We start from the raw sequence: 144,179 nt of genomic DNA, 5'->3' as shown, positions 1-144,179 counted from the left end.
AACAAAAACCTTCATGTGCTCGTTATGCATACAGCCGCTGGTCGAATAGATCCTCCGTCTGAGGCATACATACATACTGAAATAATGTTATCATAGCGTAACGTTACTACAACAATATCGTCGGGAACCTGGCCTTCGCAATTGACACGCTCGATATCTAACTCAAAACCTGCGCAGGTTGTTGTGCATCACCGTGTTCCTAAAATCAATATACTTATATCAAAATCACCTATTCCATAATCAAAAGCAGATTGGCTCTTATTGAAAAATTGTTACTTGAAAATTATTTAAAGTTTCTAGGTGGATTTAGCAAGACCAGACAACGAGTTGATTACCGCCGATATTAAATGACGGATCACTGGTATAGTTCTCACACACGGGCCTATAGTTGAAACAATGAGCAGCCATGATTAGGTTTTCCCTAGAAATAAGGACAGCGGCGTAAAGAGACCCGGACTCGAGCTTAAATTCGAGAACTGAAGCAGTAAACGGGTATTCCGGCTAGTTAGCTTCGTAAAGGCTTTCCCGATTCAGCCTGAAACAGAAAAGGCGGACGACCCAAATATTTTCGCCAATAATTTTTCCTAGATACGTAGTGATGCTCAATGTGGACTTCCTTTAATGTAAGACTAAAGGTGAAGATAGGTATTTTTATTAAACATTTCGTATCAAGACCTCCTAAACATACAGGCACGATTATCATTGGCAGTGTCCACAGCGGCATCCGTGTGATTCTTTGCAAAGACCAGGGGGAACAAAACAGTGATTCCGTCATATGGCGTTCTGAAGCAAATTCATAAATGAATAAAAAGAAGTATTTTATAATTGCAAAGTGTGAGTAGATAATCAAAAACCTTATAAGTTCCGTCTCATCGCCCCTACCACAAGCAACTACGGCCACCTGTGAGTGGTCTCGCTAACACCTAACAGTTATTAAATAACAACATATATCGAACATATATTAAATAGGAATATAGTTAGAGTAATATCAGTTTTTATATATATTAAAGGTTCTATTAACACGATCGTGTGGCACTAGTTACTTACTGTTATTACTTTTTTATACAAAACGAAGAAGCCACGATGGTTACAGATGGTCGTACGATGTATTGAGGCGTTATTACGATTTGTCATGTTTCTACTGAATATGGGTCGTTAGCACGACGCACGGGTCTTTCTACGTATGCTTGCTGATCTATGCTATGTGTTAACATTATGATAGTGTTAGTGCGCCTACTATTTATGGCTGAGGTTAAATTTATAATCAGCATTATTCAAAAGCTGGTAGAAACTGGTAGACATAGGGTGTTTTTTTTTAACACTCTGCAGTCAAAGGGGTACATGACAAGCTAAAGTAACTCGGAAGCCATATACCTTCAGAAGACCGGGAACTGAACTTTGGTCGAAACGTAAATAAAAACAAGTAACGTTTAAAATTGATTGACATATAACATTAATCGTATTCCTCATACTGTGCAAGGATCATTTGTAGGAGTGTTGAGGATACATTATTCGTATCCTGGAAGTCTCGCAATGTTCTCCGTTGGTACCAATTTGTTGATTGAAGGCCAATTAACGTTAAATTTTCAATACGCGTTAACCTGAGCGACAGCACTTCAACTTTCATATACCGATTATACAGAATGTATCAGAAAATCTTTACGCATCACAAACGTACCAACTTCTGCTGTCAAAAGGTTAGGTTACACAATTGCATACGATTTTATTAAAAGGATTTGTTCTCCTGCGTGTTAATCACATTTCAAATGTGTTTTTACGACTAAAATTAATGAGGTCATATTGTTTGTTCAATACGGTTATGTACAGATGATCGTTATAAATGAATGAAATAACAATATTTACTAGTAGCAGCGTTTCAAGCGTCTTGAAATAGCTGCTAGACGCATCGCCTACACACAAACGTAATTTTATCATTACACAAATGCTAGTAAGATTGTTTCCTCAACTCCGAGTAACTGACCCAGCAAACGTACAATGAAATCCTGAAACCCAGAAGCATTCCCGTCTATATAAGGCTAATTAACTACTATAGCGGTGAACACTAGCGGGGGTCAGACAACAAGGACAGACACAAATGATCCGATGTAAATTTCCTTATGAAAACTGCCATTCGAGTGTAGTTTATCCAAACTACATGGTGATCCGGACCCCGAATCATCCAGATTTAGCCTAAGAAGTACAATGATTAAAGCTAGACCGTGTGCATTCACCGAAAGTACTACGATTAGCTAGGAAATTTTGAACAGCCCGGCAATCGCACTGCAATCTGGCAGTGAGTGACTTCTGAAGTCCGCCATAAAAGTTCTTAAAAATAACATTTTTCTTTACTTCGGACCTGTGTCAACTTGCGACAAAAAAGATGGAATTGGAAGATGAAAATCCAATCATGGCATACGATAACCTATACTAAACAAACTCAAAATTTGCTTATCGGTCATGGCTAAGAATGTATATTGTAGAAAGCACAATTAGAGAAATGATTCATGAGTAGATAATCTGTGGATTGGATGTCGGCTGCGCTTCAAACCGAAAGTTTGTCATCTAAGTTACGCCTTGAAGCCGTAACAAGTAAACTTGTCAAACATTTTTTTCTCGATTCCTTTGTTATTCAATTTAATCACATCGCTTTGTGCACTCAGCCGAAGGTATCGTTAGGAGTTTTTAAGTTGTAAGTAACAGTTGCAGATCTGAGATGGCTGTATGGAAAGATAGTAATCGTTAGCAAGCCACGGTAAAAAAAAAAGCTAGAAACTGGATTAAAAGATCAGTCAACTTTCTCATTGAAAAAGAAAAGTAAAATGGTGAATGTCACTTGATAATTTTACCGGCAAAAGCTAATTATTTACGTTTTATTGAGCGAATTTAGCAGGCACTCAAAATGCGCAGGATAAAGTCCTTTAACAATAGGCTGTGAAAAAAAACCTAATAGGCCTTCCAGGAGAAGGGGCTATACGCCAGTTATACTATTCAATGAAACAAGAGTAGGCTAGATGCCTGATGCCTAAATTAGGGCGCCGCAGTTGTATAATTGGAACAAATCTCTATTTTACGAAGATATGTTTTATTTTCTTTCTTAGACTAATTAGTAAACTGAACGGCTGCTTTTCTGGTTACCGTTGTTTACTCCAAAGTTTAGCTTAAATTCGCCTGGCCAAAACTAGACTATGATTACCCTTATGGGGATGACTAAGACCAACACTGGCCAGCTGTGCCTGGAGAGTAAAGAGACACATGGAACTGTATAAATTTCGAAAAATGGCAAAAACATTTTTAACAATTATACGAGCTCGCGGTACTGAACTCAATAGACACACAAAAATCACGTGACTATAATGAACTTAACGCTTTTCTATGGAATTCACAATTATGGTTGTCACCTGTTGAACATATATTGTACCTATAAGCATGCCAATGCCTACAAAAACTTACCAATTAAAGCACGAAAAAATTCAGTAATCCAGTACTTTAGACGTTCATATTTCTATCGTACTTTATTCACACGGCAATTGCCGTCAATTGCTGGAACTTTTCGACAAAGTAAATATCCGTTTTGCGAGACGATCACTGCTATCTCGTAGAGTGTATAGCCTATAGTAGGAATAGCCTATTCCTACTGTCGAGTTTTCGACGAAGGTCGCCTAGAGAAGTAACTTCTTCATCACAGTTCGTCCACGCACCAGGGATGTAGTCGTAATATGGTGCAAAGCTTGTTCTGTTTATCCACATTGGCTCCACCGCCTCTGTCATATTAAGCAACACCTCGTATATATGGTCCCCCCACAATCTTAACCATTAAAGCTATCTGGCGCTGTTGTCCGCCTATCCAAGGAGGGCACAGCAATCGCCGGGTCCCGTTACGCGTAACGTGCAACAGCAGACGTTATTGCTAATTCTGATTCTGGCGCTGTTGCTGTTGTTGTCATCGTGGGAGCGAGAGGGGGCGGTAGGGGCATTACAACGATCGCTTAGAGAATGGCTAAGGTAGCCAGCACAACAATGGCAGCAACGACGGGCAGCCCTGATGGCAGAAAGAATCACACAAATCTGGGGGTTATAGTGAGTATAAACAGAGGTGAGAGGTGCGATGAAATGTCGAACTTGACCCCCTCCTAACGACAACGGCCACAACTACTGTGACCGTTGTGCTCCTACCATTAGTAGTGGGACTAGCAACAGCAGCGCTGCGACCAGCGTCAAAGCGGCGATGGCAGCAACTGCCGAAGAGTCAGTCAGGCAGGCAGGCAGCCTGACAACTTCAGCTTTTTGTGTTTCCTTGTAAATAACACGTGACTAGTTATTATTATACTTACGTTATTACGCTAATAGCAATGGTTAGTTAGACGGCAGTCTCGTTTAGCTTTGAATGTGCCTAAGCTAAGATAAAAATAGAAGCTTATATTTCGATTTCGATGCTGCCCCGCATTATATAGCAGAACTCGTAAATGCCGAAAAACTATTTAAAGGAAGCTTAAAAACAATGGCCAGAATTCGAAGTTCAATAGTTGCTGGAATAATATCGCCATGGGCAGACATACGCAAGTCGTACCGTAAAAAAATAATTTAAAAAATGATAATAAGAATCTTTTGAATGAAAATAAAAAGACTTCCGGTGTCGTAAATGGGAAAACGGGGGAAGGTGAAGTTTGATTTGAAAAACGGCTAGCGTAGCAAAGGTGCGATTACAATAATAGGACCGGTTTGCCTTAACGTAAATACGTACATAACAATAAAATAGTTCGTGATGCGGCGACCTTGTCAATAGAACGTGTGTCTAGCATTAACTATTCGTATATAGGTTCGTATATAGCACAATAACTGGACGCAATATGTGTGCTTATAGAAAATAATCACTATGAAGTGAGTTACTAAACCTTGAGTCCTTTTTAGCTAGAGTGCCATGCTTGGCGTACCGTACGCTGCCAGGCTAACTTCTTACAAATGGCCTTATAAACGTCGACAGTGACTAGAAAGTTAAAACGTCTTATCGAGTAATCAGGAGTTAATTGTGATGCCTCATGCTGTTTAGCAATGTGATTGGCTGCGTTTAGTTTTGTATGGTGTTTTTGTTCTATGTACGTGCTCGATTAGTCAAAATACACGTTCCGTGTTATTTATCGCTCGTCTAGTTCGCGCAAGCGATCTACTTCGTTTCATTTTAGGGTTCTGTTTCATGACAATGGCGCATCGTGTGTTTTTCTGTCTTTAAATGTGTTTGTACAGAGGTAGCTGCAGTATCGAAAGTAGACTTTATTACATGGCAAGTGATTTTAACACTAGAAAAATCTCATACCGTGCTTGTTTTGCGGCTAAAATCTACTTCTGTCAAAATGGTTATATATGGTATAATGTTCGCAGCGAATTGTAACTACTGGCATCCTGGATATCTCTCCATAGTTAATGCCCAGTTGTTATCAATGCGTTGATCTGTAGCCAAGCTGTACCGCACGTTTTTTCATTGCACGACAACAGTATGTGCCCTCCAAAAAATGTCGATCTACACGTATTACTTACACGCTAACTTAGCTTAACTCCATTCATAATGCGACGTTTTTCTGCTATACAGACATGTTCATGACATTGTGCTACAAAAGTGCGGCCTGATTTTAGCCGATATTCACGATCTGGTATTAACTAAATCAATGAGTTGTGTAGTATCACGGACCATTTGTCACTAAGTTGGCTTTTTCTATAGCAGTGTTGTATATAGCCTGGTTAAATCGCGTCTGACCCGAGTATTTGTCGCTCCCCTTTGACGAGCCTACTTTACTGATGACCGTGTATTTCTTAACGCAGCCGGCCTTTCGCTGTAACATTTAGCCTAATGCCGGAGAGATGAGAATCTGCTGATTGTTCTAGCGCAAGTTCACTGGCTTTTGTCGGAGCACGAAGTATTTATTGGCCAAAATGTGTTTTCAGTGCGCGATCTATGTCAATTTGTCTCGTTTCACCTGCCGCTTTGCGGCGGATCCGTCATCTGGAACACTATAACAGGTATTTGCGCCATGTTTATGGCCTATGGATAAATACTAGGATGTATATTTCAATCGGTAAGGAACAATGGTTTATTACTGACCCGAATGAGTGTGAGACTAAATCCCATATGCCAATGATATGCAATAGCAGTTTTACTTTTTTACACCTAATGAAGGACCTAGCCATAAAGCATGTTGTTGAGCATATAGTCCTATTAGTTCTTCCTTTTTTTCTCATAAACCTTGAAATGTATAGGTTTCCTACAGCCTCAAACCATGATGACTGGGAGGTAAATTCCCACATTCGCAAGATTTCCTTCAGTTGGAAACCTCGCATTCTATTTGCTTGCTAAAATATTGCAGATGTTGATGGATAGACCTCGCAACTGACATTCGAGAAAGTTAGTTAGGGTTATATTTTATATTAAAGTTTTTCGCGAAACGAACAGATACCCATTGGTCTGAAACGCCATTTGACCTGATTCGAGTTCCTTGGCACAGATGCCCTTGATTCGCTTACGTTTTTCCAACTTTGCTTCTATCTATGGACTACAAGAGAAGTTACCAAAACTTCCCCCGACAAATTCCGGTACAGATGCAAATGGACCTGACATGAACAACAAGAAAAGGGAACAAGTTACACTTCTACAGTTTACTGCAGTAAGGAGAGCAGCTCCAATGTTATGGGAACCAAATCAGGTAGCAACCTATGCGTCTTCTTACACATGGCTTCTGAAGTAGAGACGTGGCCGTTCTTAGGTTACAGTAAGAATTCGGCAAAAGCAGCCGGTAAGAATAATCGTTCTAATCTAGCCCTGAGAGGTTGACCGCGCTTACAAGGGGTTAAAACGCACGCGCTACGTTGGTTCTATCATATATGGCAGAGGTAAGTATTTTTGCAAGAACACGCAAAACCGATTTTTTCAAGTTATATATTTATACTGCAATGTTTTAAAGTCTCACATTAGTATCAGTCCTTGTATTTAGATAATTTAATTACTTATGCGGCGGGTTTGCCCCAGGAGACCTCTTGTTAATGCTTCGTTATGGCCGAGAATCACCTGGCTTCGAAGATACCGTTACTCCTAAATCCTGTAGCAACTTAAATTTTTCGCAGCTAAGCGTTTCGATAGGGGAAAGTGAAGGTTTAAAGGATAAACAATTGATGATATAATAGGCCTATTACATCGAAGTAGTATCGTTTTATGTAGGTATCTTAAAAGCTTACTAAAGTTTAACTTTTAAAACCCTTTTTAAGGTATTACTGATATTTGTTACTCTTGATTTCCTTCTACTGTATCGGCCCAACCTGTACACGCAATCGCAGTAGAAGCATTCTCAGGCTCAGCCGTTGAAGCCGGTATCCCCTTTACGCATCTCAAATGCACAGCCATGATTCTTTTATTTGATCCACAGTATTATCCATTTCGTTTATGGTAAACAGCCCTTCAAATGCAAATACCGACGATTAATCTTGTCGTCCATTTCTTTAGGCATTGTAGATAATTTCCTAACTCATCGCCACTACGTTCAGAGTGGGCCAAGATATCATTGTCTTTGTTACCTTGCAGGACGTTCACGAGAATGGTATGCAGTGCTTCTCTAGTCCTGCTGTCTATGGCGCATTTCTATGGTCTCGTTGGCAGATCTATCGACGCCATTATTCAAATAACGGAAAATTCTGGGCAGCACAACTGGAAAGCGAGTGGACTTAAGGTAACCTTGTAAGTATTGATTTAAACAATTTGAAAAAAACCAAATCCAGTCCTGATTCGTCGTCATAGAACGAGAGCAAAGTGCAAATTTGGCTACGACGCACTCGAGTGACCGCTGGCCGTTCTCGCATTTAGGACATACAATTAGATAGGTAAACTATACATGGATAACACAGGAGTGTACCTAGAGCAGACAGGCCGAGATCTAATTATACACACGTAGACTGAGGCGTAACTGAGTGACTTATACCGTTATAGGTGCCATAGTATAATTAAACAAGCTCAATTTTTTGCTTTGGAGAAGGCAAGACATGTAGCAGAAGATGCTTGCAATGTACAGCGTATTGGATAATTCAAGACGGAAAAAGGTGTTGACCAACAAAGCAGTGTAAATTTTGCGTTGAGCGTCCTGCATGACAGGAACGAGTTTAAATACTTGTACTGGTTTTTTACAAAACAGCCACATCTAATATAAATGGCTATATTTATGACTGCTTCTTTAGCAAGTTTTGAATGAATCCTGGATGCTTAGACACTTGGACAAAGTAAAGATCTTTATCTCATAAGCAAGGGCTGGTACAAGGCAGATTTCAATACGAATATACAACAGTATAAACAAAGAGTTATGTAAAATTCGTGTTAATTGATTAAGATGCAAGCGAGAAAGAAATATGTTAAAGCGCGATAATGGCCTAACTTTAAAATACGGTCTGCAAGATATACAATCTCTTCCTGAGGAACTGGAAACGAGGCTATGAAATCGGTTCGCGATGAATTTTGTGCTTCACCAGAACTGAATTTCCCATGATGCTAACTACAATTTGGCACATGAATGTTGACGATGATTTTTGTACTTAGAGCGGTAACACGTTTTCGACATTTACCGTACAACTACGAGTAGAATGTTGAATTTGCTTTTCCATATCGAGTCTTAGGTCTCTTTTTGCTAAAATCCTTGTTTAAGGCCTAACTGTAATTGGTGGCACATACCATATAAGCTGCAAGTTCCTGAAAATAATTCATCTATACGATAGGCTTCATATGTTTATAATATTGTCTAATTTAGCTGGCACACGATCTGTCGTGACGATACATTAGAATTTAGAATCTGCTCCAAGCTAATACATTAACATATTTCACTTTGAAACGGATTCTGTTAGGAAAAATCGGAAACGTTTCTAATTAGATCAGGCACATGTCAAGTAGAGTTAATAGCTTTCAGATCCCCCCAGGTGTAAAATACAGTGTCTCAGCGTATTTTAGGGGGTGAATTATGTGACTCCCCTTACCGAATGCTGTTTTCCCAGTACGATTTCTTCTCGGCATGTAAAGTGGAATAAGATACCGAATCCCCCGGATATTCCTTCGAATAAGTTTCCGTTTTGTATGCTTTATTTCGGATAGTGTTCGATAAGACCTGAAACAACAGAGAGTGTCCGTTTAGACTGTACATCAGATCGGTATTAAGATATACGCTCTGCGATGACCGATGCAGAAGTAAGACAATAAGTGACGAGAAGCGTTGACCTAATAAATTAAAAAGGGAATTTCTATGACAAAATGCTTCTTATGATAAAACCAGTCAACTTAATATCGCCTGCCCGCCAGTGGCCTGATCCCTTATCTAATCTTTTGCCAGCAATGCGCCTGTTTGTAGAATGGATCCGATTTTAAGGAAATTGGACAATGTCGCTAATAGTCAATCTCTTTCTTCAATTATTCTATTCTTTTTCTAGAATCGCACGTGTTCCGGGATTTTATTATCTAATGTATGTACTTCATCACTTTTATTTATTCACACAAATTGTTGTATTGTGTCTGTGTTATCGCAGGTTATCCTTTTTCGCCTCACGGCATGTTAGGCCTCTGATTTTGGCTTACCTGACGTCGGCCGAACGTTGACTTAAGCCCTAATGATAAGGTTTATCTAATTTCTACATACGGCTTGAACATCTTATACGGGGTTGGCGGTCTAAACCGAGTCAAAGGCATACTGCACAACAGGTATGATTGCATTAAGAAACATATAATAACAGAAAACAAAGGAGAGAACGCTAAGTACTTGTACATTAACGAGAGTCTGCTAATTCAATTTATGCAGAAAATGGCAAACGATATAGGCAGTAATACCAACCTAAACTCGCCGATTCGATTATGCCTGTTTCAGCCTGTAACAAACCTGATGATCCTTGTACAGTTTAAGACCTGCACCTTGCATTGGATCATTATTCTCCTGAATGACAGTTCAGTGTATCCTTAACTATTGCCACTACAATTCTCATATTTGGCGATCTTCATAATAAATTTCGATGTACTAATGATTGGCAGAAGGTTCACATAGGTTCTGCATTTACTATAGTTTATAATTAACTTAAAATACAACTTATCTCTTATCCGCCAAGACAAGCAGCCCTTTGGATGCAACTTCTGAATAAGTTACAACTCTATATCACTTTAGTGCGACACTCAGTAAGGACACGTAGGCTAAATGGCCGTGCGAACAGGAAGAAGAGGCTTACGAAAAATTGACAGCGACCTTTTGCGGTCGAATGCTAAGGAAAACAACGAGGCGTGCCGTTGTTTTCCTCAGCCTTATAATATTACTACTATGGAGTTATCATGGTTGACCGTTCGTATTAAAAATCAGCATTCTTCTCTTGTTTCTCATTCGAATCTTGGTGGCATAAAGGTAACAGGAGTTTTGGTGTATGCATTAGATTAGGCGGAATCACTGCGATATTTAGCCAGGTCGGCCCTGGATCGTGGTAGCGTATAAGAAAATTACAGAGATTGGTTTCACTACCTTAAGCTGCCAAAATTGCTAAGGCAACATATTTTTACGTGAGAACGCCTGAGCGTCGCCGTCGCACCTCGTCTATACGCCATGAGATGTATTTTCTCACAAATAGCAGTAAAGGGTTACATTTTATAAAATCGTTGGCTCCTGTGTTGTTGAAGTATAACAAAAAATTGCAATCTCCCAAGAAAACTCTCTACTAATGGAAAACCAATGTTTCTATTTATATTTTGAACTTCATAAAGGCTGATCAACTTCGAATCAAAGCTACCTCCTTTTGACGGATTATCAAGTAATATAAACTTCAATTTTCAAATACCTCCTCTCTCATATTAGTTCGCAGCTTGTAAATATAAAATCATAATATAGCTTGAATTTAGCAGAGATTGAAAATAACGTGAAAAAGCATAATATAAAACAGAGATGATGTCTGATTGAGACATTGAAGGCGTAGACTTTTCTCTCGAACGATACGAATTCAGTAAAAGCAGCTCTGCCGGCCATTATCTGCAGTGGCCAGCCGTGTAAAGGCCTTTTTTCTTTATCTTCATTTCCTCCTCCTACTAAAATGACGGTAGACACGCGAGGGAGTGTTCAGTATATGAACGTTTTTACTTCGTAAATGCCGGTGTCTGCATGTTGGCTTAAAGGCTTTCGAGACGTCACAAGAGACGCCAAAGATCTTCGGCCTTAAATGTACAGGCATCACACTACTGTTACAGCACAGCGACATAGGTGTCGTGTATTCTTGCCAATGAATTCACTGCCTAAAGCTGTAGTTCTGTTTCCTTGAGGATCGTTTCCGAGCACTTCAGCTCTTTTCGACGGCAAACAATGGAGTAAGTTACGCGTCAACCGTAATTCAAGGCTTTCTTTTAGGCACTCAACGCTTTCCTGCTAAATACTATTAGGTATGTTACCATATCTATCTATTACTACTATCTATTATAAGCTTCTATAATTTATACTCTTTAGCACGCGCGTTGAACAGCAGCGTGAGATTAACCCCTCCTCAGGAGAAAAACCTTTTCTTCACCTGATTCAGATGGATCAGTGTCATTAAACTAGAATCACCAATTTCAATCGCACAAATAGATTCTAAGTAAAACATGTTTTATTTTAAACGCATTTATTTTGATCACAGAAGTGTCTGAAAAAATTGATTATCGCAGGATTTTGAGGCACCGGCATTATTGATTACACATATGATTATGTCTTGTCTAGAAAAAAACTGCTGCTGCTGCTGCTGCTGCTGCTACTATGTATCCAGATCGCTTACTGACTTTGTGTTAACTTATCTTTGTTTTGAGAGTTCCTATTCGGTTTTATACATTCGAATTATAAATTAGATTACCAGCTAGGTCTGTCATGGTGTGTCCCAACAAATTTTTGTAAAATAGATTGGATATAAAATGTTGAAATATATTTAAATGATGCGGCAATCGACCAGAAATCTCTGACTTAATTTTAAAATGCTTGCTACACTAGACCTAAGCCCTTTCAAATTTTTGGGTCTGTAGATATTATGTTGGCTAATGTGTTCCCGCGTTTTTTTTTTGTAAAAGCCTTTTTCTCTCACTTTGCAACTCAATTAGCCTTTACCACCGTGTTACTTTTGATTGCAGGTTTAGCTTGAAACAATTCGGTAAATATCGAGCTTTCGGCTGAACGAGAGTGCATTTTTAACACATTCTATACTAAGCATTTTATTGAAATCAAAACACGGTCGAAACCGCCCAGGACATTTTTCGTGTGTACGATGATGGCCCTCTTGTTGAAAGGACTGCTTAAGAGTAGTTTGTCAGATTTGAAAATGATAGTCGGCTGGCTGCTGAAAGATTTTCCCCGTTTCCGTCCACCGCCTGAACTTCCTGGCAACCTCCTGAAAGCGCTTTTAAAAGGAGACAGCTGGCAGACAACTCACGAATTGGCCGAAAAGATAGACTGTAACCATAGGGCCATTGTTAAGTGCTTCAAATCTCTAGGTTTACATAACTTGGGACTGGGCTACCCCGTGAAGTCTCTAAATCCTACAGCCTAACCTAAAACTAAAAACTACAGCCTAACCTTATATCTCAACATCTCGCCCTCTATCAAGCGTTACGCGGCCACAACGACTAATTTTTGCACAGAATTATCACTGGTGACGGGTAGTAATGTATGTACATCAACATGACCCAGAGATCGGAATAGATGGCTCCTTAGAGAAACTAAAACCCCAGATCTCTACCCAAAAAAAGTATGCTTTACGCTTGGCGTAACTGCACGGGCTTGATGTACTTGGACTTGTTTCCCATGAAGCGAATAGTTAATTTATTTGGCTTATTTGCATCAAGTCAACCATGCTATTCAAGAGAAAAGACCCGACAAACGAGGACAGGTCATCCCGCTACAGGATGACGCGAGGCCATATACAGCAAACGAGTTAAATTTTTGGACTTCGTGCGGGAAGTCTTGTTATGCTCGCCGGGGCCTGCGCCAATGCACTTTCACTTTTTCCGTTCACTGGGTAACCAACTACGTGGTCTTATCTTCAACACGAGTATGTAGTTCAAGCCATTGTTGAAGATCTTCTTCAAGACGAAACTAGCTATATTCTGGCGAACCTACATACATTACCGATCGAAAAACTGGCGAAAGTCGTAAATAATGACGGATGATACGTAACATAATTACCTTACCGCCGTAGGAATAAAAAAAAAAATAGTTTCACTTCTTGTGATTCATTAAAGGAACCGCAAGAATCTATTATAGAACTTAATAGAATCGACATAGATTTCTCTTTGCGCCAACAGGTCAAGATAGCGCCTTTCTGCTGGTTATTTTTTTGGTCTACAATAATTTCTGTGTATAAACGCGTTAACATACGAAGGCAAACATAGAGTTTAACTGGGTACGAGAAGTTCAAACGTTACTATACGTGCAAAAAGGACATTCGAAGTACTGTTTTAAATTAAAGATTTCTAAGTAGAGTTAATAAGATGTTAAAGATTCGCAGTAACTGAATTGTTGTTATGGAAACGCGTTGTTGGTCAGGGCTGCCAAATCAATCAAGATCATGTTCACGTTTATTGACGCTGTATCATCAAAGACAATCTGAACAATAAAAAAAAAAAAAAACTACGATAGATATACCATACCATGCCGAATTATTCAGGGGGGTACAAATTGCTTGTATGTTAATGCCATTATGATTCATTTATGCGAGTGTTGCTTGAAGACGTAACAATCGAAGTTAGTGTTGCTATGGAGAATATTGTTCTATGAATCGGGGCAGATGATGAAGGACTGAGGTGTGCAGACATTCAGTTGTTGTCCAGCGATGGGCATGGCTGACGTACGAGTCACTTGTTGACAGGATCAGCAGGCAAAGATCGGCAATGCTACCCAGTGCTACCAAGTATTTGACTTGCAGCAACTCCGTTGTGTTCCTATCCCAAATAACAACAACAACAACAACAACAACATTGCCACCAACGGCAACGTTTCTTTATTCTACTCCTTTGTATTATTTTGTCCCAGGAAAGTGTCAAAGCAGCTACCAGGTAATACGGTCTAGCCACTTGACATTGAAGAAGCGAAACTTTCGATTGAGCAGCTGTATCCTACCGAGAAACGAGTGGAGCTTCGTAAAGAAAGGTCAAGGACAAGCGCCTTGATACATCTGACTGATGAAAATATTCAGTTCCCGTTTACTGTATGGAAAAATTTTTTCGGGTAGGAAAGACATACCATATATAAATCTCCTGATAGCATGTGAAATATAATAGTCTAGACTAGTTATTCGGGCACGATAAGCAAATGGAATGTTAAAATGGTACAGACATCGCGCTGACTGCTGTCTGCTAAACCGGGAACTTTTAAAAGGCTTGGCAGTGTAGCCAATATCTCTACCTAACTGATGATATAATCCTCCAGCTCAAAAGCCTGCTTTTCGTTTCCAACATCCTTTATTGAATTACAGTGCTGCCGTACGATATAGTGTTTGCGTCAAAGTCCAATACAATGTCACGAAATACGTTTAGCTTCTAAGTAATTATAGCCAGCCAATTCAGCCAGACGAACAAATGTTTAACAAAAATGGCCGGAGAAGGAACATTACGTTGGTTGATTTTCGATAATCTGTCAAAGAGTTATTCGGCCCAACTGGGCTGACATAACTTGAACGACTTGCTCGAGCAACGACCAGAATTCATAATTCAAACAATCAGAGTTAGTTAAAAGTTGGCCAATTCATCATATTATTTTACTGTTTGTTTATTTTAATCATCTGAAAGTTGTCGTCGTCGTCGTCGTCGTGCAGCAATTTCGGGCAATGATGGCGTAATCGCGTGGACTTTGGCCCAGCAGAACTGCCTTTTCTTGTACCATTGGCTTTTGTTCTTACACCGCTCACGTTACTGTTTGACGAGTAACAGTAACAATAACAAACCAGGTTTCGGCTGGCGTCGCACAGTGACAATGTTTGCGAATGAAGGCGACGTTCATTTACCGCCTGTTTGCACTCGGAAACTAAGTCATACACAATCAAACAGGCATTATGTACAGACAATGTGCACAACAGCAGAGTAACGGCAAACATGGCTGAAATGAATATATGACTCGAGCAGAATATCTACCGATGTGACGATTGTGATGACAAAGGTAACGTGACGGGTAATACAATTCGATGAAATCATCCCTATAGTTAAACTTCAAACAGCCACAGTCCAATTGCAAATTGTAGGATTTACCTTACTACAAAAAGTCACAGGACAAATGAGCGTATCTCCCAATAGAACAGGTATATAGTTATAGCGGACTAGGTAGCGGAGCATCTATAAGAATAAATCACTACTCTTCAGCCGGACCTATGTTGCTAATCGTATGGTAAGTTATGTTATCATAATAGTTTCATTCGTCACCAATTCAACAACGCATGTAACTTCATACACGTCGCTCTGAGTCTTCGACGGATTTTATCTGAATCGATTGTTGATTTTTTTAAAAGCGACAAAGAAGAGCAAGAGGTAGTTGATGTACAGTTCGAGGCCTCGATTCGAATAGTTTGAAGCCGTAACCTAGAAAATCAAGGGTGCAAACGAGTTATACTGACAGAGCTAACTTCGGAAAATCACGGTTTTGCTGTTGTGTGTATTGGGCGTAGCTCATCGTACTGTAGAGAATAATATCGACCTGTTATCCTGTACGAAATAGGTCAGCCTTCGAAGTGAACGGCAAGCTAAAAAAGAAACAAATGATGGCCTGTTTTACATTTCTCGCCGTTCGTAACAAATGTCTGCCGCTCGATTCGATTCCACGCAATTAATTTAGGCGTAGATATACGCTACAACCAAACTGAAAGATAAAATTGCAAATCTAAGCAGAACCATAGTATTGAAACTTGTATAATAAGTATAAATGTGTATATATATATTTCGATTTATACATTAATCCCGTTTCTGGGACGTCACCAAGGCTTGAGGACTTTTTTCTTTTTTCATACTATATGGTACCTCAAACCATAAATTTTATCATAAACGCAGTACTAAAGTGATAACTTCTGTTGAGCTTGGCTTTTTTAGCCAGAGCGAATATAGTCTCCCCCTTAATTCGGATCTGTGAGACCTATAAACTTTATCCTTACCAGCAAAACTGACTTATTCCCCAAAAACAAACTGAGAAATCAGTAGCAATGTGTACAGAAAAATAGGTCTTGCTTCAAGGAGCCAAAACCCGATCTTTCTCTAGAAGCATACGAACACCTTAAAATTCAGTAAGCGTATCTAAATACACGAGTTTCACATGATCTGCTTTAATATATTCTATTTTCCTTGTCGTATAGGGCACCATGAAGTATATAATCTGCTCAATATGACTGTGATTTTCGAGTCCATTCTCACCGATACCGTGATACGATTTTATATTAACGATTGCACAAACGATGCAATGAATCGCCTTGAAAACATATTACGGCATATGGGTCTATATCGCTGGGTCAAGTGACTATGGAGTTTCGCGTGAGGACTGAGGATGTAAATCCATGCATATGTAGAATTGAACATGAATCCTTTGGGCAACATCGTTTATCACGCTGTGAAGTCTACAGCATCCTCAATGAAGTTATTGAAGGCTATTACCCTAGTGTACACACCGGGGTAATCTTTACGAGCGCATGAGTTGCCAAACGATACTAAACCAACGACGGTCCACTGGCCTGCCGAGTCCTGCATCATTAGGGGGCCTCCACTACCACCCTAAAGCGAAAAAATTATTATTTATGTTAGTAGGCCACAGTACAAAACACAGTGATCTTCTAGCCTATATTAAAGGATAATGGTTGTCAGCGTAAGTGCATTTGCTCGATAATTTGACTATTGTTAATGAAGGCAGTGGAATAAAATTGTTTAAATGTCAAAAAATGTAATACAAGGGGCAAATATTGTTGTCCCCGCATCAGGTCCAGGTAATAAGAATAATTAAATAATAATAAATTATTAATTAAGAACAATTAAATAAAACAAGAGAAATTCGGCGAAGCAAGTGCATGCGTTTCAGTATTCACCTGGCAGGAATCGATACCGCCTTGCGGGTTCCCAGCACAAAGCTGGGTCTTGTCAATTCCATGACTGAGGTGTTGCCTGTCTGTGTCGTTGTACATGCGAGAGCATGTGCTTGACGGTATTACAGTCATAGAGGCTTCCCGTAGAAATAAACTCGGTGGACCACCTAGAAAGTAATTAGATGTAACTAGCGACAACACATATAGGTTTAGCAGCGCATAAGTCACATAATATGACCATCACTTAATAAGTATGGCATTCGTATGTACTCATTTACGGACAACAAACAATATCACAGTTATGTAAATTGCTGGTGATCATTCAATTTGGACATTATACCGCGAGCTTGGGACGTCACTTGACTTCTGCCGTAATGACCCAGACAACGCTACTCTGAACGACTCACTAATGCATCGACTTGTCTAGCTACCTCGAAGCAGTCAGTGTTCTTCTATGATGAATTTCTCCAACTTTCACTTTCTACGCAGCGAAATTTGCTCTACCTAGGTGAAGTGTAGGTTGTACTCACCCCTGGACGGTTCGTCGGCGTAATTTACGCTGCGTGGGAACCTCTGTTGTAACTGGCGAACGCTGCCATATTCTGCGTTAACTCGACTCTCGAACCCGACATAATGTGGACCCCGAAGACCAGTTCCTTGCTGCTGGTTGTATGCACGCTGTACAGGAATCGCTATTTGAGGCTGTTGAAATTGTGGCAAGGGTTGCGTTACTGAAGTGGCGTACCGTCGCTCTGCTTGAGTGTATTTTGTCTGCATTAGAGCGGTGTTATATTGTAATGGTGTGAACATCGATTGTTGTTGAACGTCCAGCGAATCGATCGTAGACGTTGTATGGTAGTAGGGACGGGCCGTAGTTAATCTGGTCCTCGCTGTGGTCCTTTTGGTCCGAAACGTTGTAGGTTCCATGTTCACGGACTGTGGGCGTCTTGTCGTCGTAGAAATTGTTAACTGGCTATAGCGAGTTGTTGTTGGGGTCGTAATAGTTGACCCTCTCACATCTGCATACTGCGGAATATGTGTAACGATATTGGAAGCACTGTTGCAAATAGATTCCCGTTGACTGTAGGATGTCTGCCCTTGACGGTGGGATGTCTGCCCCTCACGGTGGAATGTCTGGCCCTGACCGTAAGAAGGTTCTTTTAGATCGTGCGACGCTTCACTTTGACCGTTAAATGGTTCTGTCTCCTTATAGGATGTTTCTTGGCTGTACACTGACTTTGGGCTATTGGAAACCTCCTTCAAGTAATACGATGACTCGTTGTTATCGTAAGAGGACTCCTGCTGGTCAGGATAGGGTTCTCGATGACCTTGTGGCATTTCGTACAGGGATCGAGTTGAAGTGTGGAATTTGACCCTTGACATAGGCCGTCGAGTAGTTGAGACGGAGCGTAATGTCGTTGTCCGCACCGGTGTTTCCAAGCTGGCAGAGGCTTCGGTGTTATCTATCCAAAGTATGCATATAGTATTTAGAGCTTATTTTATAAATGATGCGAATAATAACTTCGTTGAAAGGTTAGAGGAATGAGCTCTCGACAACAGCAAAAAAAACTATCACTAATAATGGAAGCACTAGAAGTGGATTAATTCTATACAGTTACATGTAGAGACCATTTCGTTCCTACATAGTAGAAACTGAGCCAACCGTAGAATTGAGTAAACTACAAATGAGATCGCAAGAAATTCACTAAAGGGGTCTATATGGACGTTGACGGGTGAGCTCGATACTAAGAAATATAGAGTCAGTTTCTGTTTGTATGTATATAAACACATGTTTCTTACTGGCAATAACTATATGAGAATAACAAAGATCAATCTATTTCGTTTATCCAAAACTATTTCCACTTTCCCTAAGATTTGCGAAAGTTATGTTTAGGTGTGAAGCTCAGGTTGCGTAATCTATTTCTCTTTGTTGAGCCAGGTTGAACCTATTCCATTTTAATGTGTCCAGGCAGAAGTTATAGGGGATAAAAAGGTTAAATGAATTAAGAAGTTAGCGAGATGGAGATGAAAAAGTTCTGATAAAATCGACATTAGCAGCGAAGCACAGGCTGGCTCATCGTGGTGGAGGAAAAGCGGGACGTTCTTTGAGAATCCTAGCCACTTGCACTCAATATGCCCGCGTAATCCTCCTTAAACTCGGTTGTGTATGCTCGTACACAAGTAAAACAGCGTGACAACGGTGCATAATGTTGATCATCATGATGTTCTACTTTCAATTGTGACTTTGTTTGTGTTGTTATCGTTAAAAGTCACTGCTGCATAAAAGTGGACTATAATGTATTTTTCCTTTTGGACCCATGAGAAACTAGTTCGTGTTTATCGTTTGATCTCCGCGGTATTCCACAAGGTTCGTCCACACTTTGTTCCATTTGGAAAATAAAAATAATTGGGAATATTCCGTAATAATATCCTCCCGGATCGAAGAGTGTCTTTGTGTTTAAATTCTCACAATCCAAGGTGAATGAAGCTCCTCTTTAGTCGAAATTTAATTTGGCTAGAACACAGCAAAGAAGTAACGCGTTCAATGAAGAAATTCCACAAAAATAGTACAATATGGTTGGTGCAAGGTATCATGCAACTTTTTCCACTAGGGGTGCGCGACCCCTTGTCGGAAAGTAATGGCTGCTGCTTATCTACTTCTAAACACCGCTTGAAATTTATTCCGCCCAATAAACAGAATTTCGCTTCAATTTCGGATTCCTAATAAAAGAGTTGTTTCCACATTATTGTCATCATTTTAGCCATGACTACATTTCGCCGACCACAGCTTAAAGTTTAATAATAATATTTTATTTCGGGAGGGTGCACTTGACCCCGATCTGCCATCGGAGGTCGATGGGGACCTTCTAGAGGCACCGTCAAAGAAAGACAGCAAGCAAACCGTCCGTGAATCAGCCGAGAAGATAAACTGCAGAGGACTTCTTGATATCTAACTTGGCACGGGTACAATGGGAGGTTTCTACGCAGAATTGTTACGGGCGATAAATAGCGGTATTCCTACGTTGATAGAAGGCAGAGAAAAAAAAGAGGAGGTTTGAGGGATAAGACTAAGCCCAAAATCAAGCCAGATCTTGACTTTAAAAAGAGCAAAGATACCCATACGCCTTACTTACATATCGGCTGCCCAACCCCTGTGATAGCTTAGTGAATAGTGTATTTGCCTGCCTATATTATGGACACGTTGTGATTTGGGTCGAAACTCGTACACAGACTGGCAGTCAGCCGTCTGTGTGATGGAATGCCTAACGGCGATACCGGACGTAAACTCGAAGCATAGAGGCTGTATAACAAAAGAGACCTGTCGTCATTCAGTTCAAGGCCACTTAAGGGAAACGTCACGTAAGCCGTTTTTGTGTGAAGCCTTCCCAAGTTCTTGCACCGATAAATTTCGATCCTTTCCGCTTACTGGCTCACTAATTGGCAATGAAGAGGATCCTGAGAAATGACTGCCCAAGTCCTTTAACACAGGGCCTAAGAATTAGTCGAGAAGCGGAAGATGGTCCTTCCGTTTGACGGTGCATACGTAATCGACGAATCGTTAGATAAAAACATTATTGACCAACCGCATGCCATGCCGCCGCCAAACCCGTCTTGTTAATAGTAGTTGTCAGGTGGTGCCCATACTCATACCAAGTGGTTAATGTCCAAATACTGATACTGGCTTCGGCGTGCTAATAATCCTTTCAGGACTAAGAGAGACCGGTCACTGCTATGAGGTCAAAAACGATTGACGCCGCTTTAGAAAGATGATCTCATAGTTCAACTTGGAACAGATACACACATCAGTAATTGAGCTAAAGCCCCTAAGACAGGTTTGCTGAAAAGATGTCGATACATGCTTCTAATGCGTAGCCTATTTGTGCAGCAACATCCTTAGTTGTCCTTAACATAGCAGGAATCGATTACATCTTGCCGGAGTATTGTATCAACGCTGTTTCTCCTACTGCGTATGTATTTTTCGCTGTCACCGCTAAGTAAGACAAAGTGAAGAAAAAAAATTAGGGTTACGTACCGTCATACGTGGATCCATAACCGATTACAACGACAATTCTATCGACTAGATCATCATTGATCGACCTCGGCTTTGGCAAGCATATCGGCATAAATGGAGGTTTAAGGCCCACTTGCAGCCTGAAAGGTCCGCAACACGGAAGAGGTATACCCTTAAATGTTCAATTATCGGATTAATCGGAGACTGCACTAATGCATTTATTGGCCGATATTTGCGTCAGAGAAAAAACAGATCTGAACATTCGACTAGCTATCAGTATTACTAGATAGGACGCGTAATATGTCTACGAACCTTACAACGGCGATGTCGTTATAGAGAAGGTATGGATTATAATCTGGGTGTAATGATACGCCGTCGATTCGCTTTATTTCCGAATCTTTGTTTGAGTTAATCTTTGCTTCGTAGGAAAACACCTGAACAGCGTAATCATCGACAGCCCTGTAATTAAATAATTGTCAAGGTGAAAATATCGTGTATATAGTTGTGGGGAAAAACCAATGATACAAGTCTTACCTACCTAATGAATGGTACATTAGTATATTGTGATGAAACCTATTCGATGTTGCAGATCCGCTCTTGTCTCACCTTGGTACAGGGCTGAAGCAATAGGCAGCGGTCAGAATAAATTTTCGTGTAATAATGACGCCCCCACAGAGAAGCTCCCAGTCTCCCGTTTCTTCATTTTGTTGGAGAATTTTGACCTACGAGCAAAATCAGCTCTATAAAATATTATGCTTGTTAAGCGCGTATCTAACAGTCGCACAGCCACAAGTCTGGCTGTACCAAACAAATATTGCAGAATATCTGAGAGAAATATATATATATATATATATATATATGATACATAAAAGAAGGGTCATTTACATTTGCCTAATCTTCTCTGTAGGGGCACCCGTTCTTTGCGCATATTCACACAGGATGTTCGGGAAGTTATGTAGTTCTATTGAAACAACTGTTTACCGAATTCGAGGGCCACATTCCCAGTAAATTGTTTTGTGTCTTTTGAACACGCTGAAATACTACAGCTTTCTAAATTGTTCTTTCTTCCATACTAAAACAAGCCATAACATCTGAATATGTATTGAAAAAGACAACGATTTAAAACGATTCGTATAGACGGTTACCTTAGAAACGTTCAGATTTTGGCTCATTTCCGATAGGTTGCATAATCTTCTGAGTGCCCTGCACATTCTGTGTGGCTTCCTCAATGCCATACATATGTAATTTGCGAATCAGGTCTCAAGTCGTCATCGAGAGCCAAAAATATTACAAGAAAAAATTCATAAATCTGAATCAATACGTTATATTTCTCCTATTTTTCAACTTTTATGTCCGGCATCGCCGTTCCATCAGATAGACGGCTAGCTGGCTCCCAGCACGAAACGTGCCGTGTGTCTATGCCCCATAAATTCAAACTTAGACCATAATGTATCCCTATAAGCAGTAGGCAAGTACGTTACCCAATGAACGATCACGAAGACTGTCATGTTTCCTATGACTATGGAATAGTCCTTCGACATAGGCATCTTCTTCGTTCACTTACCATCCATGGCCAGTTTTCCAGCAGAGTGTCTTTCGTTGAGTATTTTTGAGGAAGGACAGCCGTTCTGCGTCTTGCAAGATTCGTTATGGCTAACTCTCTAATGCCACACACTTACGTATGAAGACGATACGTAGTCAATTGACATTTAAAGGTGACACAATCATCCAAAAACCAAAAGGTTGTCGAGCACGTACCGATAAACAAAGGTAACAAACAAGAAAGAAGCAAGCGTTCTGTCTTTATTTCCATACGACAAAGCCGTCTATTTAATGCACATCAATTTGTTGGATTGTTTTGCTGTGTTTACAGTCTTCAACGGGAACAGCTAATTTGTCCGCTTAAGGATAAACAAGCGATTTCTGTTGGCTTGTAGAATTACATATGACTGAATTAGTAGCGCGTAGATTTACATTTTTTCAGTATACAAGCAAACGTTTTGTTGGCTGTATCGATCCCGATCGACGCTGATGCTATATAATTACGTTGCTCAAAGCTATATATCGATATAGATTAGTAGAAAGTTTCACATAGATGATCACCATCCTTTACGAGTCCGCCAATATCCTTTAGACGTTTACCTGTTTGGCAGAAAGAGGTCGTAGTTTTAAAAATATGTAATACCTTTTTGGAATGCAGTTAAATCAATCGGCTCCCGATATTTATCCGGCACTAAAAACAGATAAAAAGCAAATCATATTTATAGGGTGGCGCATCCATGTACACAGGTGTCTCGTTTATAGAGACCCCTTGACCTAGGTTCCATTCTCCATTTGAAGGCATGCATATAAAGGATATAGTCTACATCGTATTCTTACACAATAATTATATTACGATTGAATGTTAATTAATTGAACAATTAAAAAAAAAAAGTTACTCAAAAGTTAACTGAAAATGTTACTAAGAGTTTTCTACAGGTCAGAAAAGTATTTCGCTACTATCCGATAGTAAACATAATTCCTTTACTAACAATATGGTGCGGAATGATTAGAAACGGTAAAAACGGAAATTGAATGTAATGTCTAATTACATCTTCGATTTTTCTCCCAGCCTGTCGATGGCTGACCCGTATCCTCCGACGCATACTGATAGGTTATTGCCGCGCCCGGATAGACTGAGAGGGTAGAAAACACAAACCTGTCAAACCAGGAGAATACATATACCATGCTTTGCTTTAGTGAAAGTAGAAGATTCTAGATTAAATTCATTCCACGATGAGTCATATTTCATCTTTACGGTATTCAATATTGAGGTATCAATGATGAGCATCACTGCATTACCCTTTGCATGGATGATCTTACTTATGCTGAACGCTTATCCATGGCTGCGACTAGTTTGTATAACCAAAAAACAGGTCGTATGAGATCCGTAAAGTTTCACTTCTCTACTTATAGTTCAGTGCGCAGGCAGTAGAGACGTCAGAGTGTGAACCTCTGCTGAGCTGTTGCAACTGATGGGTTTATATAGTGACGTCAAATGATTGACGTGTCCAGAAGACTGAACCAAGAAGCGCAATGACGTGAAGTTAGTTAATTGTTAAGATTCCAAGAGATAATAAATTATAAATAACAATGTACAACTGTTATACATTGAAGCCTAAATCTAGATATCGTCACTTAGGCATCACCCCTTGTATTTTTCGTATAACATTTTGTTCCAGTACAACTTAATCTCGTATCATCTCTATGTCAATGGAAAAACCCAAAAACCATAGAATGGCTCTATGAAACCTTAGAATACCGGTGATACTTCTTTAAACGAAAAGACTCGTGACTCATGCTGTCGTTAGCAATTAAATACTTTTCATACTGCTCATCATTTCCAACGTACTTTACGTCTGTATGCGATCTAATACGTCTTTGGAATGGAGAATAGTTTTTTTCATTTTATCGTACTCTAAACGCCTGAACGTGTCAGCTGCACCCTGAAAAACTACCTTAAGCCTATCGAAAAACAAAATGTTACCTAAATGCGAATTTTCGTTATCTTATCGAGCAAAACATCGACATTTCCTAAAAGTAAATCTTATTACTGAGCTTCAAGATATATCGAAGCTGTTTGCATGTTTATTGGCTTTACGTCGTCGTTTGTGATTAAATCGCGTACATGTCCGGAAATGGGTTAAGGTGTACGGCAGACTCGTCATTTTCGTTTCCGCACGACTATCCATACAAATTCTTGTTCACAGACTGCTAACTGTGCTCGAAAGCTTGGAAGACTCGCGACCTATATAGCCGACAGGATAAGAGCATAATGCGTGTAATCGTGCAGATGACCCAGGTATTTTTGGATAATATAGCCGTATATTATATAGGTACAGCTGGTTTTGCACGATTCTTGTGTGATACGCGCCTTGGGCACGAATCCCAAGGGGCACAAACGTTCCTTAACGAGTACGATTGAGGCTTACCTGAACTAACAAATGTTAAAATAGTTGATACAAACTTTTGATAAAATATAGATTTTCTTTATCAACTTACAAGGCTGCTGCCCAGTATCGCATCCTTAATACTTTCGTTTATCGTCGCCGCCGCCGTTTTTTTCAGTTCCGTCGACCAGCTATGTTTTAGGGTTCTGTCTTTAATTACGAACTTTACGCACTCGGTCACGAGTTTCACTGTTACGGGCTGTGTCTTCTTCTACTGCAAATAGTAAATTATCGATAATTGTACTTCGGCAGCACTTTTTCTTGACGAGTTACTCTGGAACTTCAGTGTTTTGGCACACTGTCTTGAACCGATTGAATTAACGTGTATGACGTGGGACGTACTGCTCAATAGTCAGGCTAAACTGATGTAGTTGTGAAGAAGTAGTCAACAGTTTTGTAAACCGGAAACGCGTGAAAAAAACAGAAGATTATGATAATTAGTATTATGGTCACTAGACTCTTAACTGTCACGGCCTGTGGCCTGTCTACCGTCAGAGTAGGACACTAAAAGAAGAGAGACTGACGACGAAATGAGATGAAAAACGAGACGCATATCGGAAAAAAAACACGACTTCGTTCCAGACGAGCGGCCAATGCTTGGTGACGTTGTTCCACGACGCCTGCCTATGTTGGCCAATCGACGCCGTGTTGCCGTGCAAGTTGACGAAGGTTCTGTAATTGTGTTGACTCCGTCCAGTTTTTTCCTTCTTGTCCTTCTCCTCGCCACGTTTTATGGCAGCAGCAGCGGCGGCGGCGGCCACGGCCACGGTGAGATGGTGAATTGTGGCCTTATGCAAAACTTAAGCGCAATCGCTAGTTTTTTTTTTTTGTAAAAAAACAAATCACACTTTCGTGGCGTGTATATATAAATTCATTTTTATTTTATTTTGTTTTTATTTACGAAAACTACATTATTCGTAATATTGGCTCGCTCGAGCAGGCGTGTATTGCAAAATCGGTTTTCATTTGAAGGTTTAACGCAACGATCGTTTGCTGTGCGTTCCTCATCAGAGACTGCGACAGGTCACAAAAATATTTCCAATAAAATCTATTTATGAAACACATGAAAGCATAAATAAATTAAAAATCTTTCTTTTTTCTTTATCGTGGTATGGCTATGATTGTCAACTGAGAAGCATTTCCGCAAAGCATTTTATGGAAAAAAATATGTATACAAGTTTTGTTAGACTTTTTTTTTCTTGCGACCTTTTATCCGATGTGTTGAATAGATTTCGATGTACAATTGATTATCCGAAAAGTGGCCAGTTTTTCCTAAGCCTTTTTCTTAAACCGTTTGATACATCAGCCTGGACGTCTGCATACCCTTATTCAACCCAAATGCAATCAAATAGCGCAATAAGCTTGTTCTTCCTTTCTAATACAAATAAAGCACACACACATAAGAAAGCTACTGTTATTTCTATTTTCTTATAATACAAGCAACAAGCAAGTTACTGATATTGGCTCTATGCCGGGCTGCCCCTGATACAAGGTAGCCACAATAAACACTTGTCGGTTTAAGGCAAATGCTTGACTGAGACATGCGATTCACATATGCACCTTTGCTGCTATTGTATCGTTGAACTCGGGAGTACCCCTTCAGAAAGAGAATCGAAGAATGACTGAAAACCGATGGAGGTAGCGAATAGTAAAATATTAATGAATCGAGCTGCGTCTTGTTTCTCATGGAACTTATACCTTTTCGCGTAAACGTGGCGGTTCACGTAAGAATGCACGATTCAACCGAGACTATCGGCCTTGTGTAATCTTGACTTTTCTTCTCAGAATCATAACGGCATCGGCGTTACTGTTCCGGGTAGCCATGACTCACTGACGACTATACAACTGAGACAAAGTAATCAATATTTTTAGAAATCGCACTTTGCTTTAGCGGACTGAAAATTTTATTTTGAAGCTTACGTGGAATATTATCACGAACGGCGACAACCCAGCTGAACATCACGGATCTATATGAGGCTCTGTGCCAAAATTCTTCACATCAATATCGCACCTGAGAGATCAGCCATGTTCTACCTTAACACAGTCTCCTAATAAAGCCAAATCAATATACTGATTCATTAGAGCATATGCGGTCCCTAATATGTACCTCAAGAATTTCCCGAAAACCTCAAGGAGAAGGAATTCATATCAATATCTAATAATGTTAGATAAAGTAAACGTCGATATATAACCTTAAGCACAGTCTGTGTCCAGTATAAAATAAATCTCGACGATTCACCGCTATAAAATGGTCTTATTAACACTAATGTAAAATATGCTAAACGAAGCCTGCGAAAAACGATAAGGTACACGCGAATGGATGCATAAATGGATTGAAATTCTTCAGCTCTTCGAGTCAGTATAATGGCCAATGTTTACTGTATCTTCACTGAACGTCCTGACATCTGGATTGGTGAAAGGCCAAACCACCCTCGAAACACTCTTGCTCTTACGGCCTATCTCGATCACCGGGATGTACGCGTTATACTCGAGCTAGTAAACATTATTCGATGCCGGAAATTTGTTTACTTCCAATATAATGGAGGCGGAAAGTCTGCCGAACTCGAACAGGATTCTGCATTACTTTATAGTCTGCATTGACACAAGAATGACCCACTTAGCGACATATTCCTCACGAACAACATATTGGGTTGTCTTGCTTGGAACATGAATTTATTTGCGAAATAAAGGCACCGTTTCGATACTACTAAAAACATAATACCTTTCGGTATAGCGGATGTTAGTTCGCGAAGAAAAAAAAAACAAAGACAAAGCGCAATAATTAGTGGGTGTGTAATAATCGAGATAGTGGATCAAATAAGTGACGTAAACTTTGAGGGTCACGTATTATTCATTCTCTTTCTAAACGTCGCAGTACTTAAAACCGGGTAATTTGTCGTTGCAGCTTATATCTATAACAGTGGGGTCCAATAGCAGCAGTGGACCAATTTATTTAACACTTACTGTGGTACGCATATCTTATATTATAAACGCCACAAATTACGTCATTTGTTCTTTAAGCAATATCATGATCTTTCAACAAATCCAAGTTGCTATGTTACGCCGGTCGATAGTCGTTCAACAAAAGATTAGCGGAGTACTTTCTCAGGGCATCGGTCACTTCTTTTTCATAAGAGAATTTCATAACAGTTGAAGTTCTTCTAACGGAAAAGTTTCGTTTTTGAATGACTCATTATGGCATGTTTGTTTTTTTTTTTTTTTTTTTTTTTTTTTTTTACTATACTCACTACAGTAATTGAACCCACAGATGATTGTTAATGATATGTTCTTGGTAACGATTTTTTCCAGAGCTCTGATTTTGATGTTTTTTTTATCACTACCTCCTAATATAAATAATAACAATTGTTCTACCAGCAAAATAGGAACATAGCGCTGTCTCATTCGTAGCGGTCGTACCCGTAAATAATACAGTAACCAACCACCGCAGCCGTAGCGACAAACATTCGTTGTGGTTCTTCCTATTTGCTTCTACAAATGGAAACCAAACACGACTGGCCCCGTTGAGTTGAGTTGCTGATTAAAGAACGACGACGTATGCTTATACGCTGGAAGGTATGAAGGCACCAAAATATATAGAACGATCATTAGAAAGCTGTACGTTATTGATTACTAGCATTCAAAAGTCGTGTGCCTCGGCATCATTCCAGTATCTACAAAATCGGTTTGTTTTTAATTGAACCAATATACATAGAAAATTCGCGACAAACAACAACTATGGAAAAAAATATGTGGTAAAAAGGTTCACAGTGCTTAATTTTTGCTCGCACGACTTTGTAAATAAAAATATCAGTTATATTTCTTTTTTTTGCTGTTACGCCTTGACTTAGGGTAAGCCTAACAAACATACCATGTTTTTAGCAAATTTAATGTGACGGACAGCGTTGCATTGCCTGCTTCAGTAGGTGCTAAAGAAGCCTATTCATACGAAATCCAAAAAATTCGCATCTTAATTATGTATCTGAAATGAAATGCTCATCGAAAGTGACCGAACGAAGATCTGTTCTTCTTACGGTGCATCTTCTGGCTGCAGTGTCATCATCATCATCGTCACGCATGCATTAACTGGTTACTAGATGAATTGCGTTCCGGGGTTGTTTTTTTTTTTGTTATGTATAAATATGTAGACAAGCTATGAAATCGTCTCCTGTCGCTTCGTATTCTGAGCTTTAGAGAAACACTACTACTTATACGATCTCATCTTTAAGGAACAAAGCAACTGCTTGGGTCTAGGTTGAGACTACATCTGTTTCGAGTTTGAATCCTTAATCGGATTGGAATTAGATTGATTTCAAGATAATTTTCCTTGCTTTTCATTAACCTAGATCTTTTCTAGATCCAGTAGTCGCTAACTTACGTAATGCTGGAGACGGCACTGGAAAATTTTGTCCTAAATTACAATTCATCTATTTTTACATCAACGGAACATAAGAGAAAAAGTGTTTTTCGTTCAGTCGCTAACCGACAACTGTTGAAATGAAGGAGGGCTAGAACGGCTACTATTTACGCCCATTAAACATAAATCAACAATTCACAAATATTACGTCGAAATCCTGGCCTAACCAAAAAGACACCAATACCAATTTTCCTGCCGCTTTTACAATGGAATCGCAGTATTTCCAGGGACACGTGTATTAAACCTAATGTCACTAATGTTTCCGTAGGTTTATTTCTTACCCTCGAATCTTCCGTGTCTCTTGTTGATATTTGTCCCTGGGTTTTTTCAATTATTGCAAAGATTTCTTTTCCAAATAACATAATAATACTTCCGAATAGAAAGAGACTGATTGCGTAATCATTTATTATTAACAGGGTCACGATGGTTGATAACACTTTGCCACATCTGCTGAAAGCACAGTAGCGGAACGCGCGATACACAGTTGCAATCCAACCATGAAATGGAATCAAGTTTAGGTGTTCAAAGTAAAGAAAATTCATTAGGCCCTTCTATGTCTAAGTAGATAAAACGCAATTCCTTCTTCTAAGCAATAAACGCTTTTCTGCTAGAGACACGTGAATTTTCGTCTAGCTTTAAGATAGCAGGATACGTCTCTATTTTTGCGGTCGGGGACTTCCCAGCAATTTCTTTAGAACTGTTTTATTACCCGAAGCAGATGATTGCTTCGGAAATTCGAATCAATGCTTCGGAGTCTCATGAGACATTAACAAAAAATGGCCAAGTCTAGTCAACGATTTGGCAATGCTCCAAGTTACGCCACGCACGACTGACGCTCTGTGGAAGATTCATTAGCTTAACGGTTCCTAAGAGCTATGCCGATGATAGGCCGGAATGAAGACGTGCCGAAAATTGCGGTGTAAATCGTTGCGTGCATTGGGTTTCATGCGCACTTCCTCTGTACGCCCAGCGTTTCACGTAGTTAAATCGGCGGAAGTTTGTAGGTAGAAGCCTAAGAGAGAAGGTGAGTTGTCATACCTTTATAAACTACGGTGTGAAGCCGGTGTTCGAAAAGTCACATACGTATGATAGTCATTCCATCACTCTATTGTTCACGCAGTGCTCCATAGAATAGCTTATTTTTTCGATATTCTGTAGCTGGGCATGGATACAAGCATGAACAATTAACGGAAAATTAGTGATCTTTTTTCAGTTAAGTTACCAGTAAAGGTTTTCCCATAAAGTATTATCGAGATGTGCTACTTATACCCTAACTTGATAACACCTTTTTGACAGACAGTTGTTACTATTATCAAGCATTTTTAAAAATTATTTCTTTACGGAAGATTTATTTAAGATATATTAAGAACGGAAGGAGCATGTATCACTGCACACCTGTCAGTTTTATATCATGCAAGTGGTACGTTTCGGCAATTCCAGAACATTGTTCTAAGCGCAAATCTAATTCCAGATCATGACTTGATGTAGTTTACGCCTGAAAAAATTCGAATAAAATCCTATTTAAACGACAGAAAAAATCATCGCATGCATATGTAAAAAATTGAGACGTCTAAGGTGAACACAAAGCTTTTGTAGGGGGCTAATAACAGATAATTGGCCTGGATACGACCCTGCAGCGTTTGGGTATGCTAGAGTGTCGACGATTAGTCTTTCCTTGAACCGGCCGTAGCTGTGGACACGATCAAAAATCGGCCTTTGCAATAGCGTCACGTTAGAGTACCTATAATGTCTGTCAACATCGAATCCTACTAGCGCCTTGCCCACAAGCAGTTTGTGTAAAACTTGAACGGGAGTCTTGGTCCTGCAAACCACTGCCACTCGAAAACAGAGGGCAGAGGACGCGATAGGATCGTCTGCGGCTGTGACCAGGCCGACCGCACGAAGCTAAGGCGATGCGCCATTTTTGCCCTTGCTAGAAAAACAGTCGCGAATTTGCTCCGGCTTCGTCTCCAGCAGCAAGCCGATCAAAGGAGCGCCTAAAGCCGCGCGTAGGATGAACAATGGCGCTCGGACAGAACAAGGCCACCAGCTTCGCTGACAGAGACATTGCGATCCCGCTCTTTACATCGAATGGGAGTATAGGTAATAATAATTGTGATTATTATTTTTACTATACAGCAGAATATTGACTTTCTTATTGCATTTGGTAGTGCTGCATGGCTGGGGCCCAAGTTTTGGTGCCCCGCCCAAACCGTGTACGACAAAACACTAATGCGATGTTTATACAATAATACCAACTATTAACGCTGGTCAGTGTACTCGGAGAAAAGTGCGTGGAAATGCTTAAGGGCCACAAAAGAACAACGTGAGAGTGCTAGCAAGCATGTTAGGAAGATCCTTGAACGGAAATTTTCCTTCGAGGAAAACTTGGTAGGCAAGACGTAACGGAAAAGGCATACGACATATTTTGTAGCCAGATATACGTGGAGAACGCAAGTGCTGGGTCGAAAAAATGAGGCTTGATCCGTGTATACGAAGATGCTTGACAAAAACACGCACATAACAAACTTGTAGACAACAATTAACGCGTACTTTCATGTTTGTGAGAATCGCTTATTAATTTTCCCGGCGTTAACCCTTCATTTCTAATGGTAAATAAACCAGCAGGATAATTTAGTTTTTTAAAACACTTCAGGTTTGCAGATCGGACGTACTGTACACATAAGCATGCTTATGTACCTTATTTTTTTTTAAATAATATATTAATTTTCATAATATAGCCAACGTTAGCATTAAGTTGTAAAACGATATTCTATCAAAACCCGGCAGTCATATCTAAACAGGTTCCCAGGACTAGGAATGGTTGAAGTGTATTTTCGTATGAAAAAAATTAGCCAAAAGTACAAATAGAATCGACTTCTCTACGCGTCTCCAATGAGCGAAACAAGGCGTTGAATCCTTGCTTTTTTCCAATTCCTATTATAGCATCTTAATGATACTGGCTATACATATACTATCTGTGAGTATTAACACTATGAAATTGTTCCAAATTTTTCAACATATTCTATATATGCGTGTTTCAATCGTTTCCATAGTTTAAGCCACAGTGGCCTCCATCGTTCGTTTGTACGACAGCAACACTATAGGGGTTTTCTTGATGAAAACGTCAACTTATTCTATAAAAAGAATATACTAAAGTTTCGCTAGGAGTAGTAACGGACCACTTTCGGGTGTGTCCGACAAGTATAGGACAATTAAGGAAGCCGGTTTTTATCTAGTCGATATTACTACCTGATTTGCTTGTTCTCTATTTAAACAAAAGCGTTCTATGTCTATATATATATATATATATATATATAGCAAATATATCTCTTTTGGAGAATGTATAGTTTGTGCGGTAGTAACTAATAACTCTCGATTTTGTTAGCCACAAACTTCCAGCCTGTGCTTAGGCCCGTAGGTAATGGTTGAATTATCGATTTTTATCTACTGAATAAGATTTACGGATGTTATGTAGAAATGCAGTATTTTAACGCGTAAATCAGATATACGGATCACAGAAAAGCTCAGTTCGACCTTCAATGCTTCGTATGCGTTTGATAAAGGAACTTCCGAGTTCTTAAAGAAAGGTATCCTCTGAGACACTCTGCCTATACAGTGACGCTGAAAATCGTTCAGTGACCTGCGTAATCGAAACTAAAAATCCTATAAGTAGACATTTTCAACAAAAAAATAGTTTTAAAACATTTTTATTTCAGAAATAGGCATTCTATTTCTTTATAGCAATCGGTCTTTTGATCGGATTGAAACAAGCTCTTTCGATTCATAGCCGTATACTTAATTATCTGAATGACTGATCCGATAGCTCGAAAAAATCTATGTATATTTTGACTATTTGTTTACTTGATTTAAAAATAAAACGTAATACATCAAAGACCAACCAGAATGCCAAAGCTCAAAACACATAAGAAATCTAGCAGCGCTGCCTAAACATCAATTAAACTGACCAAATGCAGGCTTTTTCGGAGCATGATCCATTCTTTTGAGCTGTCCGCTACATTTGTCATGTCTAGTTCTACAGTGTTGAAAAGAATATTTTAACGGAGACGTCCTGAAAAGGTTATATCGTCAAGTTCGGTCTTGTCGCCACGATGGGCCGGCGCGTCCCAAAAGAGTACCGCTACTGGCTATGCCAGCAGCTTGAGCAGCAAAAGCAACATGGCCAGATAGAAATAATTTTTTTTGCGTCTACGTTCTCTTTCGTCGGTTTTCGAGAGCCGTCTTTTTGCCTGTTTCATTTTGAGAAACCAGAGCTTGCGTTCCCTATGGTGCAGTCTTACTCGGACGAAGTACTCTCCAAGGCGTGCTTGGCCACTATATTACTCGCTTTGTGAGATTGGAAGTGCAGACTCGTTTTTCAAGAATACTCTACCTTGTAACAGACGTGGCCTTCGTTCAAAATGTGGCGCTTTAGTAGGTTAGGATCTTCTAGCTAATCTATCTTGACTTCAGGTAATAGAGCGCGTATATTCATCTACTCGGCTTTCGAGTGGAACCAGGGCGCACGGATTCGAAAATTCTCTAGAGTTCTGCAGGTGCCTCTTTTTGCCTTGTTTTCTGAGCACTTTGGCGTGGCTGACTTGACTTTTGACAACGCTTCGGGTCAAAGAGAATGTATACGAGCACGTGAGTGAATAGGCCTACGTCGGTTGTACGCATATACGAAACAGTTTTCCACATTGGACCTCTTCTGATTTAATGAGCTCTTTTAAGTAAGGCTAAAATTATTCAAGCAGATGACGTAGTTCAATGAAATAGCAGGACACAGTCTGATGAGCTGTTAAAATTCAACGAATTACGCGTACTTGAGGTATTCCGCTTAACGTCAGGTATTTTACGTCTTCAAGTGGGGTACTCGCGTAACACGTGTAATGACCGGAGGCAATTGATTGTTTAAACGTTCCCTAATTTCATGGGATGAGCAGGGTACCAGCAGTTACAGAGACGATTAAAAAGGAAGTATTTTCGAAGCTTAGAATTCCGAGCAAACAAACCGGCTGGAAACTGAGCGTTAATGTTACAACCGCAGTAAAAGCTATGGATGTCCTAGTTAAGTAAGAGCCAAAATTTATCCTGATGTCTTGCTAACTGAATTTGCAAAAGTCGGTATTTTCCACGATCATAACCAAAATAGCGACCCGCCAAAAATAATAGTCGATTGCATAAGGCCTATAGCACAAGATTGGCCTTACTATTGTTACAATGTCTCGCATTGGCCATTATGACTATTATACAACTCATAACCTGAGCAATGTTTATAATTTCGTTTTGGTAGCGTTTTATGCAACTGAACTCTTAGATTTAAATAAACATAAGTGCGGCGTCGACTCTCTGATTAATTTAGGACGTACGCACCGGGACAGTAGCTAGTTCTTTACTTTCAAAGTGTTAAACTTCGAATGAACGTTGCACCACATCGTTTAAATAATGGTTCCCTTTAATTGTACTATGAATTTAGCTAGCAGCTTTGTATGCCGTTAGTTGTGCCACATTATCTTAAAAAATAGTACTAATTTTTATTAGTGTTATTACTCACTAACAACCTGTTTGACCTGTTTCCCATTAAGGATAAAAAGAAGGACTACAAGCAGTTTATATTTTCCGCTAAACGATGCCAACAGGGATATATCTCTCAATAAAAATTTACCTCACTTTTTAACGTACGACAAAGCGGCATACGCTTACTTGACATTTTCGCCTACATTCACAGTCTCTATTGCACATCAATAGCTGGAGATATACATGGACGAAAAGCACACAGTAGCCGTGAATTGCTCTTAGAAACGACGGAGGGAAACAGAAGCTAAGCTAAGAGGGAGTCGGTCAACAGCAATTGGTCCCCCACGAAGGGACCATCCAAAATGATGATGATGTCGCTGTATAAGTGCGTGAATGCAATGATGGTAGGAACATTTCGGATACGGACGTCACATAAGTGGACAAACCAGAGATTCAGGTGAAAGTCTTGCCGGTGTGTTTAGGTATTGATCAACCCTTCGTATCGTAGTATACCGGCAGCCCTCGCCTTGAGCTCCCTTGGAACTTAGCATCGTCAAGAGAAAGTGCGAAATTGCACAACCTGATAGTAGGACGAACTAAACCGAAGGGATATATTTTCCGCTTGGCAGCATCTTCTGGACAGATCGGAGAAAGGAGACTCTCCTTTGGGCCTCCGCTAGAGGAGGGCCGCAGCTTGCCATGCCGAAATCTTGGCGGGACGAGTCGAGACGAACCTCGCCCAGGGAGCAGGCAGAAGGACGCGAAGCGCTAGGCATTAGAGTGGTAGAAAGAATGGGCCGAATAAGGGCCCGATCGGGTCGTATGAGTGCCTCCGTTAAGCTCCAATGCTATCCCCCGCATACCCCTGTAGAGCCCAACCACCCCCATGAGGGATGCGGTCCGAGGTTGCTGCAAACGCAGGCGAGCGGTGGCCCCCGACTTCTACGGGTCCTGAATTGAAGCCGAAACGGCCAGTCGAATGGCGTTTGTCCAAGAAAGAAGCCAGCGACTACCAGCTGAAGCCGACTGCTTTTTTGCCGCCGCTGCTGCTGCAGAGCTTGGATTCGAGTTGGAGTAAAGGTGGAAGAACGACGAAACGCAAGCGAAGCCGATGGGCGACGATGATATTATTATAGGATTTGGAAGCAGCAAAAAGACGGAAGCAGAATCATAAAGGACGAGAAGGCCTGCAGCTGCAGCAGAAGAGCTAGCATACAACGGTAGAGAAAGTAAGCACCAGGACAACCGTCACTGCCTCAGCTGCCCCCATTAGCGGCTTGAACGGACAGGCGGTCGTTCTGCCCGTCTTTCGAACTGGCCACCATTGGGTAACTCTGGATGCGGCGAATAGAAGGAAATGGATGCAAGAAAGCGTAAATCTACGAAGGAGTTAGATGCGAACGTCTGTGAAGAAAAACAAATATGATAGGGAATAGTATTGAGGATAGGATTAGGTTTATGTTATGGAAGTATAAGTATATGAAACAATATCTAATATATAGCATGGCCAAGCACAGATAAAGAGAGAGACAAATTTTACTGGATTGATAGAGTGCAGTCGATAGATTTGTGATACATTGATTACAATGAGACAGCAGATATGGAAGATGATGTAAAGCGTACATGCGTCGGTAGAGGTCACTCTTCGCCTGTGTTTCGCTTAAAAAATATCGTCGATTGCTTCAGCCCCTTCAAATGCCCGCAGCGAGTTTGTGTTACTAAAAATAATAATTTCGTACTTATTGTTTGCGCAAGGAGTAACAACCCTTTTAACTCTGTTTCGAGACGGTAATACACAGTTGTTATCCCAAAGAGAAGTTACGAAAGTAAGCCACTTGTCTCGGTGCATTAACATAACTATTATAACACAAGATAAAGATAAGTGTTGACCATGTTGCAAACGAAGTGTAACCAACTGCTCGATTTATATACAGACTTAAACTTATCTTTATTTTGAATTCCTTCTTTCCACTAACCGCTAACCGCTATAGCTAGCAAGCTTAATGTATGTTACTGTAGAAATTAATTCAATTAGATATCGTGAATGACTTCTCTCCATCATAATAGAAAATGAGCTATGATAACAACAGCACTGGTTGATCTTAACAATCAGTTGTTGAGTGGGGGTCCAATACATTCTTGACTAGTTCTGATAAAGCTATAGTGTTCTTTCAGCGTTGTACGGAAGAGAATGCTAGTCGCTGACACTGAAACTGCTGGCCGAGTGAAAGTTCCGAAGTGGATTGCAGGACGACGAGGCAACTCTGGTTTTGCGAAGAGGCAATTACAAGTTCGCTGTGGTACTGGTTGACCTCCTATTAGGCTAGGGCCGTTGGCAAGCTCCCGGTCCTTTCTTCCGGGGAGCTTTTGCCCTTGAGGGCGTTATATCTGGAGTAGGGCCCTTTGAACGAAGTGTACAGACCTCTGGTTGACGCCTCTGTCATAGGACGAAGAGGAACCATTGACAGAAGCCGTCGGCCAACATGCGCTCTCGGTGGTGTCCTTCCGCGTTTGCGCTGCGTTGCATCAACTCATTTGGTATGAGGCACACGTAGACAAGCCAACGAGGTCCGTCCGCACACTGGGGGGCAACATGAACGAGGAGTGGGCAGATAGAGCAACGAAACAAGCAGACGACATCACCACCACCGAAAAAAGTCAAGACGTGGGAGGAGGGAGGAGGGGAGGGGGGGGAGGAAGGCAACTGTTCCAAAGCAACTGTTAGACGTTTCGTAAGATTGGATGACTTCTTTAGTTTCAGTATGACCTACTTTTTACTTTTTTTTTTAAATTTCGATAGTCCACAAATGACAGAAAGATCGATTTCGAGCGCCTCACAAATGCTATTATTTATTTGACTATTTAAAAGGACCATTTGTTCGATATAAAATGTTATATATGCGAACTAGTTAGTTCTAAGATATGTTAGTGGAGTAACAATGCTATGCACCAAGTTGCAATATTCAGCGATCTTTCTAATTTCGGTAATTTTAATGATTTCTGCCAAGTTGCTTGAAAATATTATGAAAAATCCCTTGTCGAAACACTCAACGGCTCAAAAAACGACTTAGCATCCTGAATTGTTCGGTACCGATGAGGATGTCTGAACATCTAATTCGATAAAAGCATCCCAACAAATTAAATGACACTGCACGTAACTAATATACAGATTTTTTTTTTATTTTATATATCAATCGAAATCAATTACCGTATTTGTAAATAGAGAAAATAACAATTTCAAGGTTGCAAGTCTCTCAGCATGTTGAATCTAACCGTTCAGCGTATCAATTCGTGTTTCCATGGGAGATCCGTAAAAGACCTGTGATGCCATCTCCATACGTGCAAGTCACGATACCTTTCGCTATATCCTTCACTGACCTGACGAGGGCCCGTTCAATTAGACGGGAGGCGTCATTGACGATATCTAGCGCCAGCGTATTTAGATGAGCACCCCCCATTGAAGTTATTACCTTTGTAAATCCATAAAAAAACATCTATGGTTAACAACTCATTTCTGCTTGTACCCAGAGATGGCCAAACACGATTTATACATTTCAAGTACTGATTACACACAGATATTTATATAAAAATGTTCATCCAAATGAATTATCATCCGCCTGAATTTCAAGTTGTTCTATCTAAAATATTCGTAGTTCTGATTCCTATATTATTCTTCGCAGGTTCTCCCGAAGGCCTATCAAGCATCTGTGCCTGGCTATTCTTGATGTATGATGTCCTTACAGTAGTCTCAACCGCCGCTCGCTATATGGTCATTATCTGTGCATGATTTGAACAGACAATTGGTTCTTACCCTGGACCAAGTACTCGTGTGCCTATTAATTTCTCGCTGTAAGTTGATTTTTCCTGTTCCAAGACAGAGCTGATTTGCCACAGGTTTTCCTCTCGAGTAAGGCAATGGCCTGAAACAAGGCTCGATCGATCCAAGCATGTGCTTCAAAACCCTACGCAGAATAACGCGCTAATTAATAAATGATTTTCATCATTGATAGTCTATTATAGGAAACATGTAGCAAAAGCTGTTTTTGCCCCTCTATAGATCTTACGTTCCTGTTATTTTGCAGAGGCAATACGGTCACACCAGTAGGCAAAATTATTTACAAAATTAACAGTAACAATAGCTAAGACTTTAGATGTTATAAAAGGGAACACTTTTATGTAGTCCCCTTCAAAGTATAAGCAAGATTTCTTTAAAAGTAACGATTATTTAATTTATATTATAAACCTGCGTCATAAGCTCGTGTGGCGCGTTGGCGGACTCGAACTAGCTGCTCGATAGATCTCTTTTTAGGGGAGCAATTATGAATGCATTATCGTACAATACAGGATTGTTCGGGCACGATGTCTCACATGCCGAAATAGTCTGAGGTGTTCCTCTAAATAGCTGGCGTAGCGTCGCCGAGATTATACACGCTAAACGTATACTAAGTTTTAATTCAGCTTTACATTGGCCAGTACGGCGGGCTAACAGCGACATCTTAGACATGGCGTCTTTAAGACAATAACTTGTTCATCTATTGCCAAATAATCTTAAGTGTAATAGCCACGTAGAGATTTGCATATATATATATATGTGTGTATATGTATATATATATATATGTATATATATATATATATATATATATATATATATATATATAACATGATCCAGATCGAAAATATTCAAGAGACGATAACTGTAGCTCTAATTCTTTGCGTCATATATTCATGCTGTCTTCAATGAGTTCAGTTCAGGCGCAAATCTTTTTCGTTCAAAATAGCAAATGCCGTGAAAGGTTACTATCTTTCACCTACTAGAAAGGTCTAATTCGCCCTGTCACTCCCTGAAATGTCAATATTGAAACATGCTTCCGATTAAACAATGAACGTTATTTGCAATGTGTTCGCTATCTAACCGAAATCCAAACGGCCATTTTTGCATTTCTTAACCTAGCCTACACGATCGTGGCTGCTGCCGCTTAACAAGGGGTTCCGCGTTTGATCGAATACTACCTAGACAAAGACGTGTTTAAAACATGCAAATACCAAAACTAAATTTGACTTCATCTATGGTGGGCTGTACGACACGACATTTTAAAGATGGAGACCCATAGAGATTTACCTTTCTGTGCCATTAATTTCGTAAGCTAAAGTATATTTTTAGGCAAAAAAGCGGAAACCATTTAAGTGCGCTATAGCTTAATCATTCTCCAAATGGTGGTTGGATCTGACGAGAAGGTTTCCTGTTTTATTGTTCGAATCCACTAGGGCCAAGTAAATTTCCGTATACGTCACCTGTGGTAGTGGGGAGCACAGGATACGCGACACGTGTACAGGAGTACTCTAAAAACCTTACTACTGCAACAAAAAAATCACCTGACTCGTCAAGAAAATTCAAGTGGTACAAATACCTGTAAAAAATATCAACCATGTTTTGTTTTCAGTTTTTACCTAGGAGTTATGTGCCTTGATGTTGTCTATAAAAAAAAAAAAAAAAGGAAAGTTTTCCCATCAAAAAAGCGGATTGACTTTGTGTAAACTTTTTGGCACCGTTTATTTTCGCTACACGATACGAAGGATCATCAGGTGAAAGAAAAACAAACTTACCTTCACAAAAGCTGGTAAACATAACGATGAACAGCGGAATAGTTAGCGGCTCTAAGTTGTTGTTCACTCTCGAACTTCAATTTCATCAATTTTTCTGTTGGTTCCATCTGCGAAATATCCGCGTGGGTGACAGTGCCCAAATCTTTGGGTTCGGAATGTTCGTTACGTATGTAAGTGCGAGCGGTACCATTTAATCTAGATGCTTCGGTCAAGATGAATAGAGGTAACTGCAGATGATGAAATCGATTGTCGGATCTGTGCCGTGCGTGACTGCCCCTGTATCAATGATTTATTGCTATTATAAAAAGAAAACGTTATAAATGGTAAAATGTAGTGTATCTCTAGCTTTGATATTGTATCTAAATTTGGAAAAATACATATTATATATTTTCTCTGTTCTCTCGAAAATATATAAATTGTTTGCCATTGTCCAACAGAGCTTCGGCGTGCTCATGTTAAACGACTGGAACACCTCGTTTTGTTAACCACCACTGCCCTCGAAATGGTCGTATTGCCCAAGTAGTGTTTGAAAGTTTACGTTGTTATTGTTGAAAAGTTAGAAAAGCGAAACATTGCGGCATAATGGTTATGGCATATTTGTCAATTTTATGTCAGTCGACTTAAGCTACAGCTTTGACGGGGCCTGGATTATGTATTCGCTAAGAAGGGCTACAACCGCTCAATATTCATCTTTTCTTTTTTTCTATCCAACTTAATACGTACAGGCCAGAATGTCAATCTCAACTCAAATAGTTCGAGTGCACTCCCTTACGTGCTTACTCCCGCAAACAGCCTTTTTCGGTCCTTAACGGCAAACATTTTATTCCATATGCTTAATACGTCTTTAATCCCGCTACATTTACTTAGGCTTTTCCATTTTTAACAGGGAAGCTGCTTGATTGGAATACAACGATCTAACAGGGAGCAAGGAAGATGTATAGCGAAGGTGCTCTCATGGTTTTATAATTGTTATAAAAGCTAGAGTACATGTACTTGCTTGGTACGATTACTAAGAACATTTCATCACATTTTTAGAACGTGTAAAGAATTGCCTACCAGAATACATGCTGGATGCAAGGTGGGCATATTTTTGTCGTACAGAGATTGCATAAACGCTGGAACATCATCGAGGCCTTAGCCGCGTACTTTTCGAAATTCTGAGCTTGATACAGTTGCGCCCTCTTCGCGACTGTGAACGCGAGTTTACATATTGCAACATTTACTTTACTGCTAGCGCTCTAAAGCGCCTCTCCAGCTCCTTCTTGATTTTAAACTATTTACCTATAGACCCCCTTTGCAGAATTGTGTTTACTGTTCATCCTGTGAGTATTACGCGTTTATGATGATCTAGCTTAAGGATTTGGTCACTTGGTAGTTAGCTTGAGTAAGGGCGTCGCGTACTTTCTCTAATTTAATATAGCAGCTTTATTCAAAATGTTATTCACTTCTAGGACGATGTGTATACAAATGCGCCTTAGCAGTCTTAGTATTATAAACATGTTTTTATATGTTATTTCATGTTGCTTTTTTATTATTATTTCTTCTCGCTTTCCTTATTCGGCATCCGTTTGCTGTCTCCTGCATCTATCCACAAATATCATATTAGACCATATTGAGAAGACATCATTCGAACGCGTAGATTTAGCCCGATGGTTGGCTCCTTTTTTTTTCTTGGTTTTACTTGTCACTTTGTTCTTACTTACTTTCACTTTATCTTTATTAATATCTTATTATTTTGGAAGTTATTTGATTACTACACGACTGGTTGGCTTTCCAATAGCCAGCAGGTCACGACTGAATTGCCCATATATATATATATATATATATATATATATATATATTGTGCCCTCTTCCGCGGGCAATGTCCAAGCACTTGTTTCGTTTGGGAGACAGTTCGAGGTCAAATATGCGCGAACGAGAAGTGTTACTAAAACGTTTGTTCCGAACATAATCCTTTAACATTAGATTCCATCTTCGCATTCCTCTCTTACTGTTTATGAGTTTTCCCTTTGAAAATTACAGCGGAGTTAATAACAACTAGGACAAATTTTGTGACATCGACGCCTGGGTAACATAGGGTAACACATTGGGTGAAAATGGTCGCAGGAAATCAAGTTCTGGGCCAACATTTTTCTGTACTTGAATGCAGCAAATGCACAATTGCGTGTTTCGTGTTGAAATGTAATGTTCTATTCACTAAACAGGACAATAATGATTTATTTTAAAACCGTATATCAGATAAACATTCTATGTATGTATGTATGTGTCGTAAGGCTCGAACCGAAGATTTCCGGCTTTTTCAATCACGCACTTAGCCATCCAAGTTACGCGAAAAAAAAGCCTCAGGCTCTTTTTTCTTTAGATTAGACGAAACCTCATTCGATTCGTACCACTAGCTAAACCATTAGACATGGGTAAATTAATAGGGCATGAAGTTACTTTTGTTTTTGGTAAATCCCGTCCACAGGTACTTCGCATCATGGTAACGCATGGCTCTTTGCTATACCGTTCTGTGTCAATGTTTTCGTTTCAATGTATATACATGCATCAATTGTCTTGCTTTTTCCGTTTTACCAAAAACTATCAATCCATCAATTAACTTATGTCATAGTGAAGATCCTATTTCGTCATTTCATTGTCTTCAATTTTTTAATAATGACTAAATAGCTAGCATCTTATATGTCAGCTGCTATTATTATCATGATAAATTAATGCCGTGGTTATTCTTCTTGACCATTCAATTGACGCGAAACGCACACGCAAAGAAAACTTAAAATCGTCGTCATGCTTGCAATCTCATCGATGTTTTATCATATCGTTACTATATATATATACAAAAGTACACATTAGCTTGCGTTACTGACGTCTCAGGACACCACTATATATACCACTTTTTTTTTTTGTTTCACATATATCTTGAATTTCAGTCGCGGCAATCGTTATCACCCAGAGCCTATCCTGGCGGACAGGCGGTTGAAGATTTCGAAAACCGAAACGACGCAATCAAAATCTGCCGGCCTTAAAAGTACATTTTCATCCATTGATTTTTCGGTCTCATCTCGGAAGGAGACACTGTTCCTTTAGACGCCAAACGTAGGATGCGAATAGAATGCTTTCGGCTAACCATACTGTTCTCATCAAATCCCACAGACTCACATGAATAAACACACCACACACTCAAGCGCCTGCAAAACAGAAATGTCCTAGGTAGGCTCGCGCGATTTTTTTCTATCTCTTCTATTCATTCAACTGCAAAACCGCATGTCTCTTCGATAGCTTGAGTGATCTTGTCTCGCATTTTTTCTTTGTTCTCATACGGCGGGATGTCAATTCGATTGAAACATGTGTGCGCTTTGGGCAGGTTATCCGTACAAGCATCCGCGACGAGGTGTAACGTGAAGGGCCTAGGACCGACGGCACCTGTGGAGCCCTGCAGGGCTGAAAAGCCCTGCAATGGCAAACGTGAAGAACCGGTGACGAACTGCAATAGTCTAGCCCGCTGCTCCTCGTCGTACGACTCTACAATCTGCCAGAACCACTCGACCTGAGCGGTGTGCGGCGAACAGTGCTTCAGGCGCGTATGATCTCTCCAGTCGGCTATGTCGATCCGACCTAGCCCGCCAATAACTAACTCTAACTCACGATCATCAAAATCTTTAAGTAGTGCTACAGGTACCAATTCGCTAAAGCCTTTCTGTAGTTCGCGGAACTGTGCTTCAATGCCGAGCATGAAACGCCACTTGACGTATAGACTAACATACCTGTGGTGCGTACATTAAAAGAACCGCAAAAAACAGATTGCAGCTCATCAGTAATGAAACAAAGTATTGCTTTTCGGTTTAGAATGAGTAAGGGTTTTCCCCATCTACGTAACCCAGCCTACGATAAAGCCAACATCTCTTTATTACTGCTTGACTGTCACTGTCGGACGTTCCATCGCGGCCTAATATCGAATATATAACAAAGAATCAATAAAATTCGAGAGGCGGAAAGTTGCTGAAGCTTTGCCCTTCTCACGCGTAGAACTATTTTTGTAAACGTATATCTTAAAAATAGGTCCGCGATGTTAGTGATTTGAAATTAATACACTTTTCAAGTGAGTGTTTTCGATAAAAATTACGTAAAGGACAATTTTTGTCTGGAGAATTTCGCCTCGAAAGCGTTGAACTCACTCTTTTTTATTGTCGTCTGTAACGGTTATGTCTGCTCCTCCTGGCTTTAGCTCATGCATTACGACGCGTCCGAACTGATTATGTTCAACTTCAAACGTTTCATCGAAAGCGCCACCGTCGTTCACGTCATTCTCGAGAATCCATTTGAGGCTTCGGTACAGCTGTTCGTCAACGACCTCGATATCTGCTAGCGTAATTGGTTTGTTAAGCAGTTGTTTGTAGAACGGGAGCGTGAAGCCGCCATCGATGTAGTGACCATGAAACACGGCCATGCCAATGATACGACCGATGAACTTGAAGTACGATAGGTGCTCCTGCAAGTACGAGAACGATGCAAACACTGGACTTGACTCACGAGTGTCAATGATGAGTGCGTCAGTAGATCAAATACTTTGTGCTATTTTTTTGCTGCAGTCGCGTAATGGCCCTTATCTGTTGGCTAGTGCGTGCAGCAGATAAGAACAACAACCGGACGTTCCGCTGAGAATGTTTTAGGTACATTAAATCGAGTAATCTATACATTCTACATTAGATACGGTCGTACATTACAGTCGCTATAATATATCCTCGAACTCTCATTGCAAACGGCCGTTGGGAAAACTAGCATACGATACTGACTAAGTAATCTATTAGATCATTAATGGCAAACCATAAATATATAAATCCGTTTACAATAGTAAAAATGCTGATATTATTACTATCGTTGGCAGCATCAACACCCAAGTGGCTATCGCCTCAAACCTCTCTAATTATCTAATAGCGACACTTAATTTTTCTCTCGATCACATCTATTCAACCATGATACGGTCCCATTTACAAATGTTTTTCTGTAGCACAAGTTTTCGACGCAGGTCTTGCTCCTCTTGTCGTTTTTGGAAACGTCTATACTCTATTTGATCCGGATCGTCTAAGAAGCTCAAGATTCAATTTTGCTTATAGCTTCAATCTTTTTGGACGATAGACAGTCATTAAAAGCTTCAACTTACTGCACAGCGGTAAGTTGGAATAAACGAAAAAATCGCTCGACGATTGAGCAGAAACGACTTTTAAAAATAAGCGAATTAAAGTACAGATGCGTACATTGGAGCCAATACCACGAGGACTTTTTTTCTACTCGACACCGGCTTGTCTTCGCAATGTTTTTGCAGATTTATATTACAATAATCTTGCTATACTTCGTTTATCGTTAATAACAATCTGTGAATGTGATTTTTTATCAAGTACATCATCTAAAGGCACTCTGCTATTGGACACAAAATAGGCGTTCCGAACTTTTCGTCTGCTAGAATGCGCAATCTTAAGACTCCAAGGTAACTTTTTTTTTATCCATTTAAATGTAATATTGCCCTATATAATAATGCTGCCCGAAATTTAGACTGTTACCTTGGAATTTTCTAGCGAGACAAGTCAACCCACAAGATATCATTAAAAGCCGCTTTCGAGACTACCCCCCGACACATTGAACGTAAGATATATAGACTCTAATTGCTCATTTGACAAGGTTGTTATTGCTTATTAACTTCAATTACTATGTACAGTTATATGTATGGGAGTATTTATACGTACTGGATTAACACTGGAATCGGGATTGATCTGCAGAGTAAAAATATCTTCACGAGTGTACTGGAATAACCCATAATATGGATTCAGCATCTCATGAGAGAGCAGATAGAGCCATTCTCTTGCCAGCCCACCGTAATCGAGCCCGTCTTCTCCACGAAACTTCACCTGAAGCCGCTTGCGGAGGTCTTTGGGACGCATTTTTATTATCTGGCGGTACGACTCCTCGAAGATATCCTCGCGTGACACCTCCAGGCGGCAATGACCTAATGATGGTTACAACAAAATAATTAACAGACAACTGTACTTCGGAACTTCTAGCTAGCTATAGTAATGATACCAAAGAGAATCAACGCTCCTATGTTACAAATGTAATAACCGCGTATGAATCATCGCCTTTCTTTCTACAAAATAAGGCACAGGATGTTATAAGTACCAGTTGGCGGCTGGAAAGCCTGCAAGTCCCTCCGCAACAAAGTAAGTTTTGTAACGAGATCTCTGTTGTGTTTTTGTGGGCCACGGAAAAGTCCTGGTATATCACGTTCTTCTTTAGGCCCTAGACGCTGCGAAACGCCGGGAATAGATGCATCTCCACGACATCCACTACCTGCCACCTGACTTTGACTGAAATCCAATTGTGTATAGTTAGATAAGTTCCTATAAGAATATCACTAGTAATTGACTCAAAGAGCCGCTAGTTTTTGATTAAAGGACACACAATTTTTCACGTAGGGTGTTCTATTATCGTACGAGAATAATCTTAGTTAGGCGTGAAACTACCTGGATAAAACTGATATCTGCGCTTGTTTTAACCGGTTGACAAACGTGAGGGAGCTCGTTGCTTGTCTAAAGCGTTCTATACTTCAAATTGGTAATGGTGCACCTTAGAAAATGCTGAGCAGTGGGTTGCGAGCCATGCGTCGTCGGAGAGATCGGTGGCAGGCCTGAGACATTAATAGACGGAGCAGCTTGCCTTACAGAGATTTGGGCACCGTGCTCATTACCCCCGCCCTCTACAAATGCATTCCGTCTGCCTCTGCTATCGTGTTCCCTTTCCGTGGGTGCGTGAGCACTCCTAAAATTAGATACCCAATCAAAGCAAGCTCACATGTTGCTGTAGCTACGTTATCTCGAAGATAGTAACGGCGAGAACCAATACCTTCCAAATAAGTCGAACGATTCCGCTTAAAGAAGTTAACCTAGCATCTCAATGACGGTACGCTGCTTTTTTGCCGTTTATATTGAAATGATTGTTACAAACTGCAATCCTTTGAATCCTATGGAAATTCGAATCATCACTAAAGGCGTCCCATTCATAAAAGCATTATTGAAACTATTTCAGATCAGGTTTTTTTTTTAATATCATCTTCGCGCATTCAACAACTATGAGAAATAGATGGGTTTTTTTTTTGTCTTAAACGAAGATGTTTCTTTCGACAAGCGGAGACCTTGCTAACGTACCTTCGTGGGGGTGTCGAATGGGTTGGTCCGCGATGTCCGCCAGCCTGTTCATTCCCGGTTCCACTAGCCAGATTGGACGTACCGGTAGCCGCCGTTAGACGGGGATCAGTGAATTGTGTTGTGCGGTTATTATGGTCAACGAAATACCGCTTCCCTGAGCTAGTAACTCGCATTTCCCAACCGGAAGGAAGAGGTCCAAGGTCGACATTGCGAGGCGCCTCCTTTGGTACACGTGGATCATGCCAGGATACCTGGCCTGTTCCGGTATTGATGAAGTAAACTTGTCCCTGCTCAGTGGTGCGGATTTCTGTCGTCATTGAAACAAAAACAAATCAAGGGTTATCAGTAAGGAAAATTATGATACTGCGAAGATTGTGCCGAACATAGTGACAAAACCGTTCCCATTTTTGTGTTGTTTTTATAGCATATAGATTACACCTAACTAACAATGGAACTTCACCAAGATTGAACTATGTTTAAAATTTCACTGACCGTAACCGTCTTGTAGATCCGTGGTAGTTGGTATATTTCGGTGAAGCTGATTGCGACTTAGGTAATTTCGATGTCTTGTGGACCTTCGGCGGCCCTCTCGCTCGCGTCTCGGAGGTGCCTGCTCGTAAGCCGACGTAACGGGCCTGGTCCATTGCGTTGTCCGAGTGGCGTGATTAACGAAGTACTCCCGGCCGTAATTCGTAACACGTACTTCCCATCCTTCAGGCAAATCATCATTTACACCGGCGCTACTATTTGCACCACCTCGTCCTCCTGCTACCCCACCGCCGCTGCCACAAGCATCTGCGATCTGCTTAACTGTATTATTGCTATCCTGATTCTCTTGATTAGCAGCATTCGCACTGTTGTTGTTGTTGCTGCTGCTGCTGCTGCTTTGTTGTTGCGACATGCAGCATCCCGTTGTCGTCGCTGTTGTTTGACCGACAGCATTATTAGAACTATTGTTGCGATTACGACCCGCGTTGTTGTTGTTGTTGCTGCTGCTGCTGCTGTTGCTGTTGCTGCTGTTGTGGTTAGGATTGCTATTATCGTTGTTGTTATTTACGATGTTGTTAAGACAGCCGCTGTTAGTGTTGCCAGAGTTGGAGCTGGAGTGGCTGGTACACTTAATATAGTTGCTACTCGCGGTGTGGCCATTGCAGCTGGCGTGAGCAGGTGAACCACGGCTGTTTGTCGCGTTGGTGCTGGTGCAGAGCTGTTGATTGGGCGCCGGCAGCGAAGAGACTGCGGCAGTTGTCACAGTTTCCCGATGAACACCGCTACTTACGCTACTCGTAACAGGACCGTGTATCCCACCGCATCCGATTAAAACTAATGGACAGCTGCCAGCCATTGCCGAAGTTGCCGGAAATGAATGCGCAGCCCCGCGCGAAGCCAGAGAAATCGCCAGGTGGCCCTTTACGGAATCCACGGATGCTGTATCCTCCGAGGGATAAAATTTCGACAACTCGAGAAGTTGAACTGCACAGATATAGCCATTACAGTGTAGTGATTTTGATCCGTCGATAAGTTGTATCAGGAAGGAAAACCGTACAGGGGCAAACGTAAGTTAACTCCTAATCATTTTCAATGATTAATTATTATTTGCGTTTCTGAGCGAAAATTAACGATCGGTTATGTACGTAGCAAAACGGTCCCGCACGATCAACGCGAGACTATTGTGCGGACGCTAGTTGCAACGTATGAACAATAACTGGGCATCTCATTTACAATTTACTATTACGAAATATGGCAATACAACAACAATGGAATCAGTCAAATGCTTAAGTCAATTTTCATTTACGAGCATTACTGACAGTGGACATCATTCATTGTACCTACTAAGTATAGCCTCCAGGTGAATGGAAGGCCAGCTTCAGAAGTCTTTTGCAAAAGCAATTTTACAATACAGAAGAAAAAGCTAACAAGCGATACTTGTCGGCACACCGAGCCATTCCTTTGGCTGAGGACGATCTTGTGGGGAGAAGTTACCGACTAGCTTCTTTATATTACTGACCCAGTAAATTTGGCGAAGATGGCCGGGTTGGTTTTATTCATTTACGACTTGTGGCTTTGTGTCGCCTCTCATATTGCATTTCTCCGTCCTTTTCGGCTCATTGGAGCATTATTTTTAGGGAGGCAAAACACGTGATTCATAAACGTCTACGTGCTACATAAGACATGCTAGTCCTCTTACTGCTAGTAATATATATGGCTATGAGCTGCACATACTAACAGGTCACATAAAAGTGCGCGATCACAGAATGAGATCTAGCTTATTGTTGACGTCTAAGCCATGTTTTTCAGTTTTATAGCTAATATTTTCAAAATTTTCAGTGTATATATATATATATATATATATATATATATATATATATATATATGTATGTATGTATGTATGTATCTATGTATGTATGTATGTATGTATGTGTATATACAAGTGTAGTTGTGTTTCGAACACACATCCAGCTGATGCGTTCGTTTGTCAAATATACCCAAATACTATCTCAAATACTTTTGTTTGCCATTCTGTCCTTGTCCTGCTAATTTCTGAATTGTTTTTACTTTACCACGTGTCCTCTCAATTTGTATGAACGTTCTGTCTCATCTACTCGATAAGTGTAATTGACGGTATCTCTAAGAGCTTTGCTATGAGGGCAAAATAAAGCGTATTTGACTACGAGACGATTTCACTATGGCAACACCGCAAAGACACTCACCGCCGGCATCTCGGAGCTGCTGAATCATGTTGGGTTTTAGACGTACACAGCCGAGAAAGGCTGTCGACTCTTTCTTCGAACTAATCTTTCGATTATTCCACACCGATATCGTTATCTGAGCGTGAAGATGATAGACCATCCACAGAAACAACCACAATCCCGAATGTTAGAAAGTAAGAATAAACCAATGCGAGATTTTTACGCTAATACGATTACTATGGTTATTGTTTTTATTAGTAAACATAATGATAAGTAAAGTCGTACACTTATATATGAGGAAATGACGGGCCGTGGTAATTTTCACAGCACAGTACAATACAGGGCTTTAATTAACACGATCAAAAATAGTGTCCAATAGTGTAGATAAGATAGCAAGCAATACGTTTATTTTTTCCCGAGATGATATCCTAAAAATTGAAGCAACAGGAAACGTCTGTAAAGTGCTTGTTTCCTCCTATGAGTGTAATGTCGTTGAAGTCAATTTCCGTTCAATTATATATTGATGAAGTTTCGATGTCCTTATAAACTACAGCTTACTTCTTCTTTCATTGAAGTCTTGCCATATGTTGACCCAACCTTTTGTGCGTTATATAATCATAACCTATTTTCAGTTATGCGTAATTGATGTTTTTAGATTGATTCATTGCGCTTAACTACATTCGTATTCAGTATGGGACACTTGGCTGGTCCCGGTGAATATCAGTGCCTTTATCACCATTGAAACGGGTAATTCAATCACGGACTATGGCAACAATATCTCTTTAGTCAACTCATCGATACTTCCTTTCGGCTTCGATTCGGTTTGGCCAGATAATAGTACCTAGATGTCTTAAAAGGATTGCCCATTTCTAATCGCTGCGCACGAGAAATGGCGGACGACGTCGTCATATATGCGTAACAATAGAACACATGAGACCCAAGTGTGAGCTGATGATCTTGGATAGCTCGCCAAAAATAATAGCGGATAAACTACTGGAGATAGTGTCAAGCTTTTTTTTTTTTTTAGAAACTGAGAAAGAAAATGAAAACTATTTGGTAGGTACTCTGTAAGGATCTTCAGTAAGAAAATGCGAGACCCCAACAGCGAACGTAAGTTATTTCATATCATCAGATGGGCTCGCTTGTTTCCGGCAACCACTCCTGACGCGTGGGTAATTTTCACACCCGCATTTCAGTTATCTAAACGTAGGGAGTTCAGCTGACTTGCTAAAATAAACGTTCCAAAGTTATGTATTTATTAAACTTCTTTACTACAATGAGATGTAGCATCGTAACTTTGAGCATATTTAATCAAGCATCGCTTTGAACGAATATAAGGGATATTGAGCGGGCAAAGGGTGTGAGCATTGTGCCATTGTAAAGCTGGCATTACCTAAACAGTGATGAACTTACCGAGGTTTGATTAGTGATATACATGTCAAAATTCTGTGACCACCTTGGATCTATAGTGCCTCTACAGAATACGGTGGAGAAGCTCTGTCCCGCGATGTCTGGACCGCCATCCACTGTTATCTTGCAGAACGGATCTGGCTGACGGAAAAAATCTCGGCGGACCAGATTCTTGGCGCCTAACACTGTAATCAATTCAACGCGCGTTTATGTTAGTTTAACTTTGACACATTTGCTACAAATCGTCTTCAATCGTTTAACACGGAACGACAGTTATAGTTTCACAAAAAGTTAACAAGCACACAACTAGCAGGATAAACTCATTGTATGTTCTATATACGTCGTTAAAACTACCTCATTTACATTACTATATATCTGATCTAGAACTATCTAAAACTTTAAACAAACTTGTATCTTGTGGATTCAAAAAGGAAACGACAAATGCTATATGAAACACCTTGCCTGATAAGATGCGAAGACGCAAAACCGAACGTGGAAATTAATTCGTTCTCAAAGATCACCGAGCGCGTTAATTATCTGAAGAAATCTAGGCTATTCCTTCCGGCGCATGGACGAGCTATGAATACACCCTGTACTTATTAAAATAATAGTAGGAAACTTAGGGAATCGCTGAGACGTCCGTTAGACTCTTGAAACATAAAGGGATGCAGCCAGACCGTACTAGGACTTCCATAAACTCACAAATTATTTTCGTTTGAATGTATTCCTTAAGGTATTTTTGTCAATAGCGCTTTCACGATTGAGTCGGTAGCACTTAAATGTTGCGACAGAGACATTTTTAATTATCGTAGTTCCTCTCCCTAGTAACCAATATGCTTCATTCTAATACCAGCAGAATCTCCCCTTTCTTTGAATAGTGTTGATCGCTACTGTCTTCGACTTCAGTGGCTTAAGACGAGAAATGTATGCAGTTAAGAGACACGGCAACAGGCCCCCGGGCAACGGCCCTCTTTGCTACTGTTTCCGTCTGGTAGAATATTTCAGCCGTTCTGTTGTAGTTATCGCCAGCCTTCTTGCTATTTATCCTGCTGTTGTTCCTGTTGCCGTCGCCGTTGCATCCCACGGAACGAAGCAGTACAGCAGAACTGCTCGCTCCGACATCATCCGCCGGCTCTGTCTCGCTCTTAGATTAACCAAGATGGTCACTCGTTGCAGCTGAAATGAAACTATATAGAGAATAGCCGGCAACGGCGCCAGCAATTGTTGGCACAGCGACTGATAGAACGCAGATGATCGTCGAACTCGTTTCTCGCATCCTTTCATCACGAACACGAGCAACTTCAGGCTAGCGATCGCAGGCAGGCAACGGCGAGGCATCGAGCGAGCTACTCGTTGTTAACAGCGTCCGACGGACGAAACACTCGCCTCGACAAGTTGTTGTAGTTGCTGTCGAGCGTAGTCAACTATCACTCGAAATCACAGACACCTAAGTGTACTATGACATCTACAAATGCCGTAAATTTGTACCGAAGCACACGACCATCTGTCCACCTGTTTCCCTAGGAACACGCAAAGGCAAGCACTCATACGCAAACGTTCATCATCGCTCGCAAACTTTCTCAAAAGGGAAGCTGACATCAATTCATCATGAAATTCCCCACTCGATATTGATAAAACAGCAGCTTACAGAGGTAACAGGATATTGTGCGCCCTCTGAGTCACTCAAACAGCCTCGGGACATCCGTTGTCTCCGACACCTTGTAACTAGCTTAACTCGATCTGAATAATCGATTTTTGCTTGCAAAAATGTATCAGTAATAGGACTAAGCACGCTACTATCCTCATTAGTATTTAACAGTAAAAAATTATCCCTAACACGTTTTATAGAACAAAGCTACTTACTGTAATTAAGTCAGACAGGTCGCGTTACGACAGCTGAAGGAATCATTTGATCTATGAAAAAACGTAAGAAAAATTTATAGTACACATTAAGATGTGTCACAATCATAGTCAGATCTCTGGCACCTCCTAGTTTCGAGATGTAAATGTAACATGCGCCTCCGACATCATATACATACGCGATTTACTTCACTATAATATTTCTAACACATTTAGCAGGCGTCGAGGACGGGGCTGAGCGTCTTCTTCTATAGCTCGAGCAGCAGAGGCGGCCGATCCGCCAGGTGGCAATGGCAGTGAGAACAGCAGTGCATATCATATCATGCATTTTCTGATTCTTCTATCCAGCAGAACCGAGTCAGCAACAGGAGACACAGAAACGAGGTAACGGGGCCGGATAGTTGCGGATGGCCCCTCCAGCTGTTCACCGTTCGCCTGCTGCTGGGTCCTGACGTCGCTGATTTCTCGTTTTTCAAAAAAGCAGAAGCGTTTGTTTGTGACGATATTGTTGTCGATAACAAACCGCGATCGAATCTACCAATGGACTTTTTTTTTATTGCGTTTCTACTTGTCTTTTAACAGCGACAACGGACACAAAGGTATAATACAAACCCGTATTGAAACAAGAAGCCAATATGCGTTTTCCACGGCAGTTGCTCTGTTAATCGCGACCATGGCGCACTGGTCGTAAAGCAAGCGTACACTTGCTATTATTTTGGCATAATCCGTATTGGGAATCCTTTCGACATCTACAATGGTGCCGCAGACCAGTTGACGGTACACACGGTACAACGATGTTGTGAAGGATATATTGCGCCAGAAAAAATACAGCGTAGAATCGTCTATCCATTGTAAATCAACGAGGAGATCAACATTTAAAGCAATAACTAGAGAATCACCCAAAGCTCCATTTGATGAACGCGCGAAAGCTATATGTAGAAGCTAACTATTGAGCTATAACTTGCTCCAACGAACGTGCCTTAAACGACGATAATAACGTGGACACGCAGTGCAACACACATGTATGTAACGTCTAACAAATGATAAACTTGCTATCCTGAGGGAACATTTCAAAAATTTAGTATCATACGTTTCTATACGAGGCTCGCATGTAAGACGTTCCTATGGTATTGTATGGGTAATGGTACCCTGTAGTCAACAATGGAATGGACACTGGGAAAAAGAGAGGAGACGTTTTCAAATTGACAAACCTATAGCTCTGATGGTGTCGATTATAATAGCCGCGCAAGCCGGTGGCATTGCCGGCCTGCAGATCAAACAAATTTTCACTAAACAAGACATAGTTGTTTATTTTAAAAAACGCTTCATGCTCAAGCTGGAACGCCTTTATCGCTTTTATTACCATTGGCACGGGCACTCGATTGTTGCTGTTAGCGGCTCCATCACCGACGTCGATGCTTGAATGCGATGCGGGCCTACGAAATGCCCATATGTTCGACGGCTTACCAACAGAACGAATTTGCCACCATTCTGGACAACGTCAAGTGTGCGTTGTATCAATGTATTTGCAATGCGCATGCGCCTTATTTAAGTGGAGAAAACCTGATTTATTTCTGCCTCACGAATAATGGTAAGACATTTTGAAAGTTTTGTAGTTTACGATATGCCCATAGCATATGGCCCATTTCAGTGATCGAGACGACTGAGGCTGACCTACCGCAGGGTACTTGATAGTGGTACAAGCTTAGGACTTCGTTTGCTGTGGTTTAAGACAGTAGAAGAAAAACAATTCGGTATAAAAACTAATTGAACGAGGTGACCACTTTGCTTTCAAGGTTGGTGGATTGTTCATTGTAGAGCTTAACGCATGACTAAGATAGATATATTTGTTGAAATTAGCTCAGTTATTTTTCTTCGTGCTTGTTTGTGCTCCTTATTGGTTAGTCGAGCACAATCGTATTGAGTACTCAATCGCTCAGCTATCACATCGTCGGCTAAACAAGATACGTAATGGTCATGACCTTTTTCGTTTTACTCGAACCTTGTTATATGTTGGACCTTTCATACAGGTGTTTCCATCTATGCGGAACGTTTGTGAGAGTGCCAGTTTATACATTATGTAGGTGTCCGTCCGGCAGTACGAGCCAATACGCGACCAAGTGTTCGCTAAACGCTAAACGACGTGCTAAGACCCCCAAGAAATGGCCGTTTTTTCATCGTGATTATCATTTCAGTCTCTCAATTTAAATGTTCTAACGGCTCCAATTAACATACAGTTAAACTATTTGCATTTAACTACGAGCCCATTTCAAGTGATCGACACGCGTAAGATTAAAGTATGGTAACTTCGCTTTTACGGATCACTTATTTCATTTTATCAAATTGGCATCGACATTGTTGATACTGGTTAGGTATTAGTTCATCTATTGCGCCTCGACACGTTTTCTGCCCTTTACGACGGAGATTTATCACTGGCTCAATCAATACATTGACCGATTCAGCTTTTCTACTCGGTCAGTTTATCTCTAGAAGTATCTACCAATGTTTTTACTATTCTCGTGTAAGAGCAGACAGGCATATGCCTATATATATATATATATATATACATATATATATATATATATATATATATATAGAAACTCAGGAATAGAAAGTCGGCTTTACTTTGGGTTGAGTTCTCACGCGAACATATAACACACAATCGACCATCATCTTGGTCACAAACACAGAATAAACGCGGGGTCGACAATTTTTTTGTAGCCCATGCTAGCAAAATTACACTAAACCCCACTAATGGAGTAAATTTTTGAGAAATTCGAAATTTCAGAAAGAAGATGCAACGAAAGCAATAATGAAAAAGGAAAGAAGGAGAAGAGACGCAGGCCCAGACCCTGTACATTTTCTGTTAACGTTCCTTCTGGACACGCGCATTTTTGCTGTGTTCGAAAAAAAAAAAAACAGCTGAAATTCACATTAATGTGTGTTGTTATCGTTGATCGTGTCCATATGTGCCCCAAATTATATATCGTTTCATTTTCGTTTGCACGTGTGTATCTTATTTTCATTTTCTATTATATACAGTACTTACAGGCATCGTGCCGTACGTGATTTCCTCGTACTGCCTAGAGCTGGTGACGAATGAGCTACTCGACAGAAATTATTAACAAACAAACAAATAAATAAATAAATAAAGTACGAAATTCAAATCGGGCTTTACTGCACTTTCAACAGGAAGGTGATGACTAAAATATACGAGAGAAAAAAGGAATATTATCGTATTACATACTGTAACTTTCTTAGTATAGTTGGCACCGTACAAGTTTTTGCCGATATCTCACTGCACCTATGCAGCTTGAGTAAATAAACGTTTTTCGTTTCGCTAAAGCTCGCTGCACATCTTCCAAGCGTACAAACCGCCACACTAGCTGAGAACTGATTTCAACCTGTTACGTTACACAACTTCTCAGTTCATGATTGATTTAACTTGAAAGTCCAATTATCATTACGAACTATTGCTAAAATTGAGGGTTTGATGTCTTCCGTTGAAGCGACACCATCACTGAGCTCCGCGAAAAAACAACTAGTTTATTTAGTTATGCCGTTTGCACGTCGTAGTTGCTAAAGGTTTTTTTTTTTTAAATTAAATCTTTACAATTTTTTTACTACTACTACTACTACTACTACTACTACCAAATAAACAATAGTTGTTTCTTTAGAACTGCCCCCTTTGACCGGCATCTAATGTGCTTAACGCTACATGTATGAATGGGTCTCTTATATTCTGCGGTTTCCCTCAAATAGATTACGGTTTTGCCTAGGTTTTCCAATTCGGCTCTCAATACCTCGGAACGTAGAATAATTTCAGAAACGCAGATAACGCAGAAAACGGATGCTTTCTACGTACGATCCTGCTTTTTTGGTTGCTACGATATTGCTGATTAGCTTTCCAGACAAAGAGGAACGATCCGTCCGAGATAGTGCAATCTCCTCGCTGCGGTCGAAAATGATAACACAATTCAATACTATAGAATCTTTTTGATCGCGTTTCGATTTCACAAGCTACGTGATAACAACACGTAACTAAACTATAATTTTCTTATACAAGATCAAATCTGCGTACACGAACGTTAACAAAGCGCTTCTTATAAACAAACAAACAAACAAACAAAGGTCTGAGATTCAAGCGTAGTGTTCATTGAAGCGCTGCACTTTAATACAACGCAAACAAATATAGATCGAAACTAAAAATCTGCAAAACGGATAAGTAAAAGTTAATCTTTATTCCCATAATTTTTCTATTCAGCATGACGGTAAACCTTGATAATTTTAGGAACTAGTAGAAAAAAATACTTCAACGATATATCGATCCGCAAATCATTTTCAACCATACAGAGATGTCACGTTTTCCTTCATTTTATTGGCTAGCTACATATTTAAATATGTCATTACTTTAATATAGAAAAAGAGGTCGTTGTCATATAATAACAATCATATATCATATACTGTTACGAAGCTGTAAATTAGAACGTCGAATGCGATCAAATCCACATATATGGATTCAACTAGCGGTCTAATAAGATGCTGGAATACGTCGCTAGGTGAGCTGATAGTTTATACCTATGGGAACTTTGCTAAACTTCAGTAAACTTGCCATCAGAGAAAAATCGATCTCGCTATTGAAAATGGCGCTAACCAAAACGAGACTAGCTGCCTTGCTATAGAAACGGTCTTATATTTTTCGGTTTTATATTTTTCGACGAATAATTAAGTAAATTATAGTACAGCCTCAGCCGCTATTTAAGCGCGAGTTCTCAAAACATTAACTTCCAAAATCTCGACTAGATTTTGTCGCCATATGTAAGTTTTACTGGCTAAAACCGTTTTACCCTCGACATTCCGCTTAGAGCATCTCCGCTCAGCAACGTCTTCATTACCAACACGTTTATTAGTGGCTTTTACCGTAAATTCCAAATCGAAGCAAAGCTATAGCAGTATGGTGTAAATACATCTTTTCATCACCTAAAGATACGCAAACAATTTTAGGAAGACTGTCAAGAATTCGACAGTCGATTGCCACCTTTTGCTTTTCCGACCGAAGTCACCATCAAAAAGGATGCAACAATTAGAAATGCAAAAAAAACTAGGATCGTTTTAGGTGTCATATCAGGCTCCTACAATCAAATCCGGGTGATTTCGAAATGAGACAGTTTTTGAACTATGCGCGGCTAACAGATGAAATTTGGCTGATAGATACCTCAAACTTGTGAGTGAAAAGAGGTCAAGTTTACCTTAGGAAAAGTAAGTTGAGAAAACGAGTCACGAAACAGCCTCGAAAATCAATGCTCAGTGAGCAAGTGTTTGTTCCTTGAGGGGCTACAAAGCTGTAGAAATTCATCAATGATTTGTGAGGCTAGTAGGCGAAGAGGCCTTACCGAAAGCACGGTACATAAATGGTGCAAGCATATCAAAAACAGAGGTCGGAGTGCTGAAGACCAGCGAAGAAATGACTTAAGCTCATGACCTGAGGTATAAGAACGCATTGCTGCAGTCGAGAGAGCTTTTCACAAAGGTAGAACCCGAGTTTATAGGCGCTGTTGGTGAAAGTTGGCATTTCAGATGTAACGAATTACAGGATTATAACCCATATACTAAAGAGGCGGAAACTAAGTAAAAAAAAATAGGTACCGCGTGAATTGAATTCAGGTCAGATAAAAATGGGCGCAGTGTATACCGCGTGCAATTTGCGAAACTTCGATCAATGAAAATCTCATCTAAAGTATACGGTCACAAAAGACACGGTTCGATCTCAACCGCCAGCCGGAGACAAACCAGGCGAGAGAATGACGTCGCCCTGTCGCTAAGAAAATTTAGCTCGGTAGCAGTGTCAAGCAGATTGGGACATCAGGCGCTGACAATATTAAGGACAAAGGTGATGGTAGTACTTACAATGGTCATCAAAGGCATCTGCTGCTATAAGATACTTGCTGAAGATGAAACGGTGAATGCAATCCGCCACCTCGAGGCCATCAAAAGATTTATTGATCATTGGTACGGCAACCGAAAGCGCACAGTCTCGTTAGTTTTCAACGATGCCAGACTTCATTGCTATATCTCAACTACTTTCTAGTTTGAGCAAAGGGGGTGTCCAACATTGGCTTCACCCCACCTATTTTCCCTAGGCTTCCCATGCCCTAAAAAGGGAATAGGTGAACAAGCAAACTCCACTACCGATTCAATTATCGATTAAATTTAATATCGATTGGAGAATACTCGAACGATACATATATGGCTGCCCGGAAGCTGTTATGGTGATAGGATATATAAAAATAAGGGAGAGTACTTTCAATACTGGTTCATAAGTTACTCAACGATAAAGTTCGCCGGATTCGCTCGTAACAGGTCGACATTTATGGCGATCGCTAACGTAAATAGAATCACGACAAAAAAACGATTGAACGTTTTAAAGAAGTAGACGTATAATAGAGTATTTTTCATTCTAATAACAATGATGATATTATAATATAAGAAATATTATAATACTTGTTTGTATATGTTCGCTGTTGCTGGTTTCCCTCCCGAATTTTGTTTTGGTCATAATTACGTATCTTATACTGTCGCCCAGTTTTTACTGCTCTACGGGGACCCATCATTCGTTTGTTCATACAACTATTATCTTACTTATACTATTTGTACTATAGTATACTATAGTATATTTGGATCATCTTATTTGCCTTGGCTCGAAAGGAGAAAGCTGCCAAAACTATCAGGGGTTGTAGCGCTCTAGAGTCCTCAGCGTACATGGCAATAAATTTAATGGACAAAAATTCAATATTCAAACATGAAAAGTATCTCCAACGAATTCAAGCTTTTTCAAGTATTTTCAAAGCATTATATAAACAGAGTAAATTATACCAATAATTAATTTCTAGTTTATAGCCACAGAACGATAACTATTTTCAATCAATTTTTTATGACTAAATTAAGAGTTACTTTCTTATTTGAACGTTGATTTTTTTTTAACCGTAACCTTTAATCCCTGTGGTCCAGGCTGTTTCGACAACTGAACACAATGTAATTCGTTGAATAGCCGAACTTCAAAAAACCGATATCTGGTGATTTGAAGTGATCATTTATGCAACAATTTCATATATTAAAACAACGATTTCTAATATCGCCAACTTGAGGTAGCCTTGTGATGCCATGGCCATTACTACCAAACGAAAAGTAGCGACTTATATTCGGCGAGAACATAGAACTAAGCCCGCACCGTCTACCACCGCCGCCGCCGCCGCTGTTGACAGCAGGTATCTTTTTTGCGTTTATGATGAATACATCGAAAATCAACGAGCCTCGAAAATTGAACGAACGAAAAGCTCATTACCTTCTTGCTAAAAGTTGGTCCGGGCACATCTGCCTATACGATTGTATTACCATTTTTACCAGTCACTTCACCGAAGGCGTTAGTTGTTAAATGTGCTGGTTTCCATAACGACTTCCGAACATAGAAGAGCATCGTGAATACTGTTCATATATTCGGATCATTGTCGTTCCCAAGGGCGTCCCAAGGCCATAAATATAAAAACTTATACGAAAATAACTGAATTTTGCTTTTTTTTTTTTTTTGCCAAAAGCAACATCATTATTTTTTGATTGACGGCAGTCAATATGGAACCTATGTAACGATACGTATGCCCGCGGCTCGCAACGTTTCCTTTCCCAAGCGTAAATAGCTTTTACCATTCTTCTTCCTTGTGTACAAATCAATGGGTCTTATGCTTGCCGTTATTACCTCCTCTTTCATTCTCACCAGTCTACGACAAACGCCTTTGCACTGTCCGCTCACCATCTTGGCTCAAAGACATAACCTGTAGTAGCAGCAGCAAGGTAACATCTTGGCAACATGCGAGAGCGGATACCAGCATTGAATGTAACTAGCAATTAAAATTTTCGGCACGATTCGCGAAAATCACGTTAAAACAAAAACGTCTGTGCGCATTGTTTTCATCTGCATAACCCTATATGAGCGGTCATTTTATGTCAGGTTTCGGAATATTGTTCAAATTATGAATTTGTAAAAAAATCTATGCACCTAGCGGGTTTCCTTGGACAACGCCCGTACACCCCTTCAGACGGAATGTAACTATTGCATATCGATTGTCGAATCTATGAACGCCCCTGGGGCGCATTAATTCAAATAGCGATTGTGATCTTAAAAGTGTTTACTTTTTGTGTCAGCGTATTTCATGCTTGTAATCGAATTCGAATGAATCAATCAATAAGCTAATATGGCTGATTCACAGGGGAGATGTGTCGAGGGTTTTTATGTAGGCGTCGGGCTCTATTTTCGGTAGAAAACAATTTTACTTACGCGAAGAGGTGTTCGGCAATTCTAAACGTTGGAGCAGCACATATAGTCGATGTGATTCTGAATGCTTATCTAAATATACATTATATTACTTCAGTTTGATGCTGCTTTACAACACGTTGCTTCGAAGTATATTGAAAATACGGTAAATGCAACTGTGGAAAGACGCTGTTGCTGCGTGGAGTTACATCATTATAATAACGTTCGCGATTTCTTATTAACTCTATTATTACTCTGTGGTATATAATTAAGATCATATCAATGATCGTTACTATCGCTTTAAATCGCATGTATATTTCTCACTACGGCCCTTTTTGTATAGTTCGCGTCGTTAAGTGTGAAAGGCCGCACCTAATTTACGCGTTTTCTGTCCGATAAACAAGTTTTCTGTTTTCAATCGAAGTACTTGGGCTAGAAAAGGAAAGTAACATTTCAATAATAGTTTGTTCATTCAACTATGTCGAAAATTTGAGACACAAGAGTCGATAAATTCAGAAAGGGCGACTTTTAACCTCCTTCTACTTTCTGGATATCTAACCTCATCAAACCTTGAGGTAACTACTAGCCAGTAATCTATTAACTAATCTGCAACAATGTCTAGCAGGCATGCAAAGTAGAACTGAGATTTACACTCTTTAATTTATGTCAGCCTAAGTACAAGATGTGACTTTTCTGCCCCGATTTCCGAATTTCTCCAGTTGTTCAATTTATTTTTTTCTAGCTTCATCAGTGTTCCAGGATGAGGGGCACATAAACCCCAAAAGTCCACGTGCAGATGGATCAGGTTCTCGCAAGATGCTTAGCTGATCATTATCAACCTATGTTGGGGGTTTATTTCACATTTTACGGTTGTTTTGCGTACATTCTCTACGGCGACTCGTCTAATAAATCAGACTCAATGCAAACGAAATATGGCGTACGCTGCTGTGATTAACCCGGTTTTTATAACTCAATCTGGCGACGATGGCTCACAAGAATGTCCAATTACACCTCACAGATGAGGTTGTAACAATGACTTAATCCAACTGAAAGACAATACTAGACGCAACAAAAATGGTAGGAAAATATTATGTTGTTGCTGACTGACGGACACTTGAACCCTAGGTTCGTTTTTTCATAGCCTTCGTAACTAACGACCTAGTATTATTTCTTCACATAAAAATAAAGATCGGTGACAAGGTTATTGCATCTACTCGCAACTCACCACTTAAGCGTATCCTTGAGGCAGTTTGATGATGCTGATGAATCTGCGGGCTCTGAGATGAGTGACTCTGTGTGATGCGTGTATCCTCCGTACCGGCTGGTAATAAACCCCCAACACTACCATAACCGGCAACATTACTTCCAGCCCCATGCGGTTTTTCTTGGGTCTGCTGTTGCGGTTGGTGGGCAGACCTATGCGTTGATGACGCACCGTTCGATGGACCTTCCGCCGCTGGCAAAATTGATCCCCCACCAACCCCACTACCTGATCCGGCTCCCACCGCCAGGTTTGCAGTTCCGCCCGTAATACTGGCGTTCATCTGCAACGACCCCCCTACTAGTGCCCCAGAACAACTCGTGGGTGTTGCAGCAGCTCCGAGTGGCGCAGTTCTCGACGAACCTTCGCTACCGGCACCGATGATGCTCATAGATGATGGTTTACCACCGTTGATGTTAATTGCCCCACCACCTGTATCGTCTCCCGGTGCAGAGGCTCCGGAAATCTTTGTTGTAGCGTTGCTACTACTTGTTGTATGTAAGCTCGCAGTACTGCCACCGCCGCTATCCCCACGCCCTCCTGCGTTCGTGTGATTAGTTCCCGTCGTTGAAACAATGCAGCCCTTGCCCTTAGCCGTGCCCCCACCGGTACACTGGTCGCTGCTGACGCTGCTGTCGTTGGTGACGTTACCACCGTTGTTCGCGGCACCGGAGGTTCCACCGGCTCCACCTCCTCCGACACCTCCGCCACCGGCGCCGCAGCCCCTAAGACTTCCGAAGTTGGGCAAATTGCTAGTGATGCTGGCGATGCTGTTAACTGTTGTATCTTGCTCATGGCACTCTGGAGGAACCTCAAGGGCGCTCGTCCAGAACTGGTGACGAAATAAGAACACTACCATCGAACGACCGAATACAGCAGCGACGTTACAGTCGTTGCGGACGCAAAGCAAACGCCGGCACCGTCCCAACAACGAAAGCAACGTGCCTTAATTCCGGCGACTGCCGTCTCTCCAACAACAGAAAATGTTGTCGGTGACTTCGGCGCTCTCGGATTAGTTCGTGGCGCTCTCGGATTAGTTCGTGGCGAGTACGGATGATGACGACTAGACCTGTTTTCAGGTACTACGGTAACCGCTTGAATGTCGACTGACCATCAATGACCACTGACAGGACGATGTCAGGAAATTGGATGTGGCAACCACAACAGCTTACAATCCATAGATCAAGCGTGTACAGCAACAACTGAGTTCTTTAGATGAACGATCAGTTGGCCGTAACGACTTCAGCGATCCTTTTCGAAATGAGCACTCATCGACTGCGAGCAGCTATTATCTGTAAATGCAGACGAGGAAAAAGGCGGTTATAAATTTTTAACACTCGAAATTATCAAGGTGCATATTGATCTCGCATAGAACTGAATGGAACACGGTAATACTTGGCGTTCAGTGTGCCGCAACTTCATCAGTAGTATACGATTATATAGTCGTTAATTCCAGAATCAACGGAACGTTGATCGACGCACGCGACCTCACTATATCTACTTATACGCAGCATTATCTCGAAACAAGAATGATTATAATGGTTTCTGTTTGTTTTTGACACGTGTTTAATATTTACATTGCAGAAGAACTCACATAAAATGGGTAACTTTTCCCTCTGCCACAGACATTTGAAATCATTAGAATTCTAGTCAATACACGACTGATTACGGTTGGCTAATGATTCACAAAGTTGAGTAAATATTTGGAGGTATGGCACATATTTGCTTAACTGCGGCTTTTAGATCTTCCGGTGTCATTGATATTCTACCCGAGACTGCATCTATTAGATAATATCCTTACAAGAAGAAGTCAATCGGCGTTAGGCCCACGGAATTGTGGGAGTACGTTTTCGTTCAGCTAATCCGCTCGGAGTATCATCTAGATGTACTTTCACATAACGGTGAAGGTATGCAAGTGTCCCATCCTTCAGAAATGTTCATTCAGAAAATAAGATTCGCCAGCTTCACCTCTCAGATACGTGACAATATTTCGTCACGCAGTTCGTTCGGATCTCAGTAAATTCAAGTGATCACCACCAGCCATCACCGTGTTATCAAAAAGGTGGCCCAGTTAATTCTCGGCTCCAAATGTTGAGTGATATTTTTTTCCTTCAAATTTCAACAATTTCATCCAAATCGCTTGTGGATTCACAGCTACCCAACAGGCGTAATTACGTCCGTTCACTGTGACATTCGATTTGAATGTTGTTTCATTGTTCCAAAGCAATGAAAACTATGTAACTTGTTTACAACTTCTTCAAATGCGGGGGGTCTGATGCGGAACTTACAACTTGATTGTCTTCGCATTTCGCTGTAAGTAGATATCTTCGTAAGCATTTCGCTATAACTCTTCAGTACTCTTTCCTAGCAGCGAAAGATCGTTAATGTTTGGGCTTTCCGCCTATGAACATACTGAACAACTCCATTTGTCTCAAACTTCGATTTTTAGCTTAGCATTCTGCTTTATTATCCTTGTACATTTTCATACTTCCAAAAACATTTCGAGATAAACTTTCTTTCTTGTTTAAAAGTTCCCTTAGGGCGACTAATATTACTTAAGGAAAACGAAAGCGAAAGGAAAACGTCAGAAGATCATGACCTGTTGAACAGTGTATACACCTTACAGAGTACTCTGAACTAATTCTAAGATGAATTTGTATACTATCATTAATATAGCAGCTCGAAGAGCGTTTCCTACCATTTCTATTCAAGCAGGTCTTCAAATGCTGGTCAGGTCGATATGTACTATTGCTCTTGTAGCAGTGATCAAATGGAACCATCGGTACAAACGTAAAGCAAGCTCAAGCGACGCACTCATCGCGCGCCGACGTCTGGCCCGCGTTGTTTCAAATAGGCATTGGAATAGAGTAGCGCTGGGAGCAGCTATTGACGGAGGCCGTTCATCGCGTAACTAATCAACTGATAATCAGTAACGAAAAAGCATCGTATTAACATGGCCGTCGGCTGCTTAAAGCATCTCGCCATGACACCGCCTACACTTCTGTTTGAGTCGCATTCTGTTACGTTGCTTCGTATGTTAGCGAGAATGAAGGAGCGATATGAATAGAATACATTAGAAGAGATAGCAGCAAACATTGTCAGCTGTGACTAAAGACCGAGAAAGGAAACGGTTCAGTTTGTACTCCTGCACCACACAGTTATGGCCTACGCCATTATGATGAAAGCAGACTAGATTGTTGAAGGTAGTTTTTTTTTTTAGCCAGTCGCTCACTTCTGACGAACTACGATAACAAGCACAAAAATAAGCGCTAGCAACAGACATGGTCAGGAAACGGGCATTTTGGTTATGAAAAATACTGCACAGACAACTTTAGTAAAAGAGACATTCTCCTAGCCAGTGGCAAGTTTGAAAATGCTTTTCTTTGATGTACGCTGGTATATCTGCTCCCTTCTTAAAAATCCATCCACGTAGCCCGTCTTGAATTTTTGGCAAAGATAAAAAAAAAGCCATGAACTGTATATAACATTCATTGGATGCCTGTGACTAGCTGCATGTTTATTAAACGTGGCCCATAGCGTATCAGCGTTATGCATCAGCAACATGCTTAGGACAGACAGACAGACAAACAACGGTAAACTCACCGGTGAAACCCATTGGCTAAGTCCAACAGCTGCCGGGAATGGGTTCCCTATTAATGGTCATTGCGCGCTACCTTAGTGAACGACCTTGTCATCGCTAAAATTGGTTTGAAACTTTACAACTGGTCCCTATATTATTTCGTATACCTAGTGCGTGCACCTACTTCAAGGGTTTAGACAATAAAATAGTACAAACGGGTCTCCACACACCGTTGATTTGCGCTGACCTGCCACAGCATAGCAGCAGGAGCAGCCGTTCCTATGGTAGAACAGTGTCTTACCACCACGTTACTATTGTTATGGATATCATTGCAGTCATTTTCATCGGTATCATAAAGCCATCCATTAACATCGTCCGTGGCGTAGTCATCCTTTTCAGAAAAGTCTTCAGCTACTGCTCTACAGTATCAAGCACGTAAGCACGCATTTAGTATGGACGAAAACGGAATCACTGACATTGTCACCACGGCCGCGAGCACCAGCAACGAGATCACCACGTTGCCTAACAAACGAGCATGCACCACAGTAACGGCAGCACCATCGTCAGAGGGCTAAGAGATCTCCCGACAGTAGCAGCATGGCGACAAGATCACCTGGGTAAGGCTGGTCGCGATAATGATGGCGACGACGATACACCCAGGCCAGGCGACAGCGCTGCGCGTTCGCGTTCATCTCGTCTCCAACGGCAACATCAGCGATCACCTAGCCCCACTGTCCTGCTGCTGCGCATATTCTTCCCCGCAGCAGCCGTCCAACCAGACGCCCAACTATTCAACTAATCAAACACGCAATGAACAAACCAGCCAGCGATAGAGACATAAGCGACACCCAATTGTCATACAGGCGACACCAACGCGGTGTTGTAGTCTGCAAGGGCGGCATGGCGTCGACGAGGCTCTACAATTATATATGTATATATGCAACAAACGACAGAATAACTGTAGTCATCGGCGATGAAAGAGGAACCCTTCGAATATTTGGTCAGCTGTTTGCGACCGATGCTCATGATACAACATGTTCCATGCAATTAGGTCGCAATAGCTGGAATCGCCATTTATTTATGATGTAGACACAGGCGCGTCTACAACACTTTCAGCTTACTGGTTTCATTTGAAGAAACTATAACCAACCACTGAATGATAATCCCGTACTTGTACAAAAATAGCACATTTATTAAAATTCTTCGGCTTTTCAGAGACCTTCAATAGAAGAAGCAACATTTATATTGTCATACAACGACTTAGAAACATTTAGAAATGTTGTTGTTGAATTTTTTTCTTTTCAAGTTAGCGTTTTTATGAGTAAACGAACAGTAAAATGTTATTAACGTTACCTAACAAATACTGAGAATGCTAGTATATAGAATGAAGTTTTTAGCCGACTCGTACTCGATATGCTGCAAGGTAACCTATTGTCCTACGCTTACTTACGATACAACAGTTCTAAATAGACCTGACAAATCCAAGAAGTACTTATAAATTCCATGCCACGCCTTGCTTCGGATCATGGAGACGCATGATAATAGGAATAGTTGTTAAAGTTCGTTTTGAAGACTGGCCACAAGGCCTGAGTGCCAAACTCTGTACATATACAAACACCGCCAAAAAAATCTATATAGCACAAGCAATAAGCCTCGAAACTCTAACTTTCATCTAGGAGTGGTTTCTAGGCGGCCTCGCCGAGGTTTGTGGTGACGTTCCTTTGTCACCAAGTCGAGGCGTCCCCAAATTCCATTATCTTATTATTGTACTTTTGGCAATTGAGAGCTGTTATTATCCTGTTACCCATTTCGGTCACGGACATCTGCATCATCCTGGTTAAAATCAGTTTTTCCTATTACGGTTTTTCTTATTACCCTATCTGTCCGCTCAGGGGCCGAAAAAAAAATGTTGAAATCTTGTCAGCAGATCATTTTAAAGTAGCTTTGAGCAATGCATAAACCCTCGATTTATCACGTAGTTATATTTATTTAGTTAGGTACTGGGTCACAATAGCATAGCCGCTTGCCTAAACCTGTTACCTAATTCAAAGGCCTACGTCGAGATGACTAACACTGCTTTTCTAAAGTATCTGTAGCCGTACCATACACCATAGAGCTATCTTTTTCTGATTCTACGGCCCAAGTTAAATTCTAACATCGTACAATGCCCAGAAGCCAGGAGATGCAGGGATGTATATTAACTTTCCCCCTCAAATTTTATCATTTCTTTGGTGCGCCCTTCCTAGATGAGCTTCATGGTCTATAGCTTCCTTTGAACCGGCCGCTTCAACCTTAATATGATATTCCGATAGCCATCTTCATTTAATCTCAATTGAAGTATAACGCGCTTACACAACGGAGCCGAAAATAGTTACAGGCGCAGACCCAGGCTGTCCTGGTATTTCGAAACGACGAATGTACAAGACATGCGGCTCAGAGTTGGTCTTGCGCACGCATAGGAATCTCTGATTAACATACCCTCATAAGCGACACTTCGTATACGAACTAAAATATTTCTTTCATTGCCACAACCCTCTCAGCAATGTCTCTAAACAGCGGACCAGAGGGAAAAACCAAAGTGGGGCTTCAACGATATATAAAAAGATGTGCTAAAGCTCAATAAATGACAGTCGTACATAATTACAGGAACCGGCCTATTTGTTCACGGCTTCCCCAAGCTTTCAGTTATTAGATCCGTGAACTCTACTGTTTTTATTTGATCAAGAGGGCGCTGTTGTCTCGCTAATGAATGCTGTCTGCTGACAAATCATAACTCCGGGCTTGTGATAGTAAACAGTCGCAAAACTATACGGGAGTCGTCATCGGTTTCTGCATAGCTCGAAGCCGTCGTAAGCGGTCGCCGTTAGATTCTCCTCGATGCCATCAAGACTTTTTCTCTAGCTACTGCAGGGTTACTAACGCCGCCGGTCGTGCCCAGTCAGGGTAGACTATAGCCGGTTGTGGCCTTATAGCAAGCGTCAGGCTCACAAGCAGCTATGCGCTAGTTATTCACGAGAGCTGCGGCTGTGGTTACCTCCACAACATCAACCTTACGTCAACTCTGCTATCTCATCCTTTTTCTTTGCGTCTTCATTGCCCTCTTTTATTTAGCATGACCAGGCGGCGCCGTAGGGCGCCATCAGTGAATGTCGACTTGGCTTTTTGGCTTGTCTTCGGTCGCCCCGTGCTGTGTGTCACACTAGTAGTTTGTCTAACACTGGCAACACAGCTACTTGTATCGGTCGCTGCGATATTATAGCGACTATGGTACCATATATAGTATTAATTCAGTAAAATTTCATCGCCTTTCAGCTAGGTCGCATAACATATTCTGCACAAGTGTATTGTTCGTTACAACTCCAGGAAAATTTATTTTTGCCAATGGTTAAGGTATTAGTTTTCCTAGCTATGTAATATAATGGGTACCGATACAGCGACGTGTCGTCTCGCCGTTGCTACGGTCTACGCGATTGGCCTCCACGTATCTCTAGGCTGGGGCTGATGATGCGGTATGAGAGTAGTTCAGCAGCTAATGCTCAGAATACGTAAGAGAGATACAATACTTGCTTATGTGTCTGCAGATCGTACAACATGCTGGTTTCCTTATAGCAATCTCAAGCTGGAGAAAACGAGCGATTCCGGAAAGAGGTACAAAACGAAGTCCATACATAATTCAAATAAAAAAAACAACAATAGGACGCGTTTCTGAGGTCGTATGAAATCTGAGTTTACTTCAAAAACTACCCATTGTGAATTCTGGAGGTAGTTTGCACTTTATAAAAAAATCAACTGAACTCGAGACGTACAAGGCCGCTTGACAATAGAAGACAATTTCCCTTCACCTTCATGATCTGAGGGAGAAGGCAGGAGAAGTATGAACTAGGTTTAATCAACGCAACGCGATATAAGAAATCTGAGGGGCGGGCGGTAGCTCTGCCGGTGCGAGTTGTCAAAGATATGTGGGCGGGTGGCTAGACCAATAAGAGGCTGTTAAGCCGCAACGTTAAGTTACCATAGAGTGCATTTCAAAGCGTTTCGGCCAATTTGTAAGGCTGCCGACACTGGGTTTATCAATAACCCCGGTTTCTCAATAGAGTAACGCCGATGAAGTTGAGGTTTTGAATCACAGCTGTAATCACGTGTCTGACCATAATAATTTGTCGATTTATAAATTGATGATATTAGATTTTATATGTAAGAACTATTTTTCATTTTGAATGTTTAATAGCCTAAAGTGAGCTGACGTTAGCTTATATTATTAGTTGAAAAAAAAAGGATTTGAACCCAAACGAGCGGCAAGCAGCAAAACAAGAAAACTTGTGTGTTTATAATGAGGCCAACGGGATATCGTTCTTATTTCTACGAAGTCGGTAAAAAGTCGGGTAGCCGTCTTGCTTGACCTCAGAGTTCACGTAACAACAAAGCTGGACTTCATGAATACACTTTGCTGCTGGGCCGACATCGTTTATAGCCATCGAAGACGAAATCGATTAGCGCTCAAATGCAATCACCCATCTTAACCGGTAAATACGGATCACATATTTGATACAAACCGGACACCCTACCTGCTTTAAACCGAATGACGGAGGGTTGCGAGCGCTAGTGTGTCTAGGAGACTGACGAAAAAAGCCACTTTTCATTGTCGTTTAACTGATCAAAAAGATGCGTTGTCATGACACACAACTGAAGCAATTTAAATTAACCAATTATTACAGTTTGGACCATAAAGGGAGACGATACCGATAGCCGTGGGACTATGTTTGGGCTAGCTCTTAGCTCAATACTCGATTGAACTTTCGTGTTTGTACAAGCCTAGGAAGCGAACGTGATCAAAACACGTCCTTGCCGCAATTATTAGTGTTGTTGATAGCTATAAAGATGAACACGATCGGACCAACGCACATTATGCTATGTCTGTACAATACCGCAGAATGGCATATGGTACGACCCAAAAGCGTTGGGCATCGTCAGCTTGACTGCCGGTGGCTCGAGTCAGCCATATTCGATCATGAACGAAATACAAAACGAACCGCCACTGGCATGAGTAAGCTGTGTTATAGTTTCTCATCAGCCTCATCCTTTCGCTTTCTGAATTAGTTGTGATTATGCTTTGAGCATTGCCTATAATGCGGACAAACAAACATGCAGCCCTCACGCAGCTTACATTACGTCTTAGCCATGCAGCAGCGGTAGCAACGACACAGAAGATGCTGGCCAAAAAAAGTACGATACTGCCCCGCAAAGACCAGCAGCAACATGGGAAGGGACATCAACCACCGTTCGTCGAACCAAAGAGTAGGCGAAACGAGAAGAGAAACAGAGGGCGGAAGGACCGAGACGTTAGCTGGAGACGCGTTCTAGTCATATCTATAACAGATGGCGATGCTCACTCGTTAAAGCAAACAATGAGGTACACAGCCTTCAACCCAATATAAATATGTATTAAGATCAATATACAAACAATCTATAGCCGCACCATGGAGCTGTCGACGGCAATGGTTTAATCTGAATCTTTACGTGTAAAACGTGACAGACACACAACGTGAAATAGGTGAAAGATGAATTTCTTTTCCATACTTTTTTTTTCGCATATCGTTTGCTAGCACGAACTGCTGTATGTGGTAGCCTTCTTTTAGCATAAATCTGATACCAATTACCGATGAATAAGATTATTTTTAACCAAAAATAACTGTCGTTGTGTATTTATTTTAAGGGATCTGTCTATGCTTCGATGCCATCCCTATAAGACATCAACAAGCCTGCAAACAATGGCCTGTGAAATCTTACTGGAACTGCTTTTGTTTCCTGCCAATTTTGGTAAAAACAGCTTGTACATAATCCCAGACTCGCCCTCTATCGTCCATTAAGACACAGAGAAAACTGCAACAGTCGAGACAGGGTTTCTTCCGGCGTTAACACCCGCTAGTGCGCCAACTGCCTTTTGTTCTCGAGTGATCCGACACCACATACAACCATTCTCCAGCGTCAGTCTCTAAAATGATTCGCGTTGTTTAGCTGCATGGCTACATCTATGGTGTACATATAACGAGCTCTGCCTAGCTGCGTTTCGTTTCCCTATGTCTCGAGGAAGTCGCATGTCTAGATGGACCAAGGAATACCTTGCAGTCGCAGGCCCCTTGCCAAGCTCAGCAAATCTATCTTACTAAGGTGTGCCTTTTCTTAACGTACAACAATCACTACAGCTAGTCTAGTGCTACTTTCCTTTGCGTCAAACACAGACAAATAGATATACAGACATATAAACACAGGCACACAGTCAACGAGCGCCTATCCTGTCGCTTCGACGACGACGCAGCCAATCTACCACATCAATACGAAAAACAAAATCGTGATTTGGCAGCAGGTGCGCAGAGAAGCATACTCGTTCTGTGGGTAGGCACAAATGGTGAGCTATATAGACTCATTCCCCAACCACCTGTTACACACGTGCAATACAATATATAATGGGTACAACGAAGTGCATACCCCTCGTTTGCTAGGGAAATCTCAGCCAGAGTGTCAGAGCAAAGCAGTAACCGATGGAACTACCTCATACGCTTCGTCGCGTGCTCGGATACGATTTTTGATCGTTCAAGAAACGTTCGTCGGTCAGTTTGCAGAATGATTCAAGATTTATGGGCAGTTACCGTCATAAGCAAATAACCCGTCGAGCCATGGTAAGAACAAGTTGTCCGCATACGCCTGGCCATTCACTGCTCGACGCAGGGTGCACGCGCGGAGGCAGACACCCAGCCCTATCTGAAACAGTGCAGACAGACATAACCCTAATAAATGTACAGGAAGATGCCAACTGGCTACATACGAACCGGACAACTCATCTTTTTGTATCATGTACGTGCTTTTATTGTATGGACGGATGCCAGGACCTACAAAGGCGAAACTCTACATTCATCTCTGCTTCTTATTTATTATTCACTGACTGGTTTGTTGGAAATAATTCTTCGCTACAGGCCTTTTGCTTATTTAAAAACGTAGTAACAGGCATGTAGGTAAGTGAATTAGGCCCGATCGGTCGTATACAGTAAGAGTATATTGGCTTGGTAACGAACAGCGTCGATGCCAAACGGAGAGGATAATTGACCTGAGCTGACTAGCGCGTGTATTGCAGCTGTATGAACGATACAGTATTGTACCTGCTCCTTTAGGCCACAACAAGGGCAACAACAGGAACGAATCCGTGATTTTAGGAGTAAATAGCACGGCATAATACACTACATAAAGTTAAGCCTCATATGCTCCTCTAATCTGAAATAAACACTATTTATGCTTACTCTACTTTAATAATGTTTACTTGCTTTACGACTGACAGATGGGATATTTACTACTTAAGTCTCCTCCCTTCAAACGTGTATAAATCTGGTGTTGCATATTGATGAAAAGGAAACCTATGCTGGGCTATTTGTGCTTAATCTGCAGACAATCAGAACGGCATCCATTCAGCCTATTGAGAGTTTTCACATGTTAACTATGATGCCCTATACCAATTCCATAAAGAGAGCTATAAACAACAAATGTAGCCTTTTGAAGTTGTACTTTAATATACTTACTAGCTATTTAAAGGTTAATTCAAAATAAAACCGCATGTAGTCTAGGAACTGACAATTGGTTCGCTATTTACTGCAATAAAAGGTTTCTGGAGCTAATGAATAACGCTACATACGCATGAACCCATTGTTCGGACACACTGTTCTTCTCACGTCCTTAGATAGCCGTAAAAACTGAGCCATCCGCGCGTAGGGAGAGTATATAATAAATACACGTCTCACCGCTGCTGGTGTTTGTCAATCAGATAATAAACTTAATTTTTTCTTTTCAAGTTTAACTAACATTGGCCGAAGTCGCGGTCGCTTTTCGAGCATGGCTTTGCGCTAGCGGTAGCAGCTGAAGCGTTATCCGAACAACTATAGCATATAGACAAAAAAAAACCGGCGAAATACAAGGTGAAATTAAGCCAGTTTTTTTTCTTATTGGGCGTTTGTTGTCATCAGCAGTTGCCCTACATACGAGTATCAATGACAGTCTGATTTGCTTAACTAGGACAGCGGGTGAAAGTAGATTATATTGTAATTATGAAACAGACACTATTGACACGTCTGACTGTCTAAGTTTAAGTCAAGTATCGTTTTATATCAATGACTGTCAAAGGCCAAAGCCGTTCTTGCACTACATATGTAATGCAGAATAGTAACTCCTTCAATGGGCAAATAGAACTTACAATTGTTAATAAGAAATTGGTTCAGTATCCCAGGCGAGAAAAACAGAAAATGAAAAGTAGTGTTAGTAGCGAAGGTGATCAAGGGATTGTTAGTTGGTGCGGTTGAACAAAGGCAACTAGCTTCATTCGACAGTTTCTACGTCGCACAGAAAGTTACCAGAAACGTTGCGTAACAAACATCAGTGGCTGCCTAGTTATAAATAATGAAGGATATATGTGCTCATGACAAGATGATATTTTTGTTGATACTGGTCCAATCAAAACCCTTTCGAAGCATATAATAGCTTCGGAGGCAATCGGTGGTATAATAATTATTATTATCATCATCAATATTGTCACAGTTCTATTTGCTTGATTCTATGCAAAATCGTCTCTTTGCTTGATTTGAAATTCCTAATCTACCCGCACAAATTCGTAAACATAACAGGCTAATATTTTACAGACGGCCCGTGTTTGTGTGATGACATCATCGCCATTCCGGTTCATGCTAACGTAGATTATCTCCCAGACGCTTGTTGCGGCCGAAAATACTTTGATGATACTTCAGCAACTTTTGTTGTAGTACTTCAGCCGATGAAGCCTTCCGACGTCGTCATGGTAATATGAGTGTGAGAATGTGAGTATCCAAGAAGGCGTGTTTTTGTTTTCCCTGCTTTCTAGTTTATTCATCCAGATGTCTTTGTGAATTTATTCGTGCATGCATGCATGCACGCTTGTTTCGGCCCTTGAACGGCTCCATCCTTCGATCTGTTTAGTACTCGAACGTTCATTTTTGTATTGCGCGCAGCAATGAAATAGGAAGCCGACATACTTTACTTGGAGGTGATAAAAAAATTTTCACTTCGGGCTTCGATCGACACTATCAGGTCAGTAACCAGGTAAAAAAACATTTATGAACAAAGCACTAGTTTAGAAGGAACAAACCAATAAAGAATATTTATAAGCCTCAGCTCATTTAAAGTTACCGAGGTGGTAATGATAAATCCACTCTGTTGGTAATGTGTACGTTGCAGTTGTCGCTTCAAGGTACTGTCCTAAGTTAATCCTGATTAAGTTGAGGGCGGTTACTGATTTTCGATGGGAAGAGTATTTTTGCCTGGTCGGCTGTTTAGGCTAAAGAAATTAGTCACGGCCAGTGTATCCCCCGAATTTGACGTTGGCGTCTCATAAAGGCCGCAACAGATCTTTCTAGACTCGCATATGCAAACCAGAGTTGGCCGGCACAATCGTCATATACTTAATCAGATCATCGATATACCATTAACTACGGCCTACTATAATACATAGTAACTTTATAGTCTTCGGTAAACAATGCTAGTCGATGCTTCATTTGTTCACATTAGTAACTGTCGGATAAAAAGACCATTTTGTTTCTCAATTCCGTTCAAAGGTCGCGGCTCGAGTACCCTATCATATACAGGCTTCTAATAAAAATTTAAGGTATACCAGGCAGCAAGGGTCCGAATAAAATATACAAATTAATGCTTCATCTCAAGGGAAATCATGCCCGTAGCGAAATTTCGTAAAACCTTGTTCGAACTATGTGGCTTGTATTTATAGAACTGCCGCTCGGACATGAAACACTTGTCCATCATCCCGTAAACAGATCTGAAAAATTTGCAGTAGGTAACACTTGCACTAACTATGGAAAAATTTCGCATACCTGGTTTCTATGAGCCTTACAGCCCTTTAAAAAAAAGAGGAACCAAAGGGAAAAGCAACACTCGCAAGACGACTGAGCTATTAAGTTAAAGAATCAATAAAGAAAATTTCGTTTTGCGTTTTGAATATATATATATATATTTTATGACTGGCCCTTTCACCCCTCACGAAAGAACGGGTAATTTTGCCTTTAATAGAAAATAATCGCAAATGACTAAAGTATTGAATCCTTGAAATACAGTTACCTCAGGTTTTGCAGCTCGGCCTCAGAAGGGTCAGAAAACCTCACTATTGTTTGTTAAGGGCAAAAGTCACAGGTTTTTCATTTAGTATGATACGGCGTACCTCCGTTGGAATAAGAAGCGTTGGCAACCGCACGCAACCTTTTGCTCTTCAATCCCTTTCTCACTCAACTTACTTTTAGCCCGTGTGCTACTAAAGCCTCGCCAGCACCCTGGAATATTTCGACACATTTTTCTTCATGTGATACCTCAAGAAATCATTGAATCATTCACACTTTCACGTCATTCACTATGGCACTTCTACCTGCTTATCATTAGGATCACTGATATGTCGTTAGCCAAACTCCGCAGTCCAATAATTGCCATATTTCGTTAAGTGTCACATTTTTCTCACTTTATTCTGCATTCAAAGCATAAATGATTAATGCACGAATTAACCAGACTCGATTTCGATTGCTTTGTCACTAGGTCAGCACTCCCTCGACTTGTTAGTGATTCCACTCGTGCTCTCGTATATATTATACTAAACTTGTATGAATCAAAACTGTTGGCCAGCTTCCTTTGGTGTTCCTCCCTCGATCCGTGGGGGCCTCTTCGTGGTAACGGCCGCGGTGAGGTTAGCAGTGGCCCTTTGTCCATTCGCAACCGGCCCTCTCCCATTAGTCCGACCATCGAGCAAAGGTCCCTCCTTTCTGCCAATCTGCCTGTCCGTAGTGATTGTAGTACAAGTAGAAGTTAAACTCAATCGGCTTTCGGTGTCGGCATAGGCCATCGTCTACTGGCGCACGGATCTACGACCCCCAAATTCACTACGCCCAAATCATTTTCCTAAATAAACATTCACATAATCACACACCCGCTTCTTTTAGGAAGAACTTTGCTGCAGATTCCTACTTGAAAGTCTACCTGCTGTGTACGTCGCCGTCAGGATTGGCATCGGATATACTTCTATATCGGCGACACCACTATTGTCCCAGGATGAACTGAGGGATTAATGTCGCATGCAGCTGTGTGTACAAAAGTGGCCATTACACCCCAGCAAACATCGTCATTACCTTAGTGCCCCTAGAAGTACGACAGTAGCATATAGGCTGTTGTGTAACGGCTGATAAAAACAAAATAACAAAACCTGGCGGGGCACAGAAGCTCAAAAAAGACGACGTCTATTTATTTCGTTAGCTCTGTACTACAGCAGCCGGCTTAGAAGAATTCATGTAGCGGCGACCCCGCCCTGCATCGAGTATTTTGTCCACTTCCGTAGGAAGGGCATCAGACACCAGCTAGCCCTTAGCGATTCGGCAGCAATCTTGCCCCGAAAATTCTAGCCGTACACCGTATATAAGAACCCGATAACCACCACGAACCTGCGACGAAGTGGTTTGGTAATGGCAGCTGGCTCGAAACAGACCAAGTTAACAATAGCCAAGCGGTGGCGGCAACAGCAGCAAAACGATACACATGACTGCCACGTCGTTCATCTCTCACGAAATTACTTGCACGGCTGTTACAATATTGTTATTGCTGCTCAGTAGACCAACAAGGGCAGTTACCATAACACACCAACTTATCAACTGGCGCTGGCATAACCGATTGAACTCTAGGTACAAAAACATAGGTATGGCGTCATAGAGTAGGCGTTAGCGTCGTGCGTCCCAAATTGTGTTTCTCCATCGAGAGCAGCTCTAGCTATACGACGCCATCTACCCGTGACTCCATCAGCCTTCACCGGCGCCTGTCACTCTCGTGCATATCGCAGGCTCTGACGTGTACCAGTAGCATAGCTGCTGATGACAGAGAATGGCGGTAGCCAACTTCGTTGCTGGCCAGTAGAGAGCCAGCACGAATATTACCTAGTTAGCTTACTCCGTCGCTACTACTGTTACTTGGTAGACGGTAGCCACAGCGATAGAAGAAGCTCTCTGTCGAGCTACTTCTCAGTATCGCATTCTTGTTTCACTGATCCATATGGACGGTCATCGATTGATGGATCATGATCATCATGATCATCATCATAAAATCCTTAGTCACACTTTTTTCTTTTCTATCAGCTTTTGCTCCGTTCTGCTATTCGCATATGGCTGGGCTAGACATGTTGTAAGGTATCAAACGAGCCAACCTATAAGAATGGAAAATAAGAAATTGACATATTGAGCTGTTGCAACAAACAAAACAGGTATAGGCCGTAGAAAACGAAGCCTGGTTTCATTTTTAGAGCGACTAATATTACCTGTACTTTGAACAAAGTGGACGAGTCGTCTGACGCGACGTTGAACGACGGAAGATTCGAAATACTTATTCTTGATGCAGTTTTATAGAAAATGTTGACGAACAGTACATTTAACTGGCTTAAGATTTTTTCATAATACTTTTAGCGCTATGTTAAGACAAGCTAGTCAGGAAAAGCCCGTAAATTCCAACAACGGAAACTATTACACACTATCGTATCTAATCAATAAGCTTGTCTGAACATTAGCTAGCCACTGGCCTGGCACTGATAGCATAAAAGGGAAATTCCACGTTATAATTTCAGAACCCCTGAAGTTGAATTTGTGATTGATAATACGAGTAGGATAGAGTATGATTGTGTACCACGAACGGATCAGCGGCGAGTGATGACAGAACCAACGCTAAACATAAAACCAATCCGATTGCTTGCCATCGTTGATGTAACGATATGAAAGTATACCATTGCACTTTTGATACAGCAAGATCTGCGAATGATAAAGCGTTTCTGGGCCAAATGTGCGCACTCATATAAAAAGCAAACATTTTTGGTAGAAAGCAACCCCGTGAGACTCTGTTGCATCTCTGCCAAAGCAAAGAGCCAGCCTGACAAGGACAGTATCCGCGTGTCCTGCGCGTGAAATCATAAATAAATAATATGGCGATGAGCGATCACCAATTACGGCGCAGGAAAACTTGTGGTCCAGACAGTATCAGCCACAAAAAGCGTTCTACGGCATCGGGTGTCACACTCTCAATGCGTCCATCAAATCTGCTCATCCTTTTCTGTCATTCAGGCCATCAGAAGCCCTAAAAAAGCAAGAGACATGAAGCAGACAGTTTCACATCATCGAAGGGCAATAAGGCCGATGGCGGGCTGCTAGTCTGACGCCCGTGACGGCCACAGTGCCGGCGTTTGCTGTGCAAATATCTACCAATTGCAAAAATGCTAAAAGTGGAGACCATTTGACTAAAACTAAATGTCGATTGTAACAAATAGAAAGGCAATAGCGACCACGATATGTAATAATCTTTTACTTTGTCATTGTCAGAGTAAATTATTATGGACTGCACAAATTGTCCCTGTATTCTGTGGTTTGCTTCGCTGTTCAACTTGGGACTGTGTGTGAATGTAATCACAAGGTTGTCTGGGATCGGATAAACCGAGACGGGTTGCCTGACGAGAGCTAGACTGAATTCTTAAAGGGATAAGATACTGCGTTCCACATGAAATGTGGTTTAAAAGTCAGACACCATTATTGAACTTAACTACTAAATATCATAAATCGCTAAGACATTAATCATTCAAGGCATCAACCATATAGCGCTGCTAGAAGGACATGTTAAAGATGCAACTAAGCTTCTGTTTCAATAATATGATAATATTAATGTCGACATTTTTAGGGTGAAGTTGCGGACTCAAAACCTTACGTTAGGAAGGCTCATACTTCGCTTCAAGTACTTCCAGGTCTATAAGAACCTGAAATAGTTATGCCCTCATTACATGAGCATTACGTATTCTTCCGGCGCTCAGCAACACGGACTAGGCAATTCATCTTTCTCTGGTTGCTGCTATCAAAGGGTGCGCTGGCTACAAAATCATCAGTTCGATGTAGGTTATGATTATCTAATTTGTAATTGAAGCGGGCGTTTAAATAACAAAACATGTGCCATTGTGACGCTCGTATATCTGACCACCACAATATTGAGCTCAGTAAGCACAAACGCAGCAAACGGCAAAATAGCAATGTAAAATATTACCAACAGGTGTCTTTGATCAGTAGCAAGTTGAATAGAATCATTATTAACGGTTCTAAAAGTAAAATCCTTCATAGTTGATAAATCAAAAAATATCGTGTCACCTAATCTGTCAGAGAATCTGTTAAATCGATGTTATCATCCATCTTACTCTTACTTTTCTCGTTTCGGAGGCTGTTATACCTTTTTTAATAAACCATAGCAATCCTTCGGTTGCTTGTGCACCTACATTTAGTCAATGTTTCAATCTATCAAGTTTATGTGATTCTTAGGTAACATTGGACCATGCTGTCTAAACTTGTCACTAAAACGTCCATCTCTTAATGCAAGTAAATCAGCCCCACCTATGCTATAAACAATAACTTTTTCTATACCAAATTTTGCGAATTTTAGTTTAACTGCCCTTTAATTGTCTGCGACGTCTTTCCTGTTCGTTTGTGTATCTGTATCTTAGTTAGTCGCCAGTAATGCTGAGGTGCCAGTCCATCGCACCGATCAATGGCGCCACCAGAGACGTTTCGAATTTGTCCCAACCTCCTTCCTTGCCTCCTCTGCAATACTAGCAAAAAATAATAATCGTTTCGAATTTACACATACTAAAGCGTCGCATTACAGAGCAAAATACCAGTACTAGCAGCAGTGGGCTAGAAATAGCAGACGAGAATCGCTACGTGCTTGCAATCTCATTTTAGAATCCCCGATGCATCTCTTGAATAAACATAACTTCGAGACTATGACAAGATATCTGTCAGCGTAACTGACAGCTGCATGCGCTTACCATCGCTACCTTTGGCAGACATCCGAACGCCGCTTCGGCCGTTAGTAAACAGAAGGAGTGCGACTGTCACTTGACAGCAACCGATTAAGTTAATTATGTTCATGTGGCAATTACTTCTTCCACACAAACGTTTATACTTATGCGAAATTAAAAACATTAGCATTTCCCTCCGTAAAGCCACTCTGGCTACTTACAACGTTGTAGAGCATGTTACACAGTGTAAAATGAGTACTTCTCGATCACCCGCGCAATACAAAAGCGATAACTGATTGATGAGCTAGATTTCAATTAGATTCGCCCTCTTTTATAATAATAACTCATACACCTTTGAACGCTTTTCTTATTAGAACAACCACAATTTTACGTTGGCACAGTTACAGGTCTTGCTGAAGCATTTCTTTTGCACATCATTATCAATAAAACGCATCGTACAATTTATGGACAAAGCACGTACATAAAACGTTGAAAAAGTACAGCTTCAATACAGCACCGAAACTTCATTTTGTCAGTGAGTTCACAATGACAATTCCATTAGCATTTACGACGTCATTGTATACACCCTCCGTTTCAGTTTATCTTTCACACCTTAAGGTAATCGAACTGTTCAAACTTCAATTAGTCCTTTAAACAGCAGAAACAAACGTACGTTTTTTTTGTAGGATAGAAAGAGGTTCCATGTAGTATAATATTCTCTTCAATACCTTGTTTACATGTTTATGCTCAGTGATCCTGTTGCATATAAGTGAATCAATCGCATGTCGCTTAAGTCAACGACATCATAAGCGTTCAGACGTAGACAACCAAGGGGCCCCCTGCTGATTTTTCTGACAGTGGACATATGAGACTCGCTGTTTGCACAATTTCAGCATTCATCCAAGTTTTCTCCGATGTGCCGGAATCCAATGTGCGACTGTCCAATTCCAATCATTTCCTTCAAGCAGATTTCTCAAAGGAGCTGAGAATGAATCCGTGCTATGATCCGATAGTTCATTCTCGATCAGAGTCAAATTGCGATTCGTGATTTACTAACTAATCTATAATGATTGTTACTGGTTCGAAGAATCAATGGTCCCACAACGAACAGCAACTACAATGACCACTGAATGCTCCAAGCCTACGCACAAGCGCAGAAAAAAACTACGACAGGATTTGTCTATTGAATAAATAAAAGCCTCAACTGAACCTTAGATCAAAGCCTAACACGCTGCAAAGAAGCAAACTTGAATCAACCTGGAGCACAAAATAAATCGCATAACGAACACAAGCATCTGGGCAACGTTCGTGATCCCCTAGACGTCAGCTCATCTTTTTTCTGTGAGAAAGGCTCACTGTTGATTTTCTACTTTAGCCGTCACCGGTATATGAACATAATTGTACTACGCCGGATGTGACACACTCGTTGAAGACGAAAAGTGGTTTCAACAGGGCACCACCCCTACTGCAATCCTCGATTCTGTTTAACTACAACAAGCTGTGACACTTAAAATTGACGGGAACACGACCATAAAGTCAGGGCGGAATCAACACACGATACGGGGGCTGAAATCAAAAAGGCCCCGATGCACCAAAGAAAAACCATTGACTTTGAAACATCGACTATGTACTGGATACTAAATTAGGAAATGCCAGGGATTAATCGCAGTAAAATGATTCTACTAAACAAAGACTACAAGCGGTCATTCTATACAATAAGGGAATTCATAACGTTTAGGTGCTTTAAAGCTTAGTGGGCAACATATCTGCACGCTAATCTTTGGGACACGTTATCTTCTAGGTTCGAACCCAGGCATAGACAGACAGAATTTCTTTGGTTCGTGATGGGTGGAAACCAGCCGTCTATCTGACGGATTGCCTAACAACGATACTGGACGTAAAACTCAAAACCTAGTGCTTGAGAAGCACCTTAAAGCTACCCTAATTTGCTTATACATGACAAAGCGAGAATCTTTTTGGTTTTCCAATTGGCTCATCACATAAAAATGTTTGCAGGTAATAAGTCGAAGCACATAGAGAAAATAGTCTACACAGGAGTACGCCGAGGATGCAAATGGACAATTTACAAGCTACCGAACTCGTGTATGTCCCATCAATAACAATCACACCTGAAAACTGCCTTTAAACCTTATTAGTTAGTTTAGAATAGGTAAATTTAGTATTACGGTCAGACATGGAGTAGATATATGCTTGTTTTACGTTTTGATCTTTATTCGGCCTGTTGTACATGAACTACCGTCGTGTCATTTGGAGTATTGTAACAAGACGTCATCGTTACACACATAGGACGAAACGCACTCCTCTATCAAGAAATCCAGACAGCTCTTAAATTAGTAACGGAATCAACAATGTGCCATACAGAAGGCTACCGAAGAATGAGCTGTAAGAAAAGAGCGAAACTGAAGAGGAACTGCCTATTCCACCACTATGTCCCTCCCTATATAGTCATATCCTCGATGTTTCGAGCGTCAAATGAGCCCTAGCTTGATCAAATTAAAAAATGGGCCACAGCCTACCATTAAATGCTTCGACAAAACGGTGAAAACGGATCGAGAAATGGTCAAACAGCTACCTGCTTCAAGTCTATTATGCAAGCCGCCCGTACAAATATTGCTGGTAAATAGAACAACGATAAGGTAAACTAGAACCAAATCTTAATCAGAAAATTATATGGGAACAGTACATGAATCTATTAGGTATTCATGTGTACGTATCTAAAGGTACAGCTTGTCAAAGGACAGCAACTGTGGCTGAGGTCAACAAACCACTTAGGTAAACCCAACAATTAGCAATGATGATAATGAACACACAATAACCTAGCGATGGCAGCAACAAATGAGGCAATCCGAAGAATAGTTAACGGAGGCTTAAGTATTTGGAAAAACTGAAAGAAAACTAAGAATATTTTCTTGAATTGAGCTTCCTTGGGATGGAGTCGACTTTTTGCTCGTGATAGTTACGAAAATGGTTGCAGTAAGCCTCTTATTAAAACAAGAAGCCACGCACACACAAATTTGCATAGGCATAGCTAACGAGAATATTTATTCAAAAGAAAAATAGAATGAATTAGTTTACCAACATCAGTAATAACAACAATAATAAGTTAGGAAGCGACAATCTAAAGAGAAAGATGATACAATGGATTATACTAGTGCCAAGACATCGAGGCAACAACAGCAACAACATGAATTAATACAATCGTCTGAACGATCAGAACGATACGATGTCGACGGCAACGACGACTTCGACGTCAACGATTTACTACCGGCAAGAAGCTCAGCCAGCAGCATCCCTTCAAGCAAGGCCGCATCACCTTTACTACGCCCAACCGTCACAGCCTAATCTCAGAACCCATGTAGGAGCTCCCTGCTGAAAACTCGCTTCAGACAACACGACTCCGTGAACGACAAGTGAGAAAAGTTCGTAAGATGGTGACATTGTATGTATGTATATACAGAGATAGATGGACAGAATTGGCCAGCAACGAGCGCGGGGATCAACGACTCCGTGGATTGGGAGACCAGGGTGAAGACAAAGGAGAATCTGAAGATAAACTGTAAGATCGTGATAGCGATGATGATAATGCCGACGGTGATGTCCGTGGTAGCCACGTTACGAAGGTCTCCGTTCTCGTAATTGTCGTTGCCGTTGAAGGCCTCGTCAAGCAGACAACGAAGATATGCGAGTTTTGTTTTTGTTGTTGTTGTTTTCTTTTTTGCCTGGTTGTAGTCTTCGTATATGTTTTGTCGTTGACTGGCTGAACCGTTTTTCCGCTGTTTAGCTACTATCTATGTATTTATTGGTAGTTGCGTTGCCTTTGTTAACTCAGTTGAGATGCGATGGTCGTAATCGAGTGACCGTTGTCCACCGGTCCATCTGACGATCCGATGGCTCACCATTGCCAGTTCACGAAAAGAAGCTGTTTAGTTCTGGTTGCTGTGTTCATTCGCCGGCCCGAACCAGCGCCATAAGGCTTGGAGGACGTCGACTATATTCATAGCAACAAGGCGAACCCGACCAAGAAACGAACAGAAACTTTACTATCAACAGCATGAAAAGACTTCTTTAGTGGCTTCCCGTCACCATCATCATCGCCATCGAAATTATCATGACGTAAAGATGCTGGATGCCTGGCTGGTTACTGCCGTCTCGGGAGGACTCAGCATAATCATCGAGGCGTCACTGTTTCACGGCGTTAGACTGGCTTTTGACTCATCAGCCCATACGTCTCAAAGCGCCGTTTTATCTTCTACCTTTTCCTTTGGTTCTTTTGCTGCTTCTCGAGTCTCTAGATATCCGCATCTAAGGTTAGGCTGACGACGAGCGGATCCAGTGAAGCTGGTAGCTGCCATAGACAGAAGTGCAACTCCCGATAGAGCTACTATATAGATATTTGCTATATTAGTGACGTGATTGCTTAGACACATGCTCTTTATATCACAACTCCGTAGCAGGAACGTTTCTAGGGTTACATTGAAAAGAAACACCAAATTTAAAAATGGGTGCGTAAATGAGTGGTAAAATAGTGCACTAAAGCAACTAGTAGGCTGGTGGAGAAGCCTGTTGGTACACCTTCACCATAAGACCAGGCTCAGAATCAGAAAAGCGTTCGTTATGTTATACATCTACGCATTCGATCGGATTCAGCAAGCCGTTAGAAATGGTCACGAGGCTCTTAAAGGCGAATCATCTGTTCACACGTGTAAAGCGGAAAAATTCTGTTTCCGGTGATGGCGACGTTGTCCTAAGGCGTAAGCAGCCATGCGGAAAGACGATAGTACGAGACGTCGATAGGCCACGTAGGAACCGTTTCGCTTCACGATAGTACCGAGCAGATTACTAAAAGCGGTCCTTTTTTTTAACGATACCGCGCCTATACCAGAACGTCTGGCATCCATATTGTCGTAGAGCTCACATATAGCCTATTTTGTTGAAAACACACAGCTGCATACCTAAAAATATGTTCTTTGACACAAAGAAATAGAAACCCGCCGCAGGGATTATTATATACCAGGGTACTACTTACATATATGCAGATACATTTACCGATGTCCGAGCATATTTGTTAGCCTGATAGTGAAATGGTTCAACTAGTTCATAAAGCTATTGATTTTTATATTTAGGCGAGTAACGCAGCAAAAATGTTCAATCAGGGACATCAAAACGGGTTATAATAAGAATCGGACAATATTCATCAACGGTACCTGTGTGTAGGGCTCACTGGCTGCCTCATGTCAATCGTAAAGAACTCGTAAAAAAAAGAATCGTAAAATGCAAATGGTATCATGGTACACGGTTGCAAGAACAGGTAGAAGCGAAAAAGAAGTCAAGGATGGTCCAAGACCGAAGTCATCCCTATATTAGGCCAGAAAATTGCCTGATATAGGAACGCAACTTTCGACTTCAGCGCACACGAGTCCTGTAGTTTCTTAGCTATCTTTACAGTGTTTTTTGCTATGCTCCTGGGCTCATTTCATTCGTTCAAAGGCGCTGGAAGCGAAGCCTGCCGAGAATAATCCAAGCATCACGTCATGTTGGACACTTTACCGCATCAACAATTAAATTTTATTTCCCTATCATGGCTCGTTTCCTGAAGAAGATTTCGTCTGCTGTTCCGCCTCACGGCCGTCCGCAAGGCAGATGATCTGCGCCATTTGGCGATGACAAACACGTGGCCCCCTACAACGCTGCTAGAGCTGCAACAATGAATTTCAACAGCTTGACTACAATAACAATAGAAGACAACTGCGAGGGATATATGTATATCATCGTTAATTATATAGATACTACCGTAAAATATTCAGTAATAAGTCTACTACTGGTCTATGGGTCTGATGCAACAAAAATTTACTCTACTGTCAGCTTCAAGAATCCAAGATAAATTTTGCGCAGACTAGACGTATGAATATAAAAAAACGAATAAACTTAAGGTGTGTTATCTAATTATATATATATAAAATACAGGATACATAATTTATTTGCGCAGACTGGCCGTAGCACTAGTAGCTCCTGATTAATCTTATTTTTATGCAATCACAAAAACTTCGTATCTAACTGATATTCTGATAAGGCTTCAGACAGCCGATTGACTACTACTACTATTGACCTTAAGACAACAGGCTATTTACAATTTATTTGTGAGCCAAGATCACTGACAGACTGCGCAAACCACAGCCACCGAAGCGATTAAAAGACCCCCGCGAACGCTGTTGAACCTGGAGTGGCAAGCACGCTGGCCACGAATATTGTACTACATCACTGATGACAGATTGCAAGTTATTTACATGTCGGCCACTACAATCTAACCAAAGCACCATTTTGGTGTTTTGGTAACCGAATCTTTCGAATTGCTAGCAAAGATAAATACAAACATACTTAATACTGGGAGGGGTTCTAGGAGTCCGTCCGTATAAGATGCCATACATACGTACATAGAAGCTAGATCCGACCGGTACAATTATACTCGTAACAGTATCTTCACTATATAGATTCGTATAAATGTAGTACGATACATCCCATGCTAAGACACTATTAAACCGGCATTGAGCCTGATTCCATTATGAAACACAGGTCAATTACAAAGCACAGTGGTTTCTTGTCGTTTGAATTAGCACTGTGAGGAACATTTATGTAGCGTCAGCGCTTGAGGCAGCGTAAAGACGCGTTGGCCGTAAAATTCAACCATCTTATCGATTCTGTTTGCAAAAGTATATGGGTAAACCAGGAACCTATTGGGAAGAGGAGGTACTTAATGAAAGTGCCAACGGGGCCGTGCTATAGATGCGACGTGGCGGTCATTACTCGCGATAGCTGACCAAGGGTAGCCCGTTAAGATGCTGTAGGCTAGATTGACTCAGTCAGGCGAGCTCAGCAATATTAAGCTTTCTATCAAATGGTCGCATTAAAGTATCTCTGGGCGCCGTGTTTTATCAACAGTACCGTGAAGGTGTTCAACAAGATATTTAGTTTGAAAGGTTGCGCCAATGTTGCACATGTATTTTACTATCCTCTCTTTTTTTTTTATTTAAACTCTTTAATAGATACCGTAAGGACCGTCGTAATGATTTCTTACAAGCCAGCTTTCTCAACGTACGTAAGCTGTATAGTAGGGCTTCTCTTTTTTAGAAGTAACAAGTATCTGTTAGAACCAAGTCTTACGTAAAAGGGTTACATGTGGATAACTGAGATTACTTGACTGTGAATAAAGCTTTTCGTCAGCCTCTAAAAAAATATCTTCGATTTCCATGCACATATCCTGAGTATCGTAAACGTAGGCCAGTTAGCTTTAACAACAAATAAAGCGGAACGCTCATGATACTTTACCTATTGATGTCAAAATCACGACTGCACCCAGAAGATAATCAGATTTAAAATGACCACTTTTATTAGCAACAAACAGACCTGCGCTTGTTTTGTAGTTATTTAAATTTAACTAATCTGATTCGTTTGCATAAAGTAACAAAAAGTATTGATCGAGTACATAACAGTTATTTCGTTGTAAATACCTTGCTTAACTTGACCAGGTACGCTTCCGTAGCCTTCAATTGACATTTATTAAAAATCCGCTCAATAACACTAGAAACACATTTCTATCTCATTGTGACATACATAAATTGACACGATTAATCGTTTTTGCAGTTTTTAGTCAAAAATATCAATTTGAGGAACAAGGATGCATATAATATTTTTACTGAACTTGTGGATATCTATCAATTGACTTCAAGAAAAAACCCCTTTTATATAGAAGATCGTGTTAAGTTCGCACCCTTCGAACGGCATTTCCGACCCAAAGACTCCAATTAAGTATGTTAACATGTACTGCACTTGGATTGATATTGATTTCGCATCGAGAGCTTATTGCTACCAATAAATGTTTTCCTAGATAGATTTCCATGTAAGAAAATTTATGCTAGTGTCTCGCAAATGAAAAATCGACCGCATTCAGCTTCTGGCCTTTCTTACGTTGAAATACATATTTTAGTCCTAAGAACATATATTCAGCTCGTCAAAATATATCAACTGTTGTAAATAATTGGCGTGAATAAAGTGGTGCCTTACATAAAGAAAATGTTTTCGATATTTCGATATTTTCCTCAAGAAATCTTTCCGATATTATATATAATGTAGTAATTCCGATAATATAAGAAAGATATTTCCGATGTTCGTAACATCAGCCATTACAACATTCCAATTCAAACTTGTCATATTCCCTCAAAAAAGCGCCCCAAAGTAGTTCGGAACACACTGAGGAGTAGGTGAGACGAACTGCTTAAATTTTTGACTATTTTCACGCCCAAATATCTATTTTCACTAATAGATTGATATCAAAAGCGCCTTCCTTCCTTACATAGAACGTCATGTTAGGCTTACCTTCGGGAAGCATTTTCAGTGCGAAAACTAAGATTTTGTATAGTGACATGTTTTGCATTTGGATTCAGCTCGGCGGAAGAACGAATGATGTGGATGATGCTAGATAATCATAGATCTCCTCCATAGACCTCCATGAAAACATTTGGCTGCCATTTTGTCAGTAGCGAAAAAAGTTCTGCGAAAACCCCACTCAAATACAACCCATCTTGACTTCTGCAGCTTTCTCATAGACACACGTAAAGGATTCTTAGCAAAAAACAAACACCTAAAAAGGGCGAACATCGCTACAAAACGAATAATTTGTCCCACTTTACATTACGCTTTATAGTATCGAACAGACAGGCTCCACCGGAAAACATATTCTTCCAATTGGCTACATCTTACCCGTAAAATGAAACTCTAGTGAATCGCTAAAAATCAGCCTAATCAAACCCCTAGTGGGGGGAAGGGGAAGGAGAATAGGAGAGACAAATGAGCAAGTAAGCGAACAGACACAGATCTCTTGCAGCCCTGAAATATATTACTCTTATTCATGCATATAGATATTTGATCACATTAACTAATCGTAATGATACTTCACCGAAATCCTAAAAGCAATCAAAGCGGAGACAAACAGGTAATTAGAAGATACTGAAAATATAACGCCCCGCAAAACTACAGAATAAAGAGATAATAATCAGACGTAGCTCTCGTCAAAGATAGACTAGGTCGACAATCACGGTCTTCACCTTTTCACCGTGAAGGTGTTTAGGCGGGAATTGCACCTATCTCTACAACAAAGTCGATCGCAATCTAATACAACTTAATGAACGCATCGGCAACGAGTAATTGATGAAGGTTGGTCTTACTATTGGTCGTACATGGAATAGCAGAAAAGCAATTCAACAACAACAGGTCGTTTACGATGTTCCTGTTCAGCCGGCTAATATTCATTGCCAGAGGGATTCTCGGCTGTCATTCTGCCAATATACACATGCATGGTGGGTGATCTACAACAGCCAGTTTAAGAAGCACCAAACAGACTCCTGCTTCACGCAGCGGTCCGTAACGAGAAGATCTTCAGAAACGTATAACATCAGACAGAACAGAATGTCTGGCTCAACTGGAGAGGAGAGATCATAGAAATGTAGCAGCCACTGCGGCAGGACCACCACGAACAGCCAGACGACGCCATAGTAACAAGCGACGGTCGGCATCTGCCTAGAAACTGTAGTAGCACATTTTCTACTGGACCCGAACGCTGATCCTTCTGTACAGGGCTGCTCGTACTCCCAAGCTACAGCATCGTATCATCGGTTCAAATACATTTCAATACATGTTCGATGTATAATAGAAGATGGTGGTGCTGTTTGTCACCCACAAGGCTACAGCCTCAACCTCCACCCACTCTACGAAAACCGGCGGATTTGCTTCGTCTTTGAATTTACGGGTTGTATTAACGTACACGTAGAGTTCTTAGTTTAGGGAAACTTAGGGAAAATTATGTATCGTGTTGGATGATATTGGAGCCGATAAATAACACGGGACAGCTGGATGAAAGTGACTGAATATCTTGTCTACATTGACGCTTTACAGTATCAAAAAATATTTTCTGTCCAATTTACATACGAACAAGATGAAGAAGCGATCTTAGCCACTGAGAATAACTGATAATTTTATATTTCGATCTAGTTACAACAGAAGTACCCCTTTTTTGAGACTGGAAACACTCGTGCTCTCCAGCGAACACTCGATGAATATCAATAGAATTAGTATAACAGTGGACTTGGCCTTCGATACTGCTATTGAATGTACAGTCGAGTATGGTGGTTATGATAATCACTGTCTTCATACGATTATGATTATCACTATTGATATGAGCTCAAAAATTACGTCACCGTCCCCCCAAAACTCCCAGTATTAGTTTTTTTTGTATCGCTTAAAAGCGGTGGTGCTGATGCTGCTGTTATTATGAAAAAAAAGCGTTACTTTTCCCAAAAAGGACGCGCGGGATTTCCAAAATGGGCATACGCGAAGAGCGGCTTCTGTAAGGCTACTGACGTGGCCCTACAGTATTGAATTAACTGCACAAGTTCTTTACTTCCTTTAGCGATCATTTTTGCCAAACATTTCAGTATGTTTATTCTCCTGCAGAACATAAATCCGATAATACGAAAACGTAATCGACTGTCTATTCAGTTGAGAAGATATCGCACCCCCCGCAAGTATGCGTCCTCAAGCGGGAATTGGGGATCATTTAGGATCCTACTATCCTTCCTGCCATTCCACGAAAAATCAAATTCAAAGTTCAATTTATAGGCCATTCGCTCTCAAGACAACGATTCCATATTTCAAACCACATATATAACGCACCTTAGCGGACTTTCCTTACTCTCAGAAATATTCTATTTGGTCTTTCTATATTTACTTTACTGCTTACCAGTTTAAAAAGAGATGCTCTGTCCTGCCGCGGTAGTTGTCCTGCTGGCCATTAACTACGCGACTGTTGACGGTCATACTTTCACATGCAAAGGGGCACAACAGACCATCACTGCTGGCACCAATCCACCAACCAGGGCTGAAAAAATTATGAGCGATTCGATAAAAAAACAAATACACCGCAGCATACGGACGAATGTATTAACAGCTACTTCACATCCACGACCGCTGTTACACTAATACTAGCTTATTTTTCCTCCGTTCGCATCTGCTCCCTGACTGATGCTTATTTTATCCTTGTTACGTTACGACTACTCCAAACACTGGAGTCAACCCTGTGATCTTCAACACACGCAGGCAAAGGATAAAATCAAACCAAGTATCGAATGAAACTTAGTCTCGATTTCTGTTACAGGCACAGTCAGATAGGACTGCTGTGGATTATACTGTTACTCCTAGGATGAAGCTGTGAATGGCTTTGTTGTGCTTCTGCTGATGCCAATGATATTCTCTAGCTAAACAGAGAAACTCGGTATCCTGAGTAGCAATCGGAAGGCTAAGATTCACGCTCACACAACAACAATAAATTGTAGATCGTCGCAAAGCACAACAACGAGCACCACGACAAGGAATGACCGATGACCACGGACTGCAAAGGCTGCTAGAAAACGTCGCTGCTTCTGGGACGGTTAACTATGGAGTATGTTTTCGTCTTCCTCTACCGGTGGTTACATTTTCATAATTTTTATACCGTCGTTCGTTGATGTCACTGTTAAATACAGCCTAGAGTAAAACGGTTAGAAAACCCACATCCAGGTTTTTACCAAGATATTTGTCCTTGGCAGGATCTTATCTCGAAATGTAGCAGTATCTTAAACAGCAAACCCGCCTGCATACTTTCTCGTTTGCGCTTTGCACTTAAATTTACTTGGCCATTTTGAGTCGTGTCAGCAATAGCGTTACAGCATAATAGGTCTTCACAAAGAAAAAACTAACTCTAACTAACGCTGGGACCTGTGCGTATCAGTGTATCTGTCTGTGGCGGAGCTGTTTCATACAACGATTTCTTTCGTGAAGTGCTTCTGCAGTTCTATACCCCCGAAGGTACTCACACCAAATTTATTCTCTCGTGGCTCTTAAGTTAACTTCTGTCTACACAAAAAACAACCGCTCGTAATGGATACCGTGGCATCGTTGGCTAACAATGATAATTTTTTCATCAGGGAGTGAAAATTGATCGAATAGTTGAACACTATAAATAGCGCCACGCGCAGCTGGTCTGCACTGTACTGTTTACGTAGTCTGTTTCCGTCTAATCGACTGACTACGTAGCGTAGTCAGGGTCGTACTGTCGTTGCTCACTGCGGGGTCGGACAGCGTTAGAGGCGACAACTTTGGGCAATGGGGTTTCGAACTTGATCCAATCGTAATACCACCAGGAGCAGCTCAAGTCTTTTTTTGTTGCTTGAGCGGTTTGGCCGCTGGCGGCTATCTCAGCCGATGGCGGCGCCGTCTTGCGATACAGTGTTCTCTGTCTGCCTCTCACCAGGCGCTGGCAGCAGCAAGCGCGGCTGTGTCTCCCTCGCACTAGCGACCCACTCCGTTCGCTGCCGACTTCTAAGACTACTACTGCCGCCAGCACCGTCACCGCAACGGTAGAAACGGCAGCAACGGCCGCGACGACGACGACGGCGGCGGCGGCGGCAGCAGCAGTCCAAGCAGTACTGCGTCGTCGTCCACTCCGACCTGGAACCGAAAAGAAGAGCGCAACCACAACAACAACAGCAGCAGAATAGCTGTCGCTATAACGAGCGTTAGCGAGTTCAATTCCGCTGTCACATTTCCAGAACGAAGAACAATCTCTCCTGTGTAAACAACAACATAGAAATGAATGGATGGATTTGTATTTTGGGTGGTGTTTTGTAGAACACTAGTTTATATGCAGGGCGGAGCAGACAACATATTTGCTGATGAACGCATATGTTAAGGCTGCTCTTTCTTGAAGCGAGGGAAACGCTGAAATGAAGTCAATTAAGATATATAATATGCCTGAAATAGGAAAACAGTACACATAACGTATATACGGTTTTATTACAGAATGAATGTAGCATGATTAAGGTCGTTCTATTTTTGTTCTCAAAAGTATGTACGTTCGCCGAGGGGGGTGCCTTTAGTGAACCCAGAGAGAGCAATAGTTGGTCACATATTGATCAGAAATCGCGTATGGAGTAGAATTGGATTGCCCGTTTTTACTCTACATATCTAATATAGTTCTTTAGACCGTATTGACTTTAAGGAAAACAACGGCTACGGAACTTAGTGCGTCCTGCCCTTTGTATTAATATAATGACGACAGATACTATCCGTGCAGTTGAAGAGTTGTAAGCTTGCCATGCATAGCACAACACGCCGCTGTAAAGAGCAACAAACAATGTTGCCATCGCTATTATAACTGGAAACATTGCGCACGGAATGGCAGTGCTAATGATATTATGCTACTAAGTTTTGTCGAAAGTGGAATATGAAGGGCGCCTTATTCGCATTTCGAGGACCTAACGCGCATAAAAGTATGCCTCTTCTATAGTAAACTTCTCTCTGCAAGTGACCTGGTAACTTACAGTGATGCAGTAAAATCCACTGCTCGTAATAGCGTAGCGCATGACGTGTTTGCTTGTTGAACTAATGAAAGACACATGGTAGTTTACGTTTGAATTCAGGCGCAGGTAGATTCCATTCCGCATTGGAAAACAGCCGTCTGAAAGAATGCTTAGTGGCGGACTTAAAACACGGGAAATGTTTTTTTTTTAACTGATTTATTATAAAGCTGACACTTTGCTACATTGTTACAATGGATAAACAAGTTGTGAATGACGCAGTTGTTAGACTTGGAAATCTTCTTATAAAGGCCCGAGTTTTCACAATTCACCATTTGTCAGCAAAAATTCGAGCACTTCGGAAGACCCATCCTCAAAAGTCTGAGAGCAGGATTCACCGTCTGCTGCTTGAAATATAGTAAGCCTTCATTCTTATATGGATTGTTTTAGTTAGATAAAATATTTGAGATTACAGTACACGTCAGATAAATGTTTGCTGTCATTTTTAATAGGTGCAATGTTTAACACAGGAGGCAGTCACCGATGGTTTATGAAAAGGCCACAGAATAACTATATAATAATTTTATAATGTGAATTCGATTACAAAATGCGCATAAACTTTGATCTTGAGGGTAAAATAAATTGCAGTGTTTCATAGGAGTTTTCTTGAAAAAAATTCATTCCACAAAGTTATCGTTAGTATAACATGCATAACATTTACAACTTTTAATTAGAACTTGCGTTGTACTTGAAACGTTCACGTTTCTTTTTGTATTGATCTTGCAGTTTTTTAAAGACGCTCACCAATTCCCGTCAACGGAAGTTAATGGCCCGTAGGATTCTTGTCAACGAAGATGATCACGCACGTGCGATGGAGTCTGAAACAACAAAGCCCGAAGAACGGGCGTTTCACAGATTATGCAGGTATGTTGATAGCAATTAAAAGACATATATGACTATACCATCATTTTTTACAATATGATTATTCCAAACACAAGCGTTAGTGTCTATACGGAACCCAGTACAAAGTTTTTGTACGTGACAGTTTTTATTTTGAAAAAAATTATTCCATTTATTTCAAGCGCCGGTCAATCTGAAAAACTGAACATCTGTTACTACGTCTTTAAGATCCTAACTACTCTGACAATGTCCAACTTGCTGCTGCATTGCTTGTGATAAGCATTAGATCACCAATATATTTCTGTACCGAGGCGCTCGTATGAGCAGTCGCGTCAAAATTTAGTAAACCAAATCCATCTGTAAGACAACCAGTTTAAGCAGTTTTTGTGTATTTTAGCATGGTAAACAAGATACCTTCAACGTTTCGAAACATATGATTTCCAAGAACCTGTATTTTTGCTCACACATCATGCTCTAGAAGAGAGTTAATGAAATTAACTTCCAACAAAATAAATGACAGGTTCATGTAAAACCGATTTGGCAACGTATTTCGCAACGTGATTATCTGTTACCTTCCATCTTCGTGTTGACTTTCAACACGATTCTTTTGAGAGACTACAGGTAAAGTATTAATGTATGCAACGTATTTATAGATAGCACGAACAAGCGTTAATAACTGGCAACAAGTACTTGCCTCGCACTCATAATTATGTGATGATCGGAGGAAGTGAAACCTGGGAACGCTGAATGAGTTAAACGAAGTCAGTTTGTTGTTAGTTATGTATCGCAAAGGGCAAGCGTTAGGTTTCATACTCACAATAAGATAACACTTTGCATTGACCTTACAGTCGGATTAGGTATCTAGTGAGTTTTCAGAGCGTTTCAGATTAAAAGCAACCGTAGCAAGAGTGTATTTCGGAGTCCGCAAATAACTGAGACTACAACGAACATATTTGCGATAGGGTGAAAATAAACGACTCTGCCATACGACCCTTAAGAAAATGGATATTGAAAAAAGTAACTTGTTAAAGGCCATTCTGGACTTGCAGCAAATAATGAAGTACTTTATGTACGTACGGAATCAAATTCTGCCGCAGTGTACCTATCGAAGGAAAATGCACCTTTCACAAAGCCTTCAGATATGAGTTACAAATGTTAAATAGTTCTTAGAATTTTCAGAATTCGCAGTTGAATGAATTCGATACACAAATGGTCTTACGATTCAAAATTCTACACAGATATGAAAAAGATCTACTGTGGCCTCGGGGCGCCTTTTCCATCGCCATATATATGCTATAAACCCGAAAATAAATGTATCATAATAAAGACTGCGGCGAGTAAATCCGTAGTAAGTACAAGAACAGTTCAGCATATACCATTTTATAAAAAGCGGAAGTCAGTAGTGTATGACGGATTGTTTTTTTTCTATGTACAAACTCGCGAAGTAGGTAACAAAAAGGATTAGTTCCAGCTGCTATGGCACGAAAAGCATTACACCAACGGAACAGGTAACTCAAACAAAAGTCTGATTCTATTTTTCGGAATATAAGGTGTAACGAAATGTTAAATTAGTTGTAAAAAATCTCCATGGTCGAGCTACAGGTTTTGAATTTATTACGTGACTTTATAGGGAAAAATATATTGAGATGTTTTTATCGCACTTTCGTATAAAATACGCCGATTGGAAATATTGGGTGCCGCCGCTGTTAGAGATGTGGGACAAAAGGCAAAAAATAAAGGAGGAACGGAAGGTCATCGGAAAAGATAAAAAAAAGGTGAGCAAACTATGATTTCTTCACCAACACTTGATACAATTAAGTTTGTTGGCAATACAAAATAGCAACATTCAGAGATTTGATAATTTATTAGCAAACTATTTTGGCAGCAATTCCGCGGTCTGATCAAATATAAAAACATGTGGGCCGTTTCGTTCAATAAATTTACTTAGGCTAATACGATGACGGCTTTCATCGTTTTTCAAGCGTGCATTTACGGGGCCAAAGGAGGGGCGTGGTGTAAATACCTAGGCCGTATATCGTAACACATTGCTGTAGGAACCATGAACAGAATAAGGCATACAGGCCAAAAAAAAAACGAACAGCTACTCAAGTGACTGATATAGTCATTTTGCCTCTTCATATCGGTGCTGAACCTCTGCTGGCAGTTTCGAAACGATTTTGAAAAGTGATTTCGAAGACTTGTTCACGTAAGACGATAGCTGAAGGCCAGTTCGAATTCGACAGGTTAAGAGCCGCTGTGTAAAGGTTAAATCAATGAAGTGAAATTGTTGTCACGGAAAAAGTTGAGTCGTCGTTTCTTGTTAGTATTGTGGGCATGACATGAATCTTGCTAAGACAAAGTAGGGCTGCCTGTTTTGGTCTCGGGCAATACTGACACTTTGCATGCCATTACAGGATCGACCTTCGATAAAAGAAATGGTTCGGGAGACAAAAACCAAGCGAGAACGAAACGACGAAAACTTTGTGAATAAACAAGGTAGATTATATATTACTATTATTCATTTTTTACCGGATATCATTATTACTACAAGTCAAGTTACATTGGTTTTTGCTTTAAATACGTCTTAAGTACAATTACTTAATCATCGTTACGTAATAACAGTTTCTTCCAGCAAATGAAGCCCATGTGTCCTGTTTGTTTGAATGAAATGTATGTGAAGATTTAAATCTCTTGATTCCAAAACCTCATACAAAACAAATGTAGTGCTACATAGTTTGCTTGAAGCTGAAAGCGTAAAATGTGTTTTATTCAAAAGCAGCTTCAGACAATACAGCTAGTGGAGTATTACTAGATTAGTTCTACCCATTTGTAGAGGCGTGTTTTGGACTACTGTTTTTTTCGAAGTCTCCTTGAGTTAACTATCAAAAAAATCATTACATTGTATTTTTACCATTATATCTTTACGTGAACATGGTCCAGATAGCAAGCATTTGGACTAAGTAGTTTTTTAAAAATTACGAACGCGTTTATTACGACCTTAGCGTTTTCGTATTTATTTTTAAATTCTATCATTGTATGTTTTTGAGACAATAAAGGTTTTTATTGAGGAAGCTAGAGATGTTGCTCTAGATTTACTGCCTTTGTATAAGTTTGTAATGCTCTGTCAGATATTATATGAAGTAATATATATGTGATAGCTACATACTACTTTGTTACGTAAATACGGTAGTATGTTGTACATGTACACATCGTTTGCGTCAAATGAAAAGCTTAGTGCACCTGCATGCATGACCGTTACGTTTGCTGCGCTTGATAAGAAACGTAGATCTGTACTCAAAATTTCAGATACTGACTTGAATGGTGAAAGCCTAAAACCACGAAACAGCATAGAAACATATCTCAGCGACAATAAGCAACGAAAACCAACGGACATCAAAAAAGGATTTGATAAACACGCTAAGAGAGCTAGAGCTACAATGTCTACAACGGTATGGCCTTTTAAAAATAAAGAAATATTAAATTTAGTGCCCTAGCTAGTAAAAACACCTGTGCAATAGTATTAGTCGTTGGCCAGGACTCACTTGCCTAAAGGAAAGTTAGAGAAGTAGCATTGACTAAATACATAACATTCTCATGCACAAATGTAGGGTCTCACAAACTATTTGACAGTAATAATGACTCTGTTGTGAAGATGGTAATCGGTATCACCTTTTTTAACAAACTGTAGACTTTAGATAAATAGTCTTCCCCTATAAGACAAGTTAGTTGACACGAACTCGAAAGTGAATGCGAATAGAAACAAGTGGCCTACTTTCTGTTTATAATAATATCTGAAACTCTAAATTGCTTACGTCAAATACATACATAAAGTAATACTAATATTGGTCTACTTGATCGGCTTCTTGCAGAGTGATTCATCAGATCAAGCAGTACCCCAAATAAATAAGAAAGCTATTAGCAACAATCGTCGCCTTTCCAGCAAAAAATTTTCCAGTGTGTCAACAAATTTTATCGGCGAGTCAGACACCAGTGCGGAAGAGTCTATGACAGAAAATTGGGAAGAAGAAGAGGAGCCAAGTAGCGATGAGGCTGATGAAGAGGTTGTGTTCAATCGAAAAAAGGCAGCGCGACGTTTGAGCACTCACCAGAACGGCGATAGTGAAGGCAGCGAAGCTGAAGATTGTTTCACAGATGGAAACAGTGACGACAACAATGACGTCCAAAGAAGCCAAAGAGCCTCTAATAACATACCTGGCTCGGTAGGACTTAATCCATTTCGGCCGTACGCGCCTCAGCATATTGAATATTCAGACAGCGAGGGTAGTGATGACATTTGGGCCAACCGCGATACTAATGATGCAACTCGACAAGATCAAAAAGTGAAGGACCTCAACTTTGGAAAAGATGTCGACAATGACACCAAGCAAATGGTACAGGAAAACAAAGTAAACACTGCATCTGGTAAGAGCGAGATTGACGAAAATACCGAGGAAGAAAATGAACGAGAGAAGGATGAAGATATAGAAGCGTCTGATGTGACCGAAGAAACGCGTCATTCGGGGGGTCATCTAGGGGGTGAAAGCTCTGAAGATTCTAAAAATGAAATGGAGCTTCGGTGCAAAAGACAACTTCCTATTGATGGTGTGTTTTTATTGGTACACGTTCGCTTCAGTGTCCTAAAGTAATCAAGCAAATTCTACTAGAGATTCGTATATAGCGATGTAAATATCGAAGTACTTAAGCTCTGAACATAAGTTACTCATGTATTTGGATTTTTGGGAGTCTTTTTTCTACAGGTTTAAGGAACAACAAGAAAAAAAAACTTGAAATTGACTTCTCAGTACAAAACAGACTTCAGTGTATCACAAAGGATATGGACGATCTCGCAATAAGAAATAAAGCAATGCAGCAGATGGAGGAACTAAAAAAACGACAGGTGCTAAGGAGAGCCAACAAATCCGCCGAGCCAAAGCTAGGTTAGTTAGGCATAGTGGAAGCAAGCTATATGCCCAAAAAATTCCGTTCTCGACTTATATACATCAATCAGTATTCCTAACCAAAGCCAAGCTGTATGCTACTAGACCAAGAAGAATATGGGAAAGATGCGAGTCACGGTCAAATAATTTCATAAATTTACTGTAATTTTGTCTTATTGAATGCAGGTATTATACAAGCTTATTATCACTCTCGTAATTTTAACTGACTCCAAAAAAAGCTATTGAAAAAAAGTAAATATTTATACTATGAGAGCGACGAGAGATTTCTGATTTTCTGGAAAACTTCAATTAATCAGACGGTAGAGATTAACTGGCTTCTTTGGACAGGTTGGATATATGGTTATCATGCAAAATTGGTTATATGCAACTCGTTTAAGACTATAGACGAACCATGCTCATGACTACCGTATCTAGTGTGCTTGACTTTTGTGAACAGCAACAAGGTGTTTTTTACAGAACTGTTATTGACTTTTCGCAAAAAAGTCCTCTCCTATATTTTTTCTCGTTTTCATGATGATGGTTGTGTGATTATAGGCTCTGATAAAAATGACGATGCATGCTCCAATTCAAATGATTCTGGTGAGGCAGAAAACGATAGTAGTGGTGGCGAGGATTCAGATGAAGGGGCGTCATTTTTTTTAAAAGGCGACGAAGAAACCAGAGATTCCACGTCAAAAACCATTCCCAAAGAGAAAGCTCCTAGCTTGAATCGCCGTGAAAGGAGGGGTCACAAGAAGAAGTCATATACAATTGACAGCACTGAAGATAGCATCTACAGGGGCATAGGTGAGTGTTAACGAGGTATAAAGCAAAAATGGTGTTATTTTCATTTACTCAAATAGGTCGTTAGGCGGATAGTTGTTAACTACTATAAGGAGATAGCGACCTTCTAAGGCGACTAAGTTGCTTTTACAATGATCGAAGCTGTTTGCAAATTACTTTTATTTTGCGTTTCTCGTTGGTTAACTTTTGAAGGATACGTTTGTCCTAGTGGCGTTGGTTTCATACTATCTCATGTGCTTATCCAAATGTATTTTAGGCAGAAAATCCGATTTCAACAGTCAGCGCAAGCGGCCTTTTCGTGGAAAGGCTCCTGCTTGTTTCAGTCATAACGCTGAATTGCCATTCCCTGAAAAACTTGGCCCTCAATTAGGTTATCGGGCAGGAGCGGCACCTTTTGAAAGACGCGAGTCCTTCGGAGGAAAGGCGATCAATTTTAAAGGAAGAGGAAATTATAGTGGGAAGTATTCTGGACTTACGAAAAATTTTGAAACTCATGTAGAAAAAGATCATAATGGAGCCGTCCATGACATGGAAAAAGATCGTAAAAGTTTTAAAGGCTTTAACAAAAATTCAAAAAGTTATTTTCACCAAAGGGAATTTGGAAATCAAAGTTACAATAATGCAGGTAGTTCTACAGGATATCAGAGAGAAGAAAAGGGACACGATTGGACGCCGCATCAGGATCGGAATAGTTTCGTCAGCGGTAGAAGCAACGAGCGTCAATATAATACTGGGCTTGAGTCCCAAAAACAATTCCAGAAGAAGCCCTTAATTACAAACAATAGAAATAAACAATCCAGGGATGGTACCGCCACTGGATTAGATGCTCAGTTTCAGGTAAATTTTGCCTAAATTTTTTATATCTGGTGTTGAAAGAAATAACTTTCATTAAATATACGTGGTCAAATGTGTGATTCTCTCTTAGGTTAGAACCTTTGGTGGGCTTGCAATGTGTCTTCTTGCTGGGTAGGCTGAGTTAATGCATTTACTTCTAGCTACTGTATTGAGCAAAGTGTATTGAGCTTAAGTCTATTCCTGTCATCAAGCTCAATCAGAGTTACTTTTTTTTATTCTATCTTCGCTGAAAAGCAAACAAAGTCATTTTATAACTTCATACTATCACTCATTTAGGCAGAGCTAAGTATCATAAGATGCATTACCTTGCAAAAGAACCTGAGACCATGTTTTATAGAGGGTCGTTATTGAAATAGGCGTTCTTTCTGCCGCCACCAGTTCACAATGAATCTCAGAATTAAAGTGTGTCACAACAAAAAGCTGCATCATGAAGCATTTATACTAATCCTATGTTGTGGGGTTCAACTTTCTTATCGCAGGGAGGAAAACAGTCAAAGAAGACATCATACCATAAAAAAGGGTCTCTACAGGAACTACATCCTTCGTGGCTTGCGAAGAAAAAGCTTAGCGCCGCAATTAACCAACCATTTCAAGGAAAGAGAATCATATTTTCTGATGACTAGCTAAATGATTCGGTAAACCTCTTCAGACTTTTGTTTTTTTCTATAAATCACAGATTATTTGGCTTGATTTTGTGTTCCCTTATTATTAACCGCTTTGGGTAAGATTGTTATTCATGATTATTATATTGCATATTTCAACGATTGTCACTTTTGCACGGCACGAATAGATGGCATTTCGAAATTAGCTCGTATTTGCTTTAGTTGCTGTTCAGGCAATTTCTGTTAATCTCATCTTAACTGAACCTCTATTAGCATTGTTATATCGCTAAGTCAGCTTATGATTAACAGCATTGGCGACATACAGTCGAAATTTGTTGAATTGTATAATTAAGGTAACCTGTTATCAGTGACAGCATGTTTGAGTGTAAATCATTTTAATTTACAAAATATATATACTTTTGAACGTTAATTAACTGTCTTGTTATTGTTTTGAATTTTTTGAATCACTGATTCGAATTATCGGGTTACTTGTGTCTAATGGCACAATAAGATATTAAGTTTTTTCGATAGTATTAGATTATGTCGGGAATGTTATTATTTGTTCATCTTAAAGGATGATGAGAAAATGAAAGCAAGAGGATAAATTGGCGATTGATTAAAAGCAGTCCACTTATTTAAATCCTGAGCGATGAGGTTGCGTAGGTCAGTCGGAATTTTATTATCTACGTACTCGTGAAAACGCCTCTATTGCTAGTTGATTTAAAATATCGGTCATCAGCGAAGATTGTTATTATATGCACGAGATGAATGGTCTGCTTACTGTTAAGGCCAGCTGCAGTGCTGCTAATGGCGAACTGGCACCAGAACGGACATTTCTGGGCGCTTAGTAACAAAGCTGAAAGTGCCTTGCCATCTTCAAGAGTTTTCCTCCTTTGGGATTAATTACATTAGAAGAACTATTAGTCTCAGAAGAAGATCAATTTATAAACTGCGTGTTTTTCTTTAATCAAACGCCTCATACCCAGGCCCTTTGGCACATTGCAATTATAATTTTCATGTAGAGGCATCACGGTCGTAGGCATGTTCCAAATATCAACAAGGAGTGGAACGTTTTGCAACGCGTTGTTCTTCCGATCAACAGATCACCAAAACTATGGAGCGGTCGATCGCCCTACTGTCTGTAGAAAATTATTAATCTGTAAGAACGAGTTATAGAAAATGTATCAGCTTCAAAGTCCTACGTTTAGCAACAGCCGCTAGGTATCATACCAACCTTTTGAAACAACAAGGCAGAAATAGGAATACAAGTTTTATTCTACGTGCAAGTGGTCAATTCGACTGCAACATTAGTACTAAATTCCTTTAAATTAGAGCAAAAGTGTCACTGAGCGTGATAAACTGACCTAAGTATCGGTGGTGCGTCGAACTAAAGTTTCAAAGTCGTTGATTGGAGCCGTTCATTTAGAGGTTAAATTGCCTCCTTCAGCCGTACCAACTCCCAGACGGTACTTACAAAAGAACATTAAGGATGCAAATAATAAATTCCAAGAATGGCAAACCAGACGAATAACGGTCACATTCTGCTCCAATCTGTTTAGAAGCAGCAGCGGTACTCAAACCGCATCAGTAAGTTCTTTTCTTCACAACATATGTCTTATAATAATAATATATATCCATCTTATAAACTATGACACAGCTATGAGGCAGCTAACTTGTGAGTAGGGCCTGACTGTCTCCGACCTAAGGACATCAAAAATCTGCTACCCCCTTGGCGCGGTGTCGTTGCCCAGAAACCTAGTCACAATGGCGACTACGTCTCCCGACGAAAGTCGATACCATGTGCAGAGTACTAGTTACCACTTGATTATTCGAATAAGAGAAGACGGGGATGTCGCTTGTATCTATTGCTTGTTCTTTGACGTTACGAAGAACAGCAGCTGAAGTGGCGCGTAGGGATTTTCAGCAGAAGTTTACTATGTTTTGACCGCCTGAAATGCAGGTGATATATGCAGTACAGTGGTAAATAGTATTCCTGAGTTACAAAAATTTTATAACTGCTACCATCTGCCACCAACAGGAGAAGTAACAGGCCTTTAATGAGGAAATGCCCTTAGACTGACTCTTTTCTACCCTGCTATAAATATGAGATACCTTTTCTGGAGTCTATATATATGTTATTATTGCTGAAGTCTAGGACAGAACTCGAACGCATGTTTACGATATGCGAAGTTTTTATACCAAGTCCTCTTTTCAGGCAACCGAACAAACGAAGACTAGGTAGCATATTTTACTTCTGCCTAATAGTCAGGTAAAGACCGTCAAAATGTTGATTTTACCAGGAATACTTCTGATCTTATCAGAATCGTTAGAAAAGGAATATCTTGAGAAGGCGTTCACAGAGAATACTGACCAAGAATTAAAAATATACTTACAATTCTAACAAAAAGATTAAGAGCGGACAAAATTATATTTTTTTCATTAAAAAACTGAAACTTTACAAAATAATACACATGTATTTAATACACATTTTACTAAAATAACAGCTTTTCTAAAAAGGTGCAACTAAGTGTCAACTTGACTTCGTTGACTTTTATTATGTAATATAAAGCTGCTGCATAAATAATGGCGTTTTCTTTTCGAATGTTTCATTTCTCTTTTCCTTTTTTACCGTTTGTTATTTTACCTGTTGTGGTTCTGGTGTATGATGAATGTTCTTCGCTTTATTATCTACACATCGAAGCCAAAACTTTTCAGCAGTTGTGTACTTCTGATTTGCATTACCGTTCCTGACCTTGTCATTGACATTAGAAAACCAACGGTAGGTCACGCTACGCCATCTACTGCCTTTTGAACAGGAAAACACCGATGCGACAGGGTCTTAAATCATGAGGACATAGAAGCACAGAATGAACGATGGATTGGATATGACAACCGGGGACTAGGCAGGTCTTTCGCATGTAACAATGTTGTTGGAATAATGCGTGCTTCGAAAAATAACATTTTAAATCGGCAGGGAGGCATTTTTTATACTGTTTTGATTAAAGTTTCTATGATTACAGAAACCTATTAATTCGTTTTACGTTTTGAAATAGAATCGCCTCTTGTTTAAATTCAAAGCATGGATATTTCTGGTTTACAGAAAAACACATTGTACGCTTACTTTATTCAGCATTCAGCCCAGGTCCACAAGCTCTAGATATTTGTATCGTGTTATAAGTGGACTCCATGCTAGAGAAGGCTTCATGGCTATATCTTTCTATTTATATATTGCGCATATATTTGTCAAAGATGGCACCTTAAACTTATGCAATGTACCTTGCGCCAGTCGGCCAACAAATTAAGCGAACTCAAACTTCATAACCGCATTTGCAAGCGATATACTGCAAAACTTCTTGAAACCATTATACAAAAACTTTAGTGCGAAAGTTTTTCTATCCATCTTATTCTTCAGATCTATCTGACAGGTTATTACTTTTTTCACTACTATGAGGTGTAACTCGTAGTGGCGCTATCGTCTCAAGTATCAGAAATTTGTACCGATTGCCAATACCGCAAACATTTAAATATCCCCACGTCTCCCCTCCGAAGGGGGAGGAGATCACAATTTGTACCATCGGTTTTCCACTCCTCGATACAGTTTTTCAATTCGATTATAGGAGTGGCTTTGAATACTTTACTGTCGCCTCGTCGTTGATTTTTACGACCGCTTAGGTGCCGTTCTTGAGCTTTGGATAGAGTAAGTCACAGCACTTCGGCGAAAATAAAGTTAAAGCAAAAGAGGCGTTGAGTTCGTCTAAAACATAAAAAGATCCAAGTAGAAACGTGTGAATCAATCTGTTATTGTAGTGCAACAATATTTCAAAATGACCAAGCATTACTCGTGGGATACATGTAACTTTTTGTGAGTTGGATTAGGCATATTTCCAGTACGAGCTCCTTTGTTTTAATCCATTTTGTACGTACTCGCTGTGACCAAGTACGAAGAACAAAACGTCTTTAAAGATCTCTTGTCCGTCGCGAAACCTCTTATAAGAAGCACTGACTTATAGCCTCGCTTCAAAAGCCTTTTGCTTTGTTTACGAGCACAATTTCGAACTTAACGCAGAATGGGTTTATTTCGCAGTATTTCGGCTTTGTTTTTTGAAAAAGAATGGGAGATTAGTGTTTAAAAACACAGCAGTTACTGATCACTTAGGGCCATTTTCTGGTAAAAGTATTACTTTGACTTATGTATAAAGAAAGTCTTTCTATCGTGCAAGATACGGAGCTTGTGCACTAAAAACTCAATCAGTTTTTGTTAATTTTAATTAGGCTCTAGCAGCGTAAATTGTACGAGCTTAGGTGAGATATTTTCGCTGAATAAAAGGATATGCGCATATTTTGTTGTCTGCGATTTAATATTGCTTAATTACACTTGTAATATATCGACGAGTCGCTACAATTACATGTTATTACGCGATTAACAATCAGGTAGATATAAAAAGCTGAATAAAAGACATGCGGATGCTTGAGGTCCTTCTGAATCTCAATTTTTATTTTGTTAATAAATAACAAAATATATATTTCCACCATTCATTCTCATCAGTACTACCGTATAGCGACATATCCGTAATACATCTATCAGGCCAGTGAGGACTTCAATCATCTGTCGTACTTTCGTTTAATAGTTTGTAAACCATTATTTTCTTTTGTTCAATCACCTCTGCTGTATAGTTTTTTTTATTTTTGGTCAACGATGCCATTCTTTTTTGCCTCGAGGCTCTAGCTTTAGTCTTATTTTCGTAAAATTTATAGTATTTACTTATTTCTTTAGTTAAAATCTATCTAGTGACTACGATGCGTGCTTCCAATGATAAAAGATGTTTTGTTTCCAGTTCCCCCTTTTACAAAGTGTCATTGATAACGAAACACTCCTACATCTTACTGTAATAATTATGGTACTTATTAGTAATGATATTAACTAGTGTACAGTAAAACCTTCTTGCCATTTAAAGATAACTTACGAAAGTGTATACGTATGTATACTTGTGTGGTTAACATAATACGTATAAAGTTCGCTTAACCGCACATAGTAAAAGACGAACGGCTATTTTCGGTTGTGTACAGTGTGCTACTTTATGTTTCCGTTAACACTTTGTCCACTATCATTACGGTTGGTTGGCGAGAGTCTCATTTTCACTTCCGATGTATACCGATCTCATACAACTTGAATAGAGTAAACCCTTTTGTAGCCTCTGTAGAAATCGAATAATCCTGTGGTTTCAGCCTCAAAGGAAACTAATCTCTTATCTAACTGAATTAGTAGAATTAGTTACATTGACGGTAAATAAACGCTGTACAGGCCTACATGTTAGAATGTATCTATGGACAACTAGTCTACATGTAATATATGTAAACATATAAGAGTGTAATTGAATAAACAAAATAAAATAAACTAAAGAGCAGAGCAAAAAATTTAATAGATCAAAATATTTTTGTCATTGCTTATGTTTTGCCCTAGCGAATAATTACATCCAGGTAATTGACAGGCTCTAGTTAACATACGGGTAGAGAACATACGATATAGTTTAAAACCGTACATAATAAAATATATCTCTTCACAAGACGGGGCCGGGGCAAAAGCAACCATAGATCAATGTAAACAAAGATGTCCAATTGCTGTGATTCAGAAGATAAATCGACCTTTGCGCAGTTGACCAGTCGTCAATAATTCTAGATATAACAAAACATTCACAGAGGCAACGGTAACAAGCAAGCTGGTCAGGGACTCATAAGGTTCACCAACAGCTACAACTTCCATGTATGACCGACAACATAGTCCAACTTCCCTTTGACTTCTCTTTCAACATAACCTTATCACGTATGTATGCTTCATATAAACACGGAAACAACTCCCTTCAAAATTACTATTTCAAATCGATAAACGAGCTCGTTCATGTCCTCTAAGCTTACAAGGACCTTGGTCATTCTGTATGTGACTGTGTCTCTGCGAAAGTCTAGTAGATACATTTAGTTGTGCATCTTCATTAATGTGTGCTAGCCATTACGAGCTAGCTTTGGTGTCGCATAAATACACATTTATACTTATACATCGTGCTGACTTGTACACTTGAGTAACGCTTCTTCACTAAAGCTATATCCTGAGCGGCCGTCTTCCTTAGGGTTGGTCTTTTCATTTGATTTATGTTGAGTGCGTGATCAGTGCGATCAGTGCAGCCATCTCTGCCTTACATCTAATAATAATCATGGTGGTATTTGAATGCTTCAGTAGAAGCCGTTATCAGGCCATAGGCGACTCAGAAGATGCACTCAAGACATTTTGCTGTCAAGAATTTTCGTTATCTAAGGAACGACATGAAGTTTGCAACTGCGTGGCTTTAGTACGTTTACTAACTGGGTTAGAAATAGAGTCGTAGCTTCCTTTTCCAGATATATTATCTGACTGAGCAATAATCACGTTTTTCTTTCTAATCCCGGCGCCGCGGACAAATTTCAAGACACCATTTCAGCCTATTTCCCGCCACGATTAAAGTGAGAACTTACGTCAACAACACGCCAGTGTGCATTTATATATCCTATGTACCAGATTATCACCGTGATCGCTGCTATACGAGTTCTGTCATATGCGTTGTTTGTTTGTTGTGCTTTTCATACTTCATATTGTTTGGTTGACATTTGCCATTCTATTACGTATGTATCCCGAAGGCTAGATTATACCTATTCCAGGATTAGTATGAAAGTGCTTATTTTTTTATCAACTTTGCATGGTTTTTTGAGCGTCACTTGAACGCTTGGAAAATTTGGGAGTTTTGTGCTCCCGTTGGACAATGCTGGTATAACAAGGCAACAAACAAGGCAAAGCACATCCACGACTACTGAACTACCGTAATAATGACTGGCTCGGCAAAATGTTATGTATATGTATATATATATTGGAATAACAACCTAGCTAAATGCTTCGCATGTCCACGGGCCCGCGTGGATCAGCTCACACCTGACAAAGAAGTAAATGTTATAATTGACTTGCGAAAATCGAATCTGGTCGTAATGTTGTTTCGTCACTGTATTTCGGTCACATCGTGGCATTGCTAATAGCGGTATAATCAAGCCATTTTTTTCCGCCGTGTATTCGTCCACAAGACAACTCATACGTGTGGTACTTGCAAGGAGCAGCCTTCGGTTATTCCCTGACACATGTCCACCCCATCTGTCAATTCAGCGCTGCGCCGAAGGGCCCGTACGATTGATGAGCATTAAAAGTAAAGGCCTACTTCCTGGCATTCCTTTTGGTTTCTAAGACTTCTTGCTGAAGCCTTCTGTCAGCGCTACAGCGGCTTTCGTAGTACGCGCCAAATGCGCGACGTTGTTACTACGGTTGCTATAGGTTTCTTCAGACGGAATATAGGTATCGCAAAATTCTTCCCAGAAGACAATTCAAACTTAACATAAACAGATACTACAGTAAGACAGCGCTTTGGCTATTTTTGCTCAGTCGAGACTGCACTTAGCACCAAGAGAAAAATGGCGCACTTTGCTGGAAGCTTTGCGTGAAGTGCGTTGCCTCCCAGGCGCCCTTTGCGCGTCCGTATTTACGCTCCACGATAACGGCAGGCGTCTGCACCAACTGGACAGGTGAACGGTCGTCTTTGAGTGCTTGTACTAGATTCAATACCTGCAATAATATTACGGCATGACTATTAGTGAACTGCGTATAGTCCGAGGAAAATACTTTCACATTTACAGCTAATAGAAACATGCTAAAAAATTTACTATGTACCGAAATGCTTATCCTATTTCATTCGAAGGTTATTTATTCACTGAATAATATGGAAAAAAACGGGCATTCATTTGCATTCTCACCTGGCCTCGCAGCACGCTCATCTGCTTCTCAAAAATGTGTCGATCAAAGCCCGGATCCCGTCGAAAAAGATCGTGTAGTTCATCACAGATATCCTGCACAAAAGTCTGGTCAGACAGCTGAGGCAAGACAAGGTCCTTAGTCTCCTGAGAGAATGGCAGTTTCGCTTGTGGCAACCAGGCCCAGTGATAGGGGTACGCCCGCCACGAGTCGGGATGCTTGAACGGGAACGCTAGGCCATTGTCGATGGCCGCTATTTTAATTTCCGCCTGCTTCGGCGACCACGTCTGCCCAGATCACATAAAGAAGAAAATAAACGAACTCTTGATTGGTTCCTGCTCTCGCGTATTTTGTTATTTGTGATCTACGAAATGAATAGTAGCCGAAAAACACTACTGCCATACTAAAAAGCGAAATCACCTGCAACAGCCTTCAGTAACAAATGCCTCATGTCATCTCTGCACATTACTGCACGATAAACATGTAACCATGTAAGCTATACCAGAATATCCAGATCCCATCCAAAGATATATGAAACCTATAATAACAAAAACAGCCAAACGAATAAACTAGTGATAGTGAGCGTCCGGTTTATGTTAGTTAAGTTGCTAGAAAATAAGATTTTGATTCTTTAGTTTGAGGATCCAGCGATACTATTCTGAGATGTGCTAGTGTTTGAAAGCAGGCTAGATAGGTATGATAGGTTCAGTTTAGAATAAAAAAAATCACGCTTTTTCTCCGGACTCATGTGCTTCCCGGCAGGCCGTTGCTAAAAGCAATATTTCTTAACTGCATGTTGGAATCGCCACCTCAGTGAAAGATTTTAGAAGCTGAATCATGAACGAGATATGCTGAAATTATACAATATGTGCATTCACTCTAAATAAATTCGTTAAGGAATCTTATAGTTGTGGTTCTGCTTACCGAACGCAACAATAGACATACAATGTAATTGTAACATTAAAAGGTAAGCTGATAAACATGTACATGCAAAAGACAGGACAAGCAAATAATGTAATAAAATCAATGAATTATTTTGAGTTGATGGCATCACGCTATGCATTGTTTATTATTGTAAACGGTCTGTAATTGGACCAAGTTTCCTGCTATTCGCAGCCTTTCGACATAGATTACATTTTTATGCTTTCATTTGGTTACACAATGACCAGAGCACTGAAGCAATTAAAGCAGACTTAAAACTGAAAGATGCAAACTAACACGTAATGTAAAATAAGCACCGGCGTCATATGGCTGATACTTAAAAAGGGGCAGCACATTCTGACATTTTTGTCAGAATTGGTTGACTCATATTAGCCAATATCATGTTATTTTCATCCAGCCTTCCAATGCACCTACAGGAACAACTACGGTCTATTATACAGTCTAGAAGTTTCTATAGATTATTCTGAATGAAAACGTGAGTATGCCAAACATTTGTTAGGAATGCCGGCACTTCGAAGTATAAATGTGCTTAAGAAGCAGGCATACCAAAAATATTTTTACTTGGGGTATCGTAAAGAGCGAAATTTTTACCCAGAAATTGGTATCCGCCGACAAAACGAGGCAAAAAGTCAATCGAAAGATCAATAGTAACGGGAAGCTATGCATCAATGCATCCTCGAGTGTTGCCAGCAGATTGCAAACAGGTGCGGTTAGTAAAGACGGCCGCCTCTAATATTTACGTTACAGCATGACAAACCTGAGTCGAAGGTACCAAAAGACTAGCGAAATGGTAGAGGCAGCAAAATATCGTCACTAGTAAATGAGAGAAATTAAACACAAAAGCATAACTAGGAGATAAGTGATGGAATGCAGATTCAAACGACAATGCATGGAATGGGATGAAAATGTACTGTCAACAACGAAGAACAACAAATATACCCACACCAAAGGCACTCATTCCGTAAGTATTTATGAGTGACCCAAAAGCGGGATCGATGCTTGCTATAATCACCTTCTGACAGCAGGTTACATCGATAGAGTAGAACTGTGAGACACAATAGCTAGTGATGTAATGTGCAGGATGGATACGACTAATGCAAAGGCTGCGGCAGAGGTTAGAGTTAAAAAATGTGAAAAATCATAACAAGGAAGAAAGTTATCCGTGACTTGAAACAGAACTAGAGATGGCCAGAAAATAGATGGCGTCGGTGAATACCCGCTTTGCTATCGACTACTGCGCCATCTATTGCCGATTTGCCAAAAGGTGGAACGATGCGCAAACAGATGCATAGATATCGCGTTTGTATGTTTTTGTTCACGGCTTGACACTTCGTTGCAATTTTTGGCCATTGTATTATTTTGCTTACCACGGTGTCCTCTATCGGAAGCGCACACTGTTGCCAGATGGGGTTATGCAACCATCAGCGGAGAAAGAGACAAAAGACAGAAACGCAAAAAAGATATCAATCAGAAAGGCAGCTCAAATACGAGAATTTGATCAATCGCCACAGAATCGTCGACTGACCACTTGTCGGCAAATAGTAAACAATTATGGGAATGCAAGTGAAACCTTCACTGAAACGTTTAGCTGAATAAAGATTTAAATTGATTAATCGAAGAAACATCGAAGAAACTAATGTAACCAAACTGCTCGGAAGAATAGCTTCGTTTCGTATTAAAGTTATTCAACGACTAGCTGAGTACTATTAGGCGCCACGATAATGTGAAAAGGTTTTATATGATGCCCGCTTTATTTTAGCATCCATTTATATATATTAAAGGTTATCTGGAATACTATCGAATAAGTGACGTATGAGATTTCTGCACTATAAGCTGAACGAATACATTGAATGGGCAATTATGTGGCGCACTTTCAGAGAATCAGCTACCTTGAAGAAAAAAGAAAACGAAGTGTACGTACTGATGGCTGTCGTTAAGCAAATCGGGTTATTGAAATGTTAGAATGCTATACAAATCAGATTATACGTTTGAGGTTCCGCTTTACTATTTGATTACTTTTATTTCAAACAATACGAGGTCTAATGATTTTTTGTTAGGGGGCGGCGAGTACTAAATACATACATTTTATTTTTACAATTCTCAAAACGTGTGTCCGCATCCTAATAGACGGCCCTTTTTGATTTTCCCCCCATAGGAATACGCCAGATACACATTGTTATGTATATAGTTGAAATTAAGGCTTCCTAAAATGTTTTTTTAATGACAAATGCAAAGTTGGTTATCGGTATAAGTGAAATGTAAGCGGGTAAGCGCGATCCTTCTTGAGACACTACGAAAGCGTATAGGGTCGTCTGTGATAAGCAAATTCGCAAAGAATGAACGGAATTTGGGATTATTTCAGCATGAGGCTAACATGCATCTGTCGTTACGTTTCCTTTACAAGAATCAACCAGATCGTCATTAATTCCATATAATCAAATTTTTGTTTTCTTATTAGATTATTTACAATACAATCTAATTTAGACAAGTATTTAATGAATTAGTTAATTTATATTTGATGAAGACAAACGTCCAAAATATTTTTTAATCAGCAGCGCATTTGTTTTGTCAAACCGACGCGCTATCAGTTTTCGTACAAAAATTTGTGAGAACACGGAACTCTCGAAGAATTCTAGATAATGTATTAAACAACCTACCTCAGGTTCCTTATCAGGGCGCACACATTTAATTAACCAGTTATCGTTTCCGCGATCTGAAATCAGATTCGTTCCCATACATGACTATTTCAACTGACAATAAATCCTCATTTGAACGGTACCGCAGAATAAGGATCGTTTAATAGTAGCTGCTGAATAATACGAGGTAACGCTGGCGTCTGCATATAAGCAAATTTGTGTTCAAAGGCCGGTTTCCTAATGCAAAAAAAATCGTAATTTAAAAATATGACTGAGATATATAATTGCTGCTAATTTACAAAGTGTTCAAACAGTAGCTACAAATTCCACTTAGGTGAAAATCACAAACCTGTGTTTCGAATGATATAGTCGAGTATAACTAGTCGTTCAAATTGCAGCTGAAAAGCTTTCTTCATATCATCAGGTAGCGGGTCTTGTTCCCATTTGCGCAGCCACTCTTCTGCGTCCTGATAGCCTTTGACGTAAGTTTGAAACGAACCATTCTTCGGCGGCAAACCAATTCGATTGAAACGCCGGCCAACCTTTGGAAATCTAAGCAACGATAAAATGGCATTCAAATATTTAATTATTATACACGTCCAAAAATTAGTGATTAATTCAATGGACGACCACGCATGGCATAACATGCAATTCACATATTAAGTACAATAATCACTAAAACATTTTTGTGACGGTTAACATTTTTCAAATATCAGTCGCTCTAGATTATTTTATTAGTTTTAGCCGTTATATGTGAATAGGCAGCCGGCTTCTTCGGGGGGCTACAGTTTTTCTTCGGATTTTATTGGCTAATGGCTTGAATAAAACACGCATTAACTTGCACTGATCATCCATTCTTAATTTTCTAAGCAGCTAATCGTACCTGTCACTAACACTTTGTTTTGTCTTGCTTTTCGCTCGATCAATGGCGGTATAGTTGAACGTTTCAGAAACGAGAGCTACCACAAAGGTTTTCGGCACAATATTCAACTGGAGCCGACGATCTACGATCGATGCGCCTGCCTCAGATAGGTAACCTTGGTTCGGCACCAGGCAGCTACGACCGAAACAACACGGACAGCAAACCTAAATCAACCCCGTTACGGTCAAATCAAACGAAACATTCTAAGTGCTCTGGAGATGCTCGCAGCTGGACTATTACGACATTCCATATTATTCACATGATGTGCTGATTAAAAGCTGTTAATTATTCCAAGAAATGTATTCTTTGATTGGCAAACGGTACTGTTTACCTTATGCATCCATTTGGTCCATTTTGGGTTTAGACGTCCGTAAGGCTCCTCGTCCTTCGGTTTAAAGACCCCAACTCGCTGAAATCGGAGGAAAAACGTTTACATTAGTTGGATATAGCATAACACGGTCGATATCACATATCCGTTCGCTTTTGATACGCATCTTTAAGGAGAAAACACCAAACCTCGTGTTGTATGTTCTTGACATAGTAGCTGCCGGAGCTTCCCTGGTAGATCCTCTCGGGCAAGACGTTGTTCTCGATAGCCGTCTCCGCTTCGTGCACCAACCCCGCAAACTCTGAGTCGGCCAAATACGCCTCACTAAAGTCCACGTTCTCCTCTCCACCCACTGGCTTAAGCAGGGGCTGATTCTCCTGAGTTTTTAAATTGTGCCACAAAATTGATAGTACGAACCTCAGTTGAACAGTTTGTATCTTATTTTTGTTGGCAACCAAAACATGTATGTTTCGCATTCGAAATGAGTGTATAGACTTCGAATATAAATTTATAACAAAATACGTTAATTGAAGCACGTGTAGCCAGGTATTAAGTGAAAATAATTAGCATACACCACCTAAAAAGCTTACGCTAATGAAACTTCTTTCATATCGCCTTATATATAATAAATATCTGAGTTTCAAATAGTCTATTAAATGTCCAAATCTCCAAAGTTGCCTAACACGTTCGTTATTGCTGAAGCTTGTTGTGAACTTTTAATTCCTTTAGTTTCATCGACATAGTTCTCCCAACAGGAGTCATCTAATTAACCTTTTCTTGTTGGGTTTGACATCATTAATTTGCTTGCCATAGCATTTGACTCATGTTTCTGCTGATTCCAAACTATGGCATAAAACGAATGTTTGACAAATTGTGAGCAATTATGATAAAATAGGAAATCCATGTTCACCTCTCTGAAATGACCTGATTTAAAAATTACTGTTATTATAGGTGAAAATATAACTGTTTAGCTTGAACGTTTCAGCTGTTGAGTACTTTTTCTATCTAAGAAGTCTGCATGTAGAAGCAAACAATTATTGAGCTTCAATTAAAAGATCACAGCCAGAAGTTTCCTCAAACTTCCCTCTCCAGTCTTTCGAATTCTTGGCCTCTTTCTCCTGCAACAGATCGATAGTATAAATACCATGACTGGATGCTAAACAACCACCAGCAGAGTTGGTCCTTACAAGTCGCTGAAAAAATATGTACTAACAAGTATGCAACGAAAATTCTTCTTTATCCACACATAATTTGTTTGGAGTCTAATAAATAGCCCAGTTTGTTGGAATGATAGGTTCAGCTAACCCAACGGGCGCCAGTAGTCGTAAATCGTCGTGTCGCGTTAAAAAAGTCACCGCAGCCGCTAAGGCGTCTGTCACATATCGGCGGTCGTTTCACCCATTAAAACAAGTCCAACTGTGTGACGGTGTCTGTTATAGCTGTGCTTTTCGTTATGTGGGCCCCTAAATGAGTGTTTATGCATCTAGTTTCGCCCGAGAATAACTCTCTTGCGCCAGGCAATGTCGATAAGCAATTTGCGTAAGAACGACAGGAACTTTCTTCACAATTTTGATCGGCAACGTAAGGCAACACGACAACAGCAGTCGCAAGCGTAAAAAGTGACAAACAGAAGAAACGAGTTTGAAGTAATTTTTAGGCGGCACAAATTACAGTTTACAAACTCGTTAAAGTTATACGCATCTGTATAAGCAACTTTACATTTGCTGCAACGTCATCGCACTCACTCATACAGTATGTGAGCTTAGAAAAGAACATGATATTACTAGCGCTGCTTTAACACTGGTAATAATACAGGTTCAACTTAATAGCGTTTGGTATACAAGTTTCACAACAATGGCACTCGGTCGAGAGTTAAATGATTTTGAGGATCTGCAGCGAGCCTTAAATTCAGCGACTTCATTAAAAATATATTATGATTTACCACGAACAAGTGCAGAGATCCTTGGCCTTATAGAGTCCCCAAAACTCAACATGGAGAATACCCATAATGGTTGGGATACGCTCCGAAATATGTTTGTAGCTGGCGGTAGGATATTTACGTGCAACTTAGCGCCTGCGACTCGATTCCACAGCTCTTCTCCAATTGTTCTGTCATGTAGGGTGGAGCCCTCTTTGTAATAGCTCAGCTAGCCAATCACTCGCTGTTCCGCCGCTGGTTGAACGCGTAACAGTTTGTTAGGTAGTGGTCCGTGATCGTGCAGAGCTGTGACAGACCTCCTCCACTGTTTCCTCAGCGAGTGAAATAATAGCAGAAGGTCCGCGACGCTGTCCCGTTGCCCTTGTTGCTGATGATGATATATATGTTGCCGTAACTACCTTCGCGTCCCGAGGCTTCTTTCAGTAGCCATTACGACATTTCACCGGAGAGGCACTATGGTTGTGTCTTGTTGCTCTGTCGTGCATATTATGCTGTGACATAGCAAACGCTGAAGTGATGTAGTGACAATATGTCGCGTTAAGAATAGGGCAGACTTTCGAAAACAACAACTTAACTACAGTCTCTTTTCGACTAAATTTGGGCCTATCAATGAAAAAAGCGCTTCTTTGTTTTCATTTATAAAAAAAAATGAAGCATGGACCGCCACCGCTGTTGCTATATGCCCACACCATAACTTTCAATTATTCTTGACAGAACTTGCAGATGCCCTTAGTTGTCATAAGATCTATTTTGAGTTGGAAAGCTCCCGTCTAAACGACGTGTCAGTCCAGTTCATAGATAAAATAAAGTTCATGTCGAGAGATAGTGGCCGCACAGTTTTAAGAAAGCAAATATTAAATGGAGTATTCGGTTTTTCTGCATTATGTAAGGAAGCCGCTTACAATGTAGGCTTTTTTTAGCACAGCCTGAATAGAATTACCTTGTCTAAGCTAACCCACTTCCGACGAGGATGTGTGAGCATTGCTTTTTTGCTCAATTGTACTATACAATAAAACATGTACCTCCGAACTATTTAAAAGCAAACTATCGGATTTTGAAACTGCCAAAGAAAAGTCAGTTCGTCAAAATTTGCAAAAGCTACGTTCATTGTTGGCAAAGAAAAGCTGCGAAAGTACAAAAAGGGAAATTTCTTATATAACGTACACCTTTCTGGTAGTATAAAACAATCATCAGAAACCTATGAAAACCGTTGGTTAACGTTCAAAGATTCTGAACGCTGTAATCCTTTTATATGGTGGTGAAAAATTTTAATACCTTCTGATATTTTATCTGATCTTAGTTCGTTCTTAGGTTATAGGGTCTGTAACAATGCACAGACGATTACACTGATCATAAATCAACAGATTTACATGAGTGCGTAGAGTACATGTACATATTTTCCAACCTTTGATGCGATATCGTTTATATTGTCGAATAATTCTATCCTTGTAGATATTCAAGCTGTCGTATTTAAGATACAACATAAAGCATTCACATTCATTCAAAAAATCTGATTCTTAAAGATATACTTCACATTTGACGAGTCGCCGCTATATCGTACAGGTTGTGTCAGAGCATAACTGAACAAATATTAGAACGATAGAATTAGAATACGTTGTTTTAAGAACAAACGAAAATTTTAGAGAGAACGCTTAACCGGTAACACTTCCAAGGTTTCTCTTATTATTATACCTACTAAAACTAAACTTGATTGAATTATGTATCATTACATTAGTGGTGCTAATCTTAAAGATTAGAATGGGTACTAGTTGTCGTCATCTATTAAACTAAAGATGACAGTCGTTTTATTCGAATTGGAATGTTCGGCGAACGTCCAATACAACACCGAGTTTGTGTGCTATTAGATCGTGTTGTCACAGTCGTAATGATGAAGAACTCTATAAATTCAATAGCCTGTTTAATATGTTCAAAGCCAATTAGTAAAACATCCCGCATCACTGTATACAAATGACTGTTATCTTCCCCAAAAAGATGTACCAATTTCAACTGACCGTTCAAAGTTTCCGAACTGTCCTGTTCCATACATATCCATAGTGGTGTCACGAATCAGGCCTTCAGCGAAGGTACATTCCTATTTTTCTGTTCTCATATAAAAATACCTAAATTGCTTGCGATATTGGCGTTAAATTCCCACGATTTGGGAGCTCACTTTAGACAGTTGTATGAATTCTATCGTCGCCAGAAAACAAGCTCATAAACCGCCGACGCTATGGATCACAAAAACAAGTTTCAAACAATTTGTTTTGAGGAATGAATCATAAGTGGCAACTATTTATGCTGTGTCAGGCAAGTACGACGTACATAGGCTGTGCAAAGTCAAAGAGCAGCTATCCATAACCTAAATGCTTCAGTAATCCGTCAGCATAATTAAAGAAACAGAGCCGACGATAACGCTTGTTTAGTGATAAAAAGATATGCTATATCATTCTTTACATGTCATGATTAGACCTTCAGAAGAAGTTTAACTTCCGTCGAGTATTATTAGCATGATGACTGGCTGTACCGAAATCCGGCTGACACAATTTAGAACGTGCGTGTAAAATGTTCACATTGCCCTGATGGGCAATCTACTAAAAACCATTTATCGGTACATTATTGTTGCAGTAAAAAAACAGTAATTAAATCAACAATGACTTTTTACTAGTAGAAGTCAACGACAAACATAGCGATATGTACTACCGTGACGGTATTCGTCATTTTGAAAAGAAAATACAACGCAGAAAATTAACCTGACCACCATAGGCCTAAAAATGGCGCCAATTCTTATACGTGTAACATTTTTGTAGCCGGCTGTTCAGTTCAAATAAACTGTTCGCATGGTGGTGGGGCACCAATAATTATTACTGAATTATATTTCACTGCAATGGCATAACGATGCTATTAACATCCTTGAGTAAACGTTCGTTGTGAGACAGACAATATCAGTTACTTGTGTATATACAATATGAGTAAAAGGTAAATGTAACCTCAAAAGATCACAGCTCCAGACGACCAAAGACTCTACAATGTTATTCCAGGAAGTCCTATAGAAACTCGCTTGGACAATTTCACGTTAGTGTCTAGATCCGCAGACGCATTCAATCAACTTATCATTGTATATGTTAATTATTCTACGCGTTATATTGTAGACTAATTATATCCATAGATTATATATGGTGCTACTTGCTATTTTCTGCCGTACAAGGTCAGTGACGTCGGACATGTTCAAGAAGCGGACTCGTTTTTCACTTGACAACGGCTGCAACGAAATCGACGGTTCACCTTCGACATTTTGGTGCGACCGATGCACCAATGCTGGCTCTAAACTGTTCGGTAAACCACTAAGCGGATTCATTTTTCTATTTTTATTTTTTTTTTGTATTGTTTTTTTTATATTTTTCAAAATTCACTCGATTAAAAACACGAATCTTCGCACTTCATCCATTATAGTCGTTCACACACTTCAACTTTTAGTTCTAGGCAAAGAGACAGTAGCAAAATACTATTTTCAACACCTTGCTACTACTGATTGATTAACTGATTGACTGATATGGACTGTACAGTTAAAACTTTGCCTGCCTGCCTGGTTCTATTGATTGCCCATTACTTTGTTGTCCACTGTATACTGCCGCGACACTCTCAATATTAGGCGTCACTCAATTTGGCGCATAAACCGACGGAACCAATGCATAGCACCGAAATATTGCATGAACCCGGCTGGATCTCGTTCCTTGCATTTGGCTCGCTCGCCCCCTCGTGTCGGTGGTAAATTGTGTTGAACTATGTTATCATGCTTACCAGCTGTGGGTGTACTCTGATTTCATAGTGTGAAATGATAGCATGCAGTACGTCAGTTTGTCTATGTGTCGCTTACACTTGCAGAGAATTGTAGTGAGGTGATCGAAGAAGCGAATGACACTCACGTGACTAGACAATCGGAACGACAAAACAGTCTACTACAAACATACACGCGCCCAGTGTGTATCATTACCACTGTACATAGACTGGTACTTGAGTTGCCGAGACCAATCAGAGTGAAACTTTCAAGCCTCAAAATAAAGGCGAAGATGGAAAACTGTGAACACGCCTTCACTGCTGATGGCGAAAAGATATCTATATCTAAGTATTTACACTGCACTGTACGGATAGATAACCTACAGTCTTGTTAGTAGCATCACAGCATGGAAAGCCGCCTCTGTTCACCCGGCCGGCCACGTCAAGCCGGAAGTACACGGCGCATATGTGGCTCTCGAGAAACATTACACCCGGAAAATCATCACTGCTTATGCCTATATTGTAACTACTGTTGCCGGCAGTCTCTAAAAAGCCGGTATAGTACACCACAGAGTACGTTCTCTTGCTCTTGGTGGCAACTACTGATAGTATAACTATTGTATGCCGTTCGGCGTTTTTCACCGACTTGACGGCCATCTAAGATGTGTTAGCCAAGCAGTTAGCTAAGAGAGCAGCAAAAAGACGAAAGCCAATGAAAGCACACCTTTACAGTGAGGAAGTAAATTGCCATAGCAGCTCGTAGCGGGATATTAATGATACTATATTTTGTCGGATACACTAATACACATTGTATTACTAGTATTAGGAAAATACAAATAAAAACAGCACGACAGTTATTATGGTGGACGTTGTTTACCAGCTTGTACTTGTTTAATCTTCTGTAGCGGTTGGTCACTGGTGGAGACCTAGCGTTGTTATCGTGAAATTCCCAGAAGTCATTACTTAATTTTTAACGGCCAAGAAGCTTTTGGATTACATACTTACTGTGTTTCTAACACTGAACGGTACACGGAAAGCTAAAGAGAACGTGTAGGCAACATAATTACAATGTTTTTTATAAACATAAAAAACAGATTATAGCAGAGCGCTTCTCCAATTAGTATCGTTGTAATGTCACGTGTCTACTGCATGAGTCATCAAAGTACCAATTAACCTAATGCACTCCGGAACTTGTTACTACGTCAAGATTGCCAAATATGTGGCAAAACAGGTTGCCCTTTTCGGTGCTCTAGTGCGAATGAGTGCCAGCGAGTCATAATCGTTGGGCTGGAACGCAAAACCAGACTCAACTTTCAGAAATAACTTACAATCATACATAGTCTAATGAATGCATCTACTGTGGCAGATTTACTGTTGTTAGTTCACGGTGGTCTTCCAATTGTTGATCTCTTTATGTTCATATCTATTACAGCCTTTTGTTAGGCAGGTGGGTACGTACCTTTGTCGAAAATGTGACATCGGGAAGCAAACTGCTACTTGCCTCCACGATTCCACTGCCGGTGCTGTCCCGTTCTGTTTCGCACTGAATTACACTATTGGCCCCTTGGTCTCCCGCCCCCTGAGTGTCCATTTTGGCGGTTGCTGATTTACCGCCAGCTTACTCCGTCAAACGTTATACTCAGGCACCCACACAAGGATGAAGGAAATCTCTTTTGACTAGAGACTCTTCTTCGGCACTATTCTACTACTCCTATTGCTGCTGTATTCGATTGTACCAGCGAAGCTCTGTGATCTTTGTCGGGGGAGTTCCAGCCTTACACCGTGCAATTCTTTCTCTTGCTCGTAACCATAGTCTCGATTCTGCCACTCAGTAGCTGGATAGCATGAGCCACATGAAATCATCGAATCTTCTCCAGACCCACACTCACACCAGGGGCAATCGACTCTGCAGTCGCATCGCTCACAGAAACACTATTCGTTTTACTGCTAGCCGTATTGTCACTCTGCTGACATGCATACCAGCTACAGCACCAGCTGCCACATAGGAGTAGAATGTATACATACATGAACAGACACGCACAGACACAGATACACACACGCAAAGACACACACATATACAGACGATAAACACTTGATATTCACAGAAACTTCCCAGCAGTAGCAGCACCTCCGTCGTCTGCTACCACTCTGAGACAAAGCCCATGTTAGCGATGTCCCTCGCGCATATTCTTGTGCCAGTGGTGATTTCATAGTATATCAATTGAAATACTAACAGAAACACATACAGGGTTCAGCTAAAGTACGCCCTTTTCATCACTCGAAATCTGTAGCCTGAGTGAATATGATTAGTTCGACGAAAACATTCCCATACGATGAAAACTGCATTTGTCGGCTATCACTTAGAGGGCGCAGGGCAGGCAAAATCATGTTTTGTTTACATTAGACACAAACCGTCTGCTTGAGATTTCGTTCGAGAGCTTGTTAGTTGGTTAGCGAAGTTGGCATGTTTTCTAATCTTTTTGGTCATTTTTTGTGTGTCTCAGTGTGCTAACCAGCGCTTCAAAAAAACGTGTCAAAAGTGTGTAGTGCCCCGAGTCTCCGGTCGGCGCCGGTCAGCAATGTCCTCACCGGACAGCAACGCGCCTACCGCCGACTCTAACTCGAATTTAGATTCAGCCGCTGACGAGAAAACCAAGGACTCGATCATATCACAGGAGTCTCATAACTCACAGAATTCTTCTAAGATCTCAGATAATCCTATGGAACCACATGACGGAGTGCTGGATTTTGAGGAAGACGGTCCGGAGCCAGGAGACAATAAGTACGATGATGCCAATTCCCGCTCGCCTTCCGTTTCGCCGTTCCGATCTGGTTGTGGGAGTCCGGCCGGCGGCAAACCACCGGCTTGTGATGACGGTAACGATGAAGTGAGCAAAGACGGAGCCGACGAAATTGAACTCCCTGAAGAAGGAGAGGAAAAGGAAGATCAACAAGACGAAGATGAAGACGAGGATGACAAGGTGGTTGAAAAAGAAAAACAAAAGAAAAAACGTAGTGAAAGTGACCTCGAAGACGGCGAAGTAACGGATTCTGAAGATGAGGAGGGCGAACGTTTCAGCAGCCCCTCTAAGGCTGACAAAGATAAGCCGGCTGTGTGCCGATTTTTCAGTCGAGGACAATGCACGTGGGGCAATCAATGTCGTTTTATTCACCCAGGTATGCAGCCCGGTGGACCAGGAGGCCCGATGAGCGGACCACCTGGCCCTCCCTACGGCGGCCCGCCTCCACACCCACCCCATGGGCCACCGCCACGTCTGTTTGGTGGGCCCGGTGGGCCATTTCCACCAGGACCCCATTTTCCGCCACCTCCAATGGCACCTGTGGAGTCCGCATGGGAACGCGGTTTACGTAACGCGAAGGAAATGCTCAAAGAGGCTAATCGGCGGCGCGAGGAGGATCCCGCCTTTGAAGACCGCAAGCTGCATCAAGGGTTGCAGGCATCCCCTGTCAGGGATTTGTCACCTCCACGCGTCTCACCATCACCTTCGCCACCTCTACGTAGCAAAATGTATGGAACATACGAACGGCACCGTGAAGTCCCTCGTTCCTTGTCGCCGGTAAATGTCGATCGTTTACGACAGGAGCGATATGCAGCGGCTGAAAGGGAACGAGCACGTGCCGGTCCTGGAGATGTCTGGAGAGATCCGTGGATGCGGTCAAAATCACCGATTCGTGGTCGCCCACGCCGCAGGAGCAGAAGCTGGTCGTCACGAAGCTCTTCTTCATCATCAGGCAGCTCATATTCGTCGTCACGAAGTTCTTCATACTCAAGATCACGTTCTCGTGACCGAAGACGTAACTACGGCGGCCGGAGTGGTCCCCCCATGGGAAGAGGACCACGCGGGGGTGGTGGGGGAGGAGGAGGCGGGGGGCGTCAGAGGTACCCGTCGGAACGAGGTGGGCGACTGGTTGCTAGCCCGTCACCTACCCGATATAGACGAGGGGGTATAAATACGGCTGGCACTGGAGGCGGAAGGGGTCGTAGACGATCTTCGTCCTCAAGTTCATCGTCCTCCCGGTCTCCCTCGCCTCGTCGTAGAAGGTACAGCCGCTCCAAGACACCTGAAGGTATCCCACGCAGACCCCGGCAAGTATCACCACTTGGTCGTCCGATAGGAACTCAAATAAAAATGAATTTACTTGACAAGTCAAAAAAGCTTCCCGTGAAGCGGCCGTTCAGCGCGAGTCCTAGTCGATCGCCATCCCGCAGTCCAAAGAAGCTTCGTGTTTCACCGTCGCCACCGCCGAAGGCAGTCGAGAAAGAAAACAAGGACAAGAAAAAGGAAAAGGACAAAAAGTCGGACGCGGCGAAACGCGACGAACTGATGCGCCAACTGAAGGCTGTTGAAGACGCCATCGCTAAGAAAAAGGCCAAAACCTAAATAAATAAAACTGCGATAAAGCCGAGTATTGCCGATTACTGATTATGGGGTATCAAGTACGATTACGATTTTGATGACTCTAATTCTGTTGGGGACCGGGAGTGCTTGAAGCTCCAAGAAGGATGTCTTCAATTGTTGCAACTGTATCTAGATTTTGTGAATTTCTCAAGGCTTGTATTTTCCGATAAAGTATATTACCATAAAGCGCTGACGATTAAGAAAATCATTATTAAACTATTATTATTATTATGATAACTAGTATAATTATTGTACTATTATTTTATAATTACATTATCATGGAGGCAATGTATATCAATAAATTCGCTAAGCACATACTACCATTAATTTTCATTTTTAAGGCTGATAGACATATATGATAAACTCCGTTCGTTTGGGGTGAACGAAGGGATTGAAGGCTATAGCGTTCGATTCTCATTTCATGATTAACGTTTAGCTGACACTTATATCGATGTGCTCCAGAGCCGCACACTATAGAAGTTGACGCCGTGCGCGTATCTTAAATGTGTACAGCGTTTCATGGAAATGTTTAGAGCCATTAATTAATAGCCGTGTATGATAATAATAAGCCGCTACGGCAGGCGGCGGATTTGCTATCATTCTCCGCAGCCGTCAACATGGAGACGATAGCCTATTATTCTCGCTAATCCAACTATTAGTATTATGAAAACCAACGGAAACGCAAGACTAATAGTGGGAAAACTATGTAAAAAGTATCTACCATGTTTCATATTTACTTGTGCTCTGCGACTGTGTACAACTGTGCCCTCTCCGAGTAATTCGTCATCCGAATTGTCACAACATCAAGTACTGTTTCTATTAATAATAAGTAATTGTTGTCAAAGAAATAAAAATGTTTAGTTTTTTTTTTGTCACCTTTAAACATTAAAGTAACTGTATTCGTTCGGAAAAATACAAAAGTCACACACTGCCGCTGGAAAAGTTTCGAACTGGTAAACTTTACTTTTCACATTGGTAACCTAATAAAGGTAAGAAATGATTGTACAATGACTGTAATGGGTTATATGGAAAATGCGCCCGCTATAATGCTCTGTTTGCTGTAGTGATGGAATGCGTTCATTAATTAAACCCTTCAACTGTAAAGACTAACGATAGACTGAATAAATTCATACATTACACATATTCACTTTGTTGTACCTACCAAATCATTCATTTGATTATTTCAAAACTTATTTACCTCGTTCGGTTATTTTTGTTTATATCCGAAAAGGCATTTACGTCTAAAACTGGCCATGGAACTGATATTTTTTTAACGAATTCGTCATTATTTTGGACAGAAACTGGCTCATCGAGGTTAACGAACTTGCGTTTCTGAGAGTAGTAAAAATGTGAAAATCTAAAGGAGCGAGTGGCTAACGGTTGGTAGCTAAATTATTATAAACTTATGTGTATGCTGGACTTCAGATTTTACACGCGGAATTTTAGCACGTCTTGTCAATGATGTGTTTGTAAAGGCTTAATTTATTTTTATTAATTTTGTATTCACAATTTTACCTTAAGACAAAAAAAGTGTTTCGAAGAGCGTCAGAAGTGTATTGGAGAAAAACTAGATGAATTTCTTTATTCTTGCCCTCGGCCTCAATAAGCATTACAAAATTCTAATCAACTGAGTACATCAATTGGCTAATTGATCGATAGTGTCTTAAATCCACTCTAGATACAAGTATAAAATTGTGACGTTTCATAATTCTCGTCAGTCTCATCGTGTTTTTCTAGAACTGTACTTGAAAATTATTGGGAAAAAATCGAGTTGGAGTTTGCTCAACGACTACTCCAGAGCGAGCAATGATTAGTTAGTGAGAATTTTGGTAACTTGTCTATATCTAAGTGAAAGTGTACACTTTTCTGACACTGTTGTACTTCCGTTGAGTTCTGTCCGATTGCTTGTAAAACGACTACAAACAATACCATTTAGATTAAATAGTTCGATAAATTGTAGTTGATAATTTGTGAGGATTTGTAAAAATATATTATGTATTACTATAATATATTATTATATAACAATATTATTTTTGTCACTAGTGTCACATTATTATAAACATAATTAACAGTGCTCATTTAAGTGCTGTGTCAATAAAAACAGTGAAAGTCCCATTTTTTTTGGCTGTAAGAACCATCTATTGAAGATTTCTGTTTCGATTCCCCCTCTATAGAGCGTTTAGCTTTGCTTTAAGCCTCAATATGCGGCGCAGGTGTCGGCCGTTGGTACAGAGTAAGCTTAAATACTAAGGCCGTGTTAATACGTACAATACCGCAGTTGCATGACCACTTCTATTAATCATGTGGGTCGTCAAAGGTCTAGACTAAGGCTGGTTATCGTAATTTTCAAAACAAAGTTACCGATATTGTAGAAATCGGAATGCTACGGCATCCGTCGTTCGAACTATACCTCTCATTTTCTACCTTTTTTCCTAGCTAACAACCGCACATTGTGCACGCTTCCTGGGTTTTGGCTTCCGGAATAAGTTCCACATGAATGTTCGGAACTGGTTTCGCTATTTAAACTCGTAATCGATAAACGACGATTTCTATAAAGTCGTCCGTTACACTGAATTACTGGATATTGTGACAGTAGAAGTTACTTACTATAACTGATACAGATTATATAGGGAGAAAAGACATGGTGCTAGCAATGTTGCCGTCCAAAAATATATAACTCTTATGACGTGAAGCAGTGTCGGGCTGAGACGCCACTTACTGTTGCCATCGGCTGTTGTCTGTCTACAGTGTAAAACGACGGCGTAGTCCACGAGGTTCTTGTCGTTAGCGTCCGGTAGTACCTTTAGCCGTCTATGCGATTGCTATGTTCTGTCGTTTTTGTCAAGCTAACCACGAAAGGGCTATAAGGGTCACTAAGGTGAGAGAAAACGTGAAGAAACGAAGCATCCGAGTAAGTGATTGTAAACCATATGCATAACAACGCTTTGAAACTGTTGAACTCGGTTAGTCAGTGAACGATTTTGCCAAAATAAAGGCGATTTGTTCGATTGACTGACCGCTGTGGCCTACAACAAAGTGGTTGGCGCTAGCCATTTTCTGGACACTCCCAGGATTGAGCGAGTTCGCTCAACAGTGACCGAAAAAAATAGCTTGTCCGTTGTGTCCCGTTGCTGTTCATGCTAGACGTAAGCGACGCGACATCGTTCCCATCACTAGAGTTACTTAGCAACGTAGTCTTCGCTGCGATCGTCACGCACAATGCCTAGCTAACTCGGTCGTATCTCGCAGTTGTGGTTTGTCTCCCCTGTTCTCTATATAGGTATTTAGATCTTGTGCTTTGTGGTTTACGACTGTATCTGCCAGATCAGTAAAGACTCAGCGACCAGTTGCTGTGCAAAAGTCTAGGTAGAAGCTCTTTGCGAGAACGCACTTCCGTGTTCGCTGTGCGCTGTCTTCGCCTTCTGATAGCCTTCTCAGCAACTTCTGGAAGAAGAGGATTTCATCTCTGTCAAATGTTCCTGCTATTTGACATCCAGTTATATTAGGGAAGACACTCAATCATAGATTATACTACTATGGTATAGCATGGCGCTGACAAATTTTCTAGCATGAAGCAATGGTTGTCTGGTTTTGAAATGGTGATCGTACTTCTGCACCGCAACATGGTACTTGGTTAATTGGATATAATCAGAGGCCAAGTGACGGTAATTAGCAACTTGTGTACATAATCTTAAATGCTATACATCTATAACAATGTGACAATACGGTGCTAAAACGGAAACAACGTGGATGAGGTCATGTCAGTGGTACTTACTAAATATAACAAGCCGCCAGGAGCATTAAAGTGTGAAAGGGCTACTGGTATATGTGACTGCATGCCGATTTTCCTATTTCATTAGGTTGAGCTTTTGACTGATTTCTAATCGAGCATTTACCTCTGTATGCGGCAAGCGCAAGCACAAGTTAACGGTATCGGAAGGAACGCACCGACGATAAACTCGCGTCTCGTAGGTAATTTAATCAACGCAGATGTACAAACTTTACCCATACACGACACTGTTTTTAATTCTTCAATTAACTTTTATATCAATGATAGGTAAAAGAGAAAAAGGCGACAGTTCAAAAAAGTAACAGGACATGTTAGGCTTTTGCTATGGAAATAGCTAATAGCTTTTGGCCAAATTGACTATTTCGTAGCGTGACTCTTGTTTGCTCGTCCAGTTCAGTATGACTATGCATCATCATTTGAGTACTGAATAAAGTGACAGTAAACATGACACCCAAAGACCATGGTAAACAACGTCCATAGTTCCAAGAAAGCAGTCGCACGTCGTCAATAAAATTAGGTCGTGCTTTTCTTGGTAAATTCATTTTGTAGAAAGGCAGTTTTTGGCAAGGGGCAACACTGCCCATGTGAGCTATGCGATTTAGTGACTATGAGCCTTTTAAATAATATCGATTTTAATACCCCACCAATGTCGGAATAACCTTAGGTCTATATGAAATATCTGCATGCAAAGCGGCTCCAAGCAGAAGTGTTTCGGTCTTGAACTACGTAGAACATTACTGAAGTGATTGTGGTTATTTTAGATAGATTAACTGAAGGATATGTTTTCTGTCAGAACCGCTCTAGCCTTGTAGTCTAAGAAAACTTGCAGTCGTGGAGGTGGCATCGACATTCGTTGACGTAGGACAAAGCGTAGGACAGCAAATTTTGTAGTATATTCTCATAGAAGCATCTTTTCCTAGAAGTTGATCACCAAGAGTTTAGAGTGGCATGATATGGCTGCCAATAAGAGTAATTTTGTTTAATTTTTATGAAATTCATTTGTTGAATACTATTATCCTATTACCGTTTTGTCACAGAGTTGATTAAGTTTTTAATATTTTTCGCTTATTTATTTCCGTGCTTGAACGACTATCAGTATTATGAGTAAACCGTAGAGATGTTTTAGCGCAAAAGTACTCTGAAACCATGTTTCAACACATATTACTAATAATTAAGGTTTGCTGCATTTTTCTCTCAGTGTCATATCAAGTAAATTAAGTTTAAGAAAATAAGATAAAGAAAGCAAGTACTTTCGCCGTCTACCTTGACAAACACTTCGAATATATGCGTTAGCGACCAAATCCAGTAATGCAGAAATATACAAGGGGTGTGACGCTGTTGTAACGGCTTACTTTAGGTCAGTTTTATTTTCTTTGATGGCAAGTCCTCGTATCCGTCTGTACTAGCAGTTCTAGCTTTAAGCCGTTATAGTGAGTATTTAATTAAGCCTGAAAAATCAACCTGAGAGCTTCGATGTCATTTAACAATAAGCTAATAAAGTTATCGAGATTACTTAATTAACCTATAAGGTCTATATATATATAATATAATGATGTGGCATGATAAGCTACTTAAGCTCATTACTTGTCATTTTGAGTAAAAATTATACATGACCGCAACTTAAAAACTCACCTAAAAGACACCATGAAGTAATGCTGACTGTTCAATTAAGCGTTGCAAGTTCTATTTATAGTACAGTGTAAGGAATTTTTAGCATGGAATTTACTCAGTTTTACGAATCGCCATTGCAAGTAGATGGATTAATTGTATTCTAAAGTTGGAACGAATTCATTTCTATAGGCACAGTTTTACCGCCGCGACAGTGAGTTCGAGTGCACTGAAAATTTATTTGTGTAAAGGCTGTACCATTCCATTATCTTATTCAGCTTTCATTCATAGAATTTTCCGGTTAGAGGCTATTGTTATATATTTTCATAGATTCTACGGTGAGTTAAGTAATAAGTGATTTTGCGATGATTAGTTCGACCAATTTTTGCGATTTTTTTTACGATACAAGTAGCAAAAAGTTTGTTTAGAGCATACCCTATCTATTTCCTTTTGTATGACTGAAAGCAGTTTTATTAAGAAATTCCTGGGGAGACGCACGTGCAAATCATCGAATGGCTCAATAGTTAACTAGGATAGAAAATATTCCTTAAATCATGTACCTATAGATTAGACCTTAGTTTATACTAAGAAGGCACTACTTCAAAAATCTTGCAATGTGTTGTATATTTTGCTTATAACTTTTTGCAAATTTCGTTCATCTTTAATAACAAAATTTGACAGCTTTGTTTTGCGCTTATTCTCAGTGGCGAAGGCAGCTCACAGAGCCTTTTCCAATCTTGTAAATTATTGTTGCTAAGTCTTTTTATTAGGCACATGATTTTCACACAAAATTGGTTTACCGTCGCAATGACATAAAAGCTAAAGTAGAATGGAAGCTAAAAGATATTCTTTCTAGTTTTAGTTTGAATTCGGCTCATTTTACAAATTCCTATAGAGTTTGATTGCTTTTTTGTATCCCTCAAAAGCTATCATAGATAGCAGAATATTCGCTGAATCAAACAACAGCCTCATGCGTTATCTGGTGTTTCTCCCGCGATTACGGAAATTAATTATTTATCAATAATCGAGTTGGGCAAAAAAGAACCGTTAAGTGCACTTGCACGAGCTTCAGAGAAATATGTGCGCGAATTATCGTTAACGCGAGCCGAATCCTTTTGTATCGAAAAAGCCAAGAATCTGTGACTGAGCGTTATTGGCACCTTTGATATTTTGATGTTACGCTAACACACATGCGCTGTCATATCATGACTGCTATTAGGGGTCTCCCGGTTGTCGATCCATGACTCATTACCGATTTTGCCGAGGTGTCTGCGTAGCTTCCGACCTCAGACGTGATGCAGACGCTGGTCACGTTTCTCGTGCTTATCTCGGCGGCGACGGCATTTACGTTCAGCAATCACCTGAAGGGTGCAGCTTTTCGGATAACGGTTTCGAATAACCACGTTCCTCCAGCAGCTACGAAACCATTCTCACCTTTCCCGCTTCCATTAGCAACTGCGCCGCCTATTGTTCCAGAACAAAGAATATATCCTCGTAACATTTCGCTTTTCTCATCATCAAAGGGCGCTCACAACAAGAAGCAGAATGTCCAGGAGCATTTCGGGCTTAAATCAGATAACGGTAGCAACGTGGTGGATCCCGACAGGGGCAGCAAACAGGTGGTAACTGCTACGGTACCTGTTGTACCGGTCGCCCTTTCGGCAAATGGTATCAGCCCCCCGAAGTGAGTCATATAATAATGATAATTATAATGAACCTGTTTGTTCACAGAGATTGTGTAGTATCTATGTGTCGTTGGGGGGTTTGGGGCAGCGACTCCTGATTTATTTCAAATAGAAATGTAGCTGCCCAAGCTAGCACACTGAAACTGAACAAACTAAGTGAGATAGTCATTACACTAGACGTTGTGCTTAACATAAGCACGGAGAAATGATTTAATCCCATTATACATTCTGCGCTTATGTATCGTTTGAATATATATATTTGCATATAGTAGTACTAAGCACAAATCGACGTGAAATAAAATAGTATAATATAGGATTCGATTGTGCGTCGGATATTATTTCCGTATAATATAAAATGTACCTCGTTAACGTTTTTACTTGTTATATTAGGTTTGTCTACATACCCTTCCTTCGCCGCTTTGCTTGGGTTCTTCAGAATATGCGACCTTCACAAGTGGGGGGTGGTGGTGGACAAACTGACACGGCAGCTATTGGTCCCTTCACCCCACACATTCCCCAGCAATATTCTACTCGAAGGCCGGGCTTTATGCACACGCCGGAGGTGCAACCCGATATCGAGATTGCCAGTGGTGGGCCACAATATCCATTTAATCCTCCTGGAAGCGTAACACCAACTTCGGCTTCAACAACCACCATACGTCATCCTTTGCCGCCGCAATTTGAATTAGCATCTAGGCCATCGATTACGTTGCCCATGATAGCCAACACAACTTCTGCGCCTACCCCGATCAGACCCATTGCCACATACAAACCACCGGTAAGAAACTGTCAGACATAACGGTTGATATGTAGAAAAAGGTATAGCTGAGCCAGAGTTGTCTATGCAATGTTTATTGTAGAACCAGTGTGAAACAAAGTTTCTAAACATGCAAAAAAAATTATGTTAAATCTACTGCGATTGTAGTGATTTCTGCCACACTGCAACATCCGCATAATTAAGACTGAATTTAACTTAAGCCAGATAGTGATAGAGTGTGAGTTCCGCCAGTTTAGATAAGTTCCGTCAGACGCGACGCAACTTCTCAAAACTGTACATATGCACATAAAATTTCATTTAATTCATAAATAATACAATTATACTTTTCAGTTTCTAGTACTAGAAATAACAAGCACTTTACTCTGCTCCAGATGGTTAAAAGGAGTCTGTGTCTATTCTTAATAAAACACTTAGAGAGTGCCTTCAATATTAATATTCTTCATTAAAAAAGATACCTTAAACTTGGCCTCAAAGTTGCTGTTGGTAATCTCATCACTTTTGTTGACTGTTTGCTAAGCGAAGCCCCGCTTTGAGAATATGAAGTCAACTACTACAAAAAAATATTTACCTTGATTAAATAATTTTAGTCTCTCATTAAACCACATATTTTCTTTAAAGGACTATGTGAAAGGACTATGAAAGGACTGTAAAATACGTACTTAGTCAGCACAACGGTTTACAGCTTTGTAGTTCAAAATCAATGGAACTTTTTGGTATTTACATCGCAAAAATAGGATGAAGATAACGAAAATTTACAGGTGCATTAACCTAGCAGCCTTTTTTTATAGCACGTTGTTTTTATGTAACTTTTACAACGTAGACATACGCGATTTCTCACTGGCACCAGCCATCTAAAGCAGTTGAGCACGGCAGTACCAGACGTAAGATGCAAAACGTTCATTTACTTGCATTGTAAAATGATATATATATATATATATAGACCCGTATATATTCTTATCGAGCATCTTAAAATAAAGTCGCAAGCTTCCGCGTATCGGCTGACAACCGCTGTGCCTTTCATGTTACGCTTAACTTATAAACCTGTAGTTTGCCCGAAATGATCGCATCGCACGACAAACAGTGAACTTCTGGCGTGGTTAGTGATATTGAGGGCTACTGTACAACATCTCGAAAGTTTCGAAGCGTTTTCGAAAAGTACGCTATATTTGAGGAAATTTACACATTAGAATTAATTAAAGCTATTGAAATTAGAAGTAACATCAATGTTGGGACTATTGATATGTATTTTTGAGAATGTTATACACCTGTTTTTTCGTTGGCAGGTAGCGACTAGATCGCCTATGAAGCGTAATTCTTGTGTCGTCGAAGCTCCATTTTGCTCATCCTGCTTGGCAAAAATTTCCTCTTCAGAACCCTGGTTCCCCTATCCGCCTCCTTTGTTTATTCCAGCTGTATGTTCTCGTTGCAGCATCCTTCAAGTGAGTTGATCATCTTGTAAGTATATTTCTCTAAAGAGATAGCGCTCCTTCTGATGCATAATATCTAAATGCCACCTAGCGAGGTAAACACATTTAGCTTTAAAGAGTTATAGCTCTTTGTATTGAGCTGGAAAGTTCGTTTTGTATGCATAATGTGAATATGAACTACATAATAACTGTTTCACAATATGTATATAAAATTCCAGACTACGCTCTGAAGTTCTACGTGGGTTGCTATCTCTTTTCCGTAATCTTTTTTGTTGCATTCATATTAATGTAACAATGTATGTGTGTTGTTCAGGCTAGTCATAAAGACTTGTAGATCGTTGTGTTACCACGTTGATCTTATGCTGTAGGACTATTTAACAAGGAATACTGGAAAACCTTGTCCAATTTAAATAGGTGATTTTAAATCGATTGCCGGAAGAGGTGACTGTTTTCTCGGACATCCTCAAGCTGGCGTCGTTCGGCGAAATCGTAGATTTTAACGAAGTTCTCACTGAAGCTAACGGTAAGTAATGATTCCCTATTACTATCATCCTACTATTGTCTACTATTGCCTACTATGAGTACTATTGTCTTTGTATTGAAATCGAAGCGGCTCCGCAAGTCCAAGCTGAATATTACATTTGACTCTTGCTATAAATATGAGCTTAATAGTCCTTACCCGTGAACTTAGAAACATGAAATCTTTAACATTTTACCAGATGGAATGTATAATTTTATAACGAATATATGCTATTCTTCAGATCAAACTGTAGGAACCCTGTGTTTAATTAATTTTTATATCAACACTAAATATATAATGCTATAGTATAGGGTAATTCGGAGTGATCTTTTGGAAAGGTTGTTCTCAAAATCTATGGCTCAATTATGATGGTGTTCAAACCTCTCACAGGCTCCATTCGACTGTTCCTGCCGTTTCCGTCGTATCTTCGTTTATAACATATTTTATTATTATATCACCACAAAATTTGATAATGTGAAGCAGTTTTCTCTTAAATTTTGATAGGATGTTAAAATAAAGGATGTATAGGACTTTTATTATCCTATACATTTCTGTATTGTCCCGCATATGTATACTTAAGTGTGACAAAGGGAATAAGCATTAAAAAACTCTAATATTGAGATCACTAAGTGGAATGACGTCAAATACCAAAGGTATTGAATTTGACGGATAAGGAACCTATCCACACTACATGAGACTATTTTGTATCACTATGAATTGCTACCTATTGAAGTCGTTCTATTCATTATGCAGAGGAGAGTGGGGCTCACCATGTTGCTAGTCTTATGAAAAAGTAGGCTTCTATTGAAAAGGAAAATTATTTTGACTACTGTCAAAACAAGCACTGCTTTTCTACGAAATCACAAGACCTAACATGCGTTATTTTGGTGCAGCCTTTAATGCCACTAAATCGTATTTTTATAATCGACACTTTAATGGTGACGTACCGTTTTTAAAAGCCCTTACAAAATTTCTTCGTCTAGCTGCTCACTTCTGCATACGTATATTTCAGTCAAACCGAGCGGACTCATTTTTTTATTTAACCGAAGTTTACAATTTTAATTCACTCCACAACGCATGGTTTTTAAATTTTTTTCAAATATAGAAAGACCTACGGGCTTGTCTAAAGACACCAGTTTTTTAATGAAAATTTGAAACCAATGAACGCAAAATGCGCTGAAATGAGGAATCCAAAATACTTCAACGGCCCCAGCACATTCCAGTTATACAATGAAAAAAGTCTACCTAATAATACAAATTCTTAGGTGTTAGTGAACAATGATTTGTTGATTATAATTTGAATAAATTGTGATACAATTTAATGTGAATGTTTGTGCGTGTTAGGTCAGGTAACGGTTCTGGCGCCAAGTGATGCAGCGTTCGCGTATTTGCCGATTTCGATCGATGATCTTAAACAGCGACTTGTAAGAAGTCCCAATGAATTGCGTCGCTTCATTCTCTATCACCTCCTGCCTGGCTATGTCACATCGAGAGATTTGAAGCCCGATGCGTGGATCGCAACATGCTTATTTGAAAAAAGCATTTATATCAACAATGATCGGGTATGGCGAACTTTTTTAGTCAGGATAATATTTGTTCGAATTTTATGGAACCGTTACAAGTGGCGAATAGTTACCGGAAATCTGCCTTCAACTAAATCTGTCTAGTCTTGCCATACGGGAACAAAATTATCACAAAGTATTGTGGCAGATCCCAAGCAGACCCTCAAAGAGTACCGTTGTCATAAAACACATTTTCACTTAAATCTCTACACAAAATTCTTTGAAACGTGGAGATTGTTTTCGTTTGAAAACTTCCAGCATCTATACTTTTGCTAATCTATATGTAACTACCTGTCATCAAATAATAAATGACTAAACGCAGTCCTCAACTAACGCTCAACAATCTCTGCATGCACTGGTGCAAACAAGTGCCTATAAAATCACTTATTCCCATTCAAAGTAGATATTGAAATTGAGGATTTCTACAGGTTCTATTAATCCTACGTACAAAAAACACAAGGTTGATGTTAACCAGGTGGAGTGATGATTCACTTTCGCATTGTTTCAGCAAGTGAACGGAGCGCCTTTACAGAGCCGAGACATAAATCACAAGCACGGTTCGATCCATACTCTGGGTCGTGTGTTGTGGCCTGTGGCCGAAGATTCTGTTCAACTCTACCTAGACGCCAATCCTTTTCTCTCACAGTTCGCTTCATGGTACCGCAATTTTGCTCGCGTGTCAAAGAACGACATGGTCACGGTGTTTGCACCAACTAATGCCGCATTTGAGCGCGTGGCTCCCTCGATCCGTAAAAATCTAGCGAAGAATGACGTTCTGAAAGCAAGTGAGTACTTGCAGGCGGTTGGCGGAATGATTAATACAACACTATGTTGCAGCGACGCGAACACATATTTGTGTATGACGTTTTCTTGTTACCTTTGCCTGTTAACTTACTAGGAACGGTTCAAAAGCATATAGTCCCCGGCCTATGGTTTTCATCATCAATATCACCTAGTGGAGCTGTCCTTACACCAATGGATGGGCTCAGTGTTACCTGCACGGCTATCAAATTCGAATTCAATGATCCCCACAAATATCAACAGAAATCAGGCTTATCTAAAGCAGGTTAGTGTTTACTTTTTAGTCAACGAAACAAATCGGCTTTTTGCCTATCGATAATCGTATTGAAAATTACTTTTCATACACAAACATCCATCTTAGAGTTCATGTAGAAAAACGAGAAGTAACGCAAAAAGCAAACTGGAAATGTTCTTTTATCAGCCATGTGTTGTACGTATGTGCCTATCACGGGACGTAAACCAGCTCACATGCACAAATCATGTATTACAGCCAAATTGGTCTCGAAAGTGTTCAGTCTTAGTAGAAAATCACAATTATCTAGGACGCGAGATTGCATGCTTATAGAACCCTTAGCTATATATTATATTTGTAAATTCGAATTATATATGGGAAGTATCTTTGAAAATAGATTTTTTCGGAACTCCTTCGTTTTTTTTGTTAAAAGATAGTCATTACTTATAAGTTAGTTTAACTGTAGGATCTTTTAGTGGATTAAAATTCTTCTAAATTCTTGGCTTTTGTTTCAGATAAGCTCTTGACTTTTGGTTCATCGCGGGTGATCGCGTCCGACCAATTTGTCACAAACGGGGTTATCCACATTGTAGACAAGCTTAACACAGACCAGTTAGAACTGTGTGGCTTCAGCTAATCAGCAGTTTTCTCTGTTCACAAATAGTCGCCCAACTACACTCTACCATCTACTCTTCCATGTGCAAGAATAGATGACTAACAAAGAGAAGTTAATCTATTATTATTATTATACAAATGCCGAGGCCGCAACTTAAAGGATTTTAAACCATCGTGCTGTGCTTCGAGCCCTAAAAGCCGATATCTGGATACGATTACTGCTAAATCGATACATTCTCGCAAACTCTGAACGAGTAACATCGATCATGATAGATAAAGAACCATGATGATAGGTCAAAAAAACTCAATTAAAAGCGAAAAATCTTGATACGTAGATATACAACACAGAGTAGGTTATGTACGAACGTCAATAGGTCGAGTACGACGACTAAAAAATGTCTTAAGTTATTTTGGCGCTTTGGCGCACAAGATGCTATCATATGCAAGCGGATGAACGGTAAAGTAAGCCTGGCTTACTTTCAGTATGGAGCCACATATCGTATAAATTTTGACGTAAAATTACTTCGTGACCTATTCGTGTTTACCCTAGTCGTCCTTCAGCGTGTTTTGGCTGTTTAAAGCTGTAGGACCAAAGTAATAGGTACAGGAATCGGTCGTATATGAAAACCACTTGCTATTCCATTATTGGTATTATATGGTAAGCTGCGTTTACTTTTCACAAAAGTCTTTATGAATCTCAAGTGTGATTGCGAGAGCCTATCAGAAGCCACGAATTAGTAGAACAAGGTTCGAAAACCGTTTGCGCTAGACGCTACAAGGCTGTGTTTTGCCTCTTATTTGCTCTGTCCCACGTATACCCACGGTCGACGTTATGCACAATGCGCACATTATAAACTTTAAACACAATGAATTTAAAATTAAAGCCTCGGTACAGAGCAATAATGGACACTAGTCCTCATAGACACCATTTCTCGGTAGGGAACAATGATTGTACACCATATAATGTCACACATATTGCTTCATCGGATTTCCCGGCATTTATTAAGCAGCGCTAAAGGTTTTCTTTGCCAGTGTTCTTTGACTTCATTCCTCCCTCAACCAAGAACCCCAGTACGCTCTTACCTATACGAAAGGAATGAAATATAGCAGAGCTTTTGAACAAACGATGAACTCTAGCATAATAATTAATTGTTGCTTCTCGGATTTCCATGAATAGTATCGAATACCTTGCACATAATATATAGCAGTTTGCAGATCTCTTCTGTTGGGGGTTTTACTTCATGATTTTCCGCTGCATTGGCCATCGGATTGATACGAGCAACCGATTGGTGCAACGGAGTAGATTTGCAAGTAGATTTACGAAGGCGAGCGTGTTGCTTTCGTACACGTGTATTTAACCGTTAGCTATGCTAATTGCAAAAAATGTGTTAGAGATGATTTGAACTCTAGTCGAAGCTATTATTTGACATTTACTGATAACGTTATGTCGGTTGATTGTACATAGGATAGGTTCAAGGTACATGAAATGAACTAATAACAGTGTGTTTTTTATTGATAAGATATTGATTTTCTATTTAACCTCTGTTATGGCCAGTTGTTCCGTCCTAGGGTAATTTAAGTAAACGACGGACCTAGGAAAGAGAAAGCGAATGAGCGTTATTTGTAATTTTGTTGAAGTTCTTTGATTCATTTTTTTTTTCTCATTTTCCCTTTTGCGCTCAGTAGTAGCAGTAGTACTTATCGAGAATAGTCCTTTTTTACAACTCAGTTTGGTGGAATTGCACTGTAGCAGTTTTTTTTCTGTGAAATGGACAGTACGTCAAACTGCGAAAATATAGTCTCACACGAACCAAGTACCGTGGATATACGTGGATACTCTCACAAATTCTATGAACAGATATGCGTGGTTAATAAAAAAAAAACGGGACAAAATCTATTTTGGAAAAATACATTAGTAGTAATAAAAACCAAGATGGCAGAAAGAGACACCGTACTGGAACACCACTAGAAGAAAATGACCGCGAAATCATATCCATATCGATTCTTCTATGTTGATAATATAGAAAGCGCTTTTTGCCTCTAGACCTCATGTGGACTGAATTAGAAACTTAAACCTGTTTTGCAGTCTGCATAATTAAATGCGTATTTTATTACCAATAGTTAGTACCAATAGAGTTTGCGTGTTATTTATTCCCACAATGTATATAGACAAAGCATCACAAAGATTTTTACCTTCCTGTGGCAAAAGAAAAGCATGAATGACTGCTAGAAATTTTCGCCTTATGAAGACAATAGCCCGAAATATAGCTGCCCGATTTTGCTCCAGTAAATCCCAAGTTGTCTGCATAATGCCGACATGAACTTAAGGTACTAAAAATAATTAGAGTTAACAGATCGTGCATGTATTATGTATATATATATATATACATATATATGCACGTGATATAACTAGGATAAAGAATATAAATACAACCAATAAAAATACTCGGCTGACACTTACCTTTCCAAAATGAGTCCTTATTTATTTATGTTAAATATTTTTAATAAATAAAATATTAAATTGAATCCTGCTTCTTCATCTGTGAGCCTGCGACACTTACGTTGCATTTACGTGGCAAATAAGAGAAGGTCTGTTGAGTATATTTATGTTAATGTATCGTAAATATGTTTATCTATATATTAGTTACTATTGTGAGGCATATTATAGGTACTCATTGCAACAAAATGTTGTGGACTACTCGGCCATTTATAGAGTAATAATACAATTCAGTACAATATACAAGTATATAGCCAGTATGTAAGAACGGAATAACGCCTCAAAAAAATGACGTAATGCAGTATTTATGACATATGCCTGACGGATTCCTTTACTAATTGTGTACGCCAGGGGAGAGATATTGATATGAGGCTTATTATAGAACAATCCATTTATTTACGTTTATAGAGCGTCCAAATGCCAGATATACCACTCCATCACAAATAATCTAGTCTTTATCATAGGGCTATTTGCTAAACTATGAAACTAACGGTATAGATATTAACAGTATCGTAAAAAAAAAAATCAGTCCTATGCCCAGCCGATGACTGCACGTATCCGCTGTTTTTCTTCGCAGCTAGTTACTATGCCAGGCTGGATCTCACTCTTACATCAACGAAACAGTTATCATCATAACGGTCCGGACTGACCGCGACTAGGTCTTCCTACACGGTTGGATAGGGTCAGCTACATACACTTACACCTAAATATGCGACGACACATGACTGTCAGGCGAAGCCCGTAGTTTACTGTTTATAAATCTCTCATACATCATTAGGGTTGGCCTGGCTAATCAGCTTTGATATATGTTTTTTTTTATTTATGCATCTGTGTACATTTATATAGGGCGTTTGTGTAAATTTGCACAATGTAGTAACACAGCCTTTCCTTATTTCATAGAACTGTCGAGCAGAGTGAGGTATGTACGATTGTGTTCGAGGGTGTCATCCGAATGCCATTCACCAACATGCCTGGGTGGCAAGGTGCGACTCTTTCAGTGCGTCATCAAGGTAGCCATGAATATGCTGTCGGTAGTTCAAACCCCAGCGTTAACAAATGGTGACTATAGCATAGTATTACTGTACCCTATGGCTCAAGTACGGGTTGAGCGATGACGATGGCGGCGACGGTGCGTCTCTAAACGCCGTCATTGTTCATATAATGTGTTTATTATAGCTTTTGGCTTTTTCAATGTGAAAAACTAAATGTAAGCTTAGGAATACGTGTAGTAGGTCGATGCAGCTGATCGAGAGCTCTCGATTGTTAAAAAACGACTCTCTACATAGGCCTCCAAAGGATACCATTCGGTCAGAGAAACAGATCTTGGACAAAATTATCTTCGAACTAATAGCCAACATTGGTTTCTGCACCTTGCTCACAACGCCTCCCAACATGTTCCGGACAAAAAACCCAAAAAGGCGAAAAATCAAAAACAGATTTTTGATACAGACACGCATATTAGTTTTACAGACACTGCTGGGTATAACAAGTAGATACACAATATTTTGCACATGACCGTACATTTAGTGCTAAAGAGAACGATTTCAGTCAGACAAAGGGGGCGCCGCATCCTACCACCCGCAAGGACCTATTTTTGGCCCTCAGCTGTAGCTTCGTTACACAAATTTTATTTACGAAGTATATCTTATATGTGTACCTTTAAGAGATCTATTCAGATGAGATTAGAATCTAGTAATGAATTACACATGACGGATATATTCATAGACCTTTAACTAAGAAGTTTAGACCTTAATCACCCTATAGAGCAACCATGCGTCAGGTTTTTTAATGCGTATATTTTGCCCATTATCGCACATGCCATCTCTGTCTGCAAGCCAGAATTCCTATACAGCAGCAGAGTATGTACTGTCGATATTAATAATATTTTGACCCATATATATCCATAGCTATTTTGTTTTGCTTGATTTGGCTTGCTTTAAAGAAAAAAATTCTCGGTAGTAAAGCGACGATTCGTTTATCATCACGTACGACGAAATTACTGTTGTTTAGCACTGAGTTTATTCGAATGTCAGCTGTGGTTGCAGAGTTGTATTCCGGCAAAGATGTAAAACCTATATGTGTAGAAAATGGAAGAATTTAGACTAGACTGCTGGTGAGATACGCTGCGTGTGGGAACTGTCAGTAGTTAGTCAGTAAAATAACAATAAGAGCCTTCTGACTGCTGAGGCAAATCCCAAGCTTGTGCTCCGGTCGTTGTTTGCTATGTAGTTCCGAGAAGGTTATCTTACCGACAACTTTAATGGTTATTCTTATACCAACAAACAATTCCACAAGGAAGTTAGTGAAACTGAAATGTTTCTTGTGGGTTCGTTTGTCTTTATTTATATCACGTTTCTAAAAAGCTATTGCTTTTTTATTGAGATTTATGCAGACCGGTTCTACCGACTGCGGCTTTTGTTTGATATTATGAGGCTATTACCTACCCATTAAATCCAGAATCTCCTTATCTGGGGCTTTAGCTTGGTACTTAGTTATATTATTCCGAGACCAAAGGCTTGCAGGAACGATTAGTGCACTATTATTCCATTAGTCTTGTTTCTATTTATTCACCCGTCGGGTTCTCTACCTCGCCAGACGCGTTAAGTCCCGGACAATATCTGATTCT

General features: G+C 40.3%; 6 protein-coding genes across 23 annotated transcripts; 3 read left to right on the top strand and 3 right to left on the bottom strand.

The window, feature by feature from the left end:
• Nucleotides 1-14,436: 14,436 nt before the first annotated feature.
• LOC111251720 (uncharacterized) lies at nt 14,437-25,733 on the bottom strand. 3 transcript variants are annotated; one of them, XM_086991057.1, is made up of 10 exons: nt 25,100-25,733; nt 23,244-23,291; nt 22,623-22,732; nt 22,204-22,317; nt 21,665-21,780; nt 21,371-21,517; nt 21,080-21,198; nt 17,577-18,509; nt 17,050-17,213; nt 14,437-16,741 (listed from the first exon to the last, which is right to left on the bottom strand). In XM_086991057.1, exons 4-10 carry the CDS (start codon nt 22,291-22,293, stop codon nt 16,574-16,576), a joined length of 1,737 nt encoding a protein of 578 aa, XP_086847183.1. In that variant the 5' UTR covers nt 22,294-22,317; nt 22,623-22,732; nt 23,244-23,291; nt 25,100-25,733; the 3' UTR covers nt 14,437-16,573. The 3 variants fall into 3 exon arrangements, with proteins under 3 accessions (XP_086847183.1, XP_086847182.1, XP_022664351.1); XM_086991056.1 differs by lacking the exon at nt 22,204-22,317 and adding an exon at nt 23,650-23,756 and having other exon boundaries at nt 25,100-25,729; XM_022808616.2 differs by lacking the exons at nt 22,623-22,732; nt 23,244-23,291; nt 25,100-25,733 and having other exon boundaries at nt 22,204-22,616.
• A 16,253-nt stretch (nt 25,734-41,986) lies between these two features.
• On the bottom strand, nt 41,987-94,412 carry Smurf (SMAD specific E3 ubiquitin protein ligase). Of its 7 annotated transcripts, none has more exons than XM_086991051.1 (12): nt 92,567-94,411; nt 77,028-77,728; nt 63,269-64,596; nt 51,882-52,063; nt 50,490-50,604; nt 48,271-49,251; nt 47,779-48,085; nt 47,201-47,392; nt 46,754-46,941; nt 46,324-46,583; nt 44,758-45,071; nt 41,987-44,346 (listed from the first exon to the last, which is right to left on the bottom strand). In XM_086991051.1, exons 3-12 carry the CDS (start codon nt 64,161-64,163, stop codon nt 43,827-43,829), a joined length of 3,954 nt encoding a protein of 1,317 aa, XP_086847177.1. In that variant the 5' UTR covers nt 64,164-64,596; nt 77,028-77,728; nt 92,567-94,411; the 3' UTR covers nt 41,987-43,826. The 7 variants fall into 7 exon arrangements, with proteins under 7 accessions (XP_086847177.1, XP_086847178.1, XP_086847179.1 ...); XM_086991052.1 differs by lacking the exon at nt 77,028-77,728 and having other exon boundaries at nt 92,567-92,704; nt 93,678-94,411; XM_086991053.1 differs by lacking the exon at nt 92,567-94,411 and adding an exon at nt 88,209-88,460.
• Nucleotides 94,413-94,744: 332 nt separating this feature from the next.
• LOC111252129 (uncharacterized) lies at nt 94,745-103,687 on the top strand. 3 transcript variants are annotated; one of them, XM_022809605.2, is made up of 10 exons: nt 94,745-95,577; nt 95,946-96,083; nt 97,690-97,834; nt 98,474-98,555; nt 99,366-99,508; nt 99,929-100,661; nt 100,817-100,996; nt 101,552-101,803; nt 102,057-102,637; nt 103,135-103,687. In XM_022809605.2, the coding sequence occupies exons 1-10, from the start codon at nt 95,414-95,416 to the stop codon at nt 103,276-103,278; spliced, it is 2,562 nt and encodes an 853-aa protein (XP_022665340.1). In that variant the 5' UTR covers nt 94,745-95,413; the 3' UTR covers nt 103,279-103,687. The 3 variants fall into 3 exon arrangements, with proteins under 3 accessions (XP_022665340.1, XP_022665341.1, XP_086847181.1); XM_022809606.2 differs by lacking the exon at nt 94,745-95,577 and adding an exon at nt 97,508-97,567 and having other exon boundaries at nt 95,966-96,083; XM_086991055.1 differs by lacking the exons at nt 94,745-95,577; nt 95,946-96,083 and having other exon boundaries at nt 97,693-97,833; nt 98,472-98,555.
• A 4,035-nt stretch (nt 103,688-107,722) lies between these two features.
• On the bottom strand, nt 107,723-123,677 carry Pi4KIIalpha (phosphatidylinositol 4-kinase II alpha). 7 transcript variants are annotated; one of them, XM_086991060.1, is made up of 9 exons: nt 123,077-123,673; nt 116,093-116,281; nt 115,908-115,985; nt 115,538-115,740; nt 115,004-115,206; nt 114,676-114,731; nt 113,386-113,412; nt 111,079-111,363; nt 107,723-110,890 (listed from the first exon to the last, which is right to left on the bottom strand). In XM_086991060.1, exons 1-9 carry the CDS (start codon nt 123,206-123,208, stop codon nt 110,723-110,725), a joined length of 1,341 nt encoding a protein of 446 aa, XP_086847186.1. In that variant the 5' UTR covers nt 123,209-123,673; the 3' UTR covers nt 107,723-110,722. The 7 variants fall into 7 exon arrangements, with proteins under 7 accessions (XP_086847186.1, XP_086847187.1, XP_022665344.1 ...); XM_086991061.1 differs by lacking the exon at nt 123,077-123,673 and adding an exon at nt 122,342-122,383; XM_022809609.2 differs by lacking the exon at nt 123,077-123,673 and adding an exon at nt 122,002-122,308.
• Nucleotides 123,678-123,763: 86 nt separating this feature from the next.
• Nucleotides 123,764-126,359, top strand: LOC111252130 (uncharacterized). Its single transcript, XM_022809608.2, has one exon. The coding sequence runs from the start codon at nt 124,197-124,199 to the stop codon at nt 126,018-126,020; it is 1,824 nt and encodes a 607-aa protein (XP_022665343.1). The 5' UTR covers nt 123,764-124,196; the 3' UTR covers nt 126,021-126,359.
• Nucleotides 126,360-132,731: 6,372 nt separating this feature from the next.
• Nucleotides 132,732-141,527, top strand: LOC111251081 (uncharacterized). 2 transcript variants are annotated; one of them, XM_022807355.2, is made up of 8 exons: nt 132,732-133,120; nt 133,512-133,899; nt 135,183-135,338; nt 135,741-135,849; nt 137,191-137,408; nt 137,917-138,193; nt 138,307-138,474; nt 138,957-141,527. In XM_022807355.2, the coding sequence occupies exons 1-8, from the start codon at nt 132,732-132,734 to the stop codon at nt 139,076-139,078; spliced, it is 1,827 nt and encodes a 608-aa protein (XP_022663090.2). In that variant the 3' UTR covers nt 139,079-141,527. The 2 variants fall into 2 exon arrangements, with proteins under 2 accessions (XP_022663090.2, XP_086846922.1); XM_086990796.1 differs by lacking the exon at nt 138,307-138,474.
• Nucleotides 141,528-144,179: the final 2,652 nt, after the last annotated feature.

The sequence above is a fragment of the Varroa destructor genome, unplaced genomic scaffold (assembly GCF_002443255.2).
Source record: "Varroa destructor unplaced genomic scaffold, Vdes_3.0 BEIS01000005.1, whole genome shotgun sequence".
NCBI classification, from domain to species: Eukaryota; Metazoa; Arthropoda; class Arachnida; order Mesostigmata; family Varroidae; genus Varroa; species Varroa destructor.
The sequence above is the reverse complement of the archived record's forward strand: the minus strand, read 5'-3'. Positions and strand labels throughout refer to the sequence as shown.

What these genes read in the sequence shown, in the direction of transcription:
- Smurf (XM_086991051.1), bottom strand. Translation starts at nt 64,163, where the DNA reads ATGGTAGTGTTCTTATTTCGTCACCAGTTCTGGACGAGCGCCCTTGAG. An exon ending in CTCAAGGATACGCTTAAGTG is followed by an intron (nt 52,064 to 63,268) that starts GTGAGTTGCGAG and finishes AATTGATTACAG; the next exon opens with TGTTAGGCGCCAAGAATCTG. An exon ending in ACTGCTCAGCATTTTCTAAG is followed by an intron (nt 46,942 to 47,200) that starts GTGCACCATTAC and finishes ATTGGATTTCAG; the next exon opens with TCAAAGTCAGGTGGCAGGTA.
- LOC111251081 (XM_022807355.2), top strand. Translation starts at nt 132,732, where the DNA reads ATGCAGACGCTGGTCACGTTTCTCGTGCTTATCTCGGCGGCGACGGCA. An exon ending in AATGGTATCAGCCCCCCGAA is followed by an intron (nt 133,121 to 133,511) that starts GTGAGTCATATA and finishes TTGTTATATTAG; the next exon opens with GTTTGTCTACATACCCTTCC. An exon ending in TTGCCACATACAAACCACCG is followed by an intron (nt 133,900 to 135,182) that starts GTAAGAAACTGT and finishes TTTCGTTGGCAG; the next exon opens with GTAGCGACTAGATCGCCTAT.
- Pi4KIIalpha (XM_022809609.2), bottom strand. Translation starts at nt 122,274, where the DNA reads ATGGCCGTCAAGTCGGTGAAAAACGCCGAACGGCATACAATAGTTATA. An exon ending in GGACCAAATGGATGCATAAG is followed by an intron (nt 115,741 to 115,907) that starts GTAAACAGTACC and finishes GGGTTGATTTAG; the next exon opens with GTTTGCTGTCCGTGTTGTTT. An exon ending in TGAGCGTGCTGCGAGGCCAG is followed by an intron (nt 110,891 to 111,078) that starts GTGAGAATGCAA and finishes ATATTATTGCAG; the next exon opens with GTATTGAATCTAGTACAAGC.
- LOC111252130 (XM_022809608.2), top strand. Translation starts at nt 124,197, where the DNA reads ATGTCCTCACCGGACAGCAACGCGCCTACCGCCGACTCTAACTCGAAT.
- LOC111251720 (XM_086991056.1), bottom strand. Translation starts at nt 25,122, where the DNA reads ATGCGATACTGGGCAGCAGCCTT. An exon ending in CTGGGAGAAAAATCGAAGAT is followed by an intron (nt 23,292 to 23,649) that starts GTAATTAGACAT and finishes ATCTGTTTTTAG; the next exon opens with TGCCGGATAAATATCGGGAG. An exon ending in CGCCGACGAACCGTCCAGGG is followed by an intron (nt 17,214 to 17,576) that starts GTGAGTACAACC and finishes ATTACTTTCTAG; the next exon opens with GTGGTCCACCGAGTTTATTT.
- LOC111252129 (XM_022809605.2), top strand. Translation starts at nt 95,414, where the DNA reads ATGGATAAACAAGTTGTGAATGACGCAGTTGTTAGACTTGGAAATCTT. An exon ending in CGTCTGCTGCTTGAAATATA is followed by an intron (nt 95,578 to 95,945) that starts GTAAGCCTTCAT and finishes TTGATCTTGCAG; the next exon opens with TTTTTTAAAGACGCTCACCA. An exon ending in TAGCATCTACAGGGGCATAG is followed by an intron (nt 101,804 to 102,056) that starts GTGAGTGTTAAC and finishes AATGTATTTTAG; the next exon opens with GCAGAAAATCCGATTTCAAC.